At 43.9% G+C, this 144,179-nt stretch overlaps 1 protein-coding gene across 6 annotated transcripts; it reads left to right on the top strand.

Moving 5' to 3' along the window:
- Positions 1-71,034: 71,034 nt before the first annotated feature.
- Positions 71,035-133,172, top strand: GPR155 (G protein-coupled receptor 155). 6 transcript variants are annotated; one of them, XR_012220350.1, is made up of 17 exons: positions 71,038-71,223; positions 89,165-89,689; positions 90,727-91,126; positions 99,871-100,036; positions 101,229-101,384; positions 101,517-101,600; positions 102,331-102,451; positions 104,150-104,234; positions 104,850-104,940; positions 106,150-106,354; positions 108,625-108,720; positions 112,507-112,643; positions 112,766-112,861; positions 120,491-120,555; positions 124,430-124,570; positions 127,697-128,222; positions 128,690-133,172. XR_012220350.1 is itself a non-coding variant. In XM_073545926.1 (17 exons), exons 3-17 carry the CDS (start codon positions 89,242-89,244, stop codon positions 127,917-127,919), a joined length of 2,514 nt encoding a protein of 837 aa, XP_073402027.1. In that variant the 5' UTR covers positions 71,038-71,202; positions 76,930-76,992; positions 89,165-89,241; the 3' UTR covers positions 127,920-133,172. The 6 variants fall into 6 exon arrangements, 5 of the variants coding, with proteins under 5 accessions (XP_073402029.1, XP_073402027.1, XP_073402026.1 ...); XM_073545926.1 differs by adding an exon at positions 76,930-76,992 and having other exon boundaries at positions 71,038-71,202; positions 127,697-133,172; XM_073545925.1 differs by adding an exon at positions 76,930-76,992 and having other exon boundaries at positions 127,697-133,172.
- The last annotated feature ends 11,007 nt before the right edge of the window (positions 133,173-144,179 follow it).

The following is a 144,179-nucleotide window of genomic DNA, read 5'->3' as shown; positions in this document are numbered from 1 at the left end:
TAACAGGTGACACACGGGCACTGTACATAATATAAAGGTGACACACGGGCACTGTATATAATATAAAGGTGACACACGAGCACTGTATATAATATAAAGGTGACACACGTGCACTGTATATAATATAAAGGTGACACACGGGCACTGTATATAACAGGTGACACACGGGCACTGTACATAATATAAAGGTGACACACGGGCACTGTATATAACAGGTGACACACGGGCATTGTATATAACAGGTGACACACGGGCACTGTATATAATATAAAGGTGACAAACGGGCACTGTATATAATATAAAGGTGACACACGGGCACTGCATATAACATGTGACACATGGGCACTGTATATAACAGTTGACACATGTGCACTGTACATAATATAAAGGTGACACACGGGCACTGTATATAACAGGTGACACACGGGCACTGTATATAACAGAGGTGACACACGGGCACTGTATATAATATAAAGGTGACACACGGGCACTATATATAACAGGTGACACACGGGCACTGTATATAATATAAAGGTGACACACGTGCACTGTATATAATATAAAGGTGACACACGTGCACTGTACATAATATAAAGGTGACATACGGGAAATGTATATAACAGGTGACACACAGGCACTGTATATAACAGGTGACACACGGGCACTGTATATAATATTAAGGTGACACACGGTCACTGTATCTAACAGATGACACACGGGCACTGTATATAACAGGTGACACACGGGCACTGTATATAACAGAGGTGACACACGGGCACTGTATATAACAGGTGACACACGGGCACTGTACATAATATAAAGGTGACACACGGGCACTGTATATAATTTAAAGGTGACACACGAGCACTGTGTATAATATAAAGGTGACACACGGGCACTGTATATAACAGGTGACACACGGGCACTGTACATAATATAAAGGTGACACACGGGCACTGTATATAACAGGTGACACACGGGCATTGTATATAACAGGTGACACACGGGCACTGTATATAATATAAAGGTGACACACGGGCATTGTATATAATATAAAGGTGACACACGGGCACTGTATATAACAGGTGACACACGGGCACTGTATATAACAGGTGACACACGGACACTGTACATAATATAAAGGTGACACACGGGCACTGTACATAATATAAAGGTGACACACGTGCACTGTATATAATATAAAGGTGACACACGGCACTGTATATAACAGGTGACACACGGGCACTGTACATAATATAAAGGTGACACACGGGCACTGTATATAACAGGTGACACACGTGCACTGTATATAATATAAAGGTGACACACGGCACTGTACATAGCAGGTGACACACGGGCACTGTGCATAATATAAAGGTGACACACGGGCACTGTATATAACAGGTGACACACGGGCACTGTATATAACAGGTGACATACGTGCACTGTATATAACAGGTGACACACGTGCACTGTATATAATATAAAGGTGACACACGGGCACTGTATATAACAGGTGACACGGGCACTGTATATAATATAAAGGTGACACACGGGCACTGTATATAACAGGTGACACACGGGCACTGTATATAATAGGTGACACACGGGCACTGTATATAATATAAAGGTGACACACGAGCACTGTATATAACAGGTGACACATGGGCACTGTATATAATATAAAGGTGACACACGGCACTGTATATAACAGGTGAGACATGGGCACTGTATATAATATAAAGGTGAGACACGGCACTGTACATAACAGGTGACACACGGGCACTGTATATAACAGGTGACACACAGGCACTGTATATAACAGGTGACACACGGCCACTGTATATAATGTAAAGCTGACACACGGCACTGTATATAACAGGTGACACACGGGCACTGTATATAACAGATGACACACGGGCACTGTATATAATATAAAGGTGACACACCGGCACTGTATATAACAGGTGACACACGGGCACTGTACATAATATAAAGGTGACACACGGGCACTGTATATAACAGGTGACACAAGGGCACTGTATATAACAGGTGACACACGGGCACTGTATATAATATAAAGGTGACACACGGGCACTGTATATAATATAAAGGTGACACACGGGCACTGTATATAACAGGTGATACACGGGCACTGTATATAACAGAGGTGACACACGGGCAATGTATATAATATAAAGGTGACACACGGGCACTGTATATAATAGGTGACACACGGGTACTGTATATAATATAAAGGTGACACACGTGCACTGTATATAATATAAAGGTGACACACGGGCACTGTATATAACAGGTGACACACAGGCACTGTACATAATATAAAGGTGACACACTGGCACTGTATATAATATAAAGGTGACACACGTGCTGTGTATATAATATAAAGGTGACACACGTGAACTGTATATAATATAAAGGTGACACACGGGAACTGTATGTAATATAAAGGTGACACACGTGCACTGTATATAATATAAAGGCGACAGACGTGCACTGTACATAATATAAAGGTGACATACGGGAAAAGTATATAACAGGTGACACACGGGCACTGTATATAATATAAAGGTGACACACGGGCACTGTATATAACAGGTGACACACGGGCACTGTATATAATATAAAGGTGACACACGGGCACTGTATATAACAGATGACACACGGGCACTGTATATAACAGGTGACACACGGGCACTGTATATAACAGAGGTGACACACGGGCACTGTATATAACAGGTGACACACGGGCACTGTACATAATATAAAGGTGACACACGGGCACTGTATATAATATAAAGGTGACACACGAGCACTGTATATAATATAAAGGTGACACACGTGCACTGTATATAATATAAAGGTGACACACGGGCACTGTATATAACAGGTGACACACGGGCACTGTACATAATATAAAGGTGACACACGGGCACTGTATATAACAGGTGACACACGGGCATTGTATATAACAGGTGACACACGGGCACTGTATATAATATAAAGGTGACACACGGGCACTGTATATAATATAAAGGTGACACACGGGCACTGCATATAACAGTTGACACATGGGCACTGTATATAACAGTTGACACATGTGCACTGTACATAATATAAAGGTGACACACGGGCACTGTATATAACAGGTGACACACGGGCACTGTATATAACAGAGGTGACACACGGGCACTGTATATAATATAAAGGTGACACACGGGCACTATATATAACAGGTGACACACGGGCACTGTATATAATATAAAGGTGACACACGTGCACTGTATATAATATAAAGGTGACACACGTGCACTGTACATAATATAAAGGTGACATACGGGAAATGTATATAACAGGTGACACACAGGCACTGTATATAACAGGTGACACACGGGCACTGTATATAATATTAAGGTGACACACGGGCACTGTATCTAACAGATGACACACGGGCACTGTATATAACAGGTGACACACGGGCACTGTATATAACAGAGGTGACACACGGGCACTGTATATAACAGGTGACACACGGGCACTGTACATAATATAAAGGTGACACACGGGCACTGTAAATAATTTAAAGGTGACACACGAGCACTGTGTATAATATAAAGGTGACACACGGGCACTGTATATAACAGGTGACACACGGGCACTGTACATAATATAAAGGTGACACACGGGCACTGTATATAACAGGTGACACACGGGCATTGTATATAACAGGTGACACACGGGCACTGTATATAATATAAAGGTGACACACGGGCATTGTATATAATATAAAGGTGACACACGGGCACTGTATATAACAGGTGACACATGGGCACTGTATATAACAGGTGACACACGGGCACTGTATATAAAAGGTGACATACGTGCACTGTACATAATATAAAGGTGACACACGGGCACTGTATATAACAGGTGACACACGAGCACTGTATATAATATAAAGGTGACACACGTGAACTGTATATAATATAAAGGTGACACACGGGCACTGTATATAACAGGTGACACACGGGCACTGTACATAATATAAAGGTGACACACGGGCACTGTATATAAAAGGTTACACACGGGCATTGTATATAACAGGTGACACACGGGCAATGTATATAATATAAAGGTGACACACGGGCACTGTATATAACAGGTGACACATGGGCAATGTATATAACAGGTGACACACGGGCACTGTATATAACAGGTGACACACGGGCACTGTACATAATATAAAGGTGACACACGGGCACTGTATATAACAGGTGACACACGGGCATTGTATATAACAGGTGACACACGGGCACTGTATATAATATAAAGGTGACACACGGGCATTGTATATAATATAAAGGTGACACACGGGCACTGTATATAACAGGTGACACATGGGCACTGTATATAACAGGTGACACACGGGCACTGTATATAAAAGGTGACATACGTGCACTGTACATAATATAAAGGTGACACACGGGCACTGTATATAACAGGTGACACACGAGCACTGTATATAATATAAAGGTGACACACGTGAACTGTATATAATATAAAGGTGACACACGGGCACTGTATATAACAGGTGACACACGGGCACTGTACATAATATAAAGGTGACACACGGGCACTGTATATAACAGGTTACACACGGGCATTGTATATAACAGGTGACACACGGGCAATGTATATAATATAAAGGTGACACACGGGCACTGTATATAACAGGTGACACATGGGCAATGTATATAACAGGTGACACACGGGCTCTGTATATAACAGGTGACACACGTGCACTGTACATAATATAAGGGTGACACACGGGCACTGTATATAACAGGTGACACACGGGCACTGTACATAATATAAAGGTGACACACGGGCACTGTATATAACAGGTTACACACGGGCATTGTATATAACAGGTGACACACGGGCAATGTATATAATATAAAGGTGACACACGGGCACTGTATATAACAGGTGACACATGGGCAATGTATATAACAGGTGACACACGGGCTCTGTATATAACAGGTGACACACGTGCACTGTACATAATATAAGGGTGACACACGGGCACTGTATATAACAGGTGACACACGGGCACTGTATACTGTATATAATATAAAGGTGACACACGGCACTGTATATAACAGGTGACACATGGGAACTGTATATAACAGGTGACACACGGGCACTGTATATAACAGGTGACACACGGGCACTGTATATAATATAAAGGTGACACACGGCACTGTATATAACAGGTGACAAACGGCACTGTATATAACAGGTGACACACGGGCACTGTATATAACAGGTGACACATGGGCCCTGTATATAATATAAAGGTGACACACGGCACTATATATAACAGGTGACACACGGCACTGGATATAACAGGTGACACAGGGGCACTGTATATAACAGGTGACACACGGGCACTGTATATAACAGGTGACACACGGACACTGTATATAATATGAAGGTGACACACGGGCACTGTATATAATATAAAGGTGACACACGAGCACTGTATATAATATAAAGGTGACACACGGGCACTGTATATAACAGGTGACACACGGGCACTGTACATAATATAAAGGTGACACACGGGCACTGTATATAACAGGTGACACACGGGCATTGTATATAACAGGTGACACACGGGCAATGTATATAATATAAAGGTGACACACGGGCATTGTATATAATATAAAGGTGACACACGGGCACTGTATATAACAGGTGACACATGGGCAATATATATAACAGGTGACACACGGGCACTCTATGTAACAGGTGACACACGTGCACTGTACATAATATAAAGGTGACACACGGGCACTGTATATAACAGGTGACACACGGGCACTGTATATAATATAAAGGTGACACACGCGCATTGTATATAATATAATGGTGACACACGTGCACTGTATATAATATAAAGGTGACACACGGGCACTGTATATAACAGGTGACACACGGGCACTGTATATAATATAAAGGTGACACACGGCACTGTATATAACAGGTGACACATGGGCACTGTATATAACAGGTGACACACGGGCAATGTATATAATATAAAGGTGACACACGGCACTGTATATAACAGGTGACACACGGCACTGTATATAACAGGTACACACGGGCACTGTATATAACAGGTGACACACGGGCACTGTATATAACAGGTGATACACGGGCACTGTATATAACAGGTGACACATGGGCACTGTATATAATATAAAGGTGACACACGGCACTGGATATAACAGGTGCCACACGGGCACTGTATATAACAGGTGACACACGGCCACTGTACATAATATAAAGGTGACACACGGCACTGTATATAACAGGTGACACATGGGCACTGTATATAACATAAAGGTGACACACGGGCACTGTATATAACAGGTGACACACGGGCACTGTATATAACAGGTGACACACGGGCACTGTATATAAAAGGCGACACACGGGCACTGTATATAATATAAAAGTGACACACGGGCACTGTATATAACAGGTGACACACGGGCACTGTACATAATATAAAGGTGACACACGGGCACTGTATATAACAGGTGACACACGGGCACTGTATATAACAGGTGACACAGGGGCACTGTATATAATATAAAAGTGACACACTGGCACTGTATATAATATAAAGGTGACACACGGGCACTGTATATAACAGGTGACACATGGGCAATGTATATAACAGGTGATACACGGGCACTGTATATAACAGAGGTGACACACGGGCAATGTATATCATATAAAGGTGACACACGGGCACTGTATATAACAGGTGACACACGGGCACAGTATATAACAGGTGACACACGGGCACTGCATATAACAGAGGTGGCACACGGGCACTGTATATAACAGGTGACACAAGGGAAATGTATATATTATAAAGGTGACACACGGGCACTGTATATAACATAAAGGTGACACACGGGCTCTGTATGTAACAGGTGACACACGGGCACTGTATATAACATAAAGGTGACACACGGGCACTGTATATAGCATAAAGGTGACACACGGGCACTGTATATAATAGGTGACACACGGGCACTGTATATAACAGGTGACACACGGCACTGTATATAACAGAGGTGACACACGGGCACTGTATATAACAGGTGACACACGGGAACTGTATATAATGTAAAGGTGACACACGGGAACTGTATATAACATAAAGGTGACACACGGGCACTGTATATAACAGGTGACACACGGGCACTGTATATAACATAAAGGTGACACACAGGCACTGTATATAATATAAAGGTGACACACGTGGACTGTATATAACAGAGGTGACACATGGGCACTTTATATAACAGGTGACACATGGGCACTATATATAACATAAAGGTGACACACGGGCACTGCATATAATATAAAGGTGACACACGGGCACTGTATATAATATATAGGTAACACACGGGCACTGTATATAACAGGTGACACACGGGCACTGTATATAACAGGTGACACACGGGCACTGTATATAACAGGTGACACAAGGGCACTGTATATAATATAAAGGTGACACACGGGCACTGTATAAAACAGGTGACACACGGGCACTGTACATAATATAAAGGTGACACACGGGCACGGTATGTAACAGTTGACACATGGGCACTGTATATAATATATAGGTGACACACTGGCACTGTACATAATATATAGGTGACACGCGGGCACTGTATATAGCAGGTGACACATGGGCACTGTATATAACAGGTGACACATTGGCACTGTATATAACAGAGGTGACACACGGGCACTGTATATAATATAAAGGTGACACACGGGCACTGTATATAACAGATGACACACGGGCACTGTATATAATAGGTGACACACGGGCACTGTATATAATATAAAGGTGACACACGGCCACTGTACATAATATAAATGTGACACACGGGCACTGTATATAATATAAAGGTGACACACGGGCACTGTATATAATATAAAGGTGACACACGGGCACTGTATGTAACAGGTGACACATGGGCACTGTATATAACAGGTGACATACGGGCACTGTACATAATATAAAGGTGATACACGGGCACTGTATATAACAGGTGATACACGGGCACTGTACATAATATAAAGGTGACACACGGGCACTGTACATAATATAAAGGTGACACACGGGCACTGTATATAATAGGTGACACACGGCACTGTATATAACAGGAGACACACAGGCACTGTATATAACAGGTGACACACGGCACTGTATATAACAGGTGACACACCGCACTGTACATAATATAAAGGAGACACATGGGCACTGTATATAACAGGTGACACACGGGCACTTTATATAATATAAAGGTGATACACGGGCAATGTATATAACAGGTGACACACGGGCACTGCATATAACAGAGGTGACACACGGGCACTGTATATAACAGGTGACACACGGGAACTTTATATAATATAAAGGTGACACACGGGCACTGTATATAATATAAAGGTGACACACGGGCACTGTATATAACATAAAGGTGACACACGGGCACTGTATATAACAGGTGACACACGGACACTGTATATAACAGAGTTGACACACAGGCACTGTATATAACAGGTGACACACGGCACTGTATATAACAGGTGACACACCGCACTGTACATAATATAAAGGAGACACATGGGCACTGTATATAACAGGTTACACACGGGCACTGTATATAACAGAGTTGACACACAGGCACTGTATATAACAGGTGACACACGGCACTGTATATAACAGGTGACACACCGCACTGTACATAATATAAAGGAGACACATGGGCACTGTATATAACAGGTGACACACGGGCACTGTATATAACAGGTGACACACGGGCACTGCATATAACAGAGGTGACACACGGGCACTGTATATAACAGGTGACACACGGGAACTGTATATAATATAAAGGTGACACACGGGCACTCTATATAATATAAAGGTGACACACGGGCACTGTATATAACATAAAGGTGACACACGGGCACTGTATATAACAGGTGACACACGGACACTGTATATAACAGAGTTGACATACAGGCACTGTATATAACAGGTGCCACACGGGAACTGTATATAATATAAAGGTGACACACGGGCACTGTATATAACATAAAGGTGACACACGGGCACTGTATATAACAGGTGACACACGGGCACTGTATATAATATAAAGGTGACACACGGGCACTGTATATAACATAAAGGTGACACACGGGCACTGTATATAATATAAAGGTGACACACGGGCACTGTATATAACAGGTGACACACGGGCACTGTATAAAACAGGTGACACACGGCATTGTACATAATATAAAGGTGACACAAGGGCACTGTATATAACAGGTGACACACGGGTACTGTACATAGTATAAAGGTGACACACGGCACTGTATATAATATAAAGGTGACACACAGGCACTGTATATAATATAAAGGTGACACAAGGGCACTGTATATAACAGGTGACACACGGGTACTCTACATAGTATAAAGGTGACACACGGCACTGTATATAATATAAAGGTGACACACAGGCACTGTATATAATATAAAGGTGACACACAGGCACTGTATATAACAGGTGACACACGGGCACTGTATATAATGTAAAGGTGACACACGGGCACTGTATATAACATAAAGGTGACACACGGGAACTCTATAGAATGTAAAGGTGACACACGGGCACTGTATATAACAGGTGACACACGGTAACTGTATATAATGTAAAGGTGACACACGGGCACTGTATATAACAGATGACACACGGGCACTGTATATAACATAAAGGTGACACACGGGTACTGTATATAACAGGTGACACACGGGCACTGTATATAACAGGTGACACACGGGCACTGTATATAATATAAAGCTGACACACGGTACTGTATATAACAGGTGACACACGGGCACTGTATATAATATAAAGGTGACACACGGTACTGTATATAACAGGTGACACACGGGCACGGTATATAATATAAAAGAGACACACGGGCACTGTATATAATATAATGGTGACACACGGGCACCGTATATAATATAAAGGTGACACACGGGCACTGTATATAACAGGTGACACACGGGCACTGTATATAATATAAAAGAGACACACGGGCACTGTATATAACAGGTGACACACGGGCACTGTATATAATAGGTGACACACGGGCACTGTATATAATATAAATGTGACACACGGGCACTGTATATAATATAAAGGTGTCACACGGGCACTGTATATAACAGGTGCCATACATGCACTGTATATAACAGGTGACACACTGGCACTGTATATAATATAAAGATGACACACGGGCACTGTATATAATATAAAGGTGACATATGGGCACTGTATATAACAGGTGACACACAGGCACTGTATATAATATAAAGGTGACACACGTGCACTGTATATAATATAAAGGTGACACACGAGCACTGTGCATAACATAAAGGTGACACACGGGCACTGTATATAACAGGTGACACACGGGCATTGTATATAACAGGAGACACACGGGCACTGTATATAATATAAAGGTGACACACGGGCATTGTAAATAATATAAAGGTGACACATGGGCACTGTATATAACAGGTGACACACGGGCACTGTATATAACAGGTGACACACGGGCACTGTACATAATATAAAGGTGACACACGGGCACTGTATATAACAGGTGACACACGGGCACTGTATATAATATAAAGGTGACACACGGCACTATATATAACAGGTGACACATGGGCACTGTATATAACAGGTGACACACGGGCACTGTATATAATATAAAGGTGACACACGGGCACCGTATATAATATAAAGGTGACACACGGGCACTGTATATAACAGATGACACACGGGCACTGTATATAACATAAAGGTGACACACGGGCACTGTATATAATATAAAGGTGACACACGGGTACTGTATATAACAGGTAACACACGGGCACTGTATATAACAGGTGACACACGGGCACTGTATATAATATAAAGGTGACACACGGTACTGTATATAACAGGTGACACACGGGCACTGTATATAATATAATGGTGACACACGGGCACCGTATATAATATAAAGGTGACACACGGGCACTGTATATAACAGGTGACACACGGGCACTGTATATAATATAAAAGAGACACACGGGCACTGTATATAACAGGTGACACACGGGCACTGTATATAATAGGTGACACACGGGCACTGTATATAATATAAATGTGACACACGGGCACTGTATATAATATAAAGGTGACACACGGGCACTGTATATAACATAAAGGTGTCACACGGGCACTGTATATAACAGGTGCCACACATGCACCATATATAACAGGTGACACACTGGCACTGTATATAATATAAAGGTGACACACGGGCACTGTATATAATATAAAGGTGACACATGGGCACTGTATATAACAGGTGACACACAGGCACTGTATATAATATAAAGGTGACACACGTGCACTGTATATAATATAAAGGTGACACACGGGCACTGTATATAACAGGTGACACACGGGCACTGTGCATAACATAAAGGTGACACACGGGCACTGTATATAACAGGTGACACACGGGCATTGTATATAACAGGTGACACACGGGCACTGTATATAATATAAAGGTGACACACGGGAACTGTATATAACAGGTGACACACGGGCACTGTATATAACAGGTGACACACGGGCACTGTACATAATATAAAGGTGACACACGGGCACTGTATATAACAGGTGACACACGGGCACTGTATATAATATAAAGGTGACACACGGCACTGTATATAACAGGTGACACATGGGCACTGTATATAACAGGTGACACACGGGCACTGTATATAATATAAAGGTGACACACGGCACTGTACTTAACAGGTGACACACGGGCACTGTATATAACACGTGACACACGGGCACTGTATATAACAGGTCACACATGGGCACTGTATATAATATAAAGGTGACACACGGCACTGTATATAACAGGTGAAACACGGCACTGGATATATACCAGGTGACACACGGGCACTGTATATAACAGGTGACACACGGACACTGTATATAACAGGTGACACACGGCCACAGTATATAATATAAAGGTGACACACGGGTCTGTTTATAACAGGTGACACATGGGCACTGTATATAACAGGTGACACACGGGCACTGTATATAACAGGTGACACACGGGCACTGTATATAATATAAAGGTGACACACGGGCACTGTATATAACAGGTGACACACGGGCACTGTACATAATATAAAGGTGACACACGGGCACTGTATATAACAGGTGACACACGGGCACTGTATATAATATAAAGGTGACACACGGGCACTGTATATAACAGGTGATACACGAGCACTTTATATAACAGAGGTGACACAGGGGCAATGTATATAATATAAAGGTGACACACGGGCACTGTATATAACAGGTGACACACGGGCACTGTATATAATATAAAGGTAACACACGTGCACTGTATATAATATAAAGGTGACACACGTGCACGGTATATAATATAAAGGTGACACACGGGCACTGTATATAACAGGTGACACACAGGCACTGTACATAATATAAAGGTGATACACTGGCACTGTATATAATATAAAGTTGACAGACGTGCTCTGTATATAATATAAAGGTGACACACGTGCACTGTATATAATATAAAGGTGACACACGTGCACTGTATAACATAAAGGTGACACACGTGCACTGTATATAATATAAAGGTGACACACGTGCACTGTACATAATATAAAGGTGACATACGGGAAATGTATATAACAGGTGACACACAGGCACTGTATATAACAGGTGACACACGGGCACTGTATATAACAGAGGTGACACACGGGCACTGTATATAACAGGTGACACACGTGTAATGTACATAATATAAAGGTGACACACGGGCACTGTATATAATATAAAGGTGACATACGAGCACTGTATATAATATAAAGGTGACACACGTGCACTGTATATAATATAAAGGTGACACACGGGCACTGTATATAACAGGTGACACACGGGCACTGTACATAATATAAAGGTGACACACGGGCACTGTATATAACAGGTGACACACGGGCATTGTATATAACAAGTGACACATGGGCACTGTATATAATATAAAGGTGACACACGTGCACTGTATATAATATAAAGGTGACACACGGGCACTGTGTATAACAGGTGACACACGGGTATTGTATATATCAGGTGACACACGGGCACTGTATATAATATAAAGGTGACACACGTGCATTGTATATAATATAAAGGTGACACACGGGCACTGTATATAACAGGTGACACATGGGCACTGTATATAACAGGTGACACACGGGCACTGTATATAATAGGTGACACACGTGCACTGTACATAATATAAAGGTGACACACGGGCACTGTATATAACAGGTGACACACGGGCACTGTATACAATATAAAGGTGACACACGGCACTGTATATAACAGGTGACACATGGGCACTGTATATAACAGGTGACACACTGGCACTGTATATAACAGAGGTGACACACGGGCACTGTATATAACAGGTGACACACGGGCACTGTATATAATATAAAGGTGACACACGGCACTGTATATAACAGGTGACACACGGCACTGTTTATAACAGGTGACACACGGCACTGTATATAACAGGTGACACATGGGCACTGTATATAATATAAAGGTGACACACGGCACTTTATATAACAGGTGACACATGGGCACTGTATATAATATAAAGGTGAGACACCGTGCACTGTATATAATATAAAGGTGACACACGTGCACTCTATATAACTGGTGACACACGGGCACTGTATATAACAGGTGACACACGGGCACTGTATATAACAGGTGACACACAGGCACTGTATATAACAGGTGACACACAGGCACTGTATATAATGTAAAGGTGACAAACGGCACTGTATATAACAGGTGACACATGGGCACTGTATATAACAGGTGACACACGGGCACTGTATATAACAGGTGACACACAGGCACTGTATATAATATAAAGGTGACACACGGCACTGTATATAACAGGTGACACACGGCACTGTATATAACAGGTGACACACGGGCACTGTATATAATATAAAGGTGACACACGGGCACTGTATATAACAGGTGACACACGGGCACTGTACATAATATAAAGGTGACACACGGGCACTGTATATAACAGGTGACACACGGGCACTGTATATAACAGGTGATACCCGGGCACTGTATATAATATAAAGGTGACACACGGGCACTGTATATAATATAAAGGTGACACACGGGCACTGTATATAACAGGTGATACACGGGCACTGTATATAACAGAGGTGACACACTGGCAATGTATATAATATAAAGGTGACACACGGGCACTGTATATAACAAGTGACACACGGGCACTGTATATAATATAAAGGTGACACACGTGCACTGTATATAATATAAAGGTGACACACGTGCACGGTATATAATATAAAGGTGACACACGGGCACTGTATATAACATAAAGGTGACACACGGGCACTGTATATAATATAAAGGTGACACACGTGCACTGTATATAATATAAAGGCGACACACGTGCACTGTACATAATATAAAGGTGACATACGGGAAATGTATATAACAGGTGACACACGGGCACTGTATATAATATAAAGGTGACACACGGGCACTGTATATAACAGGTGACACACGGGCACTGTACATAATATAAAGGTGACACACTGGCACTGTATATAATATAAAGGTGACACACGTGCTCTGCATATAATATAAAGATGACACACGTGCACTGTATATAATATAAAGGTGACACACGGGCACTGTATATAATATAAAGGTGACACACGTGCACTGTATATAATATAAAGGTGACACACGGGCACTGTATATAACAGGTGACACACGGGCATTGTATATAACAGGTGACACACGGGCACTGTATATAATATAAAGGTGACACACGGGCACTGTATATAACAGGTGACACATGGGCTCTGTATATAACAGGTGACACACGGGCACTGTATATAACAGGTGACACACGTGCACTGTACATAATATAAAGGTGACACACGGGCACTGTATATAACAGGTGACACACGGACACTGTATATAACAGAGGTGACACACGGGCACTGTATATAATATAAAGGTGACACACGGGCACTGTATATAACAGATGACACACGGGCACTGTATATAACAGGTGACACACGGCACTGTATATAACAGGTGACACACGGGCACTGTATATAACAGGTGATACATGGGCACTGTATATAATATAAAGGTGACACACAGCACTGTATATAACAGGTGACACATGGGCACTGTATATAATATAAAGGTGACACACGGCACTGAATATAACAGGTTGACACACGGCACTGTATATAACAGGTGACACACGGGCACTGTATATAACAGGTGACAAACGGGCACTGTATATAACAGGTGACACACGGGCATTGTATATAACAGGTGACACACGGGCACTGTTTATAATATAAAGGTGACACACAGCACTGCATATAACAGGTGACACATGGGCACTGTATATAATATAAAGGTGACACACTGCACTGTATATAACAGGTGACACACGGGCACTGTATATAACAGGTGACACACGGGCACAGTATATAATATAAAGGTGACACACGGGCACTGTATATAAAGGTGACACACGGGCACTGTATATAATATAAAGGTGACACACGGGCACTGTATATAACAGGTGAGACACGGGCACTGTATATATCAGAGGTGACACACTGGCAATGTATATAATATAAAGGTGACACACGGGCACTGTATATAACAGGTGACACACGGACACTGTATATAATATAAAGGTGACACACGTGCACTGTATATACTATAAAGGTGACACACGTGCACTGTATATAATATAAAGGTGACACACGTGCACTGTATATAATATAAAGGTGACACACGGGCACTGTATATAACAGGTGACACGGGCACTGTATATAATATAAAGATGACACACGTGCACTGTATATAATATAAAGGTGACACACGGGCACTGTATATAACAGGTGACACACGGGCACTGTGTATAACAGGTGATACACGGGCACTGTATATAACAGGTGACACATGGGAACTGTATATATTATAAAGTTGACACACGGGCACTGTATATAACATAAAGGTGACACGCGGGCTCTGTATATAACAGGTGACACACGGGCACTGTATATAACAGGTGACACACGGCACTGTACATAATATAAAGGTGACCCACGGGCACTGTATATAACAGGTGACCCACGGGCACTGTATATAACAGGTGACACACGTGCACTGTACATAATATAAAGGTGACACACGGGCACTGTATATAACAGGTGACACACGGGCACTGTATATAACAGAGGTGACACACGGGCACTGTATATAATATAAAGGTGACACACGGGCACTGTATATAACAGGTGACACACGGCACTGTATATAACAGGTGACACACGGGCAGTGTATATAACAGGTGATACATGGGCACTGTATATAATATAAAGGTGACACGCGGCACTGTATATAACAGGTGACACATGGGCACTGTATATAATATAAAGGTAACACACGGCACTGTATATAACAGGTGACACACGGGCACTGTATATAACAGAGGTGACACAAGGGCACTGTATATAACAGGTGACACACGGGAACTGTACACAATGTAAAGGTGACACACGGGCACTGTATATATCATAAAGGTGACACACGGGTACTGTATATAATATAAAGGTAACACACGGGCACAGTATATAACATAAAGGTGACACACGGGCACTGTATATAATTGGTGACACATGGCACTGTATATAACAGGTGACACACAGGCACTGTATATAACAGGTGACACACGGGCACTGTATATAACAGGTGACACACGGGCACTGTATATAACAGGTGACACACGGCACTGTACATAATATAAAGGTGACACACGGGCACTGTATATAACAGGTGACCCACGGGCACTGTATATAACAGGTGACACACGTGCACTGTACATAATATAAAGGTGACACACGGGCACTGTATATAACAGGTGACACACGGGCACTGTATATAACAGAGGTGACACACGGGCACTGTATATAACAGGTGATACATGGGCACTGTATATAATATAAAGGTGACACGCGGCACTGTATATAACAGGTGACACATGGGCACTGTATATAATATAAAGGTGACACACGGCACTGAATATAACAGGTTGACACACGGCACTGTATATAACAGGTGACACACGGGCACTGTATATAACAGGTGACACACGGGCACTGTATATAACAGGTCACACACGGCACTGTATATAACAGGTGACAAACGGGCACTGTATATAACAGGTGACACACAGGCATTGTATATAACAGGTGACACACGGGCACTGTATATAATATAAAGGTGACACACAGCACTGTATATAACAGGTGACACATGGGCACTGTATATAATATAAAGGTGACACACTGCACTGTATATAACAGGTGACACACGGGCACTGTATATAACAGGTGACACACGGGCACAGTATATAATATAAAGGTGACACACGGGTACTGTATATAACAGGTGACACACGGGCACTGTATATAACAGGTGACACACGGGCACTTTATATAATATAAAGGTGACACACGGGCACTGTATATAATATAAAGGTGACACACGGGCACTGTATATAACAGGTGAGACACGGGCACTGTATATATCAGAGGTGACACACTGGCAATGTATATAATATAAAGGTGACACACGGGCACTGTATATAACAGGTGACACACGGACACTGTATATAATATAAAGGTGACACACGTGCACTGTATATACTATAAAGGTGACACACGTGCACTGTATATAATATAAAGGTGACACACGTGCACTGTATATAATATAAAGGTGACACACGGGCACTGTATATAACAGGTGACACGGGCACTGTATATAATATAAAGATGACACACGTGCACTGTATATAATATAAAGGTGACACACGGGCACTGTATATAACAGGTGACACACGGGCACTGTGTATAACAGGTGATACACGGGCACTGTATATAACAGGTGACACATGGGAACTGTATATATTATAAAGTTGACACACGGGCACTGTATATAACAGGTGACACACGGGCACTGTATATAACATAAAGGTGACACACGGCACTGTATATAATAGGTGACACACGGGCACTGTATATAATAGGTGACACACGTCACTGTATATAACAGGTGACACACGGGCACTGTATATAACAGAGGTGACACACGGGCACTGTATATAACAGGTGACACACGGGAACTGTATATAATGTAAAGGTGACACACGGGCACTGTATATAACAGAGGTGACACACGGGCACTGTATATAACAGGTGACACACGGGAACTGTACACAATGTAAAGGTGACACACGGGCACTGTATATAACATAAAGGTGACACACGGGCACTATATATAACAGGTGACACACGGGCACTGTATATATCATAAAGGTGACACACGGGTACTGTATATAATATAAAGGTAACACACGGGCACTGTATATAATTGGTGACACACGGCACTGTATATAACAAGTGACACACAGGCACTGTATATAACAGGTGACACACGGGCACTGTATATCACAGGTGACACACGGGCACTGTATATAACAGGTGACACACGGCACTGTACATAATATAAAGGTGACACACGGGCACTGTATATAATATAAAGGTGACACACGGGCACTGTATATAACAGGTGACCCACGGGCACTGTATATAACAGGTGACACACGTGCACTGTACATAATATAAAGGTGACACACGGGCACTGTATATAACAGGTGACACACGGGCACTGTATATAACAGAGGTGACACACGGGCACTGTATATAATATAAAGGTGACACACGGGCACTGTATATAACAGATGACACACGGGCACTGTATATAACAGGTGACACACGGCACTGTATATAACAGGTGACACACGGGCAGTGTATATAACAGGTGATACATGGGCACTGTATATAATATAAAGGTGACACGCGGCACTGTATATAACAGGTGACACATGGGCACTGTATATAATATAAAGGTGACACACGGCACTGAATATAACAGGTTGACACACGGCACTGTATATAACAGGTGACACACGGGCACTGTATATAACAGGTGACACACGGGCACTGTATATAACAAGTCACACACGGCACTGTATATAACAGGTGACAAACGGGCAATGTATATAACAGGTGACACACAGGCATTGTATATAACAGGTGACACACGGGCACTGTATATAATATAAAGGTGACACACAGCACTGTATATAACAGGTGACACATGGGCACTGTATATAATATAAAGGTGACACACGGCACTGTATATAACAGGTGACAAACTGCACTGTATATAACAGGTGACACACGGGCACTGTATATAACAGGTGACACACGGGCACAGTATATAATATAAAGGTGACACACGGGCACTGTATATAACAGTTCACACACGGGCACTGTATATAACAGGTGACACACGGGCACTGTATATAATATAAAGGTGACACACGGGCACTGTATATAACAGGTGAGACACGGGCACGGTATATATCAGAGGTGAAACACGGGCAATGTATATAATATAAAGGTGACACACGGGCACTGTATATAACAGGTGACACACGGACACTGTATATAATATAAAGGTGACACACGTGCACTGTATATACTATAAAGGTGACACACGTGCACGGTATATAATATAAAGGTGACACACGGGCACTGTATATAACAGGTGACACACGGGCACTGTATATAATATAAAGATGACACACGTGCACTGTATATAATATAAAGGTGACACACGGGCACTGTATATAACAGGTGACACACGGGCACTGTATATAACAGGTGATACACGGGCACTGCATATAACAGAGGTGACACACGGGCACTGTATATAACAGGTGACACATGGGAACTGTATATATTATAAAGTTGACACACGGGCACTGTATATAACATAAAGGTGACACGCGGGCTCTGTATATAACAGGTGACACACGGGCACTGTATATAACATAAAGGTGACACACGGGCACTGTATATAACATAAAGGTGACACACGGCACTGTATATAATAGGTGACACACGGGCACTGTATATAATAGGTGACACACGTCACTGTATATAACAGGTGACACACGGGCACTGTATATAACAGAGGTGACACACGGGCACTGTATATAACAGGTGACACACGGGAACTATATATAATGTAAAGGTGACACACGGGCACTGTATATAACAGAGGTGACACACGGGCACTGTATATAACAGGTGACACACGGGAACTGTACACAATGTAAAGGTGACACACGGGCACTGTATATAACATAAAGGTGACACACGGGCACTATATATAACAGGTGACACACGGGCACTGTATATATCATAAAGGTGACACACGGGCTCTGTATATAATATAAAGGTAACACACGGGCACAGTATATAACATAAAGGTGACACACGGGCACTGTATATAATTGGTGACACACGGCACTGTATATAACAAGTGACACACAGGCACTGTATATAACAGGTGACACACGGGCACTGTATATAACAGGTGACACACGGGCACTGTATATAACAGGTGACCCACGGCACTGTTTATAATATAAAGGTGACACACGGAACTGTATATAACAGAGGTGACACACGGGCACTGTATATAACATAAAGGTGACACACTGGCACTGTATATAACAGGTGACACACGGGTACTGTATATAACAGAGGTGACACACGGGCACTGTATATAACAGGTGACACACGGGAACTGTATATAATATAAAGGTGACACACGGGCACTGTATATAACATAAAGGTGAAACAAGGGCAGTGTATATAACAGGTGACACACGGGCACTGTATATAACAGAGGTGACACACGGGCACTGTATATAACAGGTGACACACGGGAACTGTATATAATATAAAGGTGACACACGGGCACTGTATATAACATAAAGGTGAAACAAGGGCAGTGTATATAACAGGTGACACACGGGCACTGTATATAACAGATGACACACGGGCACTGTATATAATATAAAGGTGACACACGGGCACTGTATATAACATAAAGGTGAAACAAGGGCAGTGTATATAACAGAGGTGACACACAGGCACTGTATATAATATATAGGTGACACATGGGCACTGTATATAAAAGGTGACACACGGGCACTGTATATAATATAAAGGTGACACACGGGCACTGTATATAACAGGTGACACACGGGCACTGTATATAACATAAAGGTGACACACGGGCACTGTATATAATAGGTGACACACGGCACTGTACATAATATAAAGGTGACACACGGGCACTGTATATAACAGGTGACACACGGGCACTGTATATAATATAAAGGTGACACACGGGCACTGTATATAACAGGTGAAACACGGGAACTGTATATAACATAAAGGTGACACACGGGCACTGTATATAACATAAAGGTGTCACACGGGCACTGTATATAATAGGTGACACACGGCACTGTATATAACAGGTGACACACGGGCACTGTATATAACAGAGGTGACACACAGGCACTGTATATAATGTAAAGGTGACACACGGGCAATGTATATAACATAAAGGTGACACACGGGCACTGTATATAATAGGTGACACACGGGAACTGTATAGAATGTAAAGGTGACACACGGGCACTGTATATAATAGGTGACACACGGTAACTGTATATAATGTAAAGGTGACACACTGGCACTGTATATAACAGGTGACACACGGGCACTGTATATAACATAAAGGTGACACATGGGCACTGTATATAATAGGTGACACACGGCACTGTATATAACAGGAGACACACAGGCACTGTATATAACAGGTGACACACGGCACTGTATATAACAGGTGACACACCGCACTGTACATAATATAAAGGAGACACATGGGCACTGTATATAACAGGTGACACACGGGCACTGTATATAATATAAAGGTGACACACGGGCACTATATATAACAGGTGACACACGGGCACTGTATATAACAGGTGACACACGGGCACTGCATATAACAGAGGTGACACACGGGCACTGTATATAACAGGTGACACACGGGAACTGTATATAATATAAAGGTGACACACGGCCACTGTATATAATATAAAGGTGACACACGGGCACTGTATATAACATAAAGGTGACACACGGGCACTGTATATAACAGGTGACACACGGACACTGTATATAACAGAGTTGACACACAGGCACTGTATATAACAGGTGCCACACGGGAACTGTATATAATATAAAGGTGACACACGGGCACTGTATATAACATAAAGGTGACACACGGGCACTGTATATAACAGGTGACACACGGGCACTGTATATAATATAAAGGTGACACACGGGCACTGTATATAACATAAAGGTGACACACGGGCACTGTATATAATATAAAGGTGACACACGGGCACTGTATTTAACAGGTGACACACGGGCACTGTATAAAACAGGTGACACACGGCACTGTACATAATATAAAGGTGACACAAGGGCACTGTATATAACAGGTGACACACGGGCACTGTACATAGTATAAAGGTGACACACGGCACTGTATATAATATAAAGGTGACACACAGGCACTGTATATAATATAAAGGTGACACACAGGCACTGTATATAATATAAAGGTGACACACAGGCACTGTATATAACAGGTGACACACGGGCACTGTATATAATGTAAAGGTGACACACGGGCACTATATATAACATAAAGGTGACACACGGGCACTGTATATAATAGGTGACACACGGGAACTGTATAGAATGTAAAGGTGACACACGGTAACTGTATATAATGTAAAGGTGACACACGGGCACTGTATATAACATAAAGGTGACACACGGGCACTGTATATAATATAAAGGTGACACACGGGCACTGTATATAACATAAAGGTGACACACGGGCATTATATATAACAGGTGACACACGGGCATTGTATATAACAGGTGACACACGGGCACTGTATATAATATAAAGGTGACACACGGGCACTGTATATAACATAAAGGTGACACACGGGCACTATATATAACAGGTGACACACGGGCATTGTATATAACAGGTGACACACGGGCACTGTATATAATATATAGGTGACACACGGGCACTGTATATAATATAAAGGTGACACACGGGCACTGTATATAACAGGTGACACACGGGCACTGTATATAACAGATGTAAAACACGGGCACTGTATATAATATAAAGGTGACACACGGGCACTGTATATAATATAATGGTGACACACGGGTACTGTATATAACAGGTGACACACGGGCACTGTATATAACAGGTGACACACGGGCACTGTATATAATATAAAGGTGACACACGGCACTGTATATAACAGGTGACACACGGGCACTGTATACAATATAATGGTGACACACGGGCACTGTATATAATATAAAGGTGACACACGGGCACTGTATATAACAGGTGACACACGGGCACTGTATATAATATAAAAGAGACACACGGGCACTGTATATGACAGGTGACACACGGGCACTGTATATAATAGGTGACACACGGGCACTGTATATAATATAAAGGTGACACACGGGCACTGTATATAACAGGTGACACTCGGGCACTGTATATAACAGATGTAAAACACGGGCACTGTATATAATATAAAGGTGACACACGGGCACTGTATATAATATAAAGGTGACACACGGGTACTGTATATAACAGGTGACACACGGGCACTGTATATAACAGGTGACACACGGGCACTGTATATAATATAAAGGTGACACACGGCACTGTATATAACAGGTGACACACGGGCACTGTATATAATATGATGGTGACACACGGACACTGTATATAATATAAAGGTGACACACGGGCACTGTATATAACAGGTGACACACGGGCACTGTATATAATATAAAAGAGACACACGGGCACTGTATATGACAGGTGACACACGGGCACTGTATATAATAGGTGACACACGGGCACTGTATATAATATAAATGTGACACACGGGCACTGTATATAATATAAAGGTGACACACGGGCACTGTATATAACAGGTGACACACGGGCACTGTATATAACAGAGGTGACACACGGGCACTGTATATAATATAAAGGTGACACACGGGCACTGTATATAACAGGTGACACACGGGCACTGTATATAATATAAAGGTGACACACGCGCACTGTACATAATATAAAGGTGACACGTGCACTGTACATAATATAAAGGTGACATACGGGAAATGTATATAACAGGTGTCACACAGGCACTGTATATAACAGGTGACACACGGGCACTGTATATAATATAAAGGTGACACACGGGCACTGTATATAACAGATGACACACGGGCACTGTATATAACAGAGGTGACACACGGGCACTGTATATAACAGGTGACACACGGGCACTGTACATAATATAAAGGTGACACACGGGCACTGTATATAATATAAAGGTGACACACGAGCACTGTATATAATGTAAAGGTGACACACGAGCACTGTATATAATATAAAGGTGACACACATGCACTGTATATAATATAAAGGTGACACACGGGCACTGTATATAACAGGTGACACACGGGCACTGTACATAATATAAAGGTGACACACGGGCACTGTATATAACAGGTGACACACGGGCATTGTATATAACAGGTGACACACGGGCACTGTATATAATATAAAGGTGACACACGGGCATTGTATATAATATAAAGGTGACACATGGGCACTGTATATAACAGGTGACACACGAGCACTGTATATAAAAGGTGACACACGTGCACTGTACATAATATAAAGGTGACACACGGGCACTGTATATAACAGGTGACACACGGGCACTGTATATAATATAAAGGTGACACACGGCACTGTATATAACAGGTGACACATGGGCACTGTATATAACAGGTGACACACGGGCACTGTATATAATATAAAGGTGAAACACGGCACTGTATATAACAGGTGACACACGGGCACTGTATATAACAGGTGACACACGGGCACTGTATATAACAGGTGACACATGGGCACTGTATATAATATAAAGGTGACACACGGCACTGTATATAACAGGTGACACATGGGCACTGTATATAATATAAAGGTGACACACGGCACTGTATATAACAGGTGACATACGACACTGGATATATACCAGGTGACACACAGGCACTGTATATAACAGGTGACACACGGGCACTGTATATAACAGGTGACACACGGCCACTGTATATAATATAAAGGTGAAACACGGCACTGTATATAACAGGTGACACATGGGCACTGTATATAACAGGTGACACACGGGCACTGTATATAACAGGTGACACACAGGCACTGTATATAATATAAAGGTGACACACGGGCACTGTATATAACAGGTGACACACGGGCACTGTACATAATATAAAGGTGACACACGGGCACTGTATATAACAGGTGACACACGGGCACTGTATATAATATAAAGGTGACACACGGGCACTGTATATAATATAAAGGTGACACACGGGCACTGTATATAACAGGTGACACACGGGCACTGTATATAATATAAAGGTGACACACGTGCACTGTATATAATATAAAGGTGACACACGGGCACTGTACATAATATAAAGGTGACACACGGGCACTGTATATAACAGGTGACACACGGGCACTGTATATAACAGGTGACACATGGGCACTGTATATAATATAAAGGTGACACATGGCACTGTATATAACAGGTGACACATGGGCACTGTATATAACAGGTGACACACGGGCACTGTATATAACAGAGGTGACACACGGGCACTGTATATAATAGGTGACACACGGGCACTGTATATAATATAAAGGTGACACACGGGCACTGTATATAACAGGTGACACATGGGCACTGTATATAATATAAAGGTGACACACGGCACTGTATATAACAGGTGAGACATGGGCACTGTATATAATATAAAGGTGAGACACGGCACTGTACATAACAGGTGACACACGGCACTGGATATATACCAGGTGACACACGGGCACTGTATATAACAGGTGACACACAGGCACTGTATATAACAGGTGACACACGGCCACTGTATATAATGTAAAGCTGACACATGGCACTGTATATAACAGGTGACACACGGGCACTGTATATAACAGGTGACACACGGGCACTGTATATAATATAAAGGTGACACACCGGCACTGTATATAACAGGTGACACACGGGCACTGTACATAATATAAAGGTGACACACGGGCACTGTATATAACAGGTGACACACGGGCACTGTATATAACAGGTGACACACGGGCACTGTATATAATATAAAGGTGACACACGGGCACTGTATATAATATAAAGGTGACACACGGACACTGTATATAACAGGTGATACACGGGCACTGTATATAACAGAGGTGACACACGGGCAATGTATATAATATAAAGGTGACACACGGGCACTGTATATAACAGGTGACACACGGGTACTGTATATAATATAAAGGTGACACACGTGCACTGTATATAATATAAAGGTGACACACGGGCACTGTATATAACAGGTGACACACAGGCACTGTACATAATATAAAGGTGACACACTGGCACTGTATATAATATAAAGGTGACACACGTGCTCTGTATATAATATAAAGGTGACACACGTCAACTGTATATAATATAAAGGTGACACACGGGAACTGTATGTAATATAAAGGTGACACACGTGCACTGTATATAATATAAAGGTGACAGACGTGCACTGTACATAATATAAAGGTGACATACGGGAAAAGTATATAACAGGTGACACACGGGCACTGTATATAATATAAAGGTGACACACGGGCACTGTATATAACAGGTGACACACGGGCACTGTATATAATATAAAGGTGACACACGGGCACTGTATATAACAGATGACACACGGGCACTGTATATAACAGGTGACACACGGGCACTGTATATAACAGAGGTGACACACGGGCACTGTATATAACAGGTGACACACGGGCACTGTACATAATATAAAGGTGACACACGGGCACTGTATATAATATAAAGGTGACACACGAGCACTGTATATAATATAAAGGTGACACACGTGCACTGTATATAATATAAAGGTGACACACGGGCACTGTATATAACAGGTGACACACGGGCACTGTACATAATATAAAGGTGACACACGGGCACTGTATATAACAGGTGACACACGGGCATTGTATATAACAGGTGACACACGGGCACTGTATATAATATAAAGGTGACACACGGGCAATGTATATAATATAAAGGTGACACACGGGCACTGCATATAACATGTGACACATGGGCACTGTATATAACAGTTGACACATGTGCACTGTACATAATATAAAGGTGACACACGGGCACTGTATATAACAGGTGACACACGGGCACTGTATATAACAGAGGTGACACACGGGCACTGTATATAATATAAAGGTGACACACGGGCACTATATATAACAGGTGACACACGGGCACTGTATATAATATAAAGGTGACACACGTGCACTGTACATAATATAAAGGTGACATACGGGAAATGTATATAACAGGTGACACACAGGCACTGTATATAACAGGTGACACACGGGCACTGTATATAATATTAAGGTGACACACGGGCACTGTATCTAACAGATGACACACGGGCACTGTATATAACAGGTGACACACGGGCACTGTATATAACAGAGGTGACACACGGGCACTGTATATAACAGGTGACACACGGGCACTGTACATAATATAAAGGTGACACACGGGCACTGTATATAATTTAAAGATGACACACGAGCACTGTGTATAATATAAAGGTGACACACGGGCACTGTATATAACAGGTGACACACGGGCACTGTATATAACAGGTGACATACGGGCACTGTATATAATATAAAGGTGACACACGGGCATTGTATATAATATAAAGGTGACACACGGGCACTGTATATAACAGGTGACACATGGGCACTGTATATAACAGGTGACACACGGGCACTGTATATAAAAGGTGACATACGTGCACTGTACATAATATAAAGGTGACACACGGGCACTGTATATAACAGGTGACACACGAGCACTGTATATAATATAAAGGTGACACACGTGAACTGTATATAATATAAAGGTGACACACGGGCACTGTATATAACAGGTGACACACGGGCACTGTACATAATATAAAGGTGACACACGGGCACTGTATATAACATAAAGGTGACACACGGGCACTATATATAACAGGTGAAACACGGGCATTGTATATAACAAGTGACACACGGGCACTGTATATAATATATAGGTGACACACGGGCACTGTATATAATATAAAGGTGACACACGGGCACTGTATATAACAGGTGACACACGGGCACTGTATATAACAGATGTAAAACACGGGCACTGTATATAATATAAAGGTGACACACGGGCACTGTATATAATATAAAGGTGACACACTGGTACTGTATATAACAGGTGACACACGGGCACTGTATATAACAGGTGACACACGGGCACTGTATATAATATAAAGGTGACACACGGCACTGTATATAACAGGTGACACACGGGCACTGTATACAATATAATGGTGACACACGGGCACTGTATATAATATAAAGGTGACACACGGGCACTGTATATAACAGGTGACACACGGGCACTGTATATAATATAAAAGAGACACACGGGCACTGTATATGACAGGTGACACACGGGCACTGTATATAATATAAAGGTGACACACGGGCACTGTATATAACAGGTGACACACGGGCACTGTATATAACAGATGTAAAACACGGGCACTGTATATAATATAAAGGTGACACACGGGCACTGTATATAATATAAAGGTGACACACGGGCACTGTATATAACAGGTGACACACGGGCACTGTATATAACAGGTGACACACGGGCACTGTATATAATATAAAGGTGACACACGGCACTGTATATAACAGGTGACACACGGGCACTGTATATAATATGATGGTGACACACGGACACTGTATATAATATAAAGGTGACACACGGGCACTGTATATAACAGGTGACACACGGGCACTGTATATAATATAAAAGAGACACACGGGCACTGTATATGACAGGTGACACACGGGCACTGTATATAATAGGTGACACACGGGCACTGTATATAATATAAATGTGACACACGGGCACTGTATATAATATAAAGGTGACACACGGGCACTGTATATAACAGGTGACACACGGGCACTGTATATAACAGAGGTGACACACGGGCACTGTATATAATATAAAGGTGACACACGGGCACTGTATATAACAGGTGACACACGGGCACTGTATATAATATAAAGGTGACACACGCGCACTGTACATAATATAAAGGTGACACGTGCACTGTACATAATATAAAGGTGACATACGGGAAATGTATATAACAGGTGTCACACAGGCACTGTATATAACAGGTGACACACGGGCACTGTATATAATATAAAGGTGACACACGGGCACTGTATATAACAGATGACACACGGGCACTGTATATAACAGAGGTGACACACGGGCACTGTATATAACAGGTGACACACGGGCACTGTACATAATATAAAGGTGACACACGGGCACTGTATATAATATAAAGGTGACACACGAGCACTGTATATAATGTAAAGGTGACACACGAGCACTGTATATAATATAAAGGTGACACACATGCACTGTATATAATATAAAGGTGACACACGGGCACTGTATATAACAGGTGACACACGGGCACTGTACATAATATAAAGGTGACACACGGGCACTGTATATAACAGGTGACACACGGGCATTGTATATAACAGGTGACACACGGGCACTGTATATAATATAAAGGTGACACACGGGCATTGTATATAATATAAAGGTGACACATGGGCACTGTATATAACAGGTGACACACGAGCACTGTATATAAAAGGTGACACACGTGCACTGTACATAATATAAAGGTGACACACGGGCACTGTATATAACAGGTGACACACGGGCACTGTATATAATATAAAGGTGACACACGGCACTGTATATAACAGGTGACACATGGGCACTGTATATAACAGGTGACACACGGGCACTGTATATAATATAAAGGTGAAACACGGCACTGTATATAACAGGTGACACACGGGCACTGTATATAACAGGTGACACACGGGCACTGTATATAACAGGTGACACATGGGCACTGTATATAATATAAAGGTGACACACGGCACTGTATATAACAGGTGACACATGGGCACTGTATATAATATAAAGGTGACACACGGCACTGTATATAACAGGTGACATACGACACTGGATATATACCAGGTGACACACAGGCACTGTATATAACAGGTGACACACGGGCACTGTATATAACAGGTGACACACGGCCACTGTATATAATATAAAGGTGAAACACGGCACTGTATATAACAGGTGACACATGGGCACTGTATATAACAGGTGACACACGGGCACTGTATATAACAGGTGACACACAGGCACTGTATATAATATAAAGGTGACACACGGGCACTGTATATAACAGGTGACACACGGGCACTGTACATAATATAAAGGTGACACACGGGCACTGTATATAACAGGTGACACACGGGCACTGTATATAATATAAAGGTGACACACGGGCACTGTATATAATATAAAGGTGACACACGGGCACTGTATATAACAGGTGACACACGGGCACTGTATATAATATAAAGGTGACACACGTGCACTGTATATAATATAAAGGTGACACACGGGCACTGTACATAATATAAAGGTGACACACGGGCACTGTATATAACAGGTGACACACGGGCACTGTATATAACAGGTGACACATGGGCACTGTATATAATATAAAGGTGACACATGGCACTGTATATAACAGGTGACACATGGGCACTGTATATAACAGGTGACACACGGGCACTGTATATAACAGAGGTGACACACGGGCACTGTATATAATAGGTGACACACGGGCACTGTATATAATATAAAGGTGACACACGGGCACTGTATATAACAGGTGACACATGGGCACTGTATATAATATAAAGGTGACACACGGCACTGTATATAACAGGTGAGACATGGGCACTGTATATAATATAAAGGTGAGACACGGCACTGTACATAACAGGTGACACACGGCACTGGATATATACCAGGTGACACACGGGCACTGTATATAACAGGTGACACACAGGCACTGTATATAACAGGTGACACACGGCCACTGTATATAATGTAAAGCTGACACATGGCACTGTATATAACAGGTGACACACGGGCACTGTATATAACAGGTGACACACGGGCACTGTATATAATATAAAGGTGACACACCGGCACTGTATATAACAGGTGACACACGGGCACTGTACATAATATAAAGGTGACACACGGGCACTGTATATAACAGGTGACACACGGGCACTGTATATAACAGGTGACACACGGGCACTGTATATAATATAAAGGTGACACACGGGCACTGTATATAATATAAAGGTGACACACGGACACTGTATATAACAGGTGATACACGGGCACTGTATATAACAGAGGTGACACACGGGCAATGTATATAATATAAAGGTGACACACGGGCACTGTATATAACAGGTGACACACGGGTACTGTATATAATATAAAGGTGACACACGTGCACTGTATATAATATAAAGGTGACACACGGGCACTGTATATAACAGGTGACACACAGGCACTGTACATAATATAAAGGTGACACACTGGCACTGTATATAATATAAAGGTGACACACGTGCTCTGTATATAATATAAAGGTGACACACGTGAACTGTATATAATATAAAGGTGACACACGGGAACTGTATGTAATATAAAGGTGACACACGTGCACTGTATATAATATAAAGGCGACAGACGTGCACTGTACATAATATAAAGGTGACATACGGGAAAAGTATATAACAGGTGACACACGGGCACTGTATATAATATAAAGGTGACACACGGGCACTGTATATAACAGGTGACACACGGGCACTGTATATAATATAAAGGTGACACACGGGCACTGTATATAACAGATGACACACGGGCACTGTATATAACAGGTGACACACGGGCACTGTATATAACAGAGGTGACACACGGGCACTGTATATAACAGGTGACACACGGGCACTGTACATAATATAAAGGTGACACACGGGCACTGTATATAATATAAAGGTGACACACGAGCACTGTATATAATATAAAGGTGACACACGTGCACTGTATATAATATAAAGGTGACACACGGGCACTGTATATAACAGGTGACACACGGGCACTGTACATAATATAAAGGTGACACACGGGCACTGTATATAACAGGTGACACACGGGCATTGTATATAACAGGTGACACACGGGCACTGTATATAATATAAAGGTGACACACGGGCAATGTATATAATATAAAGGTGACACACGGGCACTGCATATAACATGTGACACATGGGCACTGTATATAACAGTTGACACATGTGCACTGTACATAATATAAAGGTGACACACGGGCACTGTATATAACAGGTGACACACGGGCACTGTATATAACAGAGGTGACACACGGGCACTGTATATAATATAAAGGTGACACACGGGCACTATATATAACAGGTGACACACGGGCACTGTATATAATATAAAGGTGACACACGTGCACTGTACATAATATAAAGGTGACACACGTGCACTGTACATAATATAAAGGTGACATACGGGAAATGTATATAACAGGTGACACACAGGCACTGTATATAACAGGTGACACACGGGCACTGTATATAATATTAAGGTGACACACGGGCACTGTATCTAACAGATGACACACGGGCACTGTATATAACAGGTGACACACGGGCACTGTATATAACAGAGGTGACACACGGGCACTGTATATAACAGGTGACACACGGGCACTGTACATAATATAAAGGTGACACACGGGCACTGTATATAATTTAAAGATGACACACGAGCACTGTGTATAATATAAAGGTGACACACGGGCACTGTATATAACAGGTGACACACGGGCACTGTATATAACAGGTGACATACGGGCACTGTATATAATATAAAGGTGACACACGGGCATTGTATATAATATAAAGGTGACACACGGGCACTGTATATAACAGGTGACACATGGGCACTGTATATAACAGGTGACACACGGGCACTGTATATAAAAGGTGACATACGTGCACTGTACATAATATAAAGGTGACACACGGGCACTGTATATAACAGGTGACACACGAGCACTGTATATAATATAAAGGTGACACACGTGAACTGTATATAATATAAAGGTGACACACGGGCACTGTATATAACAGGTGACACACGGGCACTGTACATAATATAAAGGTGACACACGGGCACTGTATATAACATAAAGGTGACACACGGGCACTATATATAACAGGTGACACACGGGCATTGTATATAACAAGTGACACACGGGCACTGTATATAATATATAGGTGACACACGGGCACTGTATATAATATAAAGGTGACACACGGGCACTGTATATAACAGGTGACACACGGGCACTGTATATAACAGATGTAAAACACGGGCACTGTATATAATATAAAGGTGACACACGGGCACTGTATATAATATAAAGGTGACACACTGGTACTGTATATAACAGGTGACACACGGGCACTGTATATAACAGGTGACACACGGGCACTGTATATAATATAAAGGTGACACACGGCACTGTATATAACAGGTGACACACGGGCACTGTATACAATATAATGGTGACACACGGGCACTGTATATAATATAAAGGTGACACACGGGCACTGTATATAACAGGTGACACACGGGCACTGTATATAATATAAAAGAGACACACGGGCACTGTATATGACAGGTGACACACGGGCACTGTATATAATATAAAGGTGACACACGGGCACTTTATATAACAGGTGACACACGGGCACTGTATATAACAGATGTAAAACACGGGCACTGTATATAATATAAAGGTGACACACGGGCACTGTATATAATATAAAGGTGACACACGGGCACTGTATATAACAGGTGACACACGGGCACTGTATATAACAGGTGACACACGGGCACTGTATATAATATAAAGGTGACACACGGCACTGTATATAACAGGTGACACACGGGCACTGTATATAATATGATGGTGACACACGGACACTGTATATAATATAAAGGTGACACACGGGCACTGTATATAACAGGTGACACACGGGCACTGTATATAATATAAAAGAGACACACGGGCACTGTATATGACAGGTGACACACGGGCACTGTATATAATAGGTGACACACGGGCACTGTATATAATATAAATGTGACACACGGGCACTGTATATAATATAAAGGTGACACACGGGCACTGTATATAACAGGTGACACACGGGCACTGTATATAACAGAGGTGACACACGGGCACTGTATATAATATAAAGGTGACACACGGGCACTGTATATAACAGGTGACACACGGGCACTGTATATAATATAAAGGTGACACACGCGCACTGTACATAATATAAAGGTGACACGTGCACTGTACATAATATAAAGGTGACATACGGGAAATGTATATAACAGGTGTCACACAGGCACTGTATATAACAGGTGACACACGGGCACTGTATATAATATAAAGGTGACACACGGGCACTGTATATAACAGATGACACACGGGCACTGTATATAACAGAGGTGACACACGGGCACTGTATATAACAGGTGACACACGGGCACTGTACATAATATAAAGGTGACACACGGGCACTGTATATAATATAAAGGTGACACACGAGCACTGTATATAATGTAAAGGTGACACACGGGCACTGTATATAATATAAAGGTGACACACGAGCACTGTATATAATATAAAGGTGACACACGTGCACTGTATATAATATAAAGGTGACACACGGGCACTGTATATAACAGGTGACACACGGGCACTGTACATAATATAAAGGTGACACACGGGCACTGTATATAACAGGTGACACACGGGCATTGTATATAACAGGTGACACACGGGCACTGTATATAATATAAAGGTGACACACGGGCATTGTATATAATATAAAGGTGACACATGGGCACTGTATATAACAGGTGACACACGGGCACTGTATATAACAGGTGACACACGTGCACTGTACATAATATAAAGGTGACACACGGGCACTGTATATAACAGGTGACACACGGGCACTGTATATAATATAAAGGTGACACACGGCACTGTATATAACAGGTGACACATGGGCACTGTATATAACAGGTGACACACGGGCACTGTATATAATATAAAGGTGAAACACGGCACTGTATATAACAGGTGACACACGGGCACGGTATATAACAGGTGACACACGGGCACTGTATATAACAGGTGACACATGGGCACTGTATATAATATAAAGGTGATACACGGCACTGTATATAACAGGTGACACATGGGCACTGTATATAATATAAAGGTGACATACGACACTGGATATATACCAGGTGACACACGGGCACTGTATATAACAGGTGACACACGGGCACTGTATATAACAGGTGACACACGGCCACTGTATATAATATAAAGGTGACACACGGCACTGTATATAACAGGTGACACATGGGCACTGTATATAACAGGTGACACACGGGCACTGTATATAACAGGTGACACACAGGCACTGTATATAATATAAAGGTGACACACGGGCACTGTATATAACAGGTGACACACGGGCACTGTACATAATATAAAGGTGACACACGGGCACTGTATATAACAGGTGACACACGGGCACTGTATATAATATAAAGGTGACACACGGGCACTGTATATAATATAAAGGTGACACACGGGCACTGTATATAACAGGTGATACACGGGCACTGTATATAACAGAGGTGACACACGGGCAATGTATATAATATAAAGGTGACACACGGGCACTGTATATAACAGGTGACACACGGGCACTGTATATAATATAAAGGTAACACACGTGCACTGTATATAATATAAAGGTGACACATGTGCACGGTATATAATATAAAGGTGACACACGGGCACTGTATATAACAGGTGACACACAGGCACTGTACATAATATAAAGGTGAAACACTGGCACTGTATATAATATAAAGGTGACACACGTGCTCTGTATATAATATAAAGGTGACACACGTGCACTGTATATAATATAAAGGTGACACACGGGCACTGTATAACATAAAGGTGACACATGTGCACTGTATATAATATAAAGGTGACACACGTGCACTGTACATAATATAAAGGTGACATACGGGAAATGTATATAACAGGTGACACACAGGCACTGTATATAACAGGTGACACACGGGCACTGTATATAACAGATGACACACGGGCACTGTATATAACAGGTGACACACGGGCACTGTATATAACAGAGGTGACACACGGGCACTGTATATAACAGGTGACACACGGGCACTGTACATAATATAAAGGTGACACACGGGCACTCTATATAATATAAAGGTGACACACGAGCACTGTATATAATATAAAGGAGACACACGTGCACTGTATATAATATAAAGGTGACACACGGGCACTGTATATAACAGGTGACACACGGGCACTGTACATAATATAAAGGTGACACACGGGCACTGTATATAACAGGTGACACACGGGCATTGTATATAACAGGTGACACACGGGCACTGTATATAATATAAAGGTGCCACACGAGCACTGTATACAATATAAAGGTGACACACGTGCACTGTATATAATATAAAGGTGACACACGGGCACTGTACATAATATAAAGGTGACACACGGGCACTGTATATAACAGGTGACACACGGGCACTGTATATAACAGGTGACACATGGGCACTGTATATAATATAAAGGTGACACATGGCACTGTATATAACAGGTGACACATGGGCACTGTATATAACAGGTGACACACGGGCACTGTATATAACAGAGGTGACACACGGGCACTGTATATAATAGGTGACACACGGGCACTGTATATAATATAAAGGTGACACACGGGCACTGTATATAACAGGTGACACATGGGCACTGTATATAATATAAAGGTGACACACGGCACTGTATATAACAGGTGAGACATGGGCACTGTATATAATATAAAGGTGACACACGGCACTGTACATAACAGGTGACACACGGCACTGGATATATACCAGGTGACACACGGGCACTGTATATAACAGGTGACACACAGGCACTGTATATAACAGGTGACACACGGCCACTGTATATAATGTAAAGCTGACACACGGCACTGTATATAACAGGTGACACACGGGCACTGTATATAACAGGTGACACACGGGCACTGTATATAATATAAAGGTGACACACCGGCACTGTATATAACAGGTGACACACGGGCACTGTACATAATATAAAGGTGACACACGGGCACTGTATATAACAGGTGACACACGGGCACTGTATATAACAGGTGACACACGGGCACTGTATATAATATAAAGGTGACACACGGGCACTGTATATAATATAAAGGTGACACACGGGCACTGTATATAACAGGTGATACACGGGCACTATATATAACAGAGGTGACACACGGGCAATGTATATAATATAAAGGTGACACACGCGCACTGTATATAACAGGTGACACACGGGTACTGTATATAATATAAAGGTGACACACGTGCACTGTATATAATATAAAGGTGACACACGGGCACTGTATATAACAGGTGACACACAGGCACTGTACATAATATAAAGGTGACACACTGGCACTGTATATAATATAAAGGTGACACACGTGCTCTGTATATAATATAAAGGTGACACACGTGAACTGTATATAATATAAAGGTGACACACGGGAACTGTATGTAATATAAAGGTGACACACGTGCACTGTATATAATATAAAGGCGACAGACGTGCACTGTACATAATATAAAGGTGACATACGGGAAAAGTATATAACAGGCGACACACGGGCACTGTATATAATATAAAGGTGACACACGGGCACTGTATATAACAGGTGACACACGGGCACTGTATATAATATAAAGGTGACACACGGGCACTGTATATAACAGATGACACACGGGCACTGTATATAACAGGTGACACACGGGCACTGTATATAACAGAGGTGACACACGGGCACTGTATATAACAGGTGACACACGGGCACTGTACATAATATAAAGGTGACACACGGGCACTGTATATAATATAAAGGTGACACACGAGCACTGTATATAATATAAAGGTGACACACGTGCACTGTATATAATATAAAGGTGACACACGGGCACTGTATATAACAGGTGACACACGGGCACTGTACATAATATAAAGGTGACACACGGGCACTGTATATAACAGGTGACACACGGGCATTGTATATAACAGGTGACACACGGGCACTGTATATAATATAAAGGTGACACACGGGCACTGTATATAATATAAAGGTGACACACGGGCACTGCATATAACATGTGACACATGGGCACTGTATATAACAGTTGACACATGTGCACTGTACATAATATAAAGGTGACACACGGGCACTGTATATAACAGGTGACACACGGGCACTGTATATAACAGAGGTGACACACGGGCACTGTATATAATATAAAGGTGACACACGGGCACTATATATAACAGGTGACACACGGGCACTGTATATAATATAAAGGTGACACACGTGCACTGTACATAATATAAAGGTGACACACGTGCACTGTACATAATATAAAGGTGACATACGGGAAATGTATATAACAGGTGACACACAGGCACTGTATATAACAGGTGACACACGGGCACTGTATATAATATTAAGGTGACACACGGGCACTGTATCTAACAGATGACACACGGGCACTGTATATAACAGGTGACACACGGGCACTGTATATAACAGAGGTGACACACGGGCACTGTATATAACAGGTGACACACGGGCACTGTACATAATATAAAGGTGACACACGGGCACTGTATATAATTTAAAGGTGACACACGAGCACTGTGTATAATATAAAGGTGACACACGGGCACTGTATATAACAGGTGACACACGGGCACTGTACATAATATAAAGGTGACACACGGGCACTGTATATAACAGGTGACACACGGGCATTGTATATAACAGGTGACATACGGGCACTGTATATAATATAAAGGTGACACACGGGCATTGTATATAATATAAAGGTGACACACGGGCACTGTATATAACAGGTGACACATGGGCACTGTATATAACAGGTGACACACGGGCACTGTATATAAAAGGTGACATACGTGCACTGTACATAATATAAAGGTGACACACGGGCACTGTATATAACAGGTGACACACGAGCACTGTATATAATATAAAGGTGACACACGTGAACTGTATATAATATAAAGGTGACACACGGGCACTGTATATAACAGGTGACACACGGGCACTGTACATAATATAAAGGTGACACACGGGCACTGTATATAACAGGTTACACACGGGCATTGTATATAACAGGTGACACACGGGCAATGTATATAATATAAAGGTGACACACGGGCACTGTATATAACAGGTGACACATGGGCAATGTATATAACAGGTGACACACGGGCTCTGTATATAACAGGTGACACACGTGCACTGTACATAATATAAGGGTGACACACGGGCACTGTATATAACAGGTGACACACGGGCACTGTATACTGTATATAATATAAAGGTGACACACGGCACTGTATATAACAGGTGACACATGGGAACTGTATATAACAGGTGACACACGGGCACTGTATATAATATAAAGGTGACACACGGCACTGTATATAACAGGTGACACACGGCACTGTATATAACAGGTGACACACGGGCACTGTATATAACAGGTGACACATGGGCCCTGTATATAATATAAAGGTGACACACGGCACTGTATATAATATAAAGGTGACACACGGGCACTGTATATAATATAAAGGTGACACACGGGCACTGTATATAACAGGTGACACATGGGCCCTGTATATAATATAAAGGTGACACACGGCACTATATATAACAGGTGACACACGGCACTGGATATAACAGGTGACACAGGGGCACTGTATATAACAGGTGACACACGGGCACTGTATATAACAGGTGACACACGGCCACTGTATATAATATAAAGGTGACACACGGGCACTGTATATAATATAAAGGTGACACACGAGCACTGTATATAATATAAAGGTGACACACGGGCACTGTATATAACAGGTGACACACGGGCACTGTACATAATATAAAGGTGACACACGGGCACTGTATATAACAGGTGACACACGGGCATTGTATATAACAGGTGACACACGGGCAATGTATATAATATAAAGGTGACACACGGGCATTGTATATAATATAAAGGTGACACACGGGCACTGTATATAACAGGTGACACATGGGCAATATATATAACAGGTGACACACGGGCACTGTACATAATATAAAGGTGACACACGGGCACTGTATATAACAGGTGACACACGGGCACTGTATATAATATAAAGGTGACACACGCGCATTGTATATAATATAATGGTGACACACGTGCACTGTATATAATATAAAGGTGACACACGGGCACTGTATATAACAGGTGACACACGGGCACTGTATATAATATAAAGGTGACACACGGCACTGTATATAACAGGTGACACATGGGCACTGTATATAACAGGTGACACACGGGCACTGTATATAATATAAAGGTGACACACGGCACTGTATATAACAGGTGACACACGGCACTGTATATAACAGGTACACACGGGCACTGTATATAACAGGTGACACACGGGCACTGTATATAACCGGTGACACACGGGCACTGTATATAACAGGTGACACATGGGCACTGTATATAATATAAAGGTGACACACGGCACTGGATATAACAGGTGCCACTCGGGCACTGTATATAACAGGTGACACACGGCCACTGTACATAATATAAAGGTGACACACGGCACTGTATATAATAGGTGACACATGGGCACTGTATATAACATAAAGGTGACACACGGGCACTGTATATAACAGGTGACACACGGCACTGTATATAACAGGTGACACACGGGCACTGTATATAACAGGCGTCACACGGGCACTGTATATAATATAAAAGTGACACACGGGCACTGTATATAACAGGTGACACACGGGCACTGTACATAATATAAAGGTGACACACGGGCACTGTATATAACAGGTGACACACGGGCACTGTATATAACAGGTGACACAGGGGCACTGTATATAATATAAAAGTGACACACTGGCACTGTATATAATATAAAGGTGACACACGGGCACTGTATATAACAGGTGACACATGGGCAATGTATATAACAGGTGATACACGGGCACTGTATATAACAGAGGTGACACACGGGCAATGTATATCATATAAAGGTGACACACGGGCACTGTATATAACAGGTGACACACGGGCACAGTATATAACAGGTGACACACGGGCACTGCATATAACAGAGGTGGCACACGGGCACTGTATATAACAGGTGACACAAGGGAACTGTATATATTATAAAGGTGACACACGGGCACTGTATATAACATAAAGGTGACACACGGGCTCTGTATATAACAGGTGACACACGGGCACTGTATATAACATAAAGGTGACACACGGGCACTGTATATAGCATAAAGGTGACACACGGGCACTGTATATAATAGGTGACACACGGGCACTGTATATAACAGGTGACACACGGCACTGTATATAACAGAGGTGACAGACGGGCACTGTATATAACAGGTGACACACGGGAACTGTATATAATGTAAAGGTGACACACGGGAACTGTATATAACATAAAGGTGACACACGGGCACTGTATATAACAGGTGACACACGGGCACTGTATATAACATAAAGGTGACACACGGGCACTGTATATAATATAAAGGTGACACACGTGGACTGTATATAACAGAGGTGACACATGGGCACTGTATATAACAGGTGACACATGGGCACTATATATAACATAAAGGTGACACACGGGCACTGTATATAATATAAAGGTGACACACGGGCACTGTATATAATATATAGGTAACACACGGGCATTGTATATAACAGGTGACACACGGGCACTGTATATAACAGGTGACACACGGGTACTGTATATAACAGGTGACACAAGGGCACTGTATATAATATAAAGGTGACACACGGGCACTGTATAAAACAGGTGACACACGGGCACTGTACATAATATAAAGGTGACACACGGGCACGGTATGTAACAGTTGACACATGGGCACTGTATATAATATATAGGTGACACACTGGCACTGTACATAATATATAGGTGACACACGGGCACTGTATATAGCAGGTGACACATGGGCACTGTATATAACAGGTGACACATTGGCACTGTATATAACAGAGGTGACACACGGGCACTGTATATAATATAAAGGTGACACACGGGCACTGTATATAACAGATGACACACGGGCACTGTATATAATAGGTGACACACGGGCACTGTATATAATATAAAGGTGACACACGGGCACTGTACATAATATAAATGTGACACACGGGCACTGTATATAATATAAAGGTGACACACGGGCACTGTATATAATATAAAGGTGACACACGGGCACTGTATGTAACAGGTGACATATGGGCACTGTATATAACAGGTGACATACGGGCACTGTACATAATATAAAGGTGATACACGGGCACTGTATATAACAGGTGATACACGGGCACTGTACATAATATAAAGGTGACACACGGGCACTGTACATAATATAAAGGTGACACACGGGCACTGTATATAATATAAAGGTGACACACGGGCACTGTATATAACAGGTGACACACGGGCACTGTATATAACAGGTGACACACGGGCACTGTATATAACAGGTGACACATGGGAACTGTACATAATATAAAGGTGACACACGGGCACTGTATATAATAGGTGACACACGGGCACTGTATATAACAGGTGACACATGGGATCTGTATATAATATAAAGGTGACACACGGGCACTGTATATAACAGGTGACACACGGGCACTGTACATAATATAAAGGTGATACACGGGCACTGTATATAACAGGTGACACACGGGCACTGTGCATAATATAAAGGTGACACACGGGCACTGTATATAACAGGTGACACACGGGCACTGTACATAATATAAAGGTGACACACGGGCACTGTACATAATATAAAGGTGACACACGGGCATTGTATATAACAGGTGACACACGTGCACTGTATATAATATAAAGGTGACACACGGGCACTGTACATAATATAAAGGTGACACACGGGCACTGTATATAACAGGTGACACACGTGCACTGTATATAATATAAAGGTGACACACGGCACTGTACATAGCAGGTGACACACGGGCACTGTGCATAATATAAAGGTGACACACGGGCACTGTATATAACAGGTGACACACGGGCACTGTATATAACAGGTGACATACGTGCACTGTATATAATATAAAGGTGACACACGGGCACTGTATATAACAGGTGACACGGGCACTGTATATAATATAAAGGTGACACACGGGCACTGTATATAACAGGTGACACACGGGCACTGTATATAATAGGTGACACACGGGCACTGTATATAATATAAAGGTGACACACGAGCACTGTATATAACAGGTGACACATGGGCACTGTATATAATATAAAGGTGACACACGGCACTGTATATAACAGGTGAGACATGGGCACTGTATATAATATAAAGGTGAGACACGGCACTGTACATAACAGGTGACACACGGCACTGGATATATACCAGGTGACACACGGGCACTGTATATAACAGGTGACACACAGGCACTGTATATAACAGGTGACACACGGCCACTGTATATAATGTAAAGCTGACACACGGCACTGTATATAACAGGTGACACACGGGCACTGTATATAACAGGTGACACACGGGCACTGTATATAATATAAAGGTGACACACCGACACTGTATATAACAGGTGACACACGGGCACTGTACATAATATAAAGGTGACACACGGGCACTGTATATAACAGGTGACACACGGGCACTGTATATAACAGGTGACACACGGGCACTGTATATAATATAAAGGTGACACACGGGCACTGTATATAATATAAAGGTGACACACGGGCACTGTATATAACAGGTGATACACGGGCACTGTATATAACAGAGGTGACACACGGGCACTGTATATAACAGGTGACACACGGGTACTGTATATAATATAAAGGTGACACACGTGCACTGTATATAATATAAAGGTGACACACGGGCACTGTATATAACAGGTGACACACAGGCACTGTACATAATATAAAGGTGACACACTGGCACTGTATATAATATAAAGGTGACACACGTGCTCTGTATATAATATAAAGGTGACACACGTGAACTGTATATAATATAAAGGTGACACACGGGAACTGTATGTAATATAAAGGTGACACACGTGCACTGTATATAATATAAAGGCGACAGACGTGCACTGTACATAATATAAAGGTGACATACGGGAAAAGTATATAACAGGTGACACACGGGCACTGTATATAATATAAAGGTGACACACGGGCACTGTATATAACAGGTGACACACGGGCACTGTATATAATATAAAGGTGACACACGGGCACTGTATATAACAGATGACACACGGGCACTGTATATAACAGGTGACACACGGGCACTGTATATAACAGAGGTGACACACGGGCACTGTATATAACAGGTGACACACGGGCACTGTACATAATATAAAGGTGACACACGGGCACTGTATATAATATAAAGGTGACACACGAGCACTGTATATAATATAAAGGTGACACACGTGCACTGTATATAATATAAAGGTGACACACGGGCACTGTATATAATAGGTGACACACGGGCACTGTACATAATATCAAGGTGACACACAGGCACTGTATATAACAGGTGACACACGGGCATTGTATATAACAGGTGACACACGGGCACTGTATATAATATAAAGGTGACAAACGGGCACTGTATATAATATAAAGGTGACACACGGGCACTGCATATAACATGTGACACATGGGCACTGTATATAACAGTTGACACATGTGCACTGTACATAATATAAAGGTGACACACGGGCACTGTATATAACAGGTGACACACGGGCACTGTATATAACAGAGGTGACACACGGGCACTGTATATAATATAAAGGTGACACACGGGCACTATATATAACAGGTGACACACGGGCACTGTATATAATATAAAGGTGACACACGTGCACTGTATATAATATAAAGGTGACACACGTGCACTGTACATAATATAAAGGTGACATATGGGAAATGTATATAACAGGTGACACACAGGCACTGTATATAACAGGTGACACACGGGCACTGTATATAATATTAAGGTGACACACGGGCACTGTATCTAACAGATGACACACGGGCACTGTATATAACAGGTGACACACGGGCACTGTATATAACAGAGGTGACACACGGGCACTGTATATAACAGGTGACACACGGGCACTGTACATAATTTAAAGGTGACACACGAGCACTGTGTATAATATAAAGGTGACACACGGGCACTGTATATAACAGGTGACACACGGGCACTGTACATAATATAAAGGTGACACACGGGCACTGTATATAACAGGTGACTCACGGGCATTGTATATAACAGGTGACACACGGGCACTGTATATAATATAAAGGTGACACACGGGCATTGTATATAATATAAAGGTGACACACGGGCACTGTATATAACAGGTGACACATGGGCACTGTATATAACAGGTGACACACGGGCACTGTGCATAATATAAAGGTGACACACGGGCACTGTATATAACAGGTGACACACGGGCACTGTACATAATATAAAGGTGACACACGGGCACTGTACATAATATAAAGGTGACACACGGGCATTGTATATAACAGGTGACACACGTGCACTGTATATAATATAAAGGTGACACACGGCACTGTATATAACAGGTGACACACGGGCACTGTACATAATATAAAGGTGACACACGGGCACTGTATATAACAGGTGACACACGTGCACTGTATATAATATAAAGGTGACACACGGCACTGTACATAGCAGGTGACACACGGGCACTGTGCATAATATAAAGGTGACACACGGGCACTGTATATAACAGGTGACACACGGGCACTGTATATAACAGGTGACATACGTGCACTGTATATAACAGGTGACACACGTGCACTGTATATAATATAAAGGTGACACACGGGCACTGTATATAACAGGTGACACGGGCACTGTATATAATATAAAGGTGACACACGGGCACTGTATATAACAGGTGACACACGGGCACTGTATATAATAGGTGACACACGGGCACTGTATATAATATAAAGGTGACACACGAGCACTGTATATAACAGGTGACACATGGGCACTGTATATAATATAAAGGTGACACACGGCACTGTATATAACAGGTGAGACATGGGCACTGTAAATAATATAAAGGTGAGACACGGCACTGTACATAACAGGTGACACACGGCACTGGATATATACCAGGTGACACACGGGCACTGTATATAACAGGTGACACACAGGCACTGTATATAACAGGTGACACACGGGCACTGTATATAATATAAAGGTGACACACGGGCATTGTATATAATATAAAGGTGACACACGGGCACTGTATATAACAGGTGACACATGGGCACTGTATATAACAGGTGACACACGGGCACTGTGCATAATATAAAGGTGACACACGGGCACTGTATATAACAGGTGACACACGGGCACTGTACATAATATAAAGGTGACACACGGGCACTGTACATAATATAAAGGTGACACACGGGCATTGTATATAACAGGTGACACACGTGCACTGTATATAATATAAAGGTGACACACGGCACTGTATATAACAGGTGACACACGGGCACTGTACATAATATAAAGGTGACACACGGGCACTGTATATAACAGGTGACACACGTGCACTGTATATAATATAAAGGTGACACACGGCACTGTACATAGCAGGTGACACACGGGCACTGTGCATAATATAAAGGTGACACACGGGCACTGTATATAACAGGTGACACACGGGCACTGTATATAACAGGTGACATACGTGCACTGTATATAACAGGTGACACACGTGCACTGTATATAATATAAAGGTGACACACGGGCACTGTATATAACAGGTGACACGGGCACTGTATATAATATAAAGGTGACACACGGGCACTGTATATAACAGGTGACACACGGGCACTGTATATAATAGGTGACACACGGGCACTGTATATAATATAAAGGTGACACACGAGCACTGTATATAACAGGTGACACATGGGCACTGTATATAATATAAAGGTGACACACGGCACTGTATATAACAGGTGAGACATGGGCACTGTAAATAATATAAAGGTGAGACACGGCACTGTACATAACAGGTGACACACGGCACTGGATATATACCAGGTGACACACGGGCACTGTATATAACAGGTGACACACAGGCACTGTATATAACAGGTGACACACGGCCACTGTATATAATGTAAAGCTGACACACGGCACTGTATATAACAGGTGACACACGGGCACTGTATATAACAGGTGACACACGGGCACTGTATATAATATAAAGGTGACACACCGGCACTGTATATAACAGGTGACACACGGGCACTGTACATAATATAAAGGTGACACACGGGCACTGTATATAACAGGTGACACACGGGCACTGTATATAACAGGTGACACACGGGCACTGTATATAATATAAAGGTGACACACGGGCACTGTATATAATATAAAGGTGACACACGGGCACTGTATATAACAGGTGACACACAGGCACTGTACATAATATAAAGGTGACACACTGGCACTGTATATACTATAAAGGTGACACACGGGCACTGTATATAACAGGTGACACACGGGCAATGTATATAATATAAAGGTGACACACGGGCACTGTATATAACAGGTGACACACGGGTACTGTATATAATATAAAGGTGACACACGTGCACTGTATATAATATAAAGGTGACACACGGGCACTGTATATAACAGGTGACACACAGGCACTGTACATAATATAAAGGTGACACACTGGCACTGTATATAATATAAAGGTGACACACGTGCTCTGTATATAATATAAAGGTGACACACGTGAACTGTATATAATATAAAGGTGACACACGGGAACTGTATGTAATATAAAGGTGACACACGTGCACTGTATATAATATAAAGGCGACAGACGTGCACTGTACATAATATAAAGGTGACATACGGGAAAAGTATATAACAGGTGACACACGGGCACTGTATATAATATAAAGGTGACACACGGGCACTGTATATAACAGGTGACACACGGGCACTGTATATAATATAAAGGTGACACACGGGCACTGTATATAACAGGTGACACACGGGCACTGTATATAACAGAGGTGACACACGGGCACTGTATATAACAGAGGTGACACACGGGCACTGTATATAACAGGTGACACACGGGCACTGTACATAAAATAAAGGTGACACACGGGCACTGTATATAATATAAAGGTGACACACGAGCACTGTATATAATATAAAGGTGACACACGTGCACTGTATATAATATAAAGGTGACACACGGGCACTGTATATAACAGGTGACACACGGGCACTGTACATAATATAAAGGTGACACACGGGCACTGTATATAACAGGTGACACACGGGCATTGTATATAACAGGTGACACACGGGCACTGTGTATAATATAAAGGTGACACACGGGCACTGTATATAATATAAAGGTGACACACGGGCACTGCATATAACATGTGACACATGGGCACTGTATATAACAGTTGACACATGTGCACTGTACATAATATAAAGGTGACACACGGGCACTGTATATAACAGGTGACACACGGGCACTGTATATAACAGAGGTGACACACGGGCACTGTATATAATATAAAGGTGACACACAGGCACTATATATAACAGGTGACACACGGGCACTGTATATAATATAAAGGTGACACACGTGCACTGTATATAATATAAAGGTGACACACGTGCACTGTACATAATATAAAGGTGACATACGGGAAATGTATATAACAGGTGACACACAGGCACTGTATATAACAGGTGACACACGGGCACTGTATATAATATTAAGGTGACACACGGGCACTGTATCTAACAGATGACACACGGGCATTGTATATAACAGGTGACACACGGGCACTGTATATAACAGAGGTGACACACGGGCACTGTATATAACAGGTGACACACGGGCACTGTACATAATATAAAGGTGACACACGGGCACTGTATATAATTTAAAGGTGACACACGAGCACTGTGTATAATATAAAGGTGACACACGGGCACTGTATATAACAGGTGACACACGGGCACTGTACATAATATAAAGGTGACACACGGGCACTGTATATAACAGGTGACACACGGGCATTGTATATAACAGGTGACACACGGGAACTGTATATAATATAAAGGTGACACACGGGCATTGTATATAATATAAAGGTGACACACGGGCACTGTATATAACAGGTGACACATGGGCACTGTATATAACAGGTGACACACGGGCACTGTATATAAAAGGTGACATACGTGCACTGTACATAATATAAAGGTGACACACGGGCACTGTATATAACAGGTGACACACGAGCACTGTATATAATATAAAGGTGACACACGTGAACTGTATATAATATAAAGGTGACACACGGGCACTGTATATAACAGGTGACACACGGGCACTGTACATAATATAAAGGTGACACACGGGCACTGTATATAACAGGTTACACACGGGCATTGTATATAACAGGTGACACACGGGCAATGTATATAATATAAAGGTGACACACGGGCACTGTATATAACAGGTGACACATGGGCAATGTATATAACAGGTGACACACGGGCACTGTATATAACAGGTGACACACGGGCACTGTACATAATATAAAGGTGACACACGGGCACTGTATATAACAGGTGACACACGGGCATTGTATATAACAGATGACACACGGGCACTGTATATAATATAAAGGTGACACACGGGCATTGTATATAATATAAAGGTGACACACGGGCACTGTATATAACAGGTGACACATGGGCACTGTATATAACAGGTGACACACGGGCACTGTATATAAAAGGTGACATACGTGCACTGTACATAATATAAAGGTGACACACGGGCACTGTATATAACAGGTGACACACGAGCACTGTATATAATATAAAGGTGACACACGTGAACTGTATATAATATAAAGGTGACACACGGGCACTGTATATAACAGGTGACACACGGGCACTGTACATAATATAAAGGTGACACACGGGCACTGTATATAACAGGTTACACACGGGCATTGTATATAACAGGTGACACACGGGCAATGTATATAATATAAAGGTGACACACGGGCACTGTATATAACAGGTGACACATGGGCAATGTATATAACAGGTGACACACGGGCTCTGTATGTAACAGGTGACACACGTGCACTGTACATAATATAAGGGTGACACACGGGCACTGTATATAACAGGTGACACACGGGCACTGTACATAATATAAAGGTGACACACGGGCACTGTATATAACAGGTTACACACGGGCATTGTATATAACAGGTGACACACGGGCAATGTATATAATATAAAGGTGACACACGGGCACTGTATATAACAGGTGACACATGGGCAATGTATATAACAGGTGACACACGGGCTCTGTATATAACAGGTGACACACGTGCACTGTACATAATATAAGGGTGACACACGGGCACTGTATATAACAGGTGACACACGGGCACTGTATACTGTATATAATATAAAGGTGACGCACGGCACTGTATATAACAGGTGACACATGGGAACTGTATATAACAGGTGACACACGGGCACTGTATATAATATAAAGGTGACACACGGCACTGTATATAATATAAAGGTGACACACGGGCACTGCATATAACATGTGACACATGGGCACTGTATATAACAGTTGACACATGTGCACTGTACATAATATAAAGGTGACACACGGGCACTGTATATAACAGGTGACACACGGGCACTGTATATAACAGAGGTGACACACGGGCACTGTATATAATATAAAGGTGACACACAGGCACTATATATAACAGGTGACACACGGGCACTGTATATAATATAAAGGTGACACACGTGCACTGTATATAATATAAAGGTGACACACGTGCACTGTACATAATATAAAGGTGACATACGGGAAATGTATATAACAGGTGACACACAGGCACTGTATATAACAGGTGACACACGGGCACTGTATATAATATTAAGGTGACACACGGGCACTGTATCTAACAGATGACACACGGGCATTGTATATAACAGGTGACACACGGGCACTGTATATAACAGAGGTGACACACGGGCACTGTATATAACAGGTGACACACGGGCACTGTACATAATATAAAGGTGACACACGGGCACTGTATATAATTTAAAGGTGACACACGAGCACTGTGTATAATATAAAGGTGACACACGGGCACTGTATATAACAGGTGACACACGGGCACTGTACATAATATAAAGGTGACACACGGGCACTGTATATAACAGGTGACACACGGGCATTGTATATAACAGGTGACACACGGGAACTGTATATAATATAAAGGTGACACACGGGCATTGTATATAATATAAAGGTGACACACGGGCACTGTATATAACAGGTGACACATGGGCACTGTATATAACAGGTGACACACGGGCACTGTATATAAAAGGTGACATACGTGCACTGTACATAATATAAAGGTGACACACGGGCACTGTATATAACAGGTGACACACGAGCACTGTATATAATATAAAGGTGACACACGTGAACTGTATATAATATAAAGGTGACACACGGGCACTGTATATAACAGGTGACACACGGGCACTGTACATAATATAAAGGTGACACACGGGCACTGTATATAACAGGTTACACACGGGCATTGTATATAACAGGTGACACACGGGCAATGTATATAATATAAAGGTGACACACGGGCACTGTATATAACAGGTGACACATGGGCAATGTATATAACAGGTGACACACGGGCACTGTATATAACAGGTGACACACGGGCACTGTACATAATATAAAGGTGACACACGGGCACTGTATATAACAGGTGACACACGGGCATTGTATATAACAGATGACACACGGGCACTGTATATAATATAAAGGTGACACACGGGCATTGTATATAATATAAAGGTGACACACGGGCACTGTATATAACAGGTGACACATGGGCACTGTATATAACAGGTGACACACGGGCACTGTATATAAAAGGTGACATACGTGCACTGTACATAATATAAAGGTGACACACGGGCACTGTATATAACAGGTGACACACGAGCACTGTATATAATATAAAGGTGACACACGTGAACTGTATATAATATAAAGGTGACACACGGGCACTGTATATAACAGGTGACACACGGGCACTGTACATAATATAAAGGTGACACACGGGCACTGTATATAACAGGTTACACACGGGCATTGTATATAACAGGTGACACACGGGCAATGTATATAATATAAAGGTGACACACGGGCACTGTATATAACAGGTGACACATGGGCAATGTATATAACAGGTGACACACGGGCTCTGTATGTAACAGGTGACACACGTGCACTGTACATAATATAAGGGTGACACACGGGCACTGTATATAACAGGTGACACACGGGCACTGTACATAATATAAAGGTGACACACGGGCACTGTATATAACAGGTTACACACGGGCATTGTATATAACAGGTGACACACGGGCAATGTATATAATATAAAGGTGACACACGGGCACTGTATATAACAGGTGACACATGGGCAATGTATATAACAGGTGACACACGGGCTCTGTATATAACAGGTGACACACGTGCACTGTACATAATATAAGGGTGACACACGGGCACTGTATATAACAGGTGACACACGGGCACTGTATACTGTATATAATATAAAGGTGACACACGGCACTGTATATAACAGGTGACACATGGGAACTGTATATAACAGGTGACACACGGGCACTGTATATAATATAAAGGTGACACACGGCACTGTATATAACAGGTGACACACGGCACTGTATATAACAGGTGACACACGGGCACTGTATATAACAGGTGACACATGGGCCCTGTATATAATATAAAGGTGACACACGGCACTATATATAACAGGTGACACAGGGGCACTGTATATAACAGGTGACACAGGGGCACTGTATATAACAGGTGACACACGGGCACTGTATATAACAGGTGACACACGGCCACTGTATATAATATAAAGGTGACACACGGGCACTGTATATAATATAAAGGTGACACACGAGCACTGTATATAATATAAAGGTGACACACGGGCACTGTATATAACAGGTGACACACGGGCACTGTACATAGTATAAAGGTGACACACGGGCACTGTATATAACAGGTGACACACGGGCATTGTATATAACAGGTGACACACGGGCAATGCATATAATATAAAGGTGACACACGGGCATTGTATATAATATAAAGGTGACACACGGGCACTGTATATAACAGGTGACACATGGGCAATATATATAACAGGTGACACACGTGCACTGTACATAATATAAAGGTGACACACGGGCACTGTATATAACAGGTGACACACGGGCACTGTATATAATATAAAGGTGACACACGAGCATTGTATATAATATAATGGTGACACACGTGCACTGTATATAATATAAAGGTGACACACGGGCACTGTATATAACAGGTGACACACGGGCACTGTATATAATATAAAGGTGACACACGGCACTGTATATAACAGGTGACACATGGGCACTGTATATAACAGGTGACACACGGGCACTGTATATAATATAAAGGTGACACACGGCACTGTATATAACAGGTGACACACGGCACTGTATATAACAGGTACACACGGGCACTGTATATAACAGGTGACACACGGGCACTGTATATAACAGGTGATACACGGGCACTGTATATAACAGGTGACACATGGGCACTGTATATAATATAAAGGTGACACACGGCACTGGATATAACAGGTGCCACACGGGCACTGTATATAACAGGTGACACACGGCCACTGTACATAATATAAAGGTGACACACGGCACTGTGTATAACAGGTGACACATGGGCACTGTATATAACATAAAGGTGACACACGGGCACTGTATATAACAGGTGACACACGGCACTGTATATAACAGGTGACACACGGGCACTGTATATAACAGGCGACACACGGGCACTGTATATAATATAAAAGTGACACACGGGCACTGTATATAACAGGTGACACACGGGCACTGTACATAATATAAAGGTGACACACGGGCACTGTATATAACAGGTGACACACGGGCACTGTATATAACAGGTGACACAGGGGCACTGTATATAATATAAAAGTGACACACTGGCACTGTATATAATATAAAGGTGACACACGGGCACTGTATATAACAGGTGACACATGGGCAATGTATATAACAGGTGATACACGGGCACTGTATATAACAGAGGTGACACACGGGCAATGTATATCATATAAAGGTGACACACGGGCACTGTATATAACAGGTGACACACGGGCACAGTATATAACAGGTGACACACGGGCACTGCATATAACAGAGGTGGCACACGGGCACTGTATATAACAGGTGACACAAGTGAACTGTATATATTATAAAGGTGACACACGGGCACTGTATATAACATAAAGGTGACACACGGGCTCTGTATATAACAGGTGACACACGGGCACTGTATATAACATAAAGGTGACACACGGGCACTGTATATAGCATAAAGGTGACACACGGGCACTGTATATAATAGGTGACACACGGGCACTGTATATAACAGGTGACACACGGCACTGTATATAACAGAGGTGACACACGGGCACTGTATATAACAGGTGACACACGGGAACTGTATATAATGTAAAGGTGACACACGGGAACTGTATATAACATAAAGGTGACACACGGGCACTGTATATAACAGGTGACACACGGGCACTGTATATAACATAAAGGTGACACACAGGCACTGTATATAATATAAAGGTGACACACGTGGACTGTATATAACAGAGGTGACACATGGGCACTTTATATAACAGGTGACACACGGGCACTGTATATAACATAAAGGTGACACACGGGCACTGCATATAATATAAAGGTGACACACGGGCACTGTATATAATATATAGGTGACACACGGGCATTGTATATAACAGGTGACACACGGTCATTGTATATAACAGGTGACACACGGGCACTGTATATAACAGGTGACACAAGGGCACTGTATATAATATAAAGGTGACACACGGGCACTGTATAAAACAGGTGACACACGGGCACTGTACATAATATAAAGGTGACACACGGGCACGGTATGTAACAGTTGACACATGGGCACTGTATATAATATATAGGTGACACACTGGCACTGTACATAATATATAGGTGACACACGGGCACTGTATATAGCAGGTGACACATGGGCACTGTATATAACAGGTGACACATTGGCACTGTATATAACAGAGGTGACACACGGGCACTGTATATAATATAAAGGTGACACACGGGCACTGTATATAACAGATGACACACGGGCACTGTATATAATAGGTGACACACGGGCACTGTATATAATATAAAGGTGACACACGGGCACTGTACATAATATAAATGTGACACACGGGCACTGTATATAATATAAAGGTGACACACGGGCACTGTATATAATATAAAGGTGACACACGGGCACTGTATGTAACAGGTGACACATGGGCACTGTATATAACAGGTGACATACGGGCACTGTACATAATATAAAGGTGATACACGGGCACTGTATATAACAGGTGATACACGGGCACTGTACATAATATAAAGGTGACACACGGGCACTGTACATAATATAAAGGTGACACACGGGCACTGTATATAATATAAAGGTGACACACGGGCACTGTATATAACAGGTGACACACGGGCACTGTATATAACAGGTGACACACGGGCACTGTATATAACAGGTGACACATGGGAACTGTACATAATATAAAGGTGACACACGGGCACTGTATATAACAGGTGACACATGGGATCTGTATATAATATAAAGGTGACACACGGGCACTGTATATAACAGGTGACACACGGCCACTGTACATAATATAAAGGTGATACACGGGCACTGTATATAACAGGTGACACACGGGCACTGTGCATAATATAAAGGTGACACACGGGCACTGTATATAACAGGTGACACACGGGCACTGTACATAATATAAAGGTGACACACGGGCACTGTACATAATATAAAGGTGACACACGGGCACTGTATATAACAGGTGACACACGTGCACTGTATATAATATAAAGGTGACCCACGGCACTGTATATAACAGGTGACACACGGGCACTGTACATAATATAAAGGTGACACACGGGCACTGTATATAACAGGTGACACACGTGCACTGTATATAATATAAAGGTGACACACGGCACTGTACATAGCAGGTGACACACGGGCACTGTGCATAATATAAAGGTGACACACGGGCACTGTATATAACAGGTGACACACGGGCACTGTATATAACAGGTGACATACGTGCACTGTATATAACAGGTGACACACGTGCACTGTATATAATATAAAGGTGACACACGGGCACTGTATATAACAGGTGACACGGGCACTGTATATAATATAAAGGTGACACACGGGCACTGTATATAACAGGTGACACACATGCACTGTATATAACAGGTGACACACGGGCACTGTATATAACAGGTGACACACGTGCACTGTATATAATATAAAGGTGACACACGGCACTGTACATAGCAGGTGACACACGGGCACTGTGCATAATATAAAGGTGACACACGGGCACTGTATATAACAGGTGACACACGGGCACTGTATATAACAGGTGACACACGTGCACTGTATATAATATAAAGGTGACACACGGGCACTGTATATAACAGGTGACACGGGCACTGTATATAATATAAAGGTGACACACGGGCACTGTATATAACAGGTGACACACATGCACTGTATATAACAGGTGACACACGGGCACTGTATATAACAGGTGACACACGTGCACTGTATATAATATAAAGGTGACACACGGCACTGTACATAGCAGGTGACACACGGGCACTGTGCATAATATAAAGGTGACACACGGGCACTGTATATAACAGGTGACACACGGGCACTGTATATAACAGGTGACACACGTGCACTGTATATAATATAAAGGTGACACACGGGTACTGTATATAACAGGTGACACACGGGCACTGTATATAACAGGTGACACGGGCACTGTATATAATATAAAGGTGACACACGGGTACTGTATATAACAGGTGACACACATGCACTGTATATAACAGGTGACACACGGGCACTGTATATAACAGGTGACACACGTGCACTGTATATAATATAAAGGTGACACACGGCACTGTACATAGCAGGTGACACACGGGCACTGTGCATAATATAAAGGTGACACACGGGCACTGTATATAACAGGTGACACACGGGCACTGTATATAACAGGTGACTCACGTGCACTGTATATAATATAAAGGTGACACACGGGCACTGTATATAACAGGTGACACGGGCACTGTATATAATATAAAGGTGACACACGGGCACTGTATATAACAGGTGACACACGTGCACTGTATATAACAGGTGACACACGGGCACTGTATATAACAGGTGACACACGGGCACTGTATATAATATAAAGGTGACACACGTGCACTGTATATACTATAAAGGTGACACACGTGCACTGTATATAATATAAAGGTGACACACGGGCACTGTATATAACAGGTGACACACGGGCACTGTATATAACAGGTGACACACGTGCACTGTATATAATATAAAGGTGACACACGGGCACTGTATATAACAGGTGACACGGGCACTGTATATAATATAAAGGTGACACACGGGCACTGTATATAACAGGTGACACACATGCACTGTATATAACAGGTGACACTCGGGCACTGTATATAACAGGTGACACACGTGCACTGTATATAATATAAAGGTGACACACGGGCACTGTATATAACAGGTGACACACATGCACTGTATATAACAGGTGACACTCGGGCACTGTATATAACAGGTGACACACGTGCACTGTATATAATATAAAGGTGACACACGGCACTGTACATAGCAGGTGACACACGGGCACTGTGCATAATATAAAGGTGACACACGGGCACTGTATATAACAGGTGACACACGGGCACTGTATATAACAGGTGACACACGTGCACTGTATATAATATAAAGGTGACACACGGGCACTGTATATAACAGGTGACACGGGCACTGTATATAATATAAAGGTGACACACGGCACTGTATATAACAGGTGACACACGGCACTGTATATAACAGGTACACACGGGCACTGTATATAACAGGTGACACACGGGCACTGTATATAACAGGTGATACACGGGCACTGTATATAACAGGTGACACATGGGCACTGTATATAATATAAAGGTGACACACGGCACTGGATATAACAGGTGCCACACGGGCACTGTATATAACAGGTGACACACGGCCACTGTACATAATATAAAGGTGACACACGGCACTGTGTATAACAGGTGACACATGGGCACTGTATATAACATAAAGGTGACACACGGGCACTGTATATAACAGGTGACACACGGCACTGTATATAACAGGTGACACACGGGCACTGTATATAACAGGCGACACACGGGCACTGTATATAATATAAAAGTGACACACGGGCACTGTATATAACAGGTGACACACGGGCACTGTACATAATATAAAGGTGACACACGGGCACTGTATATAACAGGTGACACACGGGCACTGTATATAACAGGTGACACAGGGGCACTGTATATAATATAAAAGTGACACACTGGCACTGTATATAATATAAAGGTGACACACGGGCACTGTATATAACAGGTGACACATGGGCAATGTATATAACAGGTGATACACGGGCACTGTATATAACAGAGGTGACACACGGGCAATGTATATCATATAAAGGTGACACACGGGCACTGTATATAACAGGTGACACACGGGCACAGTATATAACAGGTGACACACGGGCACTGCATATAACAGAGGTGGCACACGGGCACTGTATATAACAGGTGACACAAGTGAACTGTATATATTATAAAGGTGACACACGGGCACTGTATATAACATAAAGGTGACACACGGGCTCTGTATATAACAGGTGACACACGGGCACTGTATATAACATAAAGGTGACACACGGGCACTGTATATAGCATAAAGGTGACACACGGGCACTGTATATAATAGGTGACACACGGGCACTGTATATAACAGGTGACACACGGCACTGTATATAACAGAGGTGACACACGGGCACTGTATATAACAGGTGACACACGGGAACTGTATATAATGTAAAGGTGACACACGGGAACTGTATATAACATAAAGGTGACACACGGGCACTGTATATAACAGGTGACACACGGGCACTGTATATAACATAAAGGTGACACACAGGCACTGTATATAATATAAAGGTGACACACGTGGACTGTATATAACAGAGGTGACACATGGGCACTTTATATAACAGGTGACACACGGGCACTGTATATAACATAAAGGTGACACACGGGCACTGCATATAATATAAAGGTGACACACGGGCACTGTATATAATATATAGGTGACACACGGGCATTGTATATAACAGGTGACACACGGGCACTGTATATAACAGGTGACACACGGGCACTGTATATAACAGGTGACACAAGGGCACTGTATATAATATAAAGGTGACACACGGGCACTGTATAAAACAGGTGACACACGGGCACTGTACATAATATAAAGGTGACACACGGGCACGGTATGTAACAGTTGACACATGGGCACTGTATATAATATATAGGTGACACACTGGCACTGTACATAATATATAGGTGACACACGGGCACTGTATATAGCAGGTGACACATGGGCACTGTATATAACAGGTGACACATTGGCACTGTATATAACAGAGGTGACACACGGGCACTGTATATAATATAAAGGTGACACACGGGCACTGTATATAACAGATGACACACGGGCACTGTATATAATAGGTGACACACGGGCACTGTATATAATATAAAGGTGACACACGGGCACTGTACATAATATAAATGTGACACACGGGCACTGTATATAATATAAAGGTGACACACGGGCACTGTATATAATATAAAGGTGACACACGGGCACTGTATGTAACAGGTGACACATGGGCACTGTATATAACAGGTGACATACGGGCACTGTACATAATATAAAGGTGATACACGGGCACTGTATATAACAGGTGATACACGGGCACTGTACATAATATAAAGGTGACACACGGGCACTGTACATAATATAAAGGTGACACACGGGCACTGTATATAATATAAAGGTGACACACGGGCACTGTATATAACAGGTGACACACGGGCACTGTATATAACAGGTGACACACGGGCACTGTATATAACAGGTGACACATGGGAACTGTACATAATATAAAGGTGACACACGGGCACTGTATATAACAGGTGACACATGGGATCTGTATATAATATAAAGGTGACACACGGGCACTGTATATAACAGGTGACACACGGCCACTGTACATAATATAAAGGTGATACACGGGCACTGTATATAACAGGTGACACACGGGCACTGTGCATAATATAAAGGTGACACACGGGCACTGTATATAACAGGTGACACACGGGCACTGTACATAATATAAAGGTGACACACGGGCACTGTACATAATATAAAGGTGACACACGGGCACTGTATATAACAGGTGACACACGTGCACTGTATATAATATAAAGGTGACCCACGGCACTGTATATAACAGGTGACACACGGGCACTGTACATAATATAAAGGTGACACACGGGCACTGTATATAACAAGTGACACACGTGCACTGTATATAATATAAAGGTGACACACGGCACTGTACATAGCAGGTGACACACGGGCACTGTGCATAATATAAAGGTGACACACGGGCACTGTATATAACAGGTGACACACGGGCACTGTATATAACAGGTGACATACGTGCACTGTATATAACAGGTGACACACGTGCACTGTATATAATATAAAGGTGACACACGGGCACTGTATATAACAGGTGACACGGGCACTGTATATAATATAAAGGTGACACACGGGCACTGTATATAACAGGTGACACACATGCACTGTATATAACAGGTGACACACGGGCACTGTATATAACAGGTGACACACGTGCACTGTATATAATATAAAGGTGACACACGGCACTGTACATAGCAGGTGACACACGGGCACTGTGCATAATATAAAGGTGACACACGGGCACTGTATATAACAGGTGACACACGGGCACTGTATATAACAGGTGACACACGTGCACTGTATATAATATAAAGGTGACACACGGGCACTGTATATAACAGGTGACACGGGCACTGTATATAATATAAAGGTGACACACGGGCACTGTATATAACAGGTGACACACATGCACTGTATATAACAGGTGACACACGGGCACTGTATATAACAGGTGACACACGTGCACTGTATATAATATAAAGGTGACACACGGCACTGTACATAGCAGGTGACACACGGGCACTGTGCATAATATAAAGGTGACACACGGGCACTGTATATAACAGGTGACACACGGGCACTGTATATAACAGGTGACACACGTGCACTGTATATAATATAAAGGTGACACACGGGTACTGTATATAACAGGTGACACACGGGCACTGTATATAACAGGTGACACGGGCACTGTATATAATATAAAGGTGACACACGGGTACTGTATATAACAGGTGACACACATGCACTGTATATAACAGGTGACACACGGGCACTGTATATAACAGGTGACACACGTGCACTGTATATAATATAAAGGTGACACACGGCACTGTACATAGCAGGTGACACACGGGCACTGTGCATAATATAAAGGTGACACACGGGCACTGTATATAACAGGTGACACACGGGCACTGTATATAACAGGTGACTCACGTGCACTGTATATAATATAAAGGTGACACACGGGCACTGTATATAACAGGTGACACGGGCACTGTATATAATATAAAGGTGACACACGGGCACTGTATATAACAGGTGACACACGTGCACTGTATATAACAGGTGACACACGGGCACTGTATATAACAGGTGACACACGGGCACTGTATATAATATAAAGGTGACACACGTGCACTGTATATACTATAAAGGTGACACACGTGCACTGTATATAATATAAAGGTGACACACGGGCACTGTATATAACAGGTGACACACGGGCACTGTATATAACAGGTGACACACGTGCACTGTATATAATATAAAGGTGACACACGGGCACTGTATATAACAGGTGACACGGGCACTGTATATAATATAAAGGTGACACACGGGCACTGTATATAACAGGTGACACACATGCACTGTATATAACAGGTGACACTCGGGCACTGTATATAACAGGTGACACACGTGCACTGTATATAATATAAAGGTGACACACGGGCACTGTATATAACAGGTGACACACATGCACTGTATATAACAGGTGACACTCGGGCACTGTATATAACAGGTGACACACGTGCACTGTATATAATATAAAGGTGACACACGGCACTGTACATAGCAGGTGACACACGGGCACTGTGCATAATATAAAGGTGACACACGGGCACTGTATATAACAGGTGACACACGGGCACTGTATATAACAGGTGACACACGTGCACTGTATATAATATAAAGGTGACACACGGGCACTGTATATAACAGGTGACACGGGCACTGTATATAATATAAAGGTGACACACGGGCACTGTATATAACAGGTGACACGGGCACTGTATATAATATAAAGGTGACACACGGGCACTGTATATAATATAAAGGTGACACACGGGCACTGTATATAATATAAAGGTGACACACGGGCACTGTACATAATATAAAGGTGACACACGTGCACTGTATATAACAGGTGACACACGGGCACTGTATATAATATAAAGGTGACACACGGGCACTGTATATAATATAAAGGTGACACACGGGCACTGTATATAATATAAAGGTGACACACGGGCACTGTATATAATATAAAGGTGACACACGGGCACTGTATATAATATAAAGGTGACACATCGGCACTGTATATAACAGGTGACACACGGGCACTGTATATAACAGGTGACACACGGGCACTGTATATAATATAAAGGTGACACACGTGCACTGTATATAACAGGTGACACACGGCACTGTATATAATATAAAGGTGACACACGTGCACTGTATATAACAGGTGACACACGGGCACTGTATATAACAGGTGACACACGTGCACTGTATATAACAGGTGACACACGGGCACTGTATATAACAGGTGACACACGTGCACTGTATATAACAGGTGACACACGGGCACTGTATATAACAGGTGACACACGTGCACTGTATATAATATAAAGGTGACACACGGGCACTGTACATAACAGGTGACACACGGGCACTGTATATAACAGGTGACACAAGTGAACTGTATATATTATAAAGGTGACACACGGGCACTGTATATAACATAAAGGTGACACACGGGCTCTGTATATAACAGGTGACACACGGGCACTGTATATAACATAAAGGTGACACACGGGCACTGTATATAGCATAAAGGTGACACACGGGCACTGTATATAATAGGTGACACACGGGCACTGTATATAACAGGTGACACACGGCACTGTATATAACAGAGGTGACACACGGGCACTGTATATAACAGGTGACACACGGGAACTGTATATAATGTAAAGGTGACACACGGGAACTGTATATAACATAAAGGTGACACACGGGCACTGTATATAACAGGTGACACACGGGCACTGTATATAACATAAAGGTGACACACAGGCACTGTATATAATATAAAGGTGACACACGTGGACTGTATATAACAGAGGTGACACATGGGCACTTTATATAACAGGTGACACACGGGCACTGTATATAACATAAAGGTGACACACGGGCACTGCATATAATATAAAGGTGACACACGGGCACTGTATATAATATATAGGTGACACACGGGCATTGTATATAACAGGTGACACACGGGCACTGTATATAACAGGTGACACACGGGCACTGTATATAACAGGTGACACAAGGGCACTGTATATAATATAAAGGTGACACACGGGCACTGTATAAAACAGGTGACACACGGGCACTGTACATAATATAAAGGTGACACACGGGCACGGTATGTAACAGTTGACACATGGGCACTGTATATAATATATAGGTGACACACTGGCACTGTACATAATATATAGGTGACACACGGGCACTGTATATAGCAGGTGACACATGGGCACTGTATATAACAGGTGACACATTGGCACTGTATATAACAGAGGTGACACACGGGCACTGTATATAATATAAAGGTGACACACGGGCACTGTATATAACAGATGACACACGGGCACTGTATATAATAGGTGACACACGGGCACTGTATATAATATAAAGGTGACACACGGGCACTGTACATAATATAAATGTGACACACGGGCACTGTATATAATATAAAGGTGACACACGGGCACTGTATATAATATAAAGGTGACACACGGGCACTGTATGTAACAGGTGACACATGGGCACTGTATATAACAGGTGACATACGGGCACTGTACATAATATAAAGGTGATACACGGGCACTGTATATAACAGGTGATACACGGGCACTGTACATAATATAAAGGTGACACACGGGCACTGTACATAATATAAAGGTGACACACGGGCACTGTATATAATATAAAGGTGACACACGGGCACTGTATATAACAGGTGACACACGGGCACTGTATATAACAGGTGACACACGGGCACTGTATATAACAGGTGACACATGGGAACTGTACATAATATAAAGGTGACACACGGGCACTGTATATAACAGGTGACACATGGGATCTGTATATAATATAAAGGTGACACACGGGCACTGTATATAACAGGTGACACACGGCCACTGTACATAATATAAAGGTGATACACGGGCACTGTATATAACAGGTGACACACGGGCACTGTGCATAATATAAAGGTGACACACGGGCACTGTATATAACAGGTGACACACGGGCACTGTACATAATATAAAGGTGACACACGGGCACTGTACATAATATAAAGGTGACACACGGGCACTGTATATAACAGGTGACACACGTGCACTGTATATAATATAAAGGTGACCCACGGCACTGTATATAACAGGTGACACACGGGCACTGTACATAATATAAAGGTGACACACGGGCACTGTATATAACAGGTGACACACGTGCACTGTATATAATATAAAGGTGACACACGGCACTGTACATAGCAGGTGACACACGGGCACTGTGCATAATATAAAGGTGACACACGGGCACTGTATATAACAGGTGACACACGGGCACTGTATATAACAGGTGACATACGTGCACTGTATATAACAGGTGACACACGTGCACTGTATATAATATAAAGGTGACACACGGGCACTGTATATAACAGGTGACACGGGCACTGTATATAATATAAAGGTGACACACGGGCACTGTATATAACAGGTGACACACATGCACTGTATATAACAGGTGACACACGGGCACTGTATATAACAGGTGACACACGTGCACTGTATATAATATAAAGGTGACACACGGCACTGTACATAGCAGGTGACACACGGGCACTGTGCATAATATAAAGGTGACACACGGGCACTGTATATAACAGGTGACACACGGGCACTGTATATAACAGGTGACACACGTGCACTGTATATAATATAAAGGTGACACACGGGCACTGTATATAACAGGTGACACGGGCACTGTATATAATATAAAGGTGACACACGGGCACTGTATATAACAGGTGACACACATGCACTGTATATAACAGGTGACACACGGGCACTGTATATAACAGGTGACACACGTGCACTGTATATAATATAAAGGTGACACACGGCACTGTACATAGCAGGTGACACACGGGCACTGTGCATAATATAAAGGTGACACACGGGCACTGTATATAACAGGTGACACACGGGCACTGTATATAACAGGTGACACACGTGCACTGTATATAATATAAAGGTGACACACGGGTACTGTATATAACAGGTGACACACGGGCACTGTATATAACAGGTGACACGGGCACTGTATATAATATAAAGGTGACACACGGGTACTGTATATAACAGGTGACACACATGCACTGTATATAACAGGTGACACACGGGCACTGTATATAACAGGTGACACACGTGCACTGTATATAATATAAAGGTGACACACGGCACTGTACATAGCAGGTGACACACGGGCACTGTGCATAATATAAAGGTGACACACGGGCACTGTATATAACAGGTGACACACGGGCACTGTATATAACAGGTGACTCACGTGCACTGTATATAATATAAAGGTGACACACGGGCACTGTATATAACAGGTGACACGGGCACTGTATATAATATAAAGGTGACACACGGGCACTGTATATAACAGGTGACACACGTGCACTGTATATAACAGGTGACACACGGGCACTGTATATAACAGGTGACACACGGGCACTGTATATAATATAAAGGTGACACACGTGCACTGTATATACTATAAAGGTGACACACGTGCACTGTATATAATATAAAGGTGACACACGGGCACTGTATATAACAGGTGACACACGGGCACTGTATATAACAGGTGACACACGTGCACTGTATATAATATAAAGGTGACACACGGGCACTGTATATAACAGGTGACACGGGCACTGTATATAATATAAAGGTGACACACGGGCACTGTATATAACAGGTGACACACATGCACTGTATATAACAGGTGACACTCGGGCACTGTATATAACAGGTGACACACGTGCACTGTATATAATATAAAGGTGACACACGGGCACTGTATATAACAGGTGACACACATGCACTGTATATAACAGGTGACACTCGGGCACTGTATATAACAGGTGACACACGTGCACTGTATATAATATAAAGGTGACACACGGCACTGTACATAGCAGGTGACACACGGGCACTGTGCATAATATAAAGGTGACACACGGGCACTGTATATAACAGGTGACACACGGGCACTGTATATAACAGGTGACACACGTGCACTGTATATAATATAAAGGTGACACACGGGCACTGTATATAACAGGTGACACGGGCACTGTATATAATATAAAGGTGACACACGGGCACTGTATATAACAGGTGACACACGTGCACTGTATATAACAGGTGACACACAGGCACTGTATATAACAGGTGACACACGGGCACTGTATAAAACAGGTGACACACGGGCACTGTATATAATATAAAGGTGACACACGTGCACTGTATATAACAGGTGACACACGGGCACTGTATATAACAGGTGACACACGGGCACTGTATATAACAGGTGACACACGGGCACTGTATATAATATAAAGGTGACACACGGGCACTGTATATAACAGGTGACACGGGCACTGTATATAATATAAAGGTGACACACGGGCACTGTATATAACAGGTGACACACATGCACTGTATATAACAGGTGACACACGGGCACTGTATATAACAGGTGACACACGTGCACTGTATATAATATAAAGGTGACACACGGCACTGTACATAGCAGGTGACACACGGGCACTGTGCATAATATAAAGGTGACACACGGGCACTGTATATAACAGGTGACACACGGGCACTGTATATAACAGGTGACACACGTGCACTGTATATAATATAAAGGTGACACACGGGCACTGTATATAACAGGTGACACGGGCACTGTATATAATATAAAGGTGACACACGGGCACTGTATATAACAGGTGACACACGTGCACTGTATATAACAGGTGACACACGGGCACTGTATATAACAGGTGACACACGGGCACTGTATAAAACAGGTGACACACGGGCACTGTATATAATATAAAGGTGACACACGTGCACTGTATATAACAGGTGACACACGGGCACTGTATATAACAGGTGACACACGGGCACTGTATATAACAGGTGACACACGTGCACTGTATATAATATAAAGGTGACACACGGGCACTGTATATAACAGGTGACACGGGCACTGTATATAATATAAAGGTGACACACGGGCACTGTATATAACAGGTGACACACGTGCACTGTATATAACAGGTGACACACGGGCACTGTATATAACAGGTGACACACGGGCACTGTATAAAACAGGTGACACACGGGCACTGTATATAATATAAAGGTGACACACGTGCACTGTATATAACAGGTGACACACGGGCACTGTATATAACAGGTGACACACGGGCACTGTATATAATATAAAGGTGACACACGGGCACTGTATATAACAGGTGACACACGGGCACTGTATATAACAGGTGACACACGTGCACTGTATATAATATAAAGGTGACACACGTGCACTGTATATAACAGGTGACACACGTGCACTGTATATAATATAAAGGTGACACACGTGCACTGTATATAACAGGTGACACACGGGCACTGTATATAATATAAAGGTGACACACGGGCACTGTATATAATATAAAGGTGACACACGGGCACTGTATATAATATAAAGGTGACACACGGGCACTGTATATAATATAAAGGTGACACACGGGCACTGTACATAATATAAAGGTGACACATCGGCACTGTATATAACAGGTGACACACGTGCACTGTATATAATATAAAGGTGACACACGTGCACTGTATATAACAGGTGACACACGTGCACTGTATATAATATAAAGGTGACACACGTGCACTGTATATAACAGGTGACACACGGGCACTGTATATAATATAAAGGTGACACACGGGCACTGTATATAATATAAAGGTGACACACGGGCACTGTATATAATATAAAGGTGACACACGGGCACTGTATATAATATAAAGGTGACACACGGGCACTGTACATAATATAAAGGTGACACACGTGCACTGTATATAACAGGTGACACACGGGCACTGTATATAATATAAAGGTGACACACGGGCACTGTATATAATATAAAGGTGACACACGGGCACTGTATATAATATAAAGGTGACACACGGGCACTGTATATAATATAAAGGTGACACACGGGCACTGTATATAATATAAAGGTGACACATCGGCACTGTATATAACAGGTGACACACGGGCACTGTATATAACAGGTGACACACGGGCACTGTATATAATATAAAGGTGACACACGTGCACTGTATATAACAGGTGACACACGGGCACTGTATATAACAGGTGACACACGTGCACTGTATATAACAGGTGACACACGGGCACTGTATATAACAGGTGACACACGTGCACTGTATATAATATAAAGGTGACACACGGGCACTGTACATAACAGGTGACACACGTGCACTGTATATAATATAAAGGTGACACACGGGCACTGTATATAACAGGTGACACACGTGCACTGTATATAACAGGTGACACACGTGCACTGTATATAATATAAAGGTGACACACGGGCACTGTATATAATATAAAGGTGACACACGGGCACTGTATATAAGAGGTGACACGTGGTACACTCAGGTAACCGCACTGCATACACCCGTGTATAGCAGCCTGGTGCCCTTGTCTCTGACCAGTACACACATGCCGGCTGCACGCTCCGCAGGGATATCACTATGAGCCCTGCACACACTGGGACATTCTGCTTCTTTGTGGACGTTTCATGACCAAACACTGAGAGACGTCACAGAGCAGCCAGTCTCCGCCCCCTCATGTGACTGATCACGTGGTGGTGACGTCACGGAAGGCTCCATCCTCCCGCATCTGCCGCGGCCTCTGGTTGTAGCGGAGCGTGAGAGTCATGGAGAAGGTGGCGGAGCCTCCGTGGTGAGCGCCGCCTGCAGCCGGGTGAGAGGGGCGGCGGAGCTGGAGGGGCGGTGCAGTATGTGTATGTGTGGGCCCCTGAGGAGGCAGACTGCGCCATAGGTGGGAGCCGTGGAGCCGGTGTCCATGCGGGGGTTGTGCTGATACAGTGCTGGTGACTGAGGCGGAGCACAGTGTGCGCTCTGCTGCGTCCTCTTCATGCTACTGCGTTTTAACCCTTTCAGGACGCTGCCATTTTTATTTTTTCCTACCTTTCTCTCAAGAGTTGTAAGGTTTTTTTTATTTTTAATTTTGTACTACTACTTAGAGCTCTTAATAAAAAAAAAAATGTTTTGTCGCCTTCTTCTGAAATCTGGTACTTATATTAATTCTCTGGTGAAGCTGCCAGGAGTATTTTTTTTTTCTTATTTTGCACGGTGAGCTGTAGGTTTTGTCGGCACCATTTTGGCTGCATACATTTCTTCGCTTTTTGCGTGCTGTTTTTTTTTTTTTTTTAATGTATGATGTAACTGTGGCATTTACCGGTTTAATTAAAGGGGTTCTCTTAAGATTTGTATTTGTAAGTGCTTGGCCCCTAAGAAAAGAAAAAAAATCCCGGATAATCCTTTCAATCTACGTCGTAAGCACCAAAATTGCTTATTTGTTGCCATACCGTAAAAAAAAACAAAAAAAAAAACGCAGTTGTATGCAACCAAAATGATCCCAATAAGAGTGATCAGCCCCATAGGAAAATAAAATGTTTCTGCATAACTCCTTTTAAAGAGTTCTAGACTTCGAGCTTTCACTGTCGATACTGATACTTTTTTTTTTTTTCCCCCCATGTAAAAAAATAATTAAATTTTTAATATTTTTTTTTTTTTTTTAGTTTTCATTGATATATAGATTTTAGACTTGAACCTGCTATCATGTGATCGCCTGCAGCGCTTCACTATTGCAGTTTGTAGTACAAATCACATTCCCTTAGGCCACGTTCACACGTTCAGTATTCGGTCAGTATTTCACGTATTTGTAAACCAAAATCGGGAGTGGAACAATCAGAGGAAAAGTATAAGGCTGTGTGCACATGATGCAGATTTGCAGCGGATCTGCAGTGGATTTTACCCCGCAGAAACGTTGCATATCCGCATTGTGATGTACAGTAGCCTTAGGCTGTGTGCACACGCTGCGGATTTTGCTGCGGTTCCGCAGCGGTTTTGGCCGCTGCGGACCCGCAGCAGTTTCTGCTGCGGTGTACAGTACAATGATTCCCTATGGGAATCAAAAACCGCAGTGCAGACGGTGCGGAATTTTCCGCGCGGATTATCTGCGGTTTTCAATCCGCAGAAAGAATTGACATGTCAATTCTTTCTGCGGATTCTCCTGCGGTTTGCCATCTCCTCCATTGAGGAGATGAAAAACCGCAGGGCAAAACCGCAGAGCAATCCGCAGGTAAAACCGCAGGTCTTTTGACCTGCGGTTTCACCTGCGGATTGTACAAAATCCGCGCGGATGAATCCGCACCTTTTCCGCAGCGTGTGCACACAGCCTTAAAATCAATGAAAAAAAAAACCGCTGTGCAGACGCTGCGGATTTTTCCGCGTGGTTTTCCTGCAGTACAAAATCCGCAGCATGTTACTACTTTTGTGCGGTTTTCCATCTCCCCTGTCACCAAATCCGCAGGGGGAAAACCGCAGTGAAAAACCGCAATAAAACTGCAGGAAAAATGGAAGAAATCCACAGGAAAAATGCAGGACATTTGACCTGCGGATTTCTTCCATTCTGCGCGGAAAAATCCACAGGGCTAAAAAGTCCGTCTGCACTCAGCCAAATAGAAAAAAAATTCCCCACTTCTGTATTTATCACCCACTCCTGATTTTGGCTTACAAACACTGATGTAAATACTGACCGTGTGAACGTGGCCTTGTGCAACGCAGCCTGTGGCTGGGGGCTTCACAGGAATAACTGTATGCACACTTCAGACGGACATTGTGACGTATTTTTACCCTTGGCGCATAGCTGGTGGGTGAATGGGAGCCCAAAACAGAGCAAGCGATTGGCACAATCACTTAGGCTGTGTGCACACGGTGCGGATTCTGCTGCGTTTCTGCAGCGGTTTTGGCCCTGCAGAAACGCAGCAGTTCCACAGACCAAGTACAGTACAATGAAACCCTATGGGTTTTCAAAAACGCTGTGCCGACGGTGTGGTTTTTTCCGCGCGGTTTTACTGCGGTTTACAAACCGCAGCATGCCAATTATTTGGGCGGTTTCACACCTTTAACATAGTAGAGGTGTGAAACCGCAGGTCACTTTACCTGCGGTTCCGCGCGGAAAAAAACGCAGGTGAATCTGCAGCGTGTGCACATAGCCTTAGAGGGGTATTCTCAAGTTTGATAGTTCTCCCCTACACATAGGATATCGGATAACTTCCTAATCACAGTGAACCCGACTGCTGGGGGCTCAGTGCAATCCTGAGATCTGGGTCTGTGAAGAGCCCCCACTGAATGGAGTGGAGGTCGATCACGCGCACTGACGCTCCATTAATTCTTATGGGAGAGGCGAAGATGAGCCGAGCGCTCCGCTATCTCTAGCGGGCCCCTTAAAGTCAGAGCTGAAGATTCTAGGATCACTGGAGGCCTCAGCAATTGGGAAGTTACTGATTTGGGAAAATTATAAAAATTTGAACAAAATGCAATAGCTCATATCTCTGGAATAGCATAGTGGATTTACAAAAAAAACAAAACAGCGGAATATTCAGGTAAGGAGCCGGACTAAGGGTGTGTGCACATGCTGCGGATCAGCAGTTTTTGCTGCGGTGTACAGTACCTTTATTCCCTATGGAAAAAAAAACGCTGTGCAGACGGTGCGGATTTGCTGCGGTTTCAAAACCGCAGAAAGAATTGACATGTCAATTCTTTCTGCGGATTGCCATCTCCTCCATTGTGGAGATGAAAAACCGCAGGCTAATCCGCAGGTAAAACCGCAGGTCTTTTGACCTACGTATTTTGAAAACTCCGCGCGGATCAATCCGCAGCAGAATCCGCAGCGTGTGCACGTATTCTTAGAGCGAAAACCGACCTCTGAGAGGTTCTCTCTAAACCAGTAAGCAGTGGTCCAGTGTGCGCTTAGCTGGGGGGCACAGATGCCACTGATTATAGACCATTGCTGATAGAAGCACTCCTCCACATTGTGCGCGTCATATTCACCCTGGCACTTGTCATTCTTCTGATGAAGGGTAGAGTGGAGTATCCACATCACAAAAAATAATGTAATTATGTTAAAAAATTTAACATTTAAAAGGAATCTATCACGGGATATTGTTACTAAAGGCCCCGTCACACACAGCAATCTCACTAGCGAGATCGCTGCTGAGTCACAACTTTTGTGACACAACAGTGATATCACCAGCGAGGTCGCTGTGTGTGACAGCGATCAGCGAGCGGCCCCCCTGCCGGTATCGCTGATCGCTGCAAGAAACCTCTGGACATTTTTTTCGTCGCTGATCTCCCGCTGGCCAGCACGCATCGCTGCGTGTGACAGGCGGGAGACCAGCTGTAAAATAATAAAAAAATATTGTTATTCTCACCTTCCGACGTCCTGCGCAGTCTTTCCGCATCTCTCCACGCTCCCGGTCCCAGTAATCTTTAGCAAGAATGACCGTGAGAACGGACGTCATCGCGGTAATTCTCGCAAAGCATTACTGGGACCGGAGCGTGGAGAAAGGCGGAAAGACTGCGCGGGACGTCGGAAGGTGAGAATAACAATATTTTTTATTTTAATTCTATTTTTGACATGAATATGGCATCAGTGCTAACGAACACAGCGATGCCGGGCGCGCGGCGTCGCTGTGCTAATCGCTGGTGAAGCTGTCTGTTTGACAGCTCACCAGCGATCACATAGCGACTTACCAGCGATCCTGACACGCTGATATCGTTGTCGGGATCGCTGGTAAGTCGCTGTGTGTGACTCCAGCTTTAGGCGGGAGTCACATTGCATCATAATCTCCTGCTGATACACCTCACACCGGGTGTGATGTGCTAATGACCCTCGTCTGCTGCGAGCGTGAGCCGTGTGTCAGTGCTCTGGACTCTGATCCTCTCGCATAACAGGATCGCAGCTGAGGAGGAGACTGAGAAAGTAATTTCTCCGTCTCCTCCATTGCCAGCGTCTTCTGGAATCACACTACACTCGAGTGATATCTCGGTGCAGTGCGATGTTTCATACACACCCATAGACTTATATGGATGCGTGAGATCCGAATTTGGCATGCAATCACAGCATGCTGCGTTTTTTATTTCCTGTCTGATTGGACCAGAGGAAAAAAAATTGGTACCAGTGCAGCCCGATTTTTTTTTTTTTTTTTTTTTTTTTTCCCTTTTATATAAATCTGATTGCGTTCGTCCAATTTAGCCACAAATTGGAGTAAGCCCGGAGTCTGAGAGCAGCATGATGTAGTGGCAGAGAGCCTGATTTCAGCGATGTGTCACTTACTGGGCTACTTGCTGCAGTTTTGGTAAAATCCCAGTTTTTTTGCTGCAGACCTAGCAGTTCTTTGAATGCTGAGCCCTGTAGAACTCCGCCCACACCACTGATTGGCAGCTTTTTGGGTTCACTATTCATCTTCTAAGTAGTGGTGGGGATGGGGTTATACAGAGCTCATGCATATGGAGGACTACCTGGCAGCAGGTTTACTAGTACTGTAGTAGTAATCTTCTGATTTTATCAAAATTACAGCAAGCAGCCCAGTAAGTGACATATCGCTGGAATCAGGGTCTATGTCTCTACGATATTCTGCTCTCCTATTAGGAAGCAATAACCTGGTGACAGATTCCCTTTGACAAATCTGTTGCACTCTCTTGATGTTGCCACTGTGCTCACAGAGGGCCAGGGTTGCACAATACCTTGCCACTGTATAAATACTGGTAATTGGATATAATACATCCCCGCGCACACAGATCCTCTGGGCCCCTAATCTTATGATATCCAGTGTGTCTCACATGACTATGCTTTCTATAGGCACATGACATGAGGAGACGCTGCTCTCCGGTCTCTGTCCTTACCGTACGTCTCTTTTCAGCAGATACCGCGTTACTACTTTTTAGTTTTGGTGTATGATACGAGGTAAACATTTCGGGGAATGGGGGCGATAATAAGGGCCCATAATGGGGGATGTGGTTTTATTCCTTTAGATTTTGGCTCTTATTTTTTTGCAGTCTGAGCCGTTCTGTTATTGTCCACGTCTGGTTTTATCTTCTCTCTAGATGGCCGTGTTGTCTGTAGGGCAGTGATAACTTTACTGTAAAACTTATCATATTCCTGCAGATCCCTAGTATTATTCATGCTGCTGTTATTGGCAGCGCTTTTTTTTTTTTGGCAAGATCTCAGTCTTGATCGCGGCTTATTTGCACTATATTACCATATGAGAATAGTAGTCACTCGCAGGATATTGCTGAGCGTGCACAAGTTCTGCTTCGTGTGCATTGTACCCCCAGTTAGTAATGCATGCAGCAGACAGACATGACGACTAAACTGGAAGGGCCCCCATCATAAGCCATTGGGGTCAGTCGTGACAGATCCTCCAAGGGGTCGTAGATTCGGCTTATGTCATGAGACTTATCGGGGCCTGTCGGGGTGATCCTACAGTACGTGCAGACATAGAAGTTGTTACCCATTGTAGGCAGCCGCCATGTAATGTATCTCATGGTGGAAACAATTTGTCTAGTTAATTTATTGCTTTCTTAATTTGGCTTTTAGGAGGAATCGGGTTTTAAAGAGTGCTAAATAAGAGTGAATTATAATGTCCAGAGATCTGCATCGGTAAGGCTCACATTGTGCGGTATTTTGTGTCTGCTCACTCAGAAAATGTCCACTCAGCAAATATCCCACTCAGACAAGCCACCACTGTGGCCAGAGATTAGGTAAGCAGAGACTTCTAGTGTCAAAACACCAGGGTGTAGAGAACAGAGCCGACTGGGTAAGTGTTGAGAGGAGCTGTACGGGAGTCAGTGAGAGTATCATTTATTTAATGTGTTAAGTATTTTCCACCAGTCTGTCCTTTAAAAAAATTCAATTAGAATACCTCTTTAAGAAAGTCTTTGGGTTATAGAAACTTAAAGGGAACCTGATGACAGGATATAACCCTGCGAGGATTAGGAGCACTTCATCAGCTTCCTAACACTTGTGTGTTTAAAAATTATGTTAAATCCCCCCCTGACTGCTAGGAGCAGACTAATCCGAGACCACTGTCAGTGATTGGCACGGTGCCCTGGGATCATGCCCACAGTGGCGTGACTGACGTTCCAGTGTGTGCAGGAAGGAGAAGAGCGACAACGCACTGCTGTGCGTGTGATCCCAGCTCGTTGTAGCCGTGATTGACAGCGGTCCTGGACTAGTCCGATACCAGCCGTCAGGGGGATCTAATGTTTTTAAACAAACGGGTAGAGCTTAGATAAAACATGGGGATGATTACAGACAGTATTAGGAGGTTGATAAAGTGTTCAGAATACCATTGAGAGATATATATATATATGCACACACACGCCCCCCACACACACTTCTTACATCGGTATTCCAAGTTCTGTGAGCCTTGCAAAAAGAAGGATTTCGGTTGTGCCTGAAACCAGGCATCCGTAACAGCCATGGCATCAGAAGTGGTGTGAAATTTGATACCCCTTGAGGTGTTTCTTCAGGTTTGGAAACAGATGATAGTCGGCGGGAGCTAAATCTGGTGAATAAGGTGGGTGGTCAACCAGCTCGGCCAGTTTTGCCTTGGTCGCTTGTGCAGTATGAGCGGAGGAGGCGATGTCTTGCAGGAACAAGATTTCTTTGAACAGCTTGCCGCACCTTTTCGCCTTCAGAGCTGCCTTCAATTGGTCCAAAAGTTCAGTGTAATACCTTGCCTTGATGGTGGAACCCTTTTGAAGGTAGTCTACTAGCAGCACACCCTCCTTATCCCAGAACACAGACGCCATCACCTTAGGGGCTCATTTTTGCACCCTGAACGTCTTTGGATGAGGAGAACCACTGTGCCTCAACTCTTTTGACTACTCCTTGATTTCAGGGTCATACAAATAAATCCAGGTCTCGTCCATAGTGACCAGTCGATCCAGGAAGCTCTTATCAGTCTGGAAATGCTGACAAATGGACCGGGAAGTTTTCACTCACATGCTTTGCAGATAGCTTCTTCATGTCCAAATGTTCAAGGATAAATACACAAACACATTCAGAGGAAATCCCCATGATGTCTGCTATTGCTTTAGTTAAAATTCACAGACTCTCCAGTATGAGGTTGTGCACAGCATCAACGATCTCCGGAACAACAGCCACTCTCTGTCGTCCAGGATGTTCCTCGTTTTTGGTGCTGAAGTGGCCTGTTATAAATTTGGCAGGCAGGTTCTTAACTGTAGAATATGAAGGGCATTGATTCCCCCCCCAATGTCTGCGACATATCACCATGAATATCCTTTGCGGACTTTCCTTGCAGAAGCAAGAATTTTATCACTCCTCTGCTCTCATTTGCTGTGAATATCGCGTTGGACTGAGCCATTTTGTTTTCCTGCATGCATAGAACACTGTCATAAGCTAAAAACATAAAATTTTCAAAACGTATATTAGACACATAAGGCTTTCATGTGATGTAACATTCATTACCATAGAAACAAAGATCACAAAGCCAAAGACTTATCAGCAGCCCCTATATACCATACATACAGCTCTGGCAAAAATTAAGATACCACTGCGCAATTTCTTAAAAATCAGCTTCTCTACATGTCTGACAGCCATTCCTTTCTAGTGTCAGTTGAATTCCAACCAGAGTACACCTCATTCTACTTAATGTGCTTCTGATTAGGTGATCACCTGAACCAAATCTTATTTAACGAAGGAAAGTATAAAAAACCCTGCTGTGGTGTTCGTTCACAATCCTCTTGCAATAGGACAAGCTGGATGGCAAAACAAGTGCTAGTAATATCCCAAAAGTAATAGGAATGAAAAAATAACTTTTAACCATGCCAAAGGAGTTGAAAATAAAAGTCTTGAGTGAGGAAAAGGGCTCAATTCTGGCTTTAGTAGCAGAGGGATACAGTGAGCGTCATGTTGCCTCCATCCTTAAAATTTCTAAGACTGCAGTCCATTACAACAAGGTCAAGCAGCAGACATTGTGGACAACAAAGCTACAGACCGGCAGAGGGCGAAAATGACTCAACACTGACTGGGATGGCTGTCATCTTATTCGACTGTCACTCAGCAACCGCAGGATGACATCAAGTGACCTACAAAAGCAATGACAAATGGCAGCTGGGGTGAAGTGCATGGCAAGAACAGTTCATAACAGGCTCCTAGAGGCAGGGCTCAAGTCATGTAAAGCTAGAAAAATGCCTATCATCAATGAGGAGCAAAGGAGATCCAGGCTGAAGTTTGCCAAAGACCATAAGGATTGGACCATAGAAGACTGGAGTAAGGTAATCTTCTCTGATGAGGCTAATTTTCAGCTTTGCCCAATATCTGGTCATCTAATGGTTAGATGGAGACCTGGAGAGGCGGACCAGCCACAGTGTCTTGCACCAACTGTGAAATTTGGTGGAGGATCGGTGATCTGGTGATGCTTCAGCAAGGCTAGAATTGGGCAGGTTAATCTTTGTGAAGGACGTATGAATAAAGCCGCATACAAGGTTATCCTGGAAAGACAGTTGATTCCTTCTGCTCTAGGATTGTTCCCCAACTCTGAGGACTGGTTTTTCCAGCAGGACAATGCGCCAGGCCACACAGTTAGGTCAATCAATGTGTGGATGAAGGACCACCACATCAAATCCCTGTCATGGCCAGCCCATTCTCCAGACCTGAACCCCATTGTAAACCTCTGGAATGTAATCAAGAGGAAGGTGGATAGTCACAAGCCATCAAATAAAGAAGAACTGCTTACATTTTTGTACCAGGAGTGGCATAAGGTCACCCAAAACAGTGTGCGAGACTGGTGGAAAGCATGCCAAGACGCATGAAAGTTGTGATTAAAAATTATGGTTATGCTACAAAATATTGATTTCGGAACTCTTCCCGAGTTGAAACATTAGTATTGTTCTTTATAAATGATTATGGACTTGTTTTCTTAGCATTATTTGAGGTCTGAAAGCACCCGTTTTTTGTTTTTTTTTGTTATTTTGACCATTTCTCATTTTCTGAAAATAAAAACAAAATTTAGTGCTTGGAAATTCAGAGACGTCATGTGTTATAGAATAAAAGAGCAATTTACATTTCTCCTTCGCTTCATTGGGGGACACAGATACTGTGGGTGTATGCTTCTGCCGCTAGGAGGCTGACACTAAGTGAAAAAAAGAGGTTAGCTCCTCCTCCGTCGTATACACCCTCACCCCTATTGCGGGCGGAACGCAATTTTTTTTTCTTAGTATCCATGTAGGCACACACGTCTGGTTTTGCTCCAGACTTTTTCTTTTTTTTTTTTTTTTCCCATGAAGATGAGACAGGGGCGACTGACCCTATTGAAAGGGTCCGATCTCCCCAAACCATCAACAGGCGGTCACGTGTTAGTATCGTCTCCACGACGTAGCCTCTCCCGCACCGTGGGACATATCTGGGCCGTTTTCCCCAGACCTTTTTTTATTTTATTTTTACCGTCTATGAAGATGAGACAGGGGCAACGGATCCTATTGAAAGGGTCCGATTTCCCCAAACCATCAACGGGCGAGCATGTGCGAGTGTACCTCCACGTATCCTCTCCCACGACTTGGGACACAATGCTGGACTTAGCCCTGACCACCCCTAGGTATTGAAACCATGGGCTGTACAGAGGCACAAGACTAGTCCGTGCGGCCCCCAATGCTTAGACTGCGGTGCTGCAAGGCGGCTGACGGTCCCTCTCCTCACCCCCTGAAGGGGTTAGATGGAGCTAGGGTGCCTGCACCGTCCTATTTTGTCAAGGCCCCCTCACATACCTGAGCTGGGAAGCTGAAGAGGATCGTCAGTGAGGAGAGGGCCTCGGAGGGCTCCTGCGGCGAAGATCCGGGGCTGGAGCCCTTAGCTGTCAGATGCCTCTGGCCAGTGGCTGCAGAGCAGTGCGGTGAAGTCCACGCCAGTAAGTAGCGCCATTTTTTTGTGGCGCCATGGAGTCGCCCCCCTGTCCCCCCCCCCCCCCCCCGTCGCGGGCAGGGGATAAATTGAGGCTGCGGCTTTAGCCGGAGCTAGGCCGCAACCCGGAGTTCCGCCTCCGGGCCGCAAGTCACTTCTGGCGGCCCGCCCCCCAGGCCTGGGCGGCGGGGGGATAAATTTAGTCCCCGGCTTCGGAGCGCTGCTTGGCTGCAGACCCGGAAATACCGCCCCTGGACCGGTTTATATGCTGGCGGCCCACCCCACAACTGGTGGCGTGCGATTTTTGTGCGGAGGCGTCCAGGAACGGGGGCACAGGGCTGGGGTAAGTGCTGCCCGGGAGACCACGGAAAACGAGGTGCTACCTCCTTCCCCCTATCCCCAGCAGGGGACAGATACGGCATGTCCGAAGAAGCAGCATGCATCTCTTGTCTGGCTGCGTTTCCGCGGGCGCAGAGCAAGCGATTATGCAAAGCCAGCGACTCCAAACCCGCCCAGGATCCCTCCCCTGCGACCGAACCCACAATGCTGGTGTGGGCAGACCACAGAGGACAAGGCTCGGGATTCCCGCTGTGCAGCGCCCGGAGCCCGACGCCTAACAGAACCTCAGTGTCCGTCCTCTGCGACCAAGGTGCCAAGCCCCCCAGAGTGGGTTCTATCAATGTCACAGGTCATGCAATTGAGTCCCTTCAGGCCTCAGATGGGGGCAGGGTCAGTGGCTCGCCGGCCTTAGCGGGGACCTCCACCTCACAAGAGCCTCTCTCCTGCAGGGGCCGCACTCAGTTCAGGCAGACCCGAGGGAAACGAATCCACACGGTGTCGTCCAGTCCATCCGGTGCCTTGGCATCCGTAAGTTCTGCTTCTCGCTCCCCGTCACCAGTGGTTGATAGCGAGCAGACCTCAGAATTCGACTCAGACGAGCTCCTTGACCTGGATACTCCAGCGTCACGTGAAACAGTGGACAGCCTCATAGAAGCCGTCAATCAGACCTTGGGGATTGAGGATGATCCTGCAGCGGCTACGGGGCATGAAGTGGCATTTAAGCAAGTGAAGCGCCCGCACAGAATTTTTTCCTCTCACCCGGAGTTTGTGGACATAGTGCAGTGGCACAGAGAGCGTCCAGACGGGCGTTTCTCGGGTCAAAAGGCACTCGAAACAAGGTATCCGTTTGCTCCGGACCTCCATAAAAAATGGATGGAATCCCCGATGGTGGATCCTCTGGTTTCGCTCCTAGCCACTAAGACCCTGCTATCCGTCCCTAGTGTTTCCTCAATTAAGGATCCCACGGATCGCCTTACAGAGAGGCTTAGCTCGCTCAGTATATGAGGCGTGAGGGTCAGCGCTCGCTCCCTCATTCGCAGCAACTTGGGTAGCCAAGGCTATGATATCATGGTCAGAAACATTAAACAAGGTCGCGCAGGAGCAGGATCTACCTGCAGAGATTTTGGAGGTCGCAGGTCAGATGGCGATGGCCGTAGACTATGTAATCAATGCGTCTTTGGATGCGGACAATTGCTCGGCACATGCTTCCGCTAATGCAATTTCTATCAGAAGAGCCCTATGGTTAAGGACATGGCAAGCCGATTCTACTCCTAAGGCCTGTTTCACACATCAGTTTTTTTGGTCAGTCAAAATCCGCTAACATGGCGGATAACGGAACCGTTCCTGTAGCAACCACAACGTTTGGCACCGTACCGTTATTTTAACAGATCCGTCAAAGTAAGAATTTTAAAGGAACCGCTGCCTGGGGAAGGGGAGAGAGAAATTTTTCTGCCGCCAGAACGGAGTTTAGGGTTAAATTTGCGGCTGAGTGAAGTCTTTCGGGCATGTGCAGTGACAAATGCGTATCTGGCCGCCCGAAAAAACGTTGCACGGTCTGTTCGGGCATGTCAGCGGACGTCAAAATTTTGGCAGATACGCAAAAAAACGGATTCAACGGATGGCCATCCGTCAAGATCCGCCGGTAATGCAACTCAGTGGGAAAAAACGGATCCGCCAAGAAAAATGGCGGATCCGTTTTTTTGGCAAAACGGCGGATTTTGACTGATGGACACAAACGGATGTGTGAAACAGGCCTAAGAAGTCCTTGACTTCCCTGCCTTATCAGTGTGGCCACCTATTTGGGGAGAAGTTGGATCAACTTATCTCCGACTCCAGAGGAGGAAAGAGCGGGTTTCTCCCTCAACAAAGGTCAAAACGCTTTTTCGTCACCCGTTTTCAGGCACGTTTTCGGGCCTTTCGCAACCCCAGGTGGACTCCAGCGGCCAATTCCGCCGCCCCAACCAGGATAGGGAGCGGCAGGTCTCATATAGAGCCAATCCATTGGGGAGAATGCATACTCAGCAGCCCAGATCGAGGGGATCCAGATCCCAAAGATTGTCGGCCAAATGACTCGAGGCCTTTACCAGACGACACCGGCAAGGTGGGCGACCACCTACTCTGGTTTCACCACGTCTGGGTCAATGTCGCTCATGGCGCATGGGGAAAGGAATTGGTGGAATCAGGTTACAAATAGAATTTGTCAGATATCCTCCAAGACGGTTTTTTTCTTTCCTGGCTTCCCAGGGTGGATACCCAGGCAAGGGCTCTATTGGGAGCCATCAAATCGCTCCAGCACAACGGAGTCATTGTTCCAGTGCCAGAACACGAAAGAGCTCAGGGGTTCTATTCCAACTTTTTGGCGGTTCCCAAAAAGGACGGGTCTATCAGGCCTGTTTTGGACCTGAAGCTTCTGAACAAATTCATCAGGATCATACATTTCCAGATGTAGTCTCTCCGTTCAGTCATAACGGCCATGGAGCAGTGAGAATACTTGGCCTCAATAGACATCCAGGACCATATCTGCATATTCCCATTTTTTCCTCCTCATCAGAGGTTTCTACGCTTCACCATCGGCGATCAACATTTTCAGTTCGTAGCGCTACCCTTCGGGCTAGCCACGGCTCCCAGAGTGTTCACAAAGGTTATGGCAGTTGTCATGGCCACACTGCATTCTCGAGGCATAGTCGTCTTGCCTTATCTGGACGACCTCTTGGTCAAGTGCCCGTCAATACGGGCACGCGAGGAAAAGGTCAACATCACGCTAGATACTCTTGCCCGCTTAGGATGGTAGACAATGCAAAGAAGTCATCCCTTGTGCCAGCTCAGAGGATCTCCTTCCTAGGAATGATCTTCGACACTTGCCGAGGGTTGGTAATTCTCCCTCAGGAAAAGGCGCTAGCTCTCCGGCAGGGAGTCCGGACACTTCGCCAACCAGTCCCTCTTAGTATTCGATCCGGGATGAGGATTCTAGGGAAAATGGTGGCGGCAATGGAACGATACCTGTCGCCCAGTTCCACCTTTGCCCCCTGCGGCACGCCCTCTTGTCAGCCTGGGACAAGAATCCTTTCACGCTCGATTGGCAGTGCCGACTGTCCTCTCAAGTCAGGCAGTCGCTCGGATGGTGGATAACCAGTTCCTCTCTGGCCCAGGGGAAACCTTTCCCCCCAGATCATTGGCTGGTAATGACAACCGACGCCAGTCTCCTCGGTGGGGGAGCGGTGTTTCGCCACCACACAACCCAGGAACGGTAGTCGCCACAGGAGGCACGCCTCCCGATCAACTTATTGGAGATACGAGCAATTTGGATGGCTCTGCAGAAGTTTCATCACTTTCTAGAAGGCCGCCCCGTCCGGATTCAATTGAACAACGCCACGGCGGTGGCTTACATCAGGGGTGGGGAACCTCAGGCCCTCGATGACCTTTTATCAGGCCACCGAGCAGATTCTCAGGGACCGCATTCTTGGGCAGGGAGCTGTATTTTGATTGCCACAAGCTCATTAATTTCTTCTTGCTCTGTTGGCGCACACACACGCAGTGTTCACTACTGAACATTGAAGGGCATGCAATGAAAGATTAAGTCATGAAACCAGTGCCAGAGTCAGGATGTACTTTGTGGGCGGAGTTTGTACGGCCCCCGAAGGATGGTATAAATTTCCAAATGGCCCTTGGCAGAAAAAAGATTTCCCCACCCTTGGCTTACATAAATCATCAAGGGGGCACCCGCAGCAGAGCAACCATGCGCGAGGTGGAGCTCGTTCTTCAGTGGGCCGAAGCAAACCACTCGGTGATTTCGGCTGTCCACATTCCGGGGCGTGGAAAATTGGGCGGCAGACTTTCTCAGCCGGCAGGGGCGTGCATCCGGAGAGTGGTCTACAGATTTGTCAACTGTGGGGAGCTCTGGCTGTGGACCTGATGGCTTCCAGAGTGAATGCCAAGGTGCCCACATATGTCGCTCAGGCCAGGGACCCGTAGGCATTCGCAGTGGACACGTTGGTTCTGCCAAGGAACCAGTTTCGCCTCCCATATCTATTTCCCCCACTGCCACTACTTCCGAGAGTCATCAAAAAGATCAGGACGGAAGTGATGCTGGCGATTCTGCTGGCCCCATCGAGCGTGGGACGCAGATCTAATGCAGCTGCTCGCCGAAGTTCCTTGGCGCCTGCCAGAGCGCCCAGATCTACTGTCTCAAGGGCCGATTTGCCACCCGAACTCAGGGACCCTGCGTTTGACGGCATGGCCGTTGAATCTTGGATTATAACTTGGATTCGGGAGCGAGGTGGTCGCCACAATGATTAGCGCCCGGTAGCCTGCTTCAGCACGAGTTTACCACCACACTTGGAAGGTGTTCTTTGCTTGGTGTTGAGGCCGCGGTGTTTCTCTGCTGAGATTCTCGATCCCCAACATCTTGGCTTTCCTCCAGTCGGGCTTAGAGAGCCCGGATAGCCCCTTTCAGTAGAGCATTAGACTCGGGCTTTGCCCCAGGTTCCCTCAGGAGACAAATATCGGCCTTATCCGTCCTGTTCCAGCGCAGAATTGCTACCAATTTGCATGTGAGGACTTTTCATTCAGGGGGTCTCCCACTTGGTACCTCCCTATAAGTCACCTATGGACGCCTGGGACCTTAACATGGTCCTAAGTGTTCTGCAAGAAGCTCCATTTGAACCGCTTCAGGATGTCTCTTTGAGGTACCTTTCCTGGAAAGTGGTGTTCCTAGTGGCCATCACTTCCATCAGGCTGGCTTCAGAGCTGGCGGCCCTATCCTGCCGAGCTCCGTTCCTCACTTTCCATAAGGTTAAGGTGATCCGCAGACCAGCCCCTCCTTTTCTGCCGAAAGTTGTGTTCTCTTTTTCACATTAATTATGTTGTTTTGCCTTCATTTTGTCCTGCACCGTGTGGAAAAGGCTCTTCACACGTTAGACCTGGTAAGAGCCTCCGGAGGTACGTATCGCGGACGGCACCATTTCGTCAGACGGACACGCTGTTCATGCTCCCCGAAGGGCGCAGGAAGGGACTCTCTGCCTCAAAATCGACCATAGCCAGATGGATTCGTTTGACTATTCAGGAGTCCTACCGCATTAGAGGCATGCCGATTCCAGCAGGGATCAGAGCGCACTCTACTCGGGCAGTGGGCGCCTTTTGGGCGCTTCAGCACCAGGCTTCGGCGGAACAGGTTTGCAAGGCAGCAACCTGGTCCAGCCTGCACACATTTGCCAAACATTATATTATTCATGCTCAGGCCTCGGCGGATGTGAACCTGGGTAGAAGGATTCTCCAAGCAGCGGTGGCGCACCTTTTAAACAAGAGGTGCATGTAGCTTGCATCGGTGAGTCAATCTCCCACCCAGGGACTGCTTTACGACGTCCCACAGTGTCTGTGTCCCCCAATGAGGCGAAGGAGAAACAGGGATTTTTGTGATAACTCACCGTAAAATCCTTTTCTCCGACACTCATTGGGGGACACAGCACCCACCCTATTAGCCAGTTGGCTCTGTTTTTGTTTAGTTAATACGCATTTATTTATGTGATATAAGAGTGGTCCTTTTCTGGACACGTTGTACCTGTATTTAGGCTGATTTTGTTGTCCTCCTACTGCTTTGGCACCAAACTGAGTTCCGCCCGCAATAGAGGCGAGGGTGTATATGACGGAGGAGGAGCTAACCTCTTTTTTTTCACTTAGTGTCAGCCTCCTAGCGGCAGAAGGCATACACCCACAGTATCTGTGTCCCACAATGAGCGTCTTGGAGAAAAGGATTTTACGGTGAGTTATCACAAAAATCCATGTTTTACTCCAAAATATACCTATAAAGAGAAAAATCAGACAAACTGAAAAGTTTGCAGTGGTCACTTAATTTTTGCCAGAGCTGTGTATACACTCACTGGCCACTTTATTAGGTACACCTGTCCAACTGTGTGTTAAGACTTAATTTCTAATCAGCCAATCACATGGCGGCAACTCAGTGCATTTAGGCATGTAGACATGGTCAAGACAATCTCCTGCAGTTCAAACCGAGCATCAGTATGGGGAAGAAAGGTGATTTGAGTGCCTTTGAACGTGGCATGATTGTTGGTGCCAGAAGGGCTGGTCTGAGTATTTCAGAAACTGCTGATCTACTGGGATTTTCACGCACAACCATCTCTAGGGTTTACAGAGAATGGTCCGAAAAAGAAAAAAAATCTAGTGAGCGGCAGTTCTGTGGCCGGAAATGCCATGTTGATGCCAGAGGTCAGAGGAGAATGGGCAGACTGGTTCGAGCTGATAGAAAGGCAACAGTGACTCAAATTGCCACCCGTTACAACCAAGGTAGGCAGAAGAGCATCTCTGAACGCACAGTGCGTCGAACTTTGAGGCAGATGGGCTACAGCAGCAGAAGACCACACTGGGTACCACTCCTCTCAGCTAAGAACAGGAAACTGAGGCTACAATTTGCACAAGCTCATCGAAATTGGACAGTAGAAGATTGGAAAAACGTTGCCTGGTCTGATGAGTCTCGATTTCTGCTGCGACATTCGGATGGTAGGGTCAGAATTTGGCGTAAACAACATGAAAGCATGGATCCATCCTGCCTTGTATCAACGGTTCAGGCTGGTGGTGGTGGTGTCATGGTGTGGGGAATTTTTTCTTGGCACTCTTTGGGCCCCTTGGTACCAATTGAGCATCGTTGCAACGCCACAGCCTACCTGAGTATTGTTGCTGACCATGTCCATCCCTTTATGACCACAATGTACCCAACATCTGATGGCTACTTTCAGCAGGATAATGCGCCATGTCATAAAGCTCGAATCATCTCAGATTGGTTTCTTGAACATGACAATGAGTTCACTGTACTCAAATGGCCTCCTCAGTCACCAGATCTCAATCCAATAGAGCATCTTTGGGATGTGGTGGAACGGGAGATTCGCATCAGGGATGTGCAGCCGACAAATCTGCGCCAACTGTGTGATGCCATCATGTCAATATGGTCCAAAATCTCTGAGGAATGCTTCCAGCACCTTGTTGAATCTCTGCCACGAAGAATTGAGGCAGTTCTGAAGGCAAAAGGGGGTCCAACCCCTTACTAGCATGGTGTACCTAATAAAGTGGCCAGTGAGTGTGTATATATATATATATATATATATATATATATATATATATATATATATATAGTGTATGTATATATATGTGTGTGTGTGTGCGCACGCGCATCACAATATTTGTATTTTTTTTTTTTTTTTTTTTTGTTAACTCGATTTTGACATATAGAAGAGTGATCCCGTACCTCGGTGCTACTCTCCCTTAATCAGTGCAGCATAACCTGAAGATATATTCCCTTTAAGCAGTGTTTAGGACTATGCTTTCTATTGAGTGGAGGGAAGTGTCAGGCCTGTAGAGATTGTGACATGACCGGCTGCACCTCCACTGAATCTGTATTACAGTACACATTAATAACATCCTGTGAACCAATTAGGAAAAAGGAGCGTTGCTGCATATGGGGGTGTGAAAGTAATGCACCTTTTTTTTATTTTTTTTTCTCTTGAAGTAACAGTCTTTTTTTTTTTTTTTTTTTTTCTCTCCCCTCCTTGTTCTCTATTAGGTCAGCATGAATCTCTATAGAGAAATTGGCGTGGAGCTAAGATTGGCATAGTCAAACTACCGTGAAAAAAAAGAAATATGAGCACCTCTGAGCAGCTGTGGAAGCTGTCTGCTGCTGTCAATATGACGGAGTCACAAGGTGATCTGGCAAACACCACCGATGGCACGCCCTCCATGTCTATAAACAGACTGTTCCCCGCTCTGTTGGAATGCTTTGGCATCATCATGTGCGGCTACATCGCGGGTAGAGCCAACGTTATAACCGCCACACAGGCGAAAGGACTCGGCAACTACGTTTCCCGTTTCGCACTTCCTGCACTTTTGTTCAAAAACATGGTGGTCCTGGACTTCTCTGACGTAAACTGGTCATTCCTGTACAGTATACTCATCGCCAAAGCCTCCGTGTTCGTGGTCGTCTGCGTGCTCACCTTGTTAGTGGCCAACCCTGAAAGTCGGTTTAGAAAAGCCGGACTCTTCCCTATATTTGCCACTCAAAGCAATGATTTTGCACTTGGCTATCCCATAGGTAAGGTCTACAGAAGGGTTCACATGTCCGGCTCATGTGAATTACAATTGCCTCACTTTAGTGTTATTATCGTGGTCATGCGTTATGGGACCCCCACAGTTCTCGAGGACGAGGCTCTGAAAAGCCCCACTGGCATGCTTACCACTGCTCCCATTCATTCTCTATGGGGCTGGCACCGGTAGCGAAGTACAATGCTCCACTTAGAAGAGACTTTCAGAGCCCCATTCTTTGGACAAATGAAGGTCCCATTGGTCAGACCTCCTTATCAGAAAGGAGGTGATAACTTTTGGAATAACCCTTTTTAAAAGAATCTGTCAGCAGCTTTTTGCTGCTTTGAGAGCAGCCATCAGGCTGTAGGAGCAGAGACCCTGATTCTAGTGACGTGTCATTTACTGGGCTGCTTGATGCAGTTTTGATAAAAATCACCGTTTTCTCTGCTGCAGAAAAAGCAGTTCTCTGTATGCTGGGCTCTGTATATCCTCACGCACACCACTGATTGGCTGCTCTCTGTGTACACTGCATAGGCAGGAAGCTGCCAATCAGTGGTGGGGGTGGGGTTATACAGAGCTCATGAATATGGAGGACTACATGGAAGCAGGTTTACTAGTACCTAGTGATAATCTCCTGCTAAGTGATTTTAACAAAACTTCAGTAAGCAGCCCAGTAAGCAACACATCGCTGGGATTGGGGGTCTCTGTCATTTACTGGGCTGCTTTCATATTAGGTAGCAATAACCTGGTGACAGATTATCTTTAAGGTGCTTTTGCTTGCACATATGAGCAACCGAGACCTTTTTTTTTTTTTTCTTCAATTGTTCTGGATAGAGATGCAGGTCTCACTTTTAGAACTATCTCTTAGGTGACATGCATAAATCCATCTGAATTGGCAGGATCCACCTATAATTTAACGTAAATGGCGGCCCCCCGCGTCTCTGATGTTGGCTGTTGGTACAGACAAGTATCCTATATTAATGATCCTTGGTTTTCTTCTCCTAATGGTGGCTATTCTGACTCTTGTTTCTTGCTGCTGTTTTCTAGTTGACGCCTTGTACCAATCGACATACCCTAAATACCTCCAGTACATATACTTGGTGGCACCCGTGTCGCTCATGATGTTAAACCCTTTGGGGTTTGTTTTCTGTGAGATCCAGAAATGGAAAGAAAATCCAAACGCTTCACAAGGAAAAATGAAGATTTTGGGACTGGCTCTCCTCCGCGTCTTCCAAAACCCGATAGTATTTATGGTCTTCATAGGCATCGCCTTTAACTTTGCACTGGGTCAGAAGATTCCGATGTACTTGGAGAATTTTCTCGATGGCCTGGCCAGTTCATTTTCTGGCTCGGCTTTGTTTTATTTGGGTCTTACAATGGTCGGACAGACCAGTAAGATGAAGAAATCGTCTTTTGTTGCCTTGCTGCTACTTATCACCGCAAAGCTGTAAGTATGATTTATGGGCTTATTGTGTGAGCGCGGTGACGGGACATCGATTTATTACTGGGGTGTAAAAATGTTTTATCTTGCTATATAGTGATAAGCGGATGTATGTGAAAGTTCCTACTTTCTGCTGATGGGAAGACTCGGCACATTCCTTCTTATTTAAGTAACCTCTTTCGTCCTGCGAAAATCAATGGAAGATAAGGGTAAATGCACACACAGCGGCAGGAATCCGTGTACGGTACGTGCTGCAGAGCTGGCCTATACCGGACAGATATCTGCCCCAGGTAAACATTCCCTACATACCATTAGACTTGTTCTACCTGTATGATCCTGCCATAAATGCTTTAGGGCAGTGGTCTCTATATTACGGGTCTCCTCCACTACAGTGGTGGTCCAGGCATGCTGGGAGTTGTAGTTCTGCAAAGACTGGAGAGGTACAGGTTGGAGACAACTGCTTTTAGGGAAATAAAGTTATAGGATTAGTCCTGCTATACTCCCTTTTTCCATAGAGAACTGATGAATGGGACAGATACATGCCCAAGCGTTCCCATAGGTATTGGTAGACGTGACGTCGCCTTGACGTGCTCCCCTCTCAGTGCAGAAGTGAGTGGAGCAGGATTAACTTTTTTTTTAACTTTAGGCAATCACTACAGCAGATTTTGGCTTAAAAATGACATGCATATAGCTCCTGGAATGACATGGTGAACTCAGGGTCATAGATGATACCACCGTGGAGCTCTTTACATTAATTTCACATTTTTGGCGATGATGATGAGCCTCCAGTCACATTACTTAAGTTGACCATAAACATTTAATGTAAAGCCAGTTTTGGCAGAATTAGCCAATCTTGTGCATATATAAGACTATATATTGTGCTTATATAAGACCTGCTACCCAGGGAGCACGAACACAGGATTTAATCATTGTGCCCCCTGGCAGAGGTGCCTGGCAGCGCCTTGTAGATTTGTCTAACCCAGACTTCCTATAGAGACCCCCCCCCTTCCGCCGCCGCGGATCTCAAGGATGAGCATTTTGTGTTCTCTGTCTTATTGGATCAGTTGTCATCGTATATGAAATTGATGGATAATCGCAATTGTTCTATAGACAATGAAAGATCTAGCGATTTGGCTGCAGCATTTGCATTTCTCGTATATTAATTCCCAATCCTGTTACACCCTTAGTTATCCTCTATTCCAGTGCTGTAAGGATTGTGCAGAGACGTGCAACTGTTGCGTTTCCCAGATGCCCTAACAGGCAGCGCTCCTTTAATTGTCTCTCCCACGCAGAGCATGCAGAAAGGCATAGCATGGTTTAATTCCGCAGACGTCAATAAGTAGCATTGTGCGACAGAATATAATCTGCTATGTTTCGTGATCCCATCAATGGAGAGCACTTTACTGGTGAAATATTTACACATTGGTATACAAAACCTATTTTCTCCTTTTTTTTTTTTTTTTTCACTAGTTTTTTCGGTTCTCTGTGCCCAGTTTCATATCCTCTGTGGCTTCTTCCTATTTTCTTACTCTGCACGAATAACCAGCAGTTTGCTGCTGAAACTCCCTGCTATCCACATTTATAATTGGAGAAAAAGGAAAATATTACTACTTTCTGATTGTGCTATGGTTATTTATTTATTTTTTTATTAGAAATCCATTTAAGGCCGTGTTCCCATGTTGCGTTTTTTAAGCGTTTCCGCAGCGCTTTTAGACAAGCGTTTCTGCTGCGGAAGCACTTAAGAAAAGCATCTAATGTAATAGAATGGAAAATGCACATGTTGTGCTAATGGTGCGTTTTTTTCCGCCGCGGAAACACTTAGCGGAAAAAAACCAGCATGTTCATTAATTGTGCGGAATCGCATGCTATTCCGCATACATACACTGTAATTGCAAAAACGCATAGGAAAATGCATGTCAAACGCTTCACAATCGCGTCAAAAAAGCGCATGCGTTTTCCCTGGCAAGGGCATGCGTTTCTACTCAGGAAAAAAACGCTTGAAAAATGCTATGTGGTCACATAAGAATGAACAAGGAGAAAAAATACAAACACACAAAATGCTAATATAAAGTGTAGTAATCACATTAATATAAATAAAGATATAAATATATAAAAAAGTGTGATTGAACCAATCTCCCAAAGAAAGGATGGCAGACCATCCGGTGTGTATGAAAAAATTTACTCAAGGGTGGATAAAAAAGTACCACAAGATCAGAGCAGAATGTGCAGCATGAATGATGATACAATGATGATACAATAATAAAGTAATAAAAATGATAATAACAAATGGCAAAAAATTTTTGTGGAAAAAATGCCTTTATTAAAATATATTGGCACAACAATTAAGTGCATTAAAATTATATATATATATATATATATATATATAATCATAAAAAAGAAAAAATAATAATAATAAAATATAAAACCACATATGCGGTATACTTATGTATATTGGAAAACCCGTTCCATAACAAGAGAGGCTGAATTGATAATACAGGTAGAAAAGTGCATAATTATGGTGACACAAAAAAATATACATTAATAAATGTGCCAAAAGTGCAGCTGTGCAAATAAGTGAAAAACGCCCTAAGGCGTGTGCTATTAAACCAAAAAAATACCTGTAAGCCAATGACCGCAATGGCGTTATTATATCATCCACATTGCGGTCATTGGCTTACAGGTATTTTTTTGGTTTAATAGCACACGCCTTAGGGCGTTTTTCACTTATTTGCACAGCTGCACTTTTGGCACATTTATTAATGTATATTTTTTTGTGTCACCATAATTATGCACTTTTCTACCTGTATTATCAATTCAGCCTCTCTTGTTATGGAACGGGTTTTCCAATATACATAAGTATACCGCATATGTGGTTTTATATTTTATTATTATTATTTTTTCTTTTTTATGATTATATATAATTTTAATGCACTTAATTGTTGTGCCAATATATTTTAATAAAGGCATTTTTTCCACAAAAATTTTTTGCCATTTGTTATTATCATTTTTATTACTTTATTATTGTATCATCATTCATGCTGCACATTCTGCTCTGATCTTGTGGTACTTTTTTATCCACCCTTGAGTAAATTTTTTCATATGTGGGCACATAGCCTAAAGGGTATATAAAATAAAAACTTACTCCCCGTTGGCTGTAGTGTCGCGCGTTTCTGACGTACACAGCTCCCTTAGTTCTAATCTGAGACCACGTTCACATATTCAGTATTTGCTCAGTATTTTACATCAGTATTTGTAACCAAAATCAGGCGTGGGTAAAAAATACAGAAGAGGTCACATATTTCTATTATGCTTTTTCCTCCTGATTTTGGCTTACAAATAATTTAAAATACTGACATGTGAACGCTGTCTTATGTATTTAACCATGGGGAAACAATTTTTTTTTCTTTGTGAAAAAAGTTCCTAATCGTACTGATGCGGTTTCCTGTATGGAAAGTTTTAGGAGCAACTCAAAAGGTTTCACACGTTTGCCAGTTTTGATCAAATCAGGAAGTCGATCGATCGGAGACAAGAGCGCACACAATCGTTTTCTGTTAGTGTAGGGGCTTGTCTGATCACAGAAGCCCAGTCACAAGTCTTTATTACAACCACAGAGATAAGAAAAATAGTAATGGCTTCTTACATTACATTACATTACCTAAGAGAGAAGCGATTTTAATTGGGGAAAGAAAGTATTTTAATGGGAAAAATAAGCAAGTCGTAAATTGACTCCTGCAGAAGTTTATAATGAATTAAGCCGAAGTCCTTGACTAGCTCTGTCCAATTAACTAGAGTTTCAAAAACAAAAAGCTTAACGCAGACATCTGTATGAGATGTGACACCCTGTGTTATTGCTTTTATGAATAACACTTATAAAGCTAATAGTAAAATACAGTCTTATCAGAGACATATAAGTAGATTTAATTGTTGTAAATAATAATCAAAGCTAAATATAAAATATTTACCATAACACTATGTAGGATGATCTTTCAGGAAACTTAAAGAATTGATAAACAATTAGTGGAACATCCAGGGAGAGAGGTGGTGATTGGTGGAGACACCTGCTAATTAGCGAGGCGTCATGGATGTTGCATGTACAGTTGTGGCCAAAAGTATTGACACCCCTGCAATTCTGTCAGATAATACTCAGTTTCTTCCTGAAAATGATTGCAAACACAAATTCTTTGGTATTATCTTCATTTAATTTGTCTTAAATGAAAAAACACAAAAAGAATTGTCCTAAAGCCAAATTGGATATAATTCCACACCAAACATAAAAAAGAGGGTGAACAAAAGTATTGGCACTGTTCGAAAAATCATGTGATGCTTCTCTAATTTGTGTAATTAACAGCACCTGTAACTTGCCTGTGGCACCTAGCAGGTGTTGGCAATAACTAAATCACACTTGCAGCCAGTTGACATGGATTAAAGTTGACTCAACCTCTGTTCTGTGTCCTTGTGTGCACCACATTGAGCATGGAGAAAAGAAAGAAGACCAAAGAACTGTCTGAGGACTTGAGAAACCAAATTGTGAGGAAGCATGAGCAATCTCAAGGCTACAAGTCCATCTCCAAAGACCTGAATGTTCCTGTGTCTACCGTGCGCAGTGTCATCAAGAAGTTTAAAGCCCATGGCACTGTGGCTAATCTCCCTAGATGTGGACGGAAAAGAATAATTGACAAGAGATTTCAACGCAAGATTGTGCGGATGTTGGATAAAGAACCTCGACTAACATCCAAACAAGTTCAAGCTGCCCTGCAGTCCGAGGGTACAACAGTGTCAACCCCTACTATCCGTCCGCGTCTGAATGAAAAGTGGTGGGAGACCCAGGAAGACCCCACTTCTTACCCCGAAACATAAAAAAGCCAGGCTGGAGTTTGCCAAAACTTACCTGAAAAAGCCTAAAACGTTTTGGAAGAATGTTCTCTGGTCAGATGAGACAAAAGTAGAGCTTTTTGGGCAAAGGAATCAACATAGAGTTTACAGGAGAAAAAAAGAGGCATTCAAAGAAAAGAACACGGTCCCTACAGTCAAACATGGCGGAGGTTCACTGATGTTTTGGGGTTGCTTTGCTGCCTCTGGCACTGGACTGCTTGACCGTGTGCATGGCATTATGAAGTCTGAAGACTACCAACAAATTTTGCAGCATAATGTAGGGCCCAGTGTGAGAAAGCTGGGTCTCCCTCAGCGGTCATGGGTCTTCCAGCAGGACAATGACCCGAAACACACTTCAAAAAGCACTAGAAAATGGTTTGAGAGAAAGCACTGGAGACTTCTAAGGTAGTCCAGACCTGAATCCCATAGAACACCTGTGGAGAGATCTAAAAATGGCATTTTGGAGAAGGCACCCTTCTAATATCAGGGACCTGGCGCAGTTTGCCAAAGAAGAATGGTCTAAAATTCCAGAAGAGCATTGTAAGAAACTCATTGATGGTTACTGGAAGCGGTTGGTCGCAGTTATTTTGGCTAAAGGTTGTGCAACCAAGTATTAGGCTGAGGGTGCCAATACTTTTGTCTGGCCCATTTTTGGAGTTTTGTGTGAAATGATCAATGTTTTGCTTTTTTGCTTCATTCTCTTTTGTGTTTTTTCATTTAAGACAAATTAAATGAAGATAATAATACCAAAGAATTTGTGATTGCAATCATTTTCAGGAAGAAACGGAGTATTATCTGACAGAATTGCAGGGGTGTCAATACTTTTGGCCACAACTGTATATTCTAGACTACTGAATGGCATGAATTACAAGCATGATTTATCCTTTAGTGAATTCCATATCCCTCCTTTTTTATGTAATATATGCATATTTGTCTGATTTTTGCTTTTTATTTTATACATATTATGTTTTGTCAATTAATGGGTTAATCTATGGTTTAATATAATTGGATAATGTTGGTTTTAATTATTTTCTCATGGTTCAATGGGTTTAGACTATGACTAGGGACTAGTGATGAGCAAACGTGCTTGGATAATGTCTTATCCGAGCATGCTCAGGTGTTATCCGAGCATCAGGGAGTGCTCGTCTATTATGTTCGAGACCCTGCGGCTGCATGATTTGCTGCTGTTAGACAGTCTCAACACATGCACTGATTGTGTAACGAACAGGCAATCCCTGCATGTGTGGACGCTGTCTCACAGCCTCAAATTATGCAGCTGCAGGGACTCGAACATAATATACGAGCACACCCTAAGGGTGTGTTCACACGCTGCGGATTGTGCTGCGGAATTTTTCACGCGGATTTGCGTAAATCCGCAGGTCAAAAGACCTGCGGTTTATCTGCAGATTTTCTGCGGTTTAGCCTGCGGGTTTCCCCTGCGGTATGACACCTGCCGTGGAGCAGGTGCCAAACCGCAGCGGAATCCGCACAAAGAATTGACATCCCGAATATCCCCTATCCTCTGGGAATGCCAGGCCTCAACACGTCCGATTATCCACCACCCTCGGATCCTTCAAACGGAACCTGAAAACCCATCTTTTCAGGAAAGCTTACAGCCTACAATGACCATTCTGCCGCCTCACCACCACCTAAGCTGCCGCCTCATCACCACCAGAGCTGCTGCACCCCCGACCTTCTGTCTTTTCCCCACTATCCCGTAGAATGTAAATCCGCAAGGACAGGGTCCCCTCCCCTCTGTACCAGTCTGTCATTGTAAATTTGTTTACTATTAACGATATCTATAACTTTGTATGTAACCCCCCTCTCATGTACAGCACCATGGAATTAATGGCGCTATATAAATAAATAATAATGCAGATTTGAAACTGCAGCAAATCCTCGCCGAAAATTCCGCACCATGTGCACTGCGGATTTCATTTTCCATTGATTATAATAGTACTGTACACTGCAGCAGAAACTGCTGCGGATCCGCAGGACCAAATCCACTGCAGCTCCGCAGCAGAATCCGCAGCGTGTGCACACACCCTAATGCTTGGATAAGATGTTATCGGAGCATGTTCGCTTCGCTCATCACCACTAGGGACGCTGCATAAGCCAGAGATATGCAAGTCTAACCAATGGTGATTTTACCAAGGAGTTTTTCTATGGACAGATGTTGTCCATGGTGGGATTGGAATCCAAGACTACAGCTCTGCACAGTGACAGTGTTAACCACTGAGCCACCTTGCTACCCCAACTTTAACCCCTTGAAGATACCCAACATGTATAGGTTTTTTTTTTTTTTTAAGTGGCGAAAAAGAAATCTGCTCGCTGAGCTGACGTTTTTATTGCTACCATTTTGGGCTAGATATGATGTATTCATCGCCTGTTATTGCAATGTTGTGGTGACCATAAAAAAAAGTTATTCTGCCATTTTGATTTTTTTTTTTTTTTTTTTTGCTCGTTAGCTGTTTACCGATCGGATTATTTCTTTTTAGATTTTGATTGTGTGTTTATGAACGCGCCGATAACAAATATGTATATTTTTTATTTTATTTTGAATGGGGCAAAAGGGGGTTATTTGAACTTTTTTATATATTTTTAAAAACTTTTTCTACATTTTGCTGGCTTCAATACTCTTTAGTCTTCTGATCTCTTGTGCAACACATAGAAGGGCTGAAGCTTCAGCTTTGCTATGTGTAGCAGAATTTATCTCTGGCCGACGTTTTTAGCAGGTCAGCAATGACAAGCATGGGGATCTTCTGCAAACTCTTGGCATCCTGTGATACGGGCTCCGATGGGCTCGGTTTGTTACTCGCTTCCATCATGAGCATGTTAAATGCCGCTAACAGCTGCGGGTGGATTGCGACTCCACCCGCGGCGGTTAGGGGCACATGACAGCTGATCAAATCGGCTGTCGTGACGATGCGGTTGTACCTAGCAGTCGTGAAGGGGATAAAAGTTATGGTATGTGGGTTGAAGGTGGGGAATTTAAAAGAAAAAAAAACAAAAACAGACCCAAGACTTCCCTCTCAGACCGGCGTGTCTCCTCGTCACTGGCTGCTGGGCCCCTCCCAGGTCTCCTGACACATGTCGGCTGCTATCTTCACTTTTGCCCCTGACTCGCTGTGCATCACATTGTTGTAGATTAATCCGTGTTTTTCAAGACCCTCATCTACTAGTGTCAGAGCAAAGAAAAGCTGCAGGGAATATCTGTGAATGCAGGACTCTGCACATCCATGCATTGCATAGACTGTCCATTAATTTCGTTAGGAGCTGTGTAATGCTTCATTTTTCCTTTTGTGGCGCTGCAGAGGATTTCAACACTTGTGAAAGCGTCCCTCACCCCTCATCAAGTATGACCGAGTTTGACATGGAAGCTCCTGAAGAGGCTTCTCATACTGCTCATCTTTGTAATAAATCTTCTCAAGGCTCCATTACCGAGGTTGGAGAATCTTTTATAGAATCGTAGAGTTGGAAGGGGGCCTCCTGGGCCATCTAGTCCAACCCCCTGCTCAAAGCAGGATTTGCTAAATCATCCCAGACAGATGTCTGTCCAGCCTCTGTTTGAAGACTTCTATTGAAGGAGAACTCACCACCTCTCGTGGCAGCCTGTTCCTCCCATTGATCACTCTGTCAAAAGGTTTTCTCTAATATCTAATCTGTGTCTCCTCCTTAAGAATAGCGCTATTAAGATTAAAAGTCTTGTCCAGAGCCCATCTTGAGAATTCCGTGACTGTTTTGTGAAATGACGATCTGTGGTCTTGTGAATATTTGATATGAGGCTGCAGCCCCCCAATGTGTACAGGCGATAAAATAATTTTAAATAAAGTCTTGCACCGTCTTCTGTAATCTCCTTCTATTTCATTTTTTCCCAGGCTGGTCTTGCCACTTATCTGCAGAGAAATGGTGGAGCTGCTGGATCGGAGCGACTCTGCGGTCAACCACACCAGTTTATCAAACTATGCATTTCTGTATGGAGTCTTCCCCGTGGCCCCAGGAGTTGCTATATTTGCACACCAGTTCAACATGGAGGTTGAGATTGTACGTGTTAGGACTTCACTTTCCATGAGACAGACTTGTGATATCCTTATACCTGATGTCAATTGGAGATTTAAATAAGACGCAAGGGCCATGGTGCAAAAGTTCAGCTCCTAACAAAATATTTAAGACAAGTAAGGACCCATATATGGGCCATATGCTGCATTTAGCCAATAATGGCACAGTATCGTGCATAGTGACTGTGTATTGTATGATATATTATCCAGTCTCCTGTACAATATTACCACCATTGGCCAGTGATCTTGAAAGGCGCTCTCAGATCATATTAGTGATTGCAGTATAATTAACCCATAATTCACAGTTAGTCCTTACATATTCCTATATTTGCCATCCTGCCCAGACCGTTATAAAGACTTCTCCCAGTCATCTTCACGTTCTTGGGTGCGAACCAAGTGTCTTAAGCATGCTCAAAAAATATTTTCGAGTCCCCGCGGCTTTATGTCTCCCAGCTTTTTGACAACTGCAACACATGCAGGAATTGCCTAACAAACAGGCAATCTCTGCATGTGTTGCAGCTGTCGAACAGCCGGGAGACATGCAGCCGCGGGGACTCGAAAATATTTTTTGAGCATGCTTAAGACACTTGGTTCGCACCCAAGCATGCGCGGATAACACCTTATTTAAGTACTTTCACTCATCACTAATTCTAATGTCTAAGGCTATGTGCACACGGTGCGGATTCTGCTGCAGATATGCAGCGGATTTGGCCCTGCGTATACGCAGCAGAACTGCATGTGATGTTCAGTACCATTGTAGCCATAAGTAAAACAAAATCCGCAGTGCACATGCTGCATTTTTTTCCGCACAGATTTGGTGCAGAAGGAAAAAAGCAGCATGTCCCCCCTTTTGTGTAGTTTTCCCGCAGTTTTCCACCTGCTCCATTCTAGAAATCCGCAGGTGGAAAACCGCACAAAACATGTAGTAAAACCGCACAAAAAATGCACTAAATCTGCAGGAAAAATGCAGGTCATTTGACCTGCGGATTTAGTAAATTCTGCATGGAAAATTCCAAAGCAGAATACACACCTTGTGCACATAGCCTTACATAACATTTTTATTTTAGAAACAAAGCAAGGAACAATTGAGCGCCCCGTCCTGGTAATGTCAGGTTGCTTTGCTACCCAGTGTTAGCTTATGTGTGAATGCGACTAGGTTAAAGCTCTTTTGCTTCCAGATCACATCCGGAATGGTGATCAGCACCTTTGTGTCTGCTCCCATCATGTACGTCTCAGCCTGGCTGCTGACCATTCCTACAATGGACCCTAAGCCCCTCGTTTCGGCTCTGCAGAACGTCAGCTTTGATATCAGCATTGTGAGCCTGGTCTCCTTGGTGAGTATACACAATGTGTGAAGGGTAACCACGTATCTGTTATTAATATTTAATGCTTATCGGAATTTTAACTTGGTAATAGATTTGTAAAATAATATTCATGATATCTGGTTATTATATTTATATTTCCAGATCTGGTCTCTGGCTGTCGTACTTCTGAGCAAGAAGTATAAGCGACTTCCGCACCTGCTCACTGCCAATCTGTTTCTTGCTCAGGTAAGTGCCTATCATGTATTGTTCCAAGTCATTGTATTATGGGGTTCTCTGCTAAAGCCAAGAGCAACCACCATTGCGGTGATACTGGCAGTGTTAGTACATCCTTTGTGGTTCCCATCCAGGTTTAGTATGGGCAAGGGGTGGAAGAAGATTCAAGCTAACTTCGATATTTTAGGGGGAAGTTGGTTGTTTTATTACCCATCAAGTCACGTCTGATGTGGGCAATGCCCTATATAAACAATTTTTAAAGGGGTTGTACCAGGTTAGAAAGTTTTCACCTACCCATAATATAGGGGATAACTTCCCGATGGCTTTGACTCTCACCGATTCCAAGAACATGGCTCTTAAAAGTGTGAATGGTGGAGGTCCCAGTGATTGGACCCCTAGCGATTGGGAAGTTATCCTTTAACCTATGGATAGGAAATAACTTCCAAACTTGGTACAACTCCCTTTCATTAAAATATCTGATAAATAGTAATGTTTTCCTATAGAATGTACAAATGGTTTTCCCCCGGCTTTGGATCTCCTGATTTTACCAGAAACAAATGAGTGCTTATTACAGTCCTTCCTTTTTTTTTTTTTTTTTTGTGGAAGGGAAAGGATCAGTGTATATAAATTATGACTCCTTTTGTAAATCTCGCTGTCATATATGTTAGAACACTTCTCACAGACATGCTTGCCGTCTTCCATTTTCGTTGCCGCTTATCTTATATATTTTTCACTTCGCCAGCTTATTGTCTGCATTGGAATGATGTTATGGAACTTCATTATAAAAGAAAGGAACATTGTGGGGCAGATCTTGGTGTTCGTGATCCTTTACAGCGCCCTCTACAGTACTTATCTGTGGACAGGTATTTTTATTTTGACGCTACATCCTCTAATCAAACATTATATCCCTAGTTTTTTTCAGATACATACACTATAATCCCCCAAAAAGTGACACCTTTTTTATAGAGATCTGCACTAGTCATGAAAAATCTAGTGAAAATATACATATGTAAATCATGGTGGAGGTGCATTGGGGGCGTGCCATTGCCCTTGGTTTGCATCTTTCAAGTGCGTTGACACCCCCCAGTACATTTACATCCTAATTTGCAAATGACTTGTACAGTTGATTGTATTTCTGCAAAACAAAAAAGGTGTTTACTTTTATTGGCGGACAAGCACCTGTACAGCCATACCTCTACTTCCATAAGCATGCTGACAGGTTCCCTTTTAACCATGGCTTTACGTTGACTTTTGCCTAGTATTCATTCACCCATCACCACAAAAACGTCTGAATATAGAAATCTTATAGCTCATTATAAGGCTACCGCATATGTTAGGTTGATGTATTTAGCCCATAGAGCAGTATAGAAAATATATTGGTCTGTTCCAAAATGACGACACATGGATTTAGGTAAAAATTAGGGTCAGGTTTCGGAAAAAAAAAAGGGTGCCTTGGAGGGCTGAGTTCTGCTGTAACTTTTCTTGGAGGAAAGTAGGCTAAGCAGTTGGTCTGCACTGAGATGAAAGGTGTACTGGGGGATCTCAAGGAGGGAATCTTACTATAACTGCTTGTTAAGAAAAAGGGCATTGTTCCCTGTTATGTCAGCAGTCAATTAAAGGGATGTTACCAACTTATTAAATTGCATTATTTAGTTAGGCAGTATAAAAATAAGCAAGTTTGCAATTGATTTGTTTGTTTTTTTCTAGCTGCTTTCATTCTCTTGCTGTGAGAGCTTTTGCCAGTGTCTGTAATAGTTCCAGATGAGGAGTTGACTCCTAACATCCCAGCCACCTCTCTCCAGCCCTCTATACAGCAGTTGTCTGCTTTCCTATCGCCATCCCTTTCAGCTCCTGACAAGCTGCTGTTGCAAATCTTGCAGAACAACCAGCCCCGCAGCTTTCAGAGCAGTTCTCCTAATCACAACTCTGTGTCTAGAGGTGTGTTCTTGTTCAAACTCCCTGTTATTCATGTAAATACGGTGATAGCAGTATCCACTCCAGAATAAACCACTTGTGTTACAGCAGGAACTTATGCTCACCATTTATAGTCCTACTAATACTACAAGGAGGAGAGCCTGCCCTGCCAGAGACCTGGAAGTGAGGAAACTGCATAGCTCTTGGCTGCTCAGGGGACAACTTGAGGCTGTTTAACATATTGTTTGGTGGGGATCTGAAAGCTGAAACAATTTCTAGCCTCTAGAACTTAGCATTGGGAGCTGCTTTATGCATATAACTTAGTGACCCCTTCATTTTTGTTTCTTTGTACAACTAAAGAACGAGGTCTGTCTGGAATTGCACCACAGCTCAGTTCAAGTGCATTTAATTCTTACACTCCTAACCTGGTCCCTTGTAGAAGTCAGTGTTCACGCTGTTAGTGCTGCAATAGGGAAAAATAGACAAATGTTTTCTATCCTCTTTGTTAAGAATTCAGCAATGGCCTCACCAATATCCTGGCGGTATACTTTAATCATACGCCTTTGGACAGCAGTTTGCATACAAACGCTATATATTTTGTGAAATATATTTTACTCACTAATGTAGATTCGTTTTGTGCTTCCTAGGTTTGATATCTCTATGCTTGTTTTTGCTAACCAAAAGAGAGGTTGGGAATATTCCAACTGTTATAATCGCCTTAGCTGGGTGGAGGTAAGTTCTTCCTGGACTTTTCTTTTTTTGGGGGGGGGACATGAACATCGCTTATCTGTGGTTTTTATTTGAACGAGACCTGCCATGCCCCCAAATGCTATTGATTTGTAGATTAGGTGTCAATCTGCTGCTTAAGATCATTCAAAAGCAGTATGGCCGCTCTACAGGAAACCTGGCTACCGGGAGGAAAGTAATTTTATTCCTCACAGCGGCCTTCGACTTTCAGTCACAGAGGCGCGGCCTCCAGCTTTCATTCACAGGCGCAACCTCCGGCTTTCAGTCACAGAGGCGCGGCCTCCGGGTCATCAGCTGCCGCTCAGTATATAGTGAGTAGCGGCTGTAACTACGCCCCTACACTGACTGTGGGTCAGTGCCTGGGCGCAGTTACTGCCGCCATTCACTGTATTCTGAGCAGTGGCTGAATCTGTGACAGTCGCTCATCTCTGACTGAAAGCTGGAGATGGCCAGAAGGAATAAAGGCTTCAGAAAGCTATTAACCTGCAGATTTACCCCATATCTGCAGGTTATTAGCATTTGAGAACATGACAGGTTTTTAATTCTGTATTACTTTTGGCTACACAGTGTTTTTCTTCACTATTGTTTTTATCCTTCTAGCATACCTGTGCTTGTAGTGTGTATTCTTGTGAGTGTTGGAGAACGTGATGTGGACACCATTGACCATGCTTTCTTTTATGGAAAGGCTCAGGTTAGTCTGAGAAATAAACATAGAAAATCGCAAGAAATTTTGTCAGTGTACAGTCTAATTCGATTATGCATATTTTTAACTTCTTAACAACTCATGATAGATATAACTGCTATTCGCCACAGCAGCCTGGTGCATAACAGTGACCCCAGGTCTAAGATCATCATCATTATTAGATGGTCCGCAAAAAAAAAAAAAAAAAAAGACCGAGGTATATCAGTTTGTTTCCATTTGCTGACCAAACTTACTCATTCATGCGAATGGGTCCATAAAAACACTGACAACAGACAGGTGCCACCCAGATTGCATCTTTCTGCTTGTCAGTGTTTTCATGAGACAACAGCGTGAGAATGTGCTCCTGCAGTGTCTAGCACCAACGTGAGTAAGGTCACCAGAGTTCATAGCCGATGAATTGATGCGCCATTTCTGAGGCGGCTGGGGGCTGCTGTTCTTGGTCTGGGAGGGGGCCAATATCCATAGCCCTTTTCTAGGCTATTAATATCCGCCTACAACTGTCTGCATAGCCTTTGTTGGTTATTAATAATAGGGGGCACCACATTTTTTTTTTTTTTGTGGTGGTGGGGGTTCCTTTGATAATAACCAGTAAAGGCCATGTAGACAGCTGTGAGCAGATATTAATAAAGCTCATATTTATTACCCCCTTCCCAGACTATTGAGACAACCTTTCAGCTGTCTGCTTTCCTTCAGCTGGTTAATAAAAAAATTAGGGTGAACCCACGCCAGGTTTTTTTTTTAAAATAAATACAAGTGCCGAAAACTACACACGTAAAGCACGCATCTGTCTATCTATCTCTGTAAAGTATATAACATTGTTTTATTACCATAGTAAAAAAATCTATTTATTTATGTGACCGAGAATTACTGTATGTAAAAGCTGATGTTAGAAACGCATTGATTACGCATGTCAGATGGATGCTACTCGCTAAAAATCGCATTGTACTCGCATGACACTGGTCCTACTTTTCAGGAACAACATTTGATTTTATGTACGCTGATGAGTGTGAGTCCTTAATGTTATGTTCACACATTGCCGTCATGTTATGTTTTTGCAACTATCTGCAAAAAATCCTGGCAACTTGTCACAGTTTTGCAAAAAATACAGAGAAAAAAAAACCATGTGAATACACCAAACATTCAAAAGAAATGTGACATTATGCAAATGAGTCTGTATCCTTTTATGTATTAATGTAGATTATCAGCACGGCGGTGGTCCTGTGTGTCACCATTATGCTATCTGGCATTTCTCTTTTGTGCATGAGTCGCAGTGGACAAGATGGCAACTACCAGGTACTGAATCATTCGTCCCTGAGCAGTAGTAACAGGACCGCAGATGCCTCTACTGAGTCCAAACCTGAAAGTCCCATTCTACCTGGTACACCATCAGACTCTAGAACAGGTAAATGTAAGATTCACTTTGTTTTAAATATATTTGCTGGTGTGAGTTATTAAAAAAAACAAAACCTAAATTGGGCAGGTTTCCACGTAGCGAAACTTGCTTCTAGAAAATTGACCGCATTCTACAGTGCTAGCGAGAGTTAGTCAGATCGATTCCGTGTTCTGGTCCATCGGCCAGGTCCATAGTCTCTGGCTGGTGGACAGGAGGCTTGTGAACCTCTTACTTTCCGGGTTTCCTGGTGTGGTTTTGATTTAATCATGGCTGGCGTGACATTATTTGTGCCTGAAGGATGACATCATGCCACCAGTGTCTAATCAAAAGCTGCGTCGGGGAACCCAAAAGATAAAAAATTAGCAAACTTCCCAGAGGCCAGAGACTACTGACCTGGCTGATACACTGGAGTCCTGAATATCAATCCACTCAACTCTTGTGCCAGCACATTGCATGAAATTTTAAGAAAACTATTGTAAATTTTAAGAAATCTCTGCAGCATGTCTAATTATGCTGTGGATGTCAGGGCGAATGTCCCCCTTTACGGGAGGGTCACAGTAAGTAAATTCTGTGGTCACATATCCCAGAGGAGACCAGCTAAAAGTGTATAACCTGGGATCCTGGCTGATGCATTGGAAGAATAACAGAGCGAGTGATGCTGTACGGCACCAATCCTGAGTGATGGTTCAATCCAGCAGTCCTCACCTGGAACAAATGCCAGTCTGTAGCTTACATTAGTGGTGCTTCAACGAGAAGTCACATGAGCATACTTGTAAACTTGAACAAAGAAAGGTGGCACTCACCGAAAAATTCAGAAATCCTGATCCTTTATTCAGACAAGGACATCAGAAGGAGCGAAGGGCAGGGGGTGTGTGTGAGAGAGGTGAGAATGACTATGGCCGTTTCGCGCTGCAACTTGCGCTTCTACGGGTCCGTAAAGGCGCAAGTTGCAGCACGAAACGGCCATCTGAATAAAGGATTGATTTCTGAAGCTTTTGGTAAGTGCCACCTTTCTTTGATGCATTAGAAGGCTGTGTCCAATCTGAGTTTTTTTTTTTTTTTTTTTCCCTTGCTTTCAAAAACCTCGAGTCTTTAAAATTGACGCATCTTCAGGAGATGCTTATTTTTGGGGGAATTTTTGGAAGAGTATTTCTGAATCTTTCTTTGCAGCCTTTTCGATTGGTCAGTGCCTGGTTTGGAGAGGTTTATTTCAGAATCCTTTTCAAAGAAATCACATGTCCTGGTTTTTTTCACCAGACATTTTTTTAAGGCTCTCACAGAAAAAGTGGATTTTCCATAGAATTTATTCTGGAAAGTTTTCCAAGAGGTTTTGAGGAGGATCGTAAGTTCCAAAAAAAGCAAAAAACATTAAAAACCTGAGTGAACAAAGCCTAACAAACACTCAAGCCAGATGGAAATATTTCCGCTGATGTCTTTAGTTGATAGGATTGCTTAAACTGAATAGACTGAAGCAGATCTTCACCTATGAGAAGTATTTTAGGATTTCGATTAATTTTTAGCTTTTACATATAAGCAACCAATACCCGTGCACTGCCAGAAAGCAGAGATATTAAAAATGTAGGAGGATTAAAATGGTTTGTATTATACTAATGGGGTAATTACTATCTGGCAACTAATAATTATTGATCTCTTGATAAAGTATAATTGAGCCGACCCATGTGGCTAATAAGGGGAGTCCTGAGCAGCACACCACACCTGAGGCTATAGGTCACTATACCTATATACGGCAAGATGCGGCATACCTCCCATGTTAAAGGCGGTCGTAGCACCGGTGCAAAATACCGATTACCAGGCCACTGAAACTCCTATCATCCACGTGAGTGGTTGTTTCATCAATATCTTGCAACTTTATCCTGCAGTGGATTAGTATGGTGACCAGGAATTGATAAGTATGGCTGCTTTTTTCTGAGATGCTTTTTGTATCGATGTCCTTTTCAGTGAATTGCTTTGTATATGGACAGTATTACCATTAGTGCACGTTTTCACGCACCAGGTCAGGGGGCAGCAACCTGCGCCACTCCAGCTGTTTCAATGCTAAAACTCCACAACATTTCCCGACAACTTACAAGAGCTGGAGTGCCGCCATCTAGGTTTTTATAAAGATGCATAATTATTGTAATCTTCAAGTTGCTAACCTTTCCAAGAAGGCATACACATAACATTTGTTGTCCTGGAAAATTATAACTTGGGGATCAGATGGGGTCTCTTGTACATTGGCCACAGTGCAGGAATAACATTGTGGTGTCTCTGACCTGCAGAGATCTGCGCTTGTGGACAGGAAAACGGAGACGTGTGTCAGCCTGTGCAATCCCCAGATCCGCTGAGTATAAATCGGGCTCCCAGCATTGAGGACGGTACAGTATCAGATTCTTACCATTATACCCTCAGCTCTATGGAAAGCGGCTCGTGCTTTGCTGACGTTTGTGGAGATTTCTGATTAACAGTGTTTAGTTTGACTTTCTGTCTTTATGTATTTTTTTCTCCTGTATCAGACCAATGATATAAAACACTGTGTGTGTCTTTACTGTATGTATAGTGTAGAATGAGCCTGATGTAGGACATCCGGTACTTATAAGTAAATAAAGAAAAGCAATAGTGCATATTAATAACATAGGGGACTTGGTAAATACTTTTTTTGATTAAAAAGAAAAAAAAAAGTGTAAAAGCCATCCCACCAACGTCTAGGTTTACCCTGTCAGGACAATCCTAACTTCTATTATTGAAACCTTACCACGTGTCATAGTGACATCAATGTGAATAAGGGCCGAGCAGGAACAAGTCTTCACCTTTACCTGCACTAAATGCAGAAACCTGAAACTTAAAGCACCACTCCAGCGTTTCGGTTTTTATTTCAGCACTGGAATGGCGCTTAAAATGTAAGACCCTGTTCTTATAATCGCCTTTTGGCGGCTTCATCTCTTACCGACATCGGCAAGCGCCATTTTGCGTCCGTAACTTCTGACTGGCTGGAAGGCCGAACTTGCATCACAAGAGCTCAATGCAAGTGTACGAGATCCAGACCGAGGCTCTTAGAGATGCATTGGAAAGTGACCTCCAGGTCGACACCGGAAAAGGATGATGATGGTGGTGGCAAGGGAGTATGAGACGGAGGAATTATGGTGCAATAAATAAAACACATTGGAGTGGTGCTTTAACAGATTGTGTACCCGATTGTTGTATACCTTCACGTTGGTGGGATGGCTTTTATTTTTTTTAAATTAAAAACAGTGTTTACTAAGTACTAGTGATCGAGCGTGCTCTGATGAGGTGTTATCCGAGCATGCTCGAGTGCTAATAGTGTCTTCTACGTGCTCGAATACTTTGTTTGAGTTGCTGCGGCTGCATGTCCCTTGGCTGTTCGACAGCTGCAACACATGCAGGGATTGCCTGCTAGGTCCCCTAAATTATTTACTAGCTGAAGAGCCCGGCCTTGCCTGGGCATAGTAACCAAATGTGGTTAGTTATAACAAATTATAATGATTATATTGCACATAAAACCATGCTTCTAATCCTATCCTGTGTGATACTGACTGCGGAGCCGTGTATCTAATCCTATTCTGTGTGATACTGTCTGCTGAGCCGTGTATCTAATACTGTTCTGTGTGATACTGTGTGCTGAGTTGCGTATCTAATCCTATCCTGTGTGATACTGACTGCTGAGCCGTGTATCTAATCCTCTCCTGTGTGATACTGACTGCTGAGCTGTGTATCTAATACTATCCTGTGTGATACTGACTGCTGAGCCGTGTATCTAATACTATTCTGTGTGATACTGGGCTCCCCCTGCAGTCTGTGTCAGAGGGTGGTCTGTGTTGGCACGGTAATAAATTGTGTTATTTCCAGCTTTACAGAAGGATGATAACACCATAGAAATGATAAGAATAATAGGCCTCAGTTACCACAACTGTCTACAAAGAAAACTGTTGCTGATAGCAACCAATCACAGCTCATTTTTCATCTTTTAAACAGCTCTGGGACAGCGTGGCGAGTTTTGAGTGGCGACTTTTGTGTTTTGACTTTTATGTGGCAAGGTTGGTGTATGTGTGGTGAAATGTGTGCTGAGGGTGGTATATGTGCTGAAGCATGTGGTAGTGTGTGGGGCATTTTGTGTGTGTGTGTTCTTATCCCCGTGTGTGAGGTGAGTATCCCATGTCAGGGCCCCACCTTAGCAACTGTACGGTATCTACTGTTTGGCGCCATCGCTCTCATTCTTTAAGTCCCCCTTGTTCACATCTGGCAGCTGTCAATTTGCCTCCAACACTTTTCCTTTCACTTTTTCCCCATTATGTAGATAGGGGCAACATTGTTTGGTGAATTGGAACACGCAGGGTTAAAATTTTGCCTCACAATATAGCCTATGACACTCTCGGGGTCCAGACGTGTGACTGTGCCAAATTTTGTGGCTGTAGCTGCGACGGTGCGGATGCCAATCCCGGACATGCATACATATATACACACCCACATTGAGCTTTATATATTAGATGTGCACTATTGCTTTAACTTATTTGGTTTGTGTCTTGGGTCTTGTCTGTTTAATGACCAGTGTGAATATGTTCCTATTTTGCATGCATACCGACTTATACGCCAGTACATTTAGTTTCTACATTTAGTGCAGGTAAGGGTGCGGCCCCCTTTCTTTGAGCTGGACATTACATTTATATAGCTTCCCATTTGCTAAGTATCCATTTGGGGTCTCGCTCCTGCTCGGGCTTGTGTCCACTTCTGACCCATTGAACAGAAGCATTATGTTTTAATCAAGCTTTAAAGTGCTTTCATAAGTTGAACATTGACCGACAGGCCTCTCTGAGTCCTCCCTTCTATACTATGTAGCGAGTGGGTGCAGCAGGGAGGAGAGCGTGCTGTGTGTGCAGCAGGGAGGAAAGCGTGCTGTGTGCATGTACCTCTGCAGAGCTACCAAGACATGCAAAATATGGGGCGTGAAATGGTGCACTGAGCGGCTAATGTAGCATATTGGTTTATAGAGGATTTTCTGCAGAATAGAGGGACAGCTTCCAGATTACCACCCATTGACTTCAAATGTGGGGGAATGGTTGCGAGACACAGCCGGACTTCCCACAGAGAAGGCACAGATAGTTTATTACTTATTCTGCCTTCCTGATCGCTGTATACACAGCATTGAACAAGCGCTGTGTTATACAGTGATGGCAAACGCTGACACCGCTTCCTCTTCCAGACCCATTGGTCATGTGATTGCTGAGTGTAGGGAGGGAGAAGGAGCTGCTGGGTCCTGTCAGACGGCAGAGTTTAACCCTGTAACTCAGGGTAATAGACAAGCCACAGTTACAGGAGAGATGAGATTTAAAAAAAAAGTAATTGTTTAAATCTCTCCTAAAGGTCTTTTATGCTCTTTATGGGGGGCATCATATGTGAAAGAAATGAAAAATAGGTACATAAATAAAAAGTGGGGGTGGGGGCAGCCACCTCTAATCCACAGCGTGATTCCTAGCTCCACCCCTTCAAAAAAAAAATGGTATATAAAAAACGAATTTTAAAATGTACTTTTGTGGTCATATGAAAAAATGTAAAATTAATTTGAATATCCGAACAAGAATACATTTTTATAGCTCTTTTAAACCTCGGGAAAAAAATGAAAATGTGCCTGGTCAGGGAAAGGTGGTGTAAATTACCTGGTCCTGAACTGGTTAATGAACTAAAGGTATGATTTTTATATGGGCTTAGTCCTATGTATGGCTGTTATTGGTGTAAAGCAGTAGTTCCCAAACTCCAGTCCTCGCAGACCCCAACATGTCGTGTTTTCAGGATTTCCTTAGTATTTCACAGGTGATGGAAGTATCATCAAGGCATCAGGAATTCCCTCACGTGTAACACTATGGAAATCCTGAAAACATGACCTATTGGGGGCCGTGAGGACTGGAGTTTGGGAACCACTGGTGTAAAGCATGTTTTGGGGATGCTAGTCTCCGATAAGGAGTGTGCGTCCTACGGAGGTCTGTGCCTTCCAAGCTCCAGTGCAGGCAAGTCATTGGGTCGAGAGATTTGCTGCAGCCTGTTTGCCTGATGACTCCTGGTCTGGATTAGGACGGCTACTAGACTGATACCTCAGTACCTGCAGGGGGCGCAGTCTGACGTCTCATGTATTTGTATTTTTCCCTATAAAGCACTTGAATGTCTCAGTCACTGCAACTCCCTGAGATGTCCCCTGTCCCAGGAGGAGCAGCACCAGCTGCACAGCGGAGACCGACAGATAGCAAGGCACGTGCTGCTCTGCCTGCTTCTCATGGTGGGACTCTTTGCAGTAAGTGGATGTTAATAGAAAGTACAACGTGCTTCTGGAACTTACTGGAAAGTGCAGATTCACCTATATATATTGTAATTTAAAGAGGCACCGATTGTACATGTGCTTTTTACCTTATACAGAACGCGTCCAGTTGCTTCTGGTGGCTTTTCAATCCGGAACCTGGGAGACTTTATGTGGAACTTCAGTTTTTCTGCGCTGTGTTCAACTTTGGTCAGGTAGGTACGATTGTGATTCACAGAGCATAATATACACCCGCAGCAAACTAATACATAAAATGACTCTTCCCCATCTGAGCTAGGAGATTTCTTTTTATTCAGGATTTTTTTTAACCCTTTCAGAGAATGTTTACCCTGAAAGATTAAAATAGTTATAAATATTTATAAAGAATTCTAAAAATGTAAAATATTAAAAAACATTACTCTGTCGCCTAATAGGGGGACACAGAACCGTGAGTGTTATGCTGCTGTCCACTAGGAGGCAACACTATGCATAATCTGAAAAAGATTAACTTTGGCTCCTCCTCTGCAGTATACACCCCTGGACGGCGTCAGCCTTCTCCAGTTTTTGCTTAGTGTCGCAAGGAGGCACACCTAAGATTTTTTTTTTTTTTAATCCGTTTTTTTCTTCCTTGATTTTTTTCAATTGATTACAAATGAAGAAAAGTGGGTCTCCAGCAAGACTCCCGGCATGGCTCCCTCCTCGGTCCCGTATTAAGGGGTACCCGGTTGACGTCGAGATGGCTCTTCCCCATGTCGCTCCTTCCCCAGTCCTTCGGGTACTGGTTCGAAGTCGAGAACCCCCCCTCCTTCCCCAGTTCCCTTGGGCTCTGGGTTGAGGTCGAGGATAGGATGAAGCCCCCTGACGGTGACAGCAGCACCCTCCCTAATCCCCCTATGGGGGCATTAGGTTGAGACACCGCAGGAAGGGCCTGTATCAGGGGCACCATTCGGCCACTTACAAGTCCAGGGACCCCAGCCCAGCTGCGGGCTCCTGTTGGGACTGGCGGAGGTGCAGGCAGGCATGGCACTTGTCAGAGACAGGGCTCCCTGCCCCCCTGTCTCTCCGGCAGCACCAGCTGCATAGCGCCTCAAAGGGACCCCCCACAGGGCCCAGGTTGCGCTCATGACCCCACCGCTAGCCTACCATTCAATCCGGGGGGGGTCTGGTTTGAATCTGAGCCCCCCCCCGGACAACCGCGCCGTCCTGGAGCCCTTCTGGGCATGAGGTCTCAAATTTAGGCCGCAGCTTCGGCCTAGCCGAAATCGCCGCCTTATTCCCGCCCCCCGGCCCGCCCCCCGGATGACGAAAATGACACTCCGCAGTGTCATAGAAGGGGCGGATCGAGTCAGGAAGGGCGTGCTTTTACATAGCTCAGCGTGCCATTTTCAGCATCTCTGCCCCCTTCCTCCTCCACCTCAGAATTCCGGTGGCCATCTTGCTGCACCTGAAGGCAGCACAGCGGTCTCTGGGGGGCACAGGAGTGGGATTTATCGGCGCTGGACCTAGGGGGCGCACCGGTGGGGTAAGATCACAGCTGGGTTCTCTGTACTCAGCTGTGAGTTCATATAACCTATAACGCTCCCCTATTCCTTTTCCTCTGCGTAGATACCCCTGTAGGGCCTCTGCTAATTAGCCTCTAGACACTATGTCGGGCTCAAGGAAAAGGACCAGACAAGACTGCTTTTATGCAGTCTGTACAGCCTGCAAAGCCACTCTCCCCAGCGGCAGCATGTACCCGCACTGCCAGGACTGTACCCAAAACACTGGGTCAGAACCCCAAGAAGTCCCTACCAACGCTTCTGCGACCGCTACTGCGCCGGAATGGGCGACTCAGATGTCGCAGTCTATGACACAGTCTATAGATAACCTGACCTCCACACTACTGCAGGCTCTGCAGGGTCATGTCTCAGCTATGAACGTTACCCAGCAAAGATCTCAAGGACAGACTGCTTCCGACAGTTTGAGTCGTAAGCGGACCCACAGGTTGCGTTCATCTGCGTCACATAGCACTAGGTCGCCCCCCCCTCCAGGGAGAGACACAGTGGCTCCAGGTCACCGAGACCGTCCCCCTGATAGAGAAACACAGTGCGGATCTCCACAACGATCCCAGACCACAGAACACCTCCGCCCTAGTTCGCCCGCTAGGGAGCTCCTTAGCGATGCGCAAGACTCTGAGGGCATATGTGACTCTAACTCAGATAATGAAACGGAGAACACTCTGGTCCCTTGTTCCCCTAGCAATGCGGCGCTAGTTGAGGATATAATCTCTTCCATCCTTCGGGTACTGGACATTTCTGATCCAACCCCGGAAGCACCAGAACACAAGATTTACTTCGAGAGTGTTCAGAAACCATCTAAGGTCTTCCCTAGTCACCCGGAATTTCAAAAAATACTTTCTAAGCATTTCTCGCAGCCTGAGAAAAAATTTGCCAGTCGCAAATACTTGGAAGCAAAGTACCCCTTCCCACAGGACACTAAGGATTGGACAGATCCGCCTGAAGTGGACCCCCCAGTCTCTAGGCTGGCAGCACAGACACTTCTCTCACTGCCGGACAGCTCAACCCTCAAAGATGCAGCAGACATGTAGAACGCATTTCGCGTTCGATCTTCGAAGCGGCAGGTGCCTCTCTGGCTCCCGCATTTGCTTCAGTTTGGGCAGCCAAGGCCATTATGGCCTGGGCTAATCTATTGCAACAGGGCCTCCAAGTTTCAAATCCTCAGCTGGCGGACCAGGCGGTGCAAATTGCAGTAGTGGCAGATTACATGGTCCATGCAGCGTTGGATTCTGCAAGAGGGGTAGCGGGAATAGCATCAAACGCCATCACAATCCGGCGTATTCTCTGGCTGAGAGAATGGAAGGCGGATGCGGCCTCAAAAAAGTCCCTGACAAATCCCCCATACTTCAGTGGACGTCTTTTCGGTGAAAAGCTGGATACAATGATATCCAATGCTACTGAGGGTAAAAGTACTTCTCTCCCTCAACTAAAACCAAAACGCATGTTTAAAAGACGTAATCAATCTCGCTTCCGATCCTTTCGGAATTCTTCAGGCTGGTCCGTCTCGCGCCCAGCACAAAATCGTAACCGCTCCCCCTGCAGAAACAACACACAGGCGGCACAGAGGCTGGACAGGAACTGGCAGTCAAAAGCAAGCCAGGCAAAATCCAAAGGAGGAAAAGCTCAGACTTTCCCCTCATCTTGACTCATGCCCTCCGGAAGACACCACACTTGTGGGCGCACGACTGCTACTCTTTCAGCAGGTCTGGCTTCCTATTATAGAAGACAAGTGGGTCAAGGAAATAGTGTCTTCAGGATACAAGATCGAGTTTACTACCAGCCCACCGCACAGGTTCTTTCTCTCCGTTCCTCCAAAGCCTCCACTCAAAGCTCGAGCCTTCCATCAAGCGGTTTCTTCCCTCCTGCAAGCAGGAGTCATAGTACCGGTTCCAGCAGACGAGTGCTTCCGAGGGTACTACTCCAATCTGTTCGTGGTGCCGAAGAAGGGAGGCAGCGTCCGACCCATACTAGACCTCAAGCAACTCAACAAGTATGTTTGAGTTCGTCACTTTCGCATGGAATCCCTCTGGTCAATCGATGCATCCATGGAAAAAGGAGAATTTCTCGCCTCCATAGACATACAGGACGCATACCTGCATATACTGATTGCTCCCGCCCATCAGAGATTTCTCAGATTCGCAATCAACCAAGACCATTACCAGTTTGTGGCCCTCCCGTTCGGTCTCGCCACAGCTCCCAGAACATTTACAAAGGTCATGGCAGCCACCATGGACGTTCTACACTCCAGAGGCATAGTAGTCATTCCATATCTGGACGACCTTCTCGTCAAGGCCCCCACCTTCAAGGACTGCGAGGTCAACGTCTAAATCACCATCGACACTCTGAGTTGGCTGGGATGGTTAGTCAATTTACAGAAGTCCTCGACTACCCCAAGTCAGTCTCTGGCCTTCCTGGGGATGCTATTCGACACCTCCAGGGGTCTGGTGATCCTCCCCAGGGACAAGGCACTGGCCCTCCGTTTGGGAGTTCGCACTCTCCTACGCAAGTCCCCCCGATCTCTCCGGTATGCCATGAGAGTACTTGGCAGGATGGCAGCGGCAATGGAGGCGGTACCATTTGCCCAGTTTCACCTCAGACCCCTTCAACTGGCCATCCTCAAGTCCTGGGACAGGAATCCGTTCTCCCTCGACAGGGAGTTCCGGTTATTATCGAAAACCAGGAGGTCCCTGCACTGGTGGCTCAAGCCAACCTCGCTTGCACGGGGAAAATCCTTTCTCTCCGGTCAATGGAAGGTTTTGACCACCGACGCAAGCCTTACGGGTTGGGGCGCGGTGCATCTACATCACAGAGCGCAAGGCAAGTGGTCACCAATGGAAGCGACCATGCCCATCAACATCCTGGAAATTCGGGCCATCTTCCTGGCATTGAAAGCCTTTCATCACTTGCTAGCAGACTCTCATATCAGAGTACAGTCGGACAATGCCACGGCGGTGGCATACGTGAACCATCAAGGCGGGACCCGCAGCATCCAGGCGATGAACGAAGTAACACGTATCCTACACTGGGCGGAGGATGCGAGGTCGGTACTCTCTGCGGTCCACATTCCGGGTGTGGACAACTGGGAAGCCGACTATCTCAGCAGACAAGGAATGGACTCGGGGAGTGGTCTCTCCATCCCGAAGTTTTTCATCCGATCTGCCATTGCTGGGGGACCCCGGACGTGGATCTGATGGCATCCCATCTCAATGCCAAGGTTTCCAATTTCATGCCCAGGACGCATGACCCGCGGTCGCTAGGAGCAGATGCCCTGGTTCAGGACTGGACCCAATTCCAGCTTCTGTACATTTTTCCACCCCTTCTCCAGAGTCCTGAGGAAGATCAAGCAAGAGGGAGTTCCCACCATCCTGATCGCTCCAGACTGGCCCAGGCGTACATGGTACGCCGACGTCGTGCAACTCACAGCAGATGCTCCCTGGCGTCTCCCCACACGTCCCGACCTTCTGTCACAAGGCCCGTTCTTCCACCAGAACTCAGGGGCTCTCAATTTGACGGCGTGGCCATTGAGACCTGGGTTTTGACCCAAGCAGGTTTTTCGACGGACGTCGTTAAAACCATGATCAGGGCTCGAAAGCCAGCTTCAGCCAGGATTTACTATCGTACCTGGAAGGCTTTCTTCACATGGTGCGAATCTCGAGGACAGGTCCCACTTCCCTACTCTTCCAAAGATCCTCGGTTTCCTTCAGTCGGGCCTGGACGCCAGGCTATCCCTGGACTCGCTTAAGAGCCAAGTGTCAGCGCTTTCAGTGCTCTTTCAGAGGCGTATTGCTAATAAGCCGCAAGTGAGGACTTTTCTCCAAGGGGTTTCCCGTTTGGCTCCCACCTACAAACATCCATTGGAGACGTGGGACCTCAACCTGCTCTTGACAGCATTGCAGACACCTCCTTTCGAACCCCTTAAGGAGGTCTCACTCCGCCTTCTGTCACAGAAGGTGGTCTTTCTGGTGGCAATCACCTCGCTACACAGGGTGTCCGTACTTTCAGCACTTTCCTGCAGACAACCCTTTCTGGTTTTCCATCAGGACAATGTGGTTCTCCGTACAGTGCCATCCTTCTTCCGAAGGTTGTGTCCAGCTTCCACCTCAATGAGGAAATCTCACTACCATCTCTTTGCCCGGTTCCTGTTCATAGAGTGGAGAAGGCTCTGCATACGCTTGACCTGGTCAGGGCATTGCGTATTTACGTGTCTAGTACTGCTCCCTTCCAGAAGTCTGATTCACTTTTCCTTCTTCCAGAAGGCGTTCGCAAGGGTCTACCGGCTTCCAAAGCCACCCTTGCTAGGTGGATCAAGTCCACCATACAAGAGGCTTACCGACTTGTCAATTCTCCTCTTCCGGCCGGTATCATGGCACACTCTACGCGGGCGGAAGGAGCCTCTTGGGCCATTCGGCATCAAGCCTCGGCACATCAAGTGTGTAAGGCAGCCACTTGGACTAGCCTGCACACATTTGCAAAACACTACAGAGTGCATACTCAGTCCTCAGCGGATGCGAGCCTGGGTAGATGGGTCCTGCAGGCAGCAGTACCCCAAATCTAGGGGACTGTCAGCACAATATTCGTCCACTGCTTCCCACCCAGGGACTACTTTGGGACGTCCCACGGTTCTGTGTCCCCCAATTAGGCGACAGAGTAAAGGAGATTTTTGTGTACTCACCGTAAAATCTCTTTCTCTTAGCCTTTAATTGGGGGACGCAGCTCCCACCCTGTTGCCCTTACGGGCCGTTGTTAGTTGAGTTCTCATTGTTCTTTGAGTGGCCTTCTTACAGGCATTGTTATGTTATTTGTGTTACGTTCCTCCTAATGCTTTTGCACAAAACTGGAGAAGGCTGATGCCGTCCAGGGGTGTATACTGCAGAGGAGGAGCCAAAGTTAATCTTTTTCAGATTATGCATAGTCTTTTTCAGATTATGCATAGTGTCGCCTCCTAGTGGACAGCAGCATAACACCCACGGTTCTGTGTCCCCCAATTAAAGGCTAAGAGAAAGAGATTTTACGGTGAGTACACAAAAATCTCCTTTTTCTTATCTAAGCATGCATAGATGGTAAAGGGGAGTTATAGTATACATGTGGACATAGGTCTTTCCAGCGCGAGACATGCACATGCAGCCGCGGACACACAAACATCTATTTGGAGCACGCCGAAGACACTCGGTTAGCACCTGGAACATGTTCAGATAACACCTTATCCCAGCATGTTCGCTCATCAGTAGTGATAACTTGTTTTCACCAGACAATCCCTTTTAAATAATGCTCTTGGGCCTGAAGGTCTACTTATTTTTTAACATTTCCTGTTTAATAATTAGGATCAAGTTATCCAGGATGTTTACCGTATATACTCGTGTATAAGCCGAGATTGTCAGCCCATTTTTTTGGGTTGAAAGTCCCCCTCTCGGCTTATACACTAGTCATATACTGGGGGGGAGAGGGAGCGGGGGTGTCAGAGCTCATACTTACCCTTATCTGCAGCCCCCCTGCTTTTGCTCCATGTTCTTGGCGCCCCCTGTTCTTCCTGCTTCAGCGGTCACGTGGTACCGCTCATTATACTCATGAATATGCACATATACATGAGTTTAATGAGCGGTACCACGTGACCGCTGAAGCAGGCAGAGCAGCACCAAGAACATGGAACAAGCAGGGGGGCTGCGCTGCAGAGACAAGCGCCAGGAAGGGGGTGAGTAATGAACGGTGGGGAGGCATATTCACCTGTCCCTGCGCGTCGCTCTGCTGTCTTGCGTCTTCTGCAGTGACATTCAGGTCAGAGGGTGCGATCGCGCCCTCTGCCTGCACAGTCACTGCAGAGCCCGCAACGCTGATGAGCAGGGGCAGCGACGGAGGTGAGTATACAGTTTTTTTTTTTTGTTTGTTTGTTTTTTTTTTGGTAACTGAGGCAGCAGCAGCAACATGATGGGGCCACACACTGTGCAGCATAACTGGGGCCACCCTAGGCTTATACGTGAGTCAATAAGTTTTCCTATTTTTTTGTGCCAAAATTAGGGGGGTCGGCTTATACACGGATCGGCTTATAAAAGAGTATATATGGTACTTTAATGTCAAAGCTTAGAAACTTTTCAAAGCTGATTTGAAATCAGACATTTGTCATAGTAAGAACTCCAGTTTCATCAGGTGTAAGATCTATTTAATAATGCATGCAATTTATTTATTTAGCTCTGGTGACAGATCCGCTTTATTAGCAGTGTTCACGAGCTGCAGTTCTTCCCAGTAGGACTATCCTGTATACACTGTAATTTCTGGTTGTTACAATTTCTGCAGGGTTTCCTGTCATTTGCCATTTTTGGGTTAGATAAACACTTGATTATCCTTCCATGCAAGAAAAGGTATGTTTAACATGTCTGTTTTTTTTTATAATTTATATTTTATCTGTACAAAACAATGTATTGATAAATACTTTTGTAGACGTCTGATCATCGGGAGGGGGGGGGGGCGGACTGGCACTGAATATGGAGCTATCGGCTCCCTGCTGCACTATTCAGCTTGGGCATCTGAGTCTCTTCGCAGCACGCACCGTGACATATCCAGATCACGCCTACTGCACAAAACCACGCACGGCACAGACCGGAGCAGCTTATTGGGAAACGGGGCGAGGGGGCGCAGTTTTTATGTCTTAAAGTTTTGTGAGTCAGTACTATGTTGGCGAAAGATTGGAGGTAATGTATTGTGAGTGGGGGCACTGGAGGCATACTGTGGGGGCATCTTACTGCGTTGCGGGTCCACTGTAGGCATATTGTAAAGGAGGCACTGTGGGGGTATCATACAGTGTTGAGAGGGCACTGTGGGGGCATCTTGCTGTGTTGAGGGGAGTCTTACTTTGTTGAGGAGGCACTGGGGGCATGGGTAAGAATACAAGGACAGAACAATGGAAAGGACACCATTGTAGGCATTTACTACAGGCCGCCTGTGCAAGCTGAAGATATGGATGAACTCTATGTATCAAATGGCCAAGTTCTCCAAAAAATATGACATAGTTGTCATGGGAGATTTCAACTATCCAGACATTTGTTGGGAATCTCTCTCAGGCAAAACTAACAGGTCAAGGAAATTCTTATCCTCTCTTGCTGACAACTTTATCTTCCAAAAGGTAGGGGAGAAAACAAGGGGAGCTGCTACCTTGGATCTAGTCCTTATAAACAGGGAGGAAATGGTTGAGGAGGTAAAAGTGGCTGGGACCCTAGGAGGTAGCGACCATGCTATTTTAGAATTTTGGATAACTAGAGGCGGAAGACCTGTGAAGACTCAGACGTCAAGGTTATATTTCAGAAAGGCAGATTTTAAGGGATTCAGAAAGAATTGGAGGGATCCATTGGCTGGATATCCTTAAAGACAAAAATGTCCAGGAAGGATGGGAAATCTTGAAAAATGAAATTCTCAAAGCACAATTGTTAAAAATTCCAAAAAGAGGGAAGAATAGGAAGCATTTAAGGAAACTAGGATGGATGAACACAGAACTTAAGCACATGCTAAAAAGGAAGAAAAAAATGTTTATAAAATGGAAAGAGGGAGGCATATCTAAAGAAGAATATAATGCTGTCTGCAGAACCTGCAGGGCACAAATCAGATTATCTAAAGCTGACAATGAATTGAGGCTTGCAAGAGATGTCAAAAGCAATAATAAAGGATTTTGGGGATATGTCAAAAGTAAAAGAAAAGTCAAAGATGCTATAGGATTTTTACAGGATGAAAATGATGAAATGGTAAGACAGGATGTTGAGAAGGCCGAACTTTTAAATTCCTATTTTGCATCTGTTTTCTCTCAGAAAGGAAATGTAACATCAACTGTTCTTCACTGTCCTGTTAAGGGAATCGAAGAATCCAGGATATCTATAAACAGAAAGATAGTGAGGAAACACTTAGCTAACCTAAATGAATTCAAGTCTCCAGGTTCAGATGAATTACACCCCAGAGTACTGAAGGAGATGGCAGAAGAAATTTTTGAACCCCTCTCCATAATCTTTGAAAATTCTTGGAGAACAGGAGAAGTGCCAGAAGACTGGAGAAGAGCAAATGTTGTTCCTATCTTCAAAAAGGGGAAGAAGGTGGTCCCAGGCAACTATAGGCCGGTGAGTCTGACTTCTATACCAGGAAAGATCTTTGAACAAATTATTAAACAACATGTATGTCAGTACCTGGATAAGAATGAAGTGATTAAACAGAGTCAGCATGGGTTTGTAACTAATAAGTCATGTCAGACTAACTTAATTTCCTTCTATGACGGAATCACTGATTGGGTGGATCAAGGAAATGCTGTAGACATAGTATATCTTGACTTCAGCAAAGCATTTGACAAAGTATCTCATACAATCCTTATTGAAAAAATGACTAAGTATGGAATGGACAAGGCAACTGTTAGGTGGATTCATAACTGGCTTAGTGATCGGACCCAAAGAGTGGTCGTAAATGGCTGCACATCCAGTTGGAAGAATGTCTCAAGTGGGGTACCACAGGGCTCTGTCCTGGGCCCTGTATTGTTCAACATCTTTATCAACGATTTAGATGAAGGAATTGAGGGTAAACTGATTAAATTTGCTGATGACACAAAGCTAGGAGGGATAGCTAATACTAGAGAAGAGAGAGAGGATTCAAAAAGATATAAATAAACTGGAGCAGTGGGCAGCAACTATCAGAATGGTTTTTAACAGGGAAAAATGCAAAGTACTAGATCTGGGCAATAAAAATGAAAAAAGCATATACAGAATGGGAGGAATAGGGCTAAGTGACAGCACATGTGAAAAAGACTTGGGTATACTAATAGATCACAGACTGAATATGAGTCAACAGTGTGATGCAGCAGCAAAAAAGGCAAATGCAATTCTAGGATGTATTAACAGGAGCATACAGTCTAGATCACGTGAAGTCATTATTTCCCTCTACTCCTCTTTGGTCAGACCTCATCTTGAATATTGTGTCCAGTTTTGGGCACCACATTTTAAAAAATACATCAACAAACTGGAGCAAGTTCAGAAAAGAGCGACCAGAATGGTGACCGGTCTTCAAAACCCTGTCTTATGAGGAAAGGTTGCAGGATTTGGAAATGTTTAGTTTGCAAAAGAGAAGACTGAGAGGAGACTTAATAGCTGTCTACAAATATCTAAAGGGCAGTCACATTGTAGAAGGATCATCTTTATTCTCATTTGCACAAGGAAAGACTAGAAGCAATGGGATGAAACTGAATGGGAGGAGACACAGATTAGATATTAGAAAAAACTTTTTGACAGTTAGACTGATCAATGAGTGGAACAGGCTGCTACGAGAAGTGGTGAGTTCTCCTTCAATGGAAGTCTTCAAACAGAGGCTGGACAGACATCTGACTGGGATGATTTAGTGAATCCTGCTTTGAGCAGGAGGTCCCTTCCAACTCGATTCTATGATTCTATTGGCTTCAGGTGGAATCATACAGTGAGGAGCTAATGGGGGCATATTGTAAAGGGTGCACTGTGGGGGTTTCATACAGTGTTTAATGGCACTGTGGGGGCATCTTGCTGTGTTCAGGGGAGTCATGCTGTGTTCAGGGGAGTCATGCTGTGTTCAGGGGCTACTGGAGGCATATTGTAAGGGGAGCACTGTGGGGGCATTGTGCTGTGTTGAGGAGCAGTGGGGGGTGAATACACTGTGGGATTTGGGAGCCTCCTACAGAAAGGGGTCATCTTTGGGGACCTCATATTATGTGGGGAGGACTATATGGGGGTCTTGGACGGTGTATTGTTCTGAACCATTTCTGTGCGCATACTTTAATATACATCCCCTTCTCTTTTAAATTTGGGACTTGTGCTCTCGTGTGATGGCTCCTATGCACTGTGACCACCACATTACTACAGTATATGTGTGTGTGTGTGTGTGTGTGTATATATATATATATATATATATATATATATATATATATATATATATATATATATATATATATATATATATTAATTAGTCAGTGTAGTTCTCCTATATAAAAAGTGTGATTGATAGTGGGGGCTCCATCTTGCCCTTCCAGAGCATAGGGTCTTCCATTTATCACTGCACTAATGAATCAGATTGTGACAATATTCCCAAACAGTTGTAGTTTTTAAAGCACTCCATCTACCAAGTGTGACCGACGCTGCGTCCTTCATCAGGGGCTGTAAGGGATTTGTATGGCTGACTTCCATATCCCTAATAGATGTTGCATCTGTGCTGCGCTCCGCATTATTTTTATACATTTTTCAGACTTCAGTTCCTCTGGAGCGGAAGAGAATCCAATGTCATGGCTGAGGAGAACCGGCTTCCCGAGGAAATCCGAATGACCTGCCACCAGTTTGTACATTATCACAAAGATCTGTGCATCAGAAACGTCGTCCGGGAGAGAAGGTATCACCGGATTACACTAGAGCACATGTTGCGGCGGTTTAGGAAACTTTTCTGTGTATATTTTAGTGTTACAGGGGATTTGTAATATTGTTTAATGGTAAACTCAATGACAACTGCAAGAAGAAGTGAAAAGTCCCAGAAAACCCAGACTGGCGTAATCTGTACCCTATAACGGGAGGTTCTGGAAACCATGTCAGGCAATGTTAGAGCCACATATTTCCCTCTGTGGGTTCTCCTCTGTACACGTCTACATGTGTCGGTGTCGTGCTTTGTAAGTTATATGTATGCATTTGTAAAGCGATTCAGGCACTCTCGCACGCACGCTCACTGATTTGCACATACAAGTAATGCCTGTAAGCACCATCCAGGATCGATTTCCAGGTAGTTGGCTATTTTGCACTGGGAGCATGTCCACTCTATGATCCATAAGGGCTGATTTGCTTTGGCTTTCAATCCGTGGATATGACACCTTATTCATTCGGTCAGATTTACTTTTCAGAACACGGCATTGTAGATGTTGCTGCCTTAAAGGGAACCTCAGAAAATATTTACCTGCATATATAGGGTTAATCTGCAGGTAAATAACATCCTAATGTTACCCGGTCGCTGTATTGAAAATGCAGCTACTGGAAAAAATTAAGTTATTTCATCCCAGGAGCCACCGGCTTTCAGTCATGGGGCGAGCATGGAGCGTCTACAGGCATCGCTCACTATACTGTGAATGGCAGCTGTAAGCCTGCCCAGGTATGTTGACAGCCGGCTCAGGGCATCTGTCCAGAGAGAGCTGTCAATCGTAGTCCCGGGGCATGCACGCACTTTCAGTATGGTGGCCGGAAAACATTGGAAAACTATTTACCGGCAGATAAACCATATATCTGTTGGTATTGGTAAATAGCATTTTCTGAGAGGACAGGTTCCGTATTAAAGAGTTTGTTCGCTGCAGGATAACCCCTTCTATCAGTTCCACTGTACATCATCATACATTACCTTCTGGACTGGCATCGTTTATCTGATGTCGGCATTGTTTTCCCTGGTGGCTTTGTGCCATAAGCGTTGACATTGTCTGGTAGCTGTTCAGTGTTTTTTTTATTTTATGGACAGTAGAGTTAATAAGGCCATGATCTAAGGTTCATATTGCGTTTTAGACCACAGTCGGAGGCTCCCGGGCTTCCGTCTGAACCCCTGGAAACCAATGGATGTTTGCACTGACAGGGCCATTGATGATAATGATGCAGATGGGGTCACTTTGTGCTCGGTTGGATGTCATCTGCTGTATCTGCCTATTTGAGGCGGACACCAAAATGTGGTTGACTTTGTTTTGGAGCCCGCCTGAAAAGGGCAGATGGAGCCGAAAAGGATGTCTGACCGAGCACAATGTGACCCTGTCTGCACGACCACAGCAATGGCCCCGTCCGTGCAAGCGACCGATTCCCGTTTTCCAGAGCTTTAGACATAAGCCCCGACGGTGCCACTGAACGGAGCTGAATATGCAATATGAACGTGGCCTAAGGGATGGTCCTGTAGTGGATAACCCCTTTTATCTCTGCACTATAAATTGCCAACCAACACTTTCAGAAATATATAACTTGGTGATTAATTTACTTCGAAGTAATCAGTCCGAGCAGATGCCTACATTCACCATTTATCAGAAAAGGCTACATATATATTTTTTTTCCATTGATCTCTAGCTGGAAATCTGTAATAATACTGGATTTTCTACTACAATAATGAATTCGATACATGGTGGACAAGGGAGGACTATGAGCTTTGTTTGTCATGTGTTCATATTCACTTGTATATTGTGTTCTGTGTGCAGAGGGTGCCCTCTTGTGGATGTACACGTCCGCTGCACACTGTGTTTTGACCATGAATGTCTCCATCTGTCTCGCATGCGCTCTTGCTTCGTTCATCCCTTTTTCTCCCTGTCCCATTGTAACAATGCATGATTTCCTTTGTATTGTCCTTTTAGAAGCGTGTTGTCTCCCATTTGTCCTCACAACCACGTGAGCCAAGAGTGCACGGCTCTATGGAGTATTAAAGAAGCGACCCGGCCGCCAATAACCGGATCCATAATGCCATTTACATACCACAGGCCCTTGTCTGTCGGTACAACTGTAAGGGAAGATTATATATATTTAATGACACCAGATCGAGAAGTGTTTTAAGCTTCTGCCTTTAGCAGTGGAAATATATTAAAGTAGACATTATAGATATATATTAGAGAGGATGAGTAGCTTTACCGTACAGCGGTGTCTCTGGCCTCACGAGAAGCAATTTCCCTCAGTCTATTATAAGGACTTCATTGTAATCTTCCCCCAAATGTTACTGCTCCATGGCTTAAAAAGCATCCACATGGTCTGAGGAATACGGTAACCCATTGTTCCCCTTTATTTTGGGGATATGGGGCGCAGACCGAGACTGAGGCTCTCTGCAGACACTGGGACGGTAGCTGGGCTAAAATCCGAAAACAGGAGCTCTCCTTCAGCTTTGGCAAGAGATGGTTGCCTATCCCTTACCCTTACTGTGCCCTTCTGACTGGGCCGGATGAGAAGAGGTTTGGTCGGACCTTTTTCCTTTTGGAAAGGGTTTGAAATGAACCACATTTGTGCACTATTCTGTACAGCATTCTGCACTTTTTTTTTTTTTTTTTTATATTTCTTTTGACTTTTTAGGGGAAGGGGGAATTGTAATACTGAATTGTGGGACGGACCACCCATGGGTGACTTTTTATTCAGCAATTTGGCACCATCAGAGATCTTATTTAAAAAAAACAAAACAAAAAAAAAAACCTAGTTTATAAAATTGCGGTAACAGATTAATCTTGATTGTCCTTTTATTATATTCCTTAGGACAGTCACGGCCACACTCCATAGCCATCATGTCTCCTACCAGAATTCAGTGTGCGATTTCCAGTTTGTGGTCTGTATAGGGTGGTGATATAATGAGGCCACACTTGTCCCCCTCCCCATTGTCCTGTAATATTCTCTAACCCTATGATGAACGCTCCTAACACGCCTATATCATGCTGTCCTGTTTCCTCCCTGTTTTTCTTTACCTGCTGATAAATCCCCAGCGCTGGTACAAGACTTACAGAACATATGGGTGAATCATTCCTTTGACATACAGGTGTGGTCCCAGGACATCCGGAGGAATCTTCTGGGGCTCCGATTTGGTGAGCTGGCTTGTTGAGGTTGGACTGGCATCGGACCGCGGCGAAGCAGTAAAATACGGAGAGAGACTGCTGAAAGGAGGCGTCATCCAACATATAACAGATGAGTTTGCGTTTCGGGATGAAAACCTTTACTACCGCATGTTGAGGACAAAACGCGTTCCTGCCTACCACAGATGAATCCCTCACACGTTGCATCTCCCCTTCCTTGCATCTATAAAGCCATATATGAAATGCGGTGGATTCTCAGAGCTGCCTATGCAATAACCGCAGAGTCCTGGGGGGCTAGGGGGGTATGCCTAGTGGGCTTCAGCACTACGAGGAGAGGAATCTCAATACCTTAGGTGACGTGTTCACCGCCGTGCAATGACAAGCTACTATTTACTGTGTTGCTACTGACTAGGGTGTGCCATATACGCAGCAGGTGCCATCTACTAGAGACTTCACGGCTTCCATTCACCTGATCTAGGAGATGACCTGCAGGTAATATACACAGACCCTACACGTTACTAAAACTTGTGTATTTTTTTTTTTTTTGTCTACACTGACACTTCATCACATAAGTTACAGAAGAACGCGTTACACTAATTCTCGAATCATTAACATGGCCGCCCCATTTGGTCGGCACATTCTCCATCATGGATTCCCCTCCTATTAAGCTAATAGTAGCAGGGAACGTGCAATGTGAAAGCTGGTTTGGGCTCGTGCATTAGTATACACACAATAGGACCCTATAGATGTCCATCCGTGTGCTGTAGTGATCAACATTTTTGTTTTTAAGCCCAAAATACTCTGCTCCTTTTGATGGATTAGGGTAAAAATCTTTAAAAAAAAAAAAAATTACCCCTGTGAATCCTTAACTGTTGGTAATTACATTTTTTTCTATATAAGGTCTCATTCAGATGTCCGTTTCATTGGTTTTTCACTTTTTTTTTTTCTTCTTTCCACAGATAGCATTTATACTGACAATAGTGAATGGGATGATTCACATGGCCGCGGTTTCTGAATGATCACTTAGTGTTTTTTTTTTTTTTTTACCTTTCTTTTTTGCAGCCATGCAAATAGAGAAAATGCCATAAAGAGTTCATACCTAAAGCATGCATCTGCCCCCAGAAATCTGTAACATCAGTCCATCTAGAGCCCTGTGAGATTTCAGTGCCAAAAAAAGAGGCAGTTCAGCCATCTTGGGTATTCAAGTGATAGTGCCAATTAACCCCTTGTTTTATGCAGCCTTTCTGTATTTAGCTGTGCATCGCGTGTGTTCTATCTATATTGATTTTTTTTCTTTCAGCATTGCATGAAAATTAAAATTTCAGTTCTGCCTAATGGCTATGTACAGTGAAACTTATTGAAAAGATCACCTCTTCTGAGCAGCACGTCCCCCATTTATAGCTGCTGCTTCTTCTTACAAGTTCCGTTGAACTCCTGGAAAGCTGTGTTACTAGATTAAGTTCTGATGACTTTTTCTATTTTACTAGTGCGCGTCCAAATGACTTTATATTTGTATATAATCCATTCTAGTTTCTTGAGAAGGGAGGTAGAGACACGATGCTTGAATATTTATTGCATTGGCGCCTAAACATAAAAGGATGGTCTGATGTCGTCAACTAGTGCGACGCTGCTTTCTTGGAAAATAAAGTAACTTTTTTCATTTCAGACCATCCCTTTAATGGATTCGTATTATCCCTTACTTTTTAACATGTAAGACCTATGTTCATTTGTTATGGTTCTTCCTTGTATTAAAGCTTTTTATATGTTAGAAAATAGGAAATGTAACACAAAAAGTGAACTTCTCTCTTAACCCAACCCTTGTCCATTTGCCTTATTGGGAAATGTTCACACATTTGTTTTTGTAGATTTTCTTTCTTTGTATGCTGGCACAGTGGGGAAAAGAAGTATTTGATACGCTGCTGATTTTGCACGTTTTCCCACCTGCAAAGAATGGAGAGGTCTGTAATTTTTATCGTAGGTACACTTCAACTGTGAGAGCCAGAATCTAAAAATAATATCCAGCAAATCACATTTTATTTATTTTTTTTACATATTTCATGAAATAAAATGCAAATTTGATACAATAGGAAACAGAACTTAATATTCGGTACAGAAACCTTTGTTTGCAATTAAAGGTTAGACATTTCCTGTAGTTCTTGGCCAAGTTTCACACACGGCAGCAGGGATTTTGACCCACTCCTCCATACAGATCTTCTCCAGATCTTTCAGGTTTTGGGCCTGTCGCTGAGCAACATTGAATTCAGCTCCTTCCATAGATTTTCTATTGGGTTCAAGACCGGAGACAGGCTAGGCCACTCTTCTTAGAGAGACACTCTTTAGGTGCTTTGGCTCCGTGTCATTTTGGAAAACCTAGCCACAACCCATCTTTAAAGGGAATCTGTCACCCATTTTTTCGACTATGAGCTGCGGCCACTGACATCAGGGGCTTATCTACAGCATTCTGTAATGCTGTAGATAAGCCCCTGATGTAACCTGAAAGAGAAGAAAAATGAGTTAGAATATACTCACCGGGGGGCAGTCCGGTCTTGGTTCAATGGCGTACGATGGTTTAGAGATGACGTCCTCTTCCTTGCTTCCCGTTCCGGACGCCAGGGTGAGTATAATCTAACTATTTTTTTCTTATCTTTCAGGTTACATCGGGGGCTTATCTACAGCATTACAGAATGCTGTAGATAAGCCCCTGATGTCGGTGGCCGCAGCTCATAGTCGGAAAAAAAGGGTGACAGATTCCCTTTATAGCTCCTACTGAGGGAAAAAAGGATGTTGGCCAAAATCTCACCAAACATAACCCCATCCATCCTTCCTTCAGTACAGTGTAGTCCTGTCTCCTTTGCAGAAAAGCACCCCCAAACTATGATGTGTCCCCCACCATGCTTCATGATGTGGACAATGTTCTTGGGTTTTTCCTCATGCTTCTTTCTCCAAACACGGTGAGTGGAGTTGATACCAAAAAGTTCTATTTTGGTCTCATCTGACCACATAACCTTTCTCCCATAACTACTCCGGACCATCCAGATGGTCATTGCCAAACTTCAAACAGGCCTGGACATGTGCTTGCGTTAACAGGGGGACCTTGCGTGCCCTGCAGGATTTTAATCCATGATGGCGTAGTGTGTTACTAACGGTAATGTTTGAGACTGTGGTCCCAGCTCTCTTCAGGTCATTGACCAAGTCCTCCCATGTAGTTGTGGGCTGATTCCTGAGCGTTCTCAGAATCATCCTTACCCCACAGGATGAGATCTTGCTCCAGACCAAGAGAGATTGACAGTCATCTTGTATTTTCTAATAATTGCACCAGTAGTTGTTGCCTTCTCACCAAGCTTCTTGCCTATTGTCCCGTAGCCCATCCCAGCCTTGTGCAGGTCTACAATTTTGTCCCTGGTGTCCTTAGACAGCTCTTTGGTCTTGACCATAGTCGAGAGGTTGGAGTGTAACGGAGTGTATGGACTGGTGTCTTTTATACATGTAACGAGTTCAAACAGATGTAATTATTACAGGTAATGAGTGCAGAGTAGGAGGGCTTCTAAGGCCAGGATCACACATGCGAGAAACACAGCCGAGTCTTGCATGTTAATTACCCGGCACTCGGGAGCGGAGCGTTCAGCTGCATAGCAATACATGGAGCAGTACGCTCCGCTCCTGAGTGCCAGCGGCAGTGTCGGGTATTAACATGCAAGACTCAGCCGTTTTCTCGTATGTGTGATCCTGGCCTTAAAGAAAAATTAACAGGTCTGTGAGAGCCAGAATTCTTGCTGGTTGGTCGGTGATCAAATACTTCATTTGCATTTTGTGGCATGAAATTTGTAAAAATCATACAATGTGATTTGTATGGTTTTTATTTTTAGATTTTGTCTCCCACAGATGAAGTGTGCCTACGATAAAATTACAGACCTCTCCATTCTTTGTAGGTGGGAAAACTTGCAAAATCGTCAGTGTATCAAATACTTACTTTCCTCAATGTAGTCTATAGTGAAATCTGTAGCAAGGTCAGAATGTCACTAGAAAGTGCAGGAAGTATGTGCAATGTGTAAATTTACCTTCTAAAGCCAAGTTCCCACATGTGAAAATGATGCCTTTAGTTTTGCACTAAAATATGCCATAGAAATCGGTTCTGACTACTCCATTTTTTTTCCCCCCATCATATGTGTTTTTTTGGTGCCTATGTAAATCAGAGATTTTTTTTTTTCTTTGGTATTTTAAAAGAAAGCATTTGCATTTCTTGCATGCATTCTTTCAAGCTTCCCAAGGAGGCATATGGCCATGAGTTTTCATTAAATCACATCCACTTTGCTGGAGCTGCCAAACGCAGCGTTTACATGATGCGAGAATATGGCCTGAAAGGTAACTTCAAATGATGTCCTGTAGCTATAGGGTTAATCTGCCAGTTAATGGTGTTACAATGATGTTGGACTACTGGGAGAAAATACCATTCAAAATTGCCCAAAAGTCATATTCTGCAGATTTTATTTATTTAAAGAAAACAAAAAACACAGGAGCCATGAGATTAATGGAAACCGCCTACACCTTACTGGAACCACAATAGGTTGCATTTTCCCCGCATGCAAATACACAGCGTGGGAAAAACAAGTTTGCATTAGCTGGCCATTTTATATAACCTATTAGATTAAGTTCCCAGGTTGAGTTCTTGTTAACAAAAATTGGCGTCTTACAGTTCCAGCAAACTGGTTGGGATTTATGGAAATCTCATACACTTTAAAAAAAAAAAAAATACCGTAAATATTTGCAACATTTAGGTTATGTGAGGATTTCCCTACAAAATTACATGCGGAAAATCTGCAGGTGAGAAAAAAAAAAAAAAGTAATCCACACATGACTATTATTAAAACTGTGAAAGCCAAATCCAAGCCAGTATCAAGAACGATGCAGCTGAATCTGAAGCATGACAGGAAGAGCTACAAAAATGCGATAAAACTCATGTAAGAAAATCAAATACAATAAAAAAAACCCATAAGTGGCTGAATTTAGCTAATAGCAAATCTGCAACATCAAAAACCAAATACTCATCGTGGGAATGCAGCCTTAGAAGTCAAAAATCATTACTTAGGGTGTTCTTTAGAAAAAAATAGGGGTTTAGCTGCAGTTCCAGACAAAGCCAATGGATAAGAGGCCCGAGCCTTCTTTTATCCAAAGGGGTCATGATTTGTGGTTTCTTTTTGTTTTTTTTAAGCAAAAGGTTGCTGTATATTTAGTAATGCATTACAGGCAGGTAACGGACTTTACAAGATTTTCACCACTGACTCATGATTACTACACAACCATAGATGCTGAATTCTGCGATCCTGAGCCGCCGTGGGAGACATTCACTCCCGCATTACACAAGCTCGGGGTTCATGTTATTAAGGACACGCAGGCATTTATTGGATTTTGTTTGCTATTAAATAAAATTCTTGTGTCGCATAATTGTTTGTGATTCATCTCTCTGTCGTGGATGACATCGCTGTCAAAATATATTGAAGAAATGAAAGAAAGCAACTTTGGTGATTGTGATGGTAAATGGCGGGGCGCATGCAGAGGTCTAAGGGCAAAGCAACCATTTGTGACAAGGGGAAAGTTTTCATTCAGCGGCTCCTGAATACGGAGGACTCATCAATGAATGCACGCGAGGGAAGGACGACGGCGCTGCTGGAGACTAAGGGCGCATTCAGACGTCCGTGAAAAACGGTCTGAGATCGAATGGCATTGCGGGTACGGGCTGCATAGCAATATATGAAGCAGTCACACTCTGGGTCGGGAGAGCCGCCGCCAACCCGATCTCTGACACAACGCGCCCCAATAGTGAATATACATGACTACTTTATGCTGGCCTCAATAATTCCCTTTAACGCAATGCTGACAGACACTGGGGCATTTACGCACAGCACCAGCAATGAACTACAAAACTTGAATTTTGCACTGGTCACATAGATTGTGCCCCCCCCCCCCCCCCCGCATGGCAAGAAAATGGTTTGAAGGCCCATCTGGCATTTGAGAGCAGTAGTGATCAGTGAGTATACTCATTGATCGGGTTTTTTCTGAGCATGCTCGGGTGTATTTTGGTGTGCTCGGAGATTTAGTTTTCGCCGCATCAGCTGCATGATTTGCGACAGGCTGATTACATGTGAGGAATGCCTGTTTGTTAGGGAATTCCCACATGTATTCAGCCTGTCTACAAGTCGCAAATCATGCAGCTGCGGAGACGAAAACTAAATCTCCGAGCACACCAAAATACTCGAAGATAAAGCGACCTACTCCATGCTGCGCGAACTGACTGCCCACTAGGTTTCCTTGAGTTGGAGAGGACTAATGTCCCTCGTCTACTACCTTTGCTCCGACTGGCGCGATTAGTATGGACACAGATTAAGAAAGCGATTGGGTTTAAAGATTTTGTAGCTGAAATGCCCCTATGGAATAATGACTATTTCCCAGAACTACTGAACCACCCATCCACTGTTTTTTTGGATGCAACATAATGTTTCCTCAATGGGAGACTTGTCTGACCAGGGGACCTTGGTGTCTTTTGAGCAATTACAGGTTACATATGATATTCCGAGATCCCAGTTTTTCCGTTATTTACAGCTGAGATCGGCTGTTCAATCACACATGAGATGTGGGGGTGTGGACCGTACTATTTCATCTCTGCCTCTGATAGGAATCCTTAATTCGCAGGGTCTCCTCTCCTCTTTATACACGTACATGCTGTCGGTGGGAACGGAATCTGCTATAAGCTCTATTAAAAGGAAATGGGACAGACTCATCCCTGATGCTCAGGGAGAGTAGTGGGAAGAGATCCTGGAATCTCCGATCAAAGTATCACCATCTATTAATAATGGAATGATACAGCTGTATATAAATCAATCATACTTAACTCCGATACGACTTTTCAGGATGGGTCGACTTCAATCATCAGAATGTATGCGATGTCATTCACCAGATGCGGATTTTGTTCATACCGTTAGGTCCATATATATTTGGACAGAGACAACGTTACTAATTTTGGTTCTAGACATTACCACAATGAATTTTAAACAAAACAATTCAGATGCAGTTGAAGTTCAGACTTTCAGCTTTCATTTGAGGGTATCCACATTAAAATTGGATGAAGGGTTTAGGAGTTTCAGCTCCTTAACATGTGCCACCCTGTTTTTAAAGGGACCAAAAGTAATTGGACAGATTAATATATAAAGCTCAAGTGTGTGTGTGTGTGTGTGTGTGTGCGTGCGTGTATGTCCGGGATTGGCATCCGCACCGTCGCAGCTACAGCCACAAAATTTGGCACAGTCACACGTCTGGACCCCGAGAGTGTCCTAAGCTATGTTGTGAGGCGAAATTTTAACCCCGCGCGTTCCAATTCAACAAACAATTTTGCCCCTATCTACATAATGGGAAAAATTGTGTATCAAGCCCCGCCCCTCATTATGATGTCATAATGGTTGCCATGGCAACGCTGATGTCATGTTGCAAGCCCCGCCGCTCATTATGATGTCATAATGGTTGACTATGGGATGGAGGATATGTATGACGGGTATATGAGCATGGGACTATGGGATGGAGGATATGTGATGGGTATATGGGCACGGGACTATGGGATGGTGGATATGTATGATGGGTATTTGGGCACGGGACTATGGGATGGAGGATATGTATGATGGGTATATGGGCACGGGACTATGGGATGGAGGATATGTATGATGGGTATATGGGCATGGGACTATGAGATGAAGGATGTATGATGGGTATATGGGCACTCGACTATGGGATGGCGAATATGTATGATGGGTATATGGGCATGGGACTGAGATGAAGGATGTGTGATGGGTATATGGGCACTTGACTATGGGATGGAGGATGTGTGATGGGTATATGGGCACTCGACTATGAGATGGAGGATATGTATGATGGGTATATGGGCACGGGACTATGGGATGGAGGATAATTATAATTTGCTATAACACCACAGTTAGTTACTATGCCTGGGCAGCGCCAGGCTCTTCAGCTAGTTGTAAATAAAATGTTCATTTCTAGTACTTGGTTGAAAACCCTTTGTTGGCAATGACTGCCTGAAGTCTTGAACTCATGGACATCACCAGACGCTGTGTTTCCTCCTTTTTGATGCTCTGCCAGGCCTTCACTGCGGTGGTTTTCAGTTGCTGTTTGTTTGTGGGCCTTTCTGTCTGAAGTTTAGTCTTTAACAAGTGAAATGCATGCTCAATTGGGTTGAGATCAGGTGACTGACTTGGCCATTCAAGAATATTCCACTTCTTTGCTTTAATAAACTCCTGTGTTGCTTTGGCTTTATGTTTTGGGTCATTGGTCGTCGTTTCATACTACAGATGGACAATCAGTTTGGCTGCATTTGGCTGGATCTGAGCACATAGTATGGCTCTGAATACCTCAGAATTCATTTGGCTGCTTCTGTCCTGTGTCACATCAATAAACACTAGTGACCCAGTGCCACTGGCAGCCATGCATGCCCAAGCCATCACACTGCCTCTGCCGTGTTTTACAGATGATGTGGTATGCTTTGAATCATGAGCTGTACCACGCCTTTGCCATACTTTTCTATCATTCTGGTAGAGGTTGATCTTGGTTTCATCTGTCCAAAGAATGTTCTTCCTGAACTGTGCTGGCTTTTTTAGATTTTTTTTATAGCAAAGTCCAGTCTAGCCTTCTGATTGATTCTTGATGCTTATGAGTGGCTTGCACCGTGCAGTGAACCCTCTGTATTTACTTTCATGCAGTCTTCTCTTTATGGTAGATTTGGATATTGATACGCCTACCTCCTGGAGAGTGTTGTTCACTTGGTTGGCTGTTGTGAAGGGGTTTCTCTTCACCATGGAGACTATTCTGCGATCATCCACCACTGTTGTCTTCCGTGGGTGCCCAGGTCTTTTTGCATTGATGAGTTCACCAGTGCTTTCTTTCTTTCTCAGGATGTACCAAACTGTAGATCTTGCCACTCCTAATGTTGTAGCAATTTCTTGGATGGGTTTTTTCTGTTTTTGCAGCTTAAGGATGGCTTGTTTCACCTGCATGGAGAGCTCCTTTGACCGCATGTTTCCTTCACAGCAAAACCTTCCAAATGCAAGCATCACACCTCAAATCAACTCCAGGCCTTTTATCTGCTTAATTGAGAATGACATAACGAAGGGATTGCCCACACCTGTCCATGAAATAGCCTTGGAGTCAAATGTCCAATTACTTTTGGTCCCTTTAAAAACAGGGTGGCACATGTTAAGGAGCTGAAACTCCTAAACCCGTCATCCAATTTTAATGTGGATACCTTCAAATGAAAGCTGAAAGTCTGAACTTCAACTGCATCTGAATTGTTTTGTTTAAAATTCATTGTGGTAATGTCTAGAACCAAAATTAGAAAAATGTTGTCTCTGTCCAAATATATATGGACCTAACGATGATCTGGCAATGTCCCATTATTTTACAGTACTGGAAAGAGGTGACCCTGCTTTTGTCATCCTTGATGCAGGCCCCGGTTCCTCTTGTACCACTGGTCTGCTTGTTTGGGGTATGGGATGAGAATTGGGGTCATTATGATGGGATTTTTCTGCGTGAAACACTATTTATGGCACGGAAGGTGTTGGCACTACGGTGGATGGGGGGTTCATGTCCCTCCCTTAGAATGTGGATTGACCTGGTGAACTCGATTGTTCCATACGAACACTACACGTACACTATCAAAATAGGGGATGCCCGGGCAAGTTTGAGAAGATCTGGGAGAGATGGAATTCCTCTCACCTTACTTTGCAAAATTGAGACATCATATGTGAGATAACATGATATAAGATATTAGGCTGCGCAGTAGTAGGCACCAGTTGATATAGTTGTAGTTTAGGAATGTTCTTTATTATCTGAATGAATAATATGATAACAGCTGGTGAAAGTCAACTGATATACATGCTTCACAATGTACAGTGGGGCAAAAAAGTATTTAGTCAGTCAGCAATAGTGCAAGTTCCACCACTTAAAAAGATGAGAGGCGTCTGTAATTTACATCATAGGTAGACCTCAACTATGGGAGACAAACTGAGAAAACAAAATCCAGAAAATCACATTGTCTGTTTTTTTTTTCATTTTATTTGCATATTATGGTGGAAAATAAGTATTTGGTCAGAAACAAAATTTCATCTCAATACTTTGTGATATATCCTTTGTTGGCAATGACAGAGGTCAAACGTTTTCTGTAAGTCTTCACAAGGTTGCCACACACTGTTGTTGGTATGTTGGCCCATTCCTCCATGCAGATCTCCTCTAGAGCAGTGATGTTTTTGGCTTTTCGCTTGGCAACACGGACTTTCAAGTCCCTCCAAAGGTTTTCTATAGGGTTGAGATCTGGAGACTGGCTAGGCCACTCCAGGACCTTGAAATGCTTCTTACGAAGCCACTCCTTCGTTGCCCTGGCGGTGTGCTTTGGATCATTGTCATGTTGAAAGACCCAGCCACGTTTCATATTCAATGCCCTTGCTGATGGAAGGAAGGCTGATGCTGATGGAAGGAGGTTTGCACTCAAAATCTCACGATACATGGCCCCATTCATTCTTACATGTACCCGGATCAGTCGTCCTGGCCCCTTTGCAGAGAAACAGCCCCAAAGCATGATGTTTCCACCACCATGCTTTACAGTAGGTATGGTGTTTGATGGATGCAACTCAGTATTCTTTTTCCTCCAAACACGACAAGTTGTGTTTCTACCAAACAGTTCCAGTTTGGTTTCATCAGACCATAGGACATTCTCCCAAAACTCCTCTGGATCATCCAAATGCTCTCTAGCAAACTTCAGACGGGCCCGGACATGTACAGGCTTAAGCAGTGGGACACGTCTGGCACTGCAGGATCTGAGTCCATGGTGGCGTAGTGTGTTACTTATGGTAGGCCTTGTTACATTGGTCCCAGCTCTCTGCAGTTCATTCACTAGGTCCCCCCGCGTGGTTCTGGGATTTTTGCTCACCGTTCTTGTGATCATTCTGACCCCACGGGGTGGGATTTTGCGTGGAGCACCAGATCGAGGGAGATTATCAGTGGTCTTGTATGTCTTCCATTTTCTAATTATTGCTCCCACAGTTGATTTCTTCACTCCAAGGTGGTTGGCTATTGCAGATTCAGTCTTCCCAGCCTGGTGCAGGGCTACAATTTTGTTTCTGGTGTCCTTTGACAGCTCTTTGGTCTTCACCATAGTGGAGTTTGGAGTCAGACTGTTTGAGGGTGTGCACAGGTGTCTTTTTATACTGATAACAAGTTTAAACAGGTGCCATTACTACAGGTAATGAGTGGAGGAAAGAGGAGACTCTTAAGAAGTTACAGGTCTGTGAGAGCCAGAAATCTTGATTGCTTGTTTCTGACCAAATACTTATTTTCCACCATAATATGCAAATAAAATGAAAAAAAAAACAGACAATGTGATTTTCTGGATTTTTTTTTCTCAGTTTGTCTCCCATAGTTGAGGTCTACCTATGATGTAAATTACAGACGCCTCTCATCTTTTTAAGTGGTGGAACTTGCACTATTGCTGACTGACTAAATACTTTTTTGCCCCACTGTATAACCGGCTGTTTCTGTATATTTGTAAGGGCTATGCGTGTATTTTATTATCATAAGCCAATATGTATGTTATTCTCCTTTTTGTTCAATAAACAAATTAAAAAAAAACAAAGACTCGAAGATCACCCGAGCAACGAGTATACTCGCTCATCACTAGAGAGCAGTAATCGTGGCTAGGCAAATGGTCCATGGATCTGTTAAGAGCTCCTCTGCTGCGGTCACAGGTGGAAAATTGAAAAAAAAAAAAAAAGAAGCACAACCCAGGTGAGCAAATTAGCCAGAAGTGCCCCTCTAAATGTGACCCAGATCTGAACACATACATGAGCCATATTTATAACCTATATTTACAATTAATGTCACTGTGAACTTACCATAATATAAGGTCTTTAAATCACAGTCGTCTTAGTATTTTCTGTGAGGTTTGATAATTTAAGTACAATTCTAGCCCATAAAGGGACTGCGCTATCAGAAAATGACCGGTTTAATCAGGCTTTTATGTTAAATGTACTTGAATGTTTTGGATTTTTTTTATCATTCTCCATAACATTATATACACTAAGAAAATAAAAACAGGCTGTATACTAGACTCATTCTTCCTGTTTTATATCAGAATTTTCAGAAGTCTCAATCATTGCAGACAGGATTACTTGGGTATCACCTGTATATACAGTAGAGCACACAGGACCCACTATTCTCACTAGGTGATGTCACAGCTCACCTCCTCCTCTGCAATGACTGAGAACACCTCTGTATACACTGTGTTCCAAATTATTATGCAAAAAATATTTCCTCATATTTTCTCTAAATTACCTATATGAATTGCAGTCATTGTTATTTTCCAGTCATCTAATATTCTAGTATAATTGCAATGTTTTTGAACAAACTGCCTATGAAAACAGTATATTTTTAAAAATAAGAAACACTCAAAATGCATGTTCCAAATTATTATGCACAGCAGAGTTTTCAATCTTTTTATTTTTATTTTGAACAAAAAAATGTTCAATTGTGAAATTATACGCATTATCAGCTTATTACAAAATGAAATCAAACAGTTTTCAAGTCAAAACTTTATTCTAGGTGATGTTACATTTGCACATAGGACCCCTTGTCCGAAAGAAGCTTCTGAACTCTCTCGTCCATTGAATTTGTCAGTTTTTGGATGGTTTGGGCTTCAATTGTTTTGCATGTGGACAGAATACCCTCCCAGAGCTGTTGCTTAGATGTGAACTGCCTCCCGCCATCATAGACACTCCTTTTGATGATGCTCCAGAGGTTCTCAATGGGGTTGAGGTCAGGGGAAGATGGTGGCCACACCATAAGTTTGTCCTCTTTTATGCCCATAGCAGCCAGAGATGCAGATGTGTTATTTGCAGCATGAGACAATGCATTATCATGCATGAAAATGATCTTGCTGCGGAAAGCACGGTTCTTCCTCTTGAACCATGGCAGGAAGTGCTGTTTTAGAAACTCCACATAGATTATGGAGTTCATCTTTACTCCTTCAGGGATCCTAAAGGGGTCGACAATCTCTCTCCCCATGATTCCAGCCCAAAACATTACTCCACCTCCTCCTTGTTGGCGCCTTAGCTGTGTTTTCATAGGGTGTTCATCAACCAGCCATCCTCCACTCCATCCATCTGGACCATCGAGCGTTGCACGGCACTCATCGGTGAACAAAACAGTTTGGAAGTCAGTCTTCATGTATCGTTTGGCCCACTGGAGCCGTTTCTGCTTGTGTGCAGTGGATAGAGGTGGTCGATAGGATGGCTTTCGCACAGCTGCAAACCTCTGAAGGACCCTGCATCTGGTTGTTCGGGGGACGTTGGAGGCACCAGCAGCTTCAAAAACTCGTCTGCTGCTATGACAAGGCATTTTTGCAGCTGCTCTTTTAACCTGACGCAATTGCCTGTTGGAAAGAGTCCTCAATTTTTCCTTATCAGCACGCACACGTGTGTGCTGGGAATCAGCTACATACTTCTTGATTGTGCGATGATCACAATGAAGTGTCTTGGCAATGTTGATTGTAGTCATGCCTTGACCTAAATACTCCACAATTTGTTGCTTCTCAGCAGTGGACAAATCCTTTTTCTTTCCCATTTTGGCAAAAAAATGTAGGCTGCTTAATAATGTGGAACAGCCTTCTTAAGTAGTCTTGCCTTTATTTAGACACACCTGCCAAACTAATTTGCACAGGTATCTGCAATTGCTTTCAGTGATAGAAAGAGCCCTGACACACATCACCATCAATGAGTTTAAATGACAAACAAAAAAATTCTAACCTTATCAATCCTAAACTCTTTTTTTGCATAATAATTTGGAACACAGTTTACAGTTGCGCACAGGCCCCATCCTAAGGGTGAGTGCACACAGTGCGGAATCATCTGCGGCTTACTCTGTTGCCTCATTGGGGGACACCGAACCATGGGTGTTATGCTGCTGTCCACTAGGAGACGACACTATGCATAATCTGAAAAAGATTAACTATGGCTTCTCCTCTGCAGTATACACCCCTGGACGGCGTCAGCCTGCTCCAGTTTTTGCTTAGTGTCGCAAGGAGGCACACCTAAAGATTTTTTTTTTCACTCCGTTTTTTCCCGGATGACAGATGAAGAAAAGCGGGTCTCCTGTGAGACTCCCGGCATGGCTCCTTCCTTGGCCCCCTATTATGGGGTGCCCGGTTGAAGTAGAGATGGCTGTTCCCCCCTGTCGCTCCTTCCCCAGTCCTGCGGGTGCTGGCTCGAAGTTGAGACCCCCTCCTTCCCCAATTCCTTTTGGTCTTGGGTTGAGGTCGAGGTGAGGAAAAAGCCCCCTGATGGTGACAGCAGCACCCTCCCTAATCCCCCTTTGGTGGTATTAGGTTGAGACGCCTCAGGTAGGGTCTGTACCTCAGTAATCTGTAACTCACTGTATCCAGGGACCCCAGCCCAGCTGCGGACTCCTGTCGGGGCCGGGGGGGGGGGGGGGGGGGGGGAGTGCGGGCAGGCATGGCACATACAGAGACAGGACTCCCTGCGCCCATCTCTGCGGCAGCACCAGCTACATAGCGCCTCAGGGGGACCCATCACAGGGCCCCGCTTCCGATTGTGGCCCCACCGCTAGCCTGCCTTTCAATCCGGGGGGGTCCGGTTGAGATCAGACCCCCTCCCGGACTACTGCGCCGGCCTGGAGCCCTTCCTGGGCATCGATATCTAATTTAGGCCGCGGCTTCGACCTAGCTGAGGTCGCCGCCTCTTCTCCGCCCCCCGGATGACATATGACACTCTACAGTGTCATAGAAGGGGCGGATCGACACAGAAAGGGCGCGTTTTTACACATCTCTGCGCGCTCTCAGCTCTCCGCCCCCTTCTCCCTCCTCATCCTCTCGGCGGCCATTTCTGACGCAGGCATCAGCAGCACCACACCAGCCAGTCTCCGGGGGGGCACAGGACTATGGATCTTCGGCGCTGGACCTAGGGGCACACTGGTAGGGTAAGATCACAGCTCGGTTTTTTTGCTCGGCTGTGAATCCAGATTCCCTGTAAGGCTCTCCTATTGGTTTCCCCTGCATATCCACCCCTGTTAGGGCTCTCCCATAGCCTGCCCTTCCACGCTCTGTGCACTATGCCAGGCTCAAGGTACAAGAGAACCAGGCAGGACTGCTTTTATGCATTCTGCACAGCCTGCAAAACCACTCTCCCCAGTGGCAGCACGTCCCCTCACTGTCGGGACTGTATCCAGAATACTGGGTCAGAACCCCAAGAGGCTCCTACCAATGCTTCAGCGGATACTACCACGCCAGAATGGGCTACCCAGATGTCGCAGTCTATGACGCAGTCCATAGATAACCTCCACATTACTCCAGGCTCTGCAGGGTCATGTCTCGGCTATGAGCGTTACCCAGCAAAGGGCCAGCTCCACTCAGGGACAGGCCGTTTCTGGCTCTCCCAGACGTAAGCAGACCCACACGACGCGTTCCTCTGCGTCATCCCATAGCACACGGTCATCCCCCTCTAGGGAGAGACACCGTAGTTCTAGGTCACCTAGACCGTCCCTTACCAGAGACAGACAACGCAGATCTCCACAGCGACCCCCGACTACAGGAGACCTCCGCCCCAGCTCACCCACCAGGGAACGCCTCAGCGATACGCAGGATTCGGAAGGCATCTGTGACTCCGACAACGAAATGGAGAGGTCTCTGGTCCCTTGTCCGCCTAGCAATACAGCGCTGGTTGAGGACATAATCTCTTCCATCCATCGGGTGCTGGACATTTCCGATCCAACCCCGGAAGCCCCAGAACACAAGATTTGCTTTGAAGGTGTTCTGAAACCACCTAAGGTCTTCTCTAACCACCCGGAATTTCAGGCGATCCTTACTAAGCAGTTCGCAGCCTGAGAAAAAATTCACCAATCGCAAATATTTGGAGGCTAGGTACCCCTTCCCACAAAAGGACACCAAGCAGTGGACAGATCCACCCGAAGTGGACCCCCCAGTCTCTAGGCTAGCAGCACAGACCCTCCTCTCACTGCCAGATAGCTCAACCCTCAGGGATGCAGCAGACCGGCAGGTAGAATGCATGGCTCGTTCAGTTTTCGAAGCAGCAGGGGCCTCCTTGGCCCCCGCGTTCGCTTCAGTTTGGGCTGCCAAGGCCATTCTGGCTTGGGCCAAAAAATTGCAAGCCAGCCTCCAAGCTTCAAATCCTGAGCTGTCGGACCAAGCGGTTCAAATAGCAGTGGTAGCAGATTACATGCTTCATGCAGCCCTGGACTCCACAAGAGGTGTAGCGGGGATAGCAGCGAACGCCATCACAATTCGGCGTATCCTCTGGCTGTGGGAATGGAAAGCGAATGCGGCCTCAAAGAAGTCCCTCACGCAACTCCCGTACCTCAGTGGACGGCTTT

Source organism: Dendrobates tinctorius, unplaced genomic scaffold (assembly GCF_039654945.1).
Source record: "Dendrobates tinctorius isolate UK_male_01 unplaced genomic scaffold, ASM3965494v1 ptg000143l, whole genome shotgun sequence".
Classification (NCBI taxonomy): domain Eukaryota; kingdom Metazoa; phylum Chordata; class Amphibia; order Anura; family Dendrobatidae; genus Dendrobates; species Dendrobates tinctorius.
Note: the sequence above shows the minus strand (reverse complement) of the source record. Positions and strands in the feature narration are given on the sequence as shown.

Excerpts from the sequence above, each read along its gene's own strand:
- GPR155 (XM_073545927.1), top strand. The coding sequence starts at position 89,242 with ATGAGCACCTCTGAGCAGCTGTGGAAGCTGTCTGCTGCTGTCAATATG. Across the intron at positions 91,127-99,870 it reads CTACTTATCACCGCAAAGCT|GCTGGTCTTGCCACTTATCT; the intron begins GTAAGTATGATT and ends ATTTTTTCCCAG. Across the intron at positions 124,571-127,696 it reads AACGTCGTCCGGGAGAGAAG|GTGTGGTCCCAGGACATCCG; the intron begins GTATCACCGGAT and ends TTTGACATACAG.